General features: G+C 44.5%; 1 protein-coding gene across 1 annotated transcript; it reads right to left on the bottom strand.

Moving 5' to 3' along the window:
• Positions 1 to 38,900: 38,900 nt before the first annotated feature.
• On the bottom strand, positions 38,901 to 114,671 carry PTGES3L (prostaglandin E synthase 3 like). The gene is made up of 8 exons (XM_086924065.1): positions 114,479 to 114,671; positions 91,930 to 92,043; positions 74,748 to 74,814; positions 73,606 to 73,704; positions 62,093 to 62,182; positions 47,739 to 47,801; positions 41,674 to 41,700; positions 38,901 to 39,448 (listed from the first exon to the last, which is right to left on the bottom strand). Exons 1-7 carry the CDS (start codon positions 114,481 to 114,483, stop codon positions 41,689 to 41,691), a joined length of 450 nt encoding a protein of 149 aa, XP_086780191.1. The 5' UTR covers positions 114,484 to 114,671; the 3' UTR covers positions 38,901 to 39,448; positions 41,674 to 41,688.
• Between the last annotated feature and the right edge of the window lie 29,508 nt (positions 114,672 to 144,179).

Here is a 144,179-nt window from a genome sequence, read left to right as displayed (position 1 = left end):
TCAGAATTTTGTGCTGACTTGTATGCTCGATAATGCTTGCAACATTATTATCTTCTATCATTTTTGTACGTATATGACCGCTGTTTTTTCTTTAGTTCCATTATGATTTCTCTTTTACTTTCATGTTTTGTACAAAAGCAAAAATGTACCATCGTAATGAGTCAATCAGATAGTATGCAATCCCACTGTAATGTACTAAATTCTTGGTTCTTTCACCAATCAATGCTCGTTTATGTTTGCAATAACACATATGTATGTACTGCTTGGATTGCTTTTCTGTGCAATAAACAGATTTACAAAAAAATAAAATATTTCACAGATCAAACAGGGGTCAGTGGACTTGCATTTATGCTGCACCACTGGCTGGTACCCAATTTCACACATTATCCTTAGTGCGCTGCATAGCTTTGTCAGTAAAACTACATGCCTCTGCAAGTTTAGTGGTCAGGACAATGTAAAATGTCCTATCTCTGAATGACTGTGTACTACCATGCACCACCAGTTAGATACTACAGTGATTCCCAGTAAAGGTTTGTGAGTAGCCTCCTCTACCCCCCTAAACCCACCTCTTTGACCCTCTCCCTGGTTCATAGCTCAATTAGGTGAATACCTGCACTTTTATCCCCCCATTTAAAGCACTGAATAACATCATTAAAATCAAGTGGTAACAGTTGTTATTCTTCGTGTTCCAAATAAAGAAAGGTAAAACCCACCCTAACATTCTGAGAGATATTCCCTTTTTCTCTCCGTACCGAACTAAGGGTGTTCCAGCTGACCCTGTCTGTCGTCATACAATGTGCCAATTGGTTTACCGAACTAGGGCCCAGATTCTCAAAAACATCAAGGAATGCAGCGAAGCAGGCAAAAATGCTGCACTGCGTTGCGTGACAGGGTCGAAGCATGTGTGTGCCATATCTACAGAAATATGTCTCTCTCCTCTCCTCTACTTAGCGCTGGCACAGATTTCAGCTGCTGTGCGCCAGGCACACACCGTAGCACCATAGTGCTAGGGTGCGTGCCTGAGTCTACCATTGGTTTTGTACAGCAAGGCTACCCTTCCTGTACAAACTACTATGTCTTGGCAAGTTTAAAACCTTTTTCTTCTTCGTATATGTGCTGTACAGTGCTGCACACACACAAAGTCGGAAAGACACGGACAAATGACATTATTGCTCCTTTTAATGCCTGCTTTCCTATGGTATTACGTTTTGGTGCTACACCCTGTCTACTTGTGCTAGTAGATAGGGTTTGGCATCAAAAAGCATGGGTGGTTGCATGGGAACGGCCATGTACCACCAGTGAAATGTCCCCTTCATGCAAAGTAATGCAAAGCAGTATTTCGCACTGGTTTGAGTTACTTTCCCATACAAACCAACATTAACACAAATTAGAGTTGGTGTGTTAATCCCCAAAAAGGTTTATCATTGGGTTTGTGTTAAAAAAGTAACACTGACCCGACACTAAATTATTGAGAATCTGGTCCTAACTATGTGAATGTTTGCAATGTCAATGTAGTACTGCCATGAGAGAATTTTCAAATGTATTCTGTAGTAAAATGTTTCTTATTGCTTGTTTCCGATTGATGCATTTTCTGAAAATCCTGTACCCATGTAGAATGTATGAACATCTTTGTCTAAAGTCCTATAAAGGGATGTGCAGATTGTAAGGAAAGGAGATCCTTTTCCCCCACTCTTAAAAGGCGAATCTGTGCCTGATTTCACATAGAACTTTACTTAGTTCCTTGTACTTATAATTTTCATGCTTTGCTTCTAAATTCACTTATGGTACATGCTCTTTGATCCACTTATAATTCTTTATATAAAACTTTGAAACTACAACCCTTGTCTGTCATTCTTACAAGAATGTTGATCACCTGCTACTAACTAGATTGATTTAACCCCAGTGACGACTCTGGTCGAGGAGCACCAAAGTCCATATCGGGAATACATCGCTACCGGTACTAGGTGTGGGCGTGCCCCTAAGAGGGATTTAATATAGTATTTCCTACACTCACACTTGTCAAGCTCTTTCCTCATAAATTTTGCCTAAGCTAATAGGCCTCGCCTGCAAGACCTATTGTCTTTACTATACCTTGAGTTAGCAACCAGCCAGTATTATACCAGCATCACTCATCCTTGTTAATTTTACAGGTTATGTCATGCATGCTCTGGTTATTAATGCTCATGTTAGTCATGGGGTAAATAATTTTATCATAAACTCACGCTGTTTCATCAACTTAGACCCTTTGTAAGAAGAAACATGTTTAGTAGCCTATTAATACAGATTTGCACCGGTTACAGTTGGCACATTTTCCAACGAGTCATCAAAGTCAAAATAAAACAGTTTAATCGAGTTCTGTTGATAAAAAAGATTTAAGAATATACATTATAACTATACACACTCTCATGCTGTGGTACATGGGAGACCCTGTGCTCAGATGCAGGAGATCTGACTAATAATTCAATGGTGGAGTTATTCAGAACGTGAGAAATATCCCCCCTCATCAAATAAACACCCAACATTCATCCTAACATTGTGACAGAAATGGGAACTGGCAAACTTATAAACAAAACTGTGCAGCATTGCTGTACCTTGTTACCCTAAATCAGATCAAGGAAATGTCACATGAAAATAGTTAGCTCTCTAGACACCACTCTATCATCATTACCCTTCCTTGAAAAAGAATGGGATTTTTATTCTGCATCATCTGGTGGCCTAAAGGAGCTATCGTCCTCTGACTATTACCCTAACTCTATGAGCATAATCTCAACGTATGTCAGTGATCAATATGGTGATGCCCTTATTGTGTCTTGTCCTGGTCTCAGGGAGGCATGCCAGTCAGTCAAGCAGTCAACAGAGTCAAATTTGATTTGGCAAAATATGTCCAATAATGGCCTGAATACCTCCGGTTGATCTTTCTCTACCTTTTGGGTCATTTGGTACTGGTTAAGTCCAGGCTTTTACCCACAACGTCAGTATGATCAACTTGTTCTAATCCATCTAACCTACTATCTTCCCAAATCATCTCTGGTCTTTTCTTAGCCTCTTTCGGGTGGTTGTATTTTTCTTCCAGCCTTCCTCCAATGTACATCGATCCTTAGAGGCGATTAAGATCTCTGATTTGGATGGAGCTGATTCGCTCTCTGAGGTGGAGCTCCTTGTCCCGCACCGTCCTCTGTCTCTCTCGACTTTGGCTGCGGCAGGTTAGTGTCAGCTCTCCATGAATTTTCACTGTCCAGGTGAATGCGTTTTCTCAATCCAGTGGTCTGTATCACAGTGGTCTCTGCAATAGCAGCACTCTCATCCATGTCTTGCCCTAGATGATGCTTGTCTAATGGAGACTGTGGACCCTCTGGCACCTCCGATACTTCATACCTGGGCCAACTCAAGGAGTCAGTAGATGTGGGCTCCGCTTTGTACTCTTTGTGTCTTGATCTCTTGGTATTGGAGGTCTGTATCATTATACGATTTGGCAGACCAGCACATTTGACTGCAGTGTTGGTGACCAGGATCACCTGGAAGGGGCTTCTCTTGTGCTGCTCCAAGCAAGATTTGCTGACGTTCCTCTTGATGTGAACCTACTTGCCAGAGTTCAAATCACTTCTTGGAGACCTTTGAACAGCTGAAGTAGCAGCATCGACCTGATGGGAGATAGAATGCATCACATCAGATAATCCCTCACAGTACTCGTGAACCAGGTCATCTGTAATATTCACAAAACAGTGGCTGGGAGAGAAGTAATTCACATAGCTCTCCTCATCAGCACCTCGTAAGAGGACAATGCTTTTCTCTTACAGGGGGTAGTGGAAAACTCATTAGCCCCAAAGGAAGAGTGTCAGGACATTATAGTGACGTGGAGGACAGGTGTTAGACAGTTTAGGTTTGATCCTTCTATTTAGTCTTTCTCCAATTACTGGCGCCTCAGGTCTGTAGCTACAGCGGAATTTCTGGTCAATCTCTCAGGCTGCACACAGCAACTGTATTACCTCAATCATTAAGTGAGTTCCTTGATCTGATTCAAGATGAACTAGCATGCTGAATTGCGGGCATCTCCACGAAGTCGGTCTGGAGACGATTTCAAGTTCTCTGCTATAATTTGGAAATTATGGTTATGCCAGTAGAGCTTAAACATGGACACCAACTCGTCTCTACCCACATGTGTTAGACCATACATTTGCCGCACCATTGCGGCCAAGAGGGAATCAGGGAGAACTGGTTTCCCATCACTGGACACCCAGATGTCACTGGCATCCTTCACACATACAATTTTTTCCCACTTCGCTTTTACTAGCTCTGGGACAGTATGCTGCAGTTACCTCAGCTCATTAAAATTATGTACAGTATTCAGAAGCATGTTAGGAACAGTTTCTCCTTCTGCATTACATGGTTCATCCAAATGGAAGGTGCTGGACTCAAGAGCACAACATCGAGCAATTTCATCCTCATAACGGTTGCCGCTTGTAATTAAATCCCTGCCAATCTTGTGTGCAGCACAGTTCACCAGAGCGATTTCCTTTGGCAATTACCAAGCATCCAACAGGTTTCAAACATGGACCCCATTTTGAATGGGAGAACCAGCCAAGTTCATGAAACCTTGTTGTGACCACAACTGGCCGAAGTTGTGCATTACTCTGAAACCATACTGGCTGTCAGTGTAGTTGTTAATCGCAAGCCTTTTGAAGTGCAGCAGGCTCTGGTAAGGGCAATCAGTTTGGCTATTTGTGTAGACATTACATGGCACAAGTAAGGCGCATCCACAACTCCACTCAGTGTACACAAAGTATAAGCAGCTCTTAAAATACCATGTATGTCTCTCAAGCAGGACCTATCGATAAAAAGAGTATGATCAGATTCAGGAAGGGGTACATCCAGTATCTCAGCTCTCGTTTTTGTTCACAACTCGGTAACACTAACACAGTTATAATGAAATTCACCCTCATCGTGTCCCACTGGGGTTGGCAACAGGGAAGTTTTTGGTGTGACATTGCTGGACGGAAACATTTTCTTCTACTGCCAAAATGATTCTCTCATAGCATGTTAAGCAGCTATTTGTTAAATGTTGGGTTCGGGTATACGTGTCATAAGATTTTCAATGCAGTGATGGGTCATTACGATTAGGGGCTAACCCATCACTATCCCCTCAGTTTGCTGAATGCTAAGGCTCACCGCTGCAACCGGTTTTTGACAACCAGGCAACACTACTGTAACCAGTTCAAGAGTAGCTGGGAAGTATCCAATGGGGTGCATAGTCTCCCAGGGGGGTTGTGTTAGTACACACAGTGCACACCCATCCTTTTCATGACAAAAGAGCACACATTCTTTCATACAATCTGGCACTCCAAGAGCGGGTATGCTACAAAGCAGATTTTCAAGCTCCTGGAAGGCATTCATGCTTTCAACATCTTATGGTATCAGGTTATGACATCAGTGTGCATCAGCCTCAGCAAAGGCTTTGCCACAAAGGAAAAGTTTGGGATCCACTGTTGGCAGTAGCACACCATACCCAAGAACATTTGCACGTCTCTCCGCAGGGCCGGCCCTAGGCATGTGCAAACTGTGCACCTGCACAGGGCCGCCAAACCCCAGGGGCCGCCACGACGAGGATCCGTTCTTGGCACTGGCGGCCCCCTGGCAGGATTTGGCGGCCTCCCGGCTCCGACCCCGGCTAGCAATGGCAGCAGCCGGCCAGCGCCGTTGTTGTTTACCAATACCTGCTAGTAGTTTCACTTTCCCAGAGTCAGGCAGCCAGCAGTTTGGGTCCCAGGGCCGTCAATCTTAGCACTACCAATGACGTGACGGCCCTGGGACAGCCCCCGCGGCGTGCGCTTACGTTACGCGGCGTCACGCCCGGTCACGAGTGGTGGTCTGGACTGTCTGGTCATGAGACAAGAGAGTGCGTGCGTCGTCATCGAGAATAAAGAAAGATAACGCGCCACCGACGATCTCACAGAGAACACCTCTGTCCGACTCCGGTTCGTTCCCCGACCCTATTTGGACGGTGTGAGAGACTCCCTGTCTCAGCGGACGACAGTCAGCGGACTCGCACTGCACAGGTATATAGACTACTGACACAATTAATTTCAATGAATCGGCACTTACTATAATGTGCAATTTGATGTGGGAGTGGGACGGTGCTACTGCAGGCCTCGAACAGTGAGTCACTCTTCTCTTGAAACTTGAAAGCACGGAGCCAGCTGACAGGTTCACTGCGGGTGACAGCCGGGGTCCGCCGCGGCAAACGCCCGCTTCCACCGCAAAGCAGGAGCAAAGGTTGCCCATCGCGGGGAGGGGGCAATTTTATTTAATACTGGCATCTTTCCTCAAATCCGTGGAAACGCACTTCATATATTTGAAGCAGACCGCGCACTGCTAATCCACGAAGGGCAAGATACATATCTTTTAAGCCATAAATAAAAATCACATTCACTTTAAATAATGTTTCGGGGATCGGTACTGTAAACTCAGCAAATAAACACTCCTAATTTGGACTGAGACAAGCCAGCAAATGGTAATGGGTTCTCTGTTCGATTAGCAGCTCACGCGCAGAATATATTGGCCCACGTCGAGCGCTATCTGTCTCCATAGAGATAGATACACTTGTCTTTTGTCTATTTACCTGTAAGCCTTTTACACATACTGCAAGCAGGTAGGCTAGAGCTACCTGAATGTATTGCTTTCCTCTCAACTGCTAGGCCTAAAATGGCCGCCGACCAGCAGGGGGAAACATGCCCAGTAATGGCTGAAATGGGGCTGAGGGACCTGCGAGCCACTGGGCAAAATAAGAATGTTCTCAGGCACTGGATGCTAGCACAGTTGATTCAGAGCAGGCGGATAGGGGTTTATTTCTGTAAGTCCACACAGTCCAGCAGCCTGGCTCTGCATCCTGAGAACGCCATCTTTTCGTTCATAGGCCATGGGGCACAGATTGTAGTGCAGTCATTCAGTCGAGATAGACCCAGGGCAGGGGTACATTTGGATGCTGGTATATTCCATGCAGTGACACCACCAACAAAAGAGAGGATGATTCTGGGTACTAGGGGAATAGTGTTTTTAACAAGAGCTGGTACCTGGTGTGCAGAGCAGGCATTTGTGTTAAACCAGATGCTGACCTTTTTTGTCTGGGCAAGGGTATATCATAGAACCTCTGTGACTGGGCATTGGACAGGCACTCCACCCTCTGGGCCCTTTCACCCACCACATCTATACGGCCCCACCGGTACCTCATAATCATGGCCAACGGAATTATGCGCCACGGGAAGACAAAAGTCTGCTGCAGTAAACGTCTTGATTCTGCTCAATGTGTGTGGTATGGTATTTATGTTTTTTAAGACTCTTAGGGTTAATTTCAGAAAGGCTCACGTAGTGACAAAGATGGCGATGAATTCAGGCTCCGCTTTTTATTTCGATAGCCACGTTCAGAGAGGTTTTATGGAGTAATGATTATTCTCACTAATACCAAATGTGTAGGATGTAGTGATAATTGAAAGCCTGCCCAGTAATGGCTGAAATGGGGCTGAGGGACCTGCGAGCCAGGGCCAAATAAGAAACGTCTTGATTCTGCTCAATGTGTGTGGTATGGTATTTATGTTTTTTAAGACTCCTTGGGTTAATTTCAGAAAGGCTCACGTGGCGTAGTGACAAAGATGGCGATGAATTCAGGCTCCGCTTTTTATTTCCATAGCCACGTTCAGAGAGGTTTTATGGGAGTAATGATTATTCTCACTAATACCAAATGTGTAGGATGTAGTGATAATTCCCCTGTTACCAATGTTCGTCATTAAAGAGAAGTAAACGGCATTACAGGACAGTAAGCTAGGCATTGCATCCATGGTAGGTGGACAGTGGTCATGCATGGGTTAAATGACAACGAAACAACAGTAATCTTGTCTGATTGTATTGTATATGATCTATAGTACACACGTAGATACATGCATGTGGAAAGCTTGGCGCGCCTAGTCTTTTCAATGCCCTTTATTTGGATGTTGTCTTGGTTTTCTTTAAGGTTCTTGTCATTTTGTATTTACAAGCCCCATGCGCGACCAGTGCGTCACTTTAATATGGGAAAAAGGTGGTGCATCGGCGGCGCAAGGGGCTTGTAAATAAAATAAGCCCCAGGGTTTTTACTGGTATCCTTGGTGCATGCGGTAAGTCGTGAGGGGGTCGGTGACACCATGAGTTACCCGCACCGGGTGACACCAACCCTAGTGACGCCACTGTATATAGGCATAGAAATCATAACCATATGTAGACTTGGCCCATACAGTCCAAATACGGCATGGCTACTTCCACTAGTTCCAAAAATCCGTAACAATTTCTTGGAAAAACTAGTCTTCAGCAGCCAGGGACTTCCCCTTGCTTGAATATTGATTTATCCAAGAACTCATGGAGTTTTCAAAGAACTGCGAGTCTTTAATGACATTATTATGTCCAACGTTACGTCAAACTCTGCACCTTCAAGGTATAAATATGCCCACACTTGCCCTAGCAAACACACAGTGCTTTGGAGCAGTTCGACTATCGACTTGCTCGACGCAGCTCCGAGCTCGCTACAGTAAGTGCAGAAGGAAGCCGACCCTGCTGGCTGGCACACACAATTAAGTCTAGTATATTCGATAGACACCTAGTCAACTTAAGTCCTACGTTAATTCTATAGTATATGCTATTCCAATGCGCAGAGCCTATTGGGAATATAGGAACTACACAACAACGTGACCTATCAGAGTCCTAATTTCTTTAGGAAATATCCTTTGATTTGGTAATTTGTGGTTTAAATGAAAATGACACATCAAAATCTTTCACCAGCCGCCACTGCTGATTGCCTTCTTTTTTTCCCTACCCACTGTAGCCCGGCCCGTTGTATTGCAAGCAAAATGAAGAGAATTCGAGTACACGAATCTGGTTCGTCGAAACGAAAGAGAAAGGTGGCTCAGCAGGCTTTCGTAGCGTCACAGGAAGGAGCAATCCTGAACTTTCTCACCCAAGGGAAACCTAAAGATGGAGAATCCTCTGGCCAGAGTACTGCTGATGCACTAGGTAAAACAGGCGCTGACGACCATAAAGAAGAACAAAAAAATGATGATAATATCCATGAGCAGAAGGATACTCACGAGCAGACCAATGAAAATGAACAAGGTGACTCTGACATTGATACAAACATGCAGCAATTACCAACTCAGGATGAGGATCCTGACAATAGACAGAGAAACTGAAACATCATTCATCGGTCCATCAACATCTGGCATTCTGGAGGAGGTTCAGAGTTTACAGGCGGATGATGCTGGTAGTGAAAAGGAAGCCAAAGAGCAAGACCATGTTACAGACCTGTGTTCTGAATATGATTTATGTGATTGGAGTGATCCTGCTTCGTGGCCGAACTCTCTTACTGACGCTCAACGTGTTCTTCTTGTTGAAAGGGGTCCCTCCAGAGACCCAGATTCTAAAACAAAGTATCCAAGTGATGAGCACTCAAAAAGTAAACGTCGTTTTTCTGTTACCATGTTCTCACGGAAATTAAGGAATGGTGAAATTATAGATAGGCGCAGGCTTGTTTATTAAAAAAAATAATAATGCAGTATTCTGTTTTTGCTGTAAATTGTTTTCTGACGCAGGGATCAAATTTACTAATAATGGAAATGACGACTGGGCACACATGCACAGTTGTCTGTCTGATCATGAATCCTCTTCAAAACATATACGCGCCGTCAGTGCCTGGGTTGAATTAGAAAGAAGGTTAAAACAAGGACAGACAATAGATAAAGAACAGCAGAAGTTACTGCAAGTGGAAAGTGATCGTTGGGGCAAGGTCTTGGAAAGGATCATATCCATTGTTCATTTTCTAGCAGAATGAAGTTTGGCTTTTCGTGGTACAACTGATACTTTGTTCAAACAGAACAATGGCAATTTTCTAGGTCTTGTTGAGCTGCTAGCCAAGTCTGACCCATATATGCAAGAGCATGTGCGTAGAATTAAATGCGCTGAAATCCATGCCCATTACTTGGGCAAGAATATTCAAAATGAAATCATTCATCTTATGGGAGCTTCAGTTTTGGACAACATTATTGCAAAAATACACAAGAGTAAATATGTTTCTGTCATTTTGGATTGCACACCTGATGCAAGTCATCAGGAGCAAATGACAATGGTCCTTCGAATTGTGAACGTGGAAACAATGCCAGTTGAAATAAGTGAATTTTTCGTTGGATACTTGCCTGTTGAAAGCAGCACAGGTGCTGGTCTCACAGAAGCATGTTTGCAAAAACTGCAGGAATTGCAATTGCCGTTTCAAAATTGCAGAGGTCAAGTGTATGATAATGGGGCAAATATGAGAGGCTGCAAGAGTGGTGTTCAGAAACGTTTACTTGACATGAATCCAAGAGCGTTCTATGTTCCATGCGGTTGCCATAGCTTGAATTTAGTACTTAGTGATATGGCGAAATCATCCACTCACGCTGTGACTCTTTTTGGAATCTTGCATCAAATTTATATACTGTTTTCTGCCTCAACACAGAGATGGCAAATACTAATTAAGCACGTTAAAGATCTGACAGTGAAGCCCATATCCGAAACTCGATGGGAATGCCATATTGATAGCGTCAAGGCTGTCCGTTTCCAAGTGGCCGGCGTTTATGATGCCGTGGTTGAAGTATCAGAGGAAGCGAATGACCCAAAGGCCAGAACTGAGGCAGCCGGGTTGGCTAAGCAATTAAGGAGTTATGCATTTCTAGTATCGCTGGTGATTTGGTATGACCTTTTGCAGCAAATAAATCTTGTTAGCAAAATCATGCAAAGTAAGGATATGCAACTTGACATTGCATTGAAATGCCTTGAAAAGACTGTCCAGTTTCTGGAAACTTATAAGGAGAGTGGTTTGACATCTGCACAAGTTTCAGCTAAGGAGTTGGCGGAAGAACTGGAGATGAGCTCAGATGAGATACGTTTTCCTGCATCTACAAGTTTGCGAAGAAGAACGATTAGGAGACAATTTCAATACGAGAGTCGTGATGAGGGAATCTTAGAACCAAAAGAGAAATATCGCATTGAGTTCTTCAACGTCTTGATGGATCAAGCAATTATGTCCATGACTGAAAGGTTCACTCAGATGAAACATCACTATGATTTCTTTGGATTCCTTCACGACTGGGGGAAAATTGCTAGCATGAACGATAATGAATTGATGAAAAGATGTGCAGATTTAGGCATCGTGTTAACCGACAGTTCTGACTCAGATGTTGATCCCGGAGATTTACATACCGAGCTTCGAATGTTCTCCTCCTTGGTGGCAAATAATGCAACAGCTTTGGAAACATTACAATTCATTTATGAAAACAAATTGCACACTGCAGTTCCAAATCTTGCAGTGGCTTTACGCATTGCGTTGACAATCCCAGTTACAGTGGCTTCAGGGGAGAGAACTTTTTCAAAACTGAAATTGATAAAAAATTGTTTGAGGACATCAATGACTCAAGAGAGACTGAATCATTTGGCCCTGTTATCAATTGAACATGACATTACTAGATCTCTGGATTACGGACAGCATATCAGGGAATTTGCAGAACAGAAGGCTCGTAAAGTTGACTTCCTTTCATAAAGAAGTACGCAAGATGTTTTCCATGGTTTTTATCAGACTCGCTATGTTGCTATTCAGCAAGTATGCAGAAATGAAAAAACAGGTCGTAAGATAACGAAAGAAGGAAAATGGAAAAGTGGAAACAATATAGAAGAGATAGCAAACAGTAAAACACAAAAAGTAAAAGAAAAAGTAAAAAAACATAACATAAAAAAAAAGCTGGGTATTGTTGCTACCTCCACGTGGTGCCTGGTGGAAACAGCGAAAGCTGGCAAAATGCAGCAGCAAATTTCGACAAAAGTTAAATGCTTGTTGTGTCACGAGGTGGCTATGCAGTGTCTGCAACGGACGTGGCCATCCGCCAAGCGTAAGACACCATATTTGATATGGCATTGATATTACTGTTTCTTCGCAAAGAGCCATCGATTATTTCTCTGTGGGGGGTTGTGGGGGTCCGGTGCCCCTGTCATGGCCCTGGCACTGCAGCTGTCTGTGCGCCCAGTCCCTCATGTCGTGTGTCACAATGCCCTCCTCCTAAATTGTATCATTCTGAGACGAATTTGGAAGGGTAGGAGCAGCCGCAGGTACTGGTCAATCATCTAACAACTTTTCTGGACGTATTATGAAAACACCTTCCTGAGCTCCGCCCCGTCCGGACCCCCTTTTCCGGGGCCCCCACCTAAGCTCCCTGCACAGGGCCACCATGAGCCTAGAGCCGGCCCTGCTCTCCGTGTGGTTGGGAACTTCATCTTAAGGACTGTCTATATGCGCTCATGAGACACGCGCCTCATTCGCTTTTCTATCTCATGTCCCAGGTGCAGGACTTCCCTTTGACAGTATTGTAATTTCTTGGCAGATACATTAGGCCTGTTCTCAGCTAAATTGTGGAGATGAGCAATCATGTTTTGCTGACAAGCTTCCTTGCTCATCAAGACCATCAGAAGATTATTGCTGTACTGTATGAAGGTGGTACTGCATGGCAGCTGCCGAGACTTTGGATTCTTTTTAAGCATGTGATTCGATTAGGATGGGCGTTCAGTAGACCATTGTGGAGCATGATACCACACAAGGGATGTCTCCTGGAAGCGGAACACACAGTGAAACTGTCTCTCTTCGTTTAAGGGCACTGAGGAGACGGCCTGGCAGAAGTCAATGACAGTAAACCACTCAGCCTCAGGGGCAACTTGGAACAGGATTACAGCAGGGTTCGGTACCACAGCAAAGCATGGACCAACAATTTTGTTATTCTTTTTGAGATCTTGGATGGGTCTCCACTTTTTGTTTCCCTTTTGTAACGGCCACGATGCAATGACTCTAAATAACTTCCTTCAAAATGCCCTGTTCTATCATGCTGTCAATAAAAGGGGTGATCCCTGCGATGACTTATGGAATCATTTGATAAGGGTGGGTCTGTGGAGAAAACAGAATTGGGTTGAAGGGTTATCTTCAGGGGTCGGGCACCTTTGATTAGCCTAATTTTTCCCCCTGTGAAATCCTGGACATCCTCCCTAACAGTTTCTCTCAAGTCAACTAGCAAATTCTTCTTTGTAATGGCAGGTTATAACCTGACAACAGGTTCAGATAACTGTAATTTAAATTCAGCATGGGCTGCTTGGGTTTCAGTTCTGACCCCATCCTACGTGCAATAGATGACACAGTTGAGTTTACAGAGGAGGTCCCATCCTAACAGACTTACAGGAGTAGGATCTCAAATCACAAACTGATGTTGTTCTCTGATGTCTCCTATTTTTACTGGAATGGGGCAGTATTTTGGATGGTACACTGTTGATTAGTAATGCCTACAAATTGGACTTCCTTTCCTGAGAGGGGTAGGTTAGGAACCTCAACTGTTCTAACCATTCAACAAATGGCTCCTGTGTCTATTAGGAAAGATACTAGATGCCTCCTGAACTCTTCATCCATATACGGGCCATTCTGGTCCACTTTTAGGACTACGCCAAGTGCGCACACCTCTCCCCCTAGTACCATCATTGGTCCTGATTGTAGTTTGTGAAAGTCTCGGACATCATGAGGAATGGATCATTTGAGACATCATTCAATCAATCAATCAATCAGCGTACTTGTAAAGCATGCTACTTACCCGTAAGGGTCCCAAGGCGCTAAGGGGAGGGGCGGGAGATGCTGCTACTGCTCGAAGAGCCAGGTCTTGAGGAGCCTTCTGAAGGCGAGAAGGTCTTGGGTCTGCCGTCTGTGGGAAGGGAGGGTGTTCCAGGTCTTGGCGGTGAGGTAGGAGAAGGATCTGCTGCCGGAGGTCATCCATTGCATGCGGGAAAACAGCTGCAAGGGCGAGGCTGGAGGACCGGAGCAGGCGGGTGGGGGTCTGGAAGATGTCGTGGATGTCAGCGATCTTGCAGTGAAAGAAGATGGCTAGTGAGTCGCACAGTTCTTGTGAGGGAGGGATGTCGTTGGCGTTGGCGCTCGGGTTGGAGAGTTCCTTTACAATGCTGAAGAGCTCTTTGCTGTCGTGTGCATTGTTATCCAAGTGGTCTCTGAAGGAGGATCTGTTGGCTAATCTGATGAGGTGGTGGTGTCTGCGGGTGGCGTCCTTGTAGGCTGTGTGGTTGTCCGGTATGCGTTTGTGGAGCCATGTCTTCTCCAGTTTTCGGCATGCATGTATGGAGGCCTGGAGCTCATTGGTGAACCAGGTGGCTCTCTTGTTGGCATGGCTGTTGGAGGGTTTCTTGAGCGGGGCAAGGGTGTTGGCGCAGTCGTCGATCCACTGTCTGAGATTGCGGGCTGCGGCGTCTGGGTTGGTGGGGTCGGTGGGTGGGTTCTTGGCCAGGGAGGTGGTCAGCTGGTCTTCGGTGACTTTGCTCCAGCAGCGGTATATGTCAAATGTCAACAAAGAATGCTATTTTTCCAACAAGGTAGAGTAGTGTGATGAATCTTACATTATTTATTTTCAAACAATCTAAACTATTAGAGCCATATTATGTCATGTCCTAATCCAGTCCTTTTGATCTTTTTAAATTGTTGACAATTGACCACTGAGGATCGACGCATTTCTTTGTTGACATTTGACATATACCTCAGAGGTATTTTTCTTGTTTGAGTGTGAATGTTTTTTGAATGCATGCAGTGAGAAAGGTTGGTATGGATGTGTTGTTTAGTCATGAAGTTTTTGTAAATCTTGTATAAATCTGTATATTTTGTATATTTGTATATGCACAAGAAATGTTCTTTGAAAAAATTAAAAATTTCTCTAACTAGAAAAAAATGACTAAAATAAACTAGTGACGAAATTGAAAATAAACTGTTATGTTTTATTCATAACAGCTTCTTGACTAAAAAAGAAATAAGTCCGCTCAGTATTGGCAGTTGTGTTGTTGTTATCTCCCTAGCTGGGGCACCATCAAGGAAAACCTTTCATCCTGTTCACATCTTCTTTGACAAGGGATTTCCCATTTTGACAAAATCTCAGTCCCTCTCTATTCCAATCTGTTACTAGCTAACAGGTTTGCGATCCGTCTGCTAATACCAGCGTGTCTATGGCAAAGGTCACCCTATCACAGTGCGGCTACAGCATCTGCCAGCCAATCCCTGTGTGGCACCTCGATGATGCAACACTCTAGTACTACCAGATGACGCAACACTCTAGTACTACCAGACCACTCCTGAACCACTTTTTACAAACGTTTCAACATTTGCTTGCTTCAACTAACAGGAAATCTCTACAACTGGTAAGAATACTACCTACTTTCTTCCAAAGGTGGGCCCTCGACCTGCAAAAGTCACTATACGTGGTGCATTCACTCCCATGCACCAAGGAACAAGCTGCCAAAATATGATGTCCTTATCTTAGTGTAACATATAGCACCTCAGAGTACATCTCACCATAGCAGGCAAATTTACTAATTAAGCACTCAAACATGAGGTAACTCTCTTTAGCTCTATTTCATATGTGTAACAACCCAGCCATTCATCACTTTCAAAAGTCAAATAATATTATCAAGAATACAATAACTATTGTTCCTGCAAATACACAGATCAAAGCCACATAATTATTGCTATCGAAATCCATCCTCTGCATTCCGCCACAATGTGCCTACTATAACTCCCAACATGCACTGCTGCACAACCAATTCATTTTTCGCATGCCTGCAGTCCCTATTGATAATCACATTGTTCTCCTTCAGCCACCTCTTCTTTCAGGAACCAGGATCAGGATGGTACTGGATCATTTTAATTCTCGGGGAAAACCCTCTGGACCATGAAGGTGCAGTACTAATTTCTATAGCCAATTTGTTTGTCATTTACGGGTCGGCTCCAATCAGAGCCATCACCTCTGCTACCAGACCTGTCGATGCACAAACGTATCCTAAAAGATCCTGGCCAATGTGCGTGCCAACGGTTAGGCCCGGGAGCGGTGTAGGCCCTATACGGGCTTTGGTGTTCTTCGATTGGATACGTCACTATTTCTAGTAGATCAGGTTCAATAATCAATGCTGAAACATTCTTGTAAGAATGACAGACCAGCATTGTCATTTAGAGATTTTATATAAAGCAATAACAGGCAATTAGATGAAATATTACATTAGCAAGTTTAGTAGCAAAGCTTACAGATCATAGGTACAAAGAACTCAGTAACTACAGATTTAAATAATCCAACATAAATTCACTTTCTAAAGGTGGGAATAAAGGGTTCTGGGGTACAGAAAACTGCACATCCTTTTATCTCAGGGCGAGCACCAATAGAAAATGAGCAAGAAGAAACATTTTACTACAGAATACATACGGAGATTCTTTCATGGTAGATATACAATAAATGTCAGTCATTCTCACAGTTTATTTGAGCAGCAGTTGATGCATTGTATGGCATTAGCCTGAGACAATAGAGATGTCCATGGTTATTTACAATGCGGGAAAAGTCTGTGGGAACATCCTCTGTTTATTAGTGTAAAGCTCACAATTCTTTATTTAGAACAAGAAACAACAGCAATAGTCATTACGTGATATATTGTGGCATCATTGCAAGATGGGCGACAGGGTAACACAATCTAGGTTAGCATAAGCTCAGCTCATTTGAACTTAATGTGAAAAATGAAAATGCCTAGAGGGGGAGGTGTGGCACTCTGTAGGTAAATTGAAGTTTGATGCGCTTCCAATGGCTTAGGTGCTGACCGGTTTGCTCCCTCTGACCTTAGGGGAGTTCTCAGTAATAACGAATAGAAGCTGTCAGGCTTGACAGGTTGGCCAGTCGCACTCTTTTGGGGAAATCACTCCCTTCTGTGTCAATCCAGTTCAACTGAAATAGGTAATCATGACGATATGCCAAGATAGACTGTTAGTTGCACAGGTTTATTTTTATAGTTCAATTATTAAGTCCTTCTTTCAAGGTAAAGCTGTTACATCACAGCTATGTATCATTTCATCATTTTTCCAATACACAGTTATTTGTCCACAAAATCAACCTTGGACCCAATGCATTTCGTGCTGGTCAGCACTTCATCAGGGGAAATACATTTCTGTGGGGTAAAGCCAAAAAATGAGGTGTAATCAATGACAGGGAAGCAGGCCACAGTCTTATTCAAAACGTACAGACTACATAATCAATGAGTGTCAGGAATATATCTACAAGCATGCTATCTCGTTGGGAAATGGTAAAAACATGGTGAAAAGTAAGTATATGCCCCAAGTGTTGTTAGGAAAAAGAGGAAGACAAGGGAGTGAACGCATTTAGTAGTTGATCCAACCTCGTGAGGACATTAATAGAGTGCTATGGTGCTAGCAGCGTGTGAACCATTAACAGATCGGTGCGGTAAAATGCCACGAAGGCGTGTGTCTCAACGCTCGTGGACATCGAGTGAAGGGTGCGGGTATAAAAGAAGCTCAGAATCATTTGAAAACAGAGGGAAGTCTGTGTGCATGCAATAGGGGTCATAGCTTGCTGTGTCTTACCGGTCTAGTGAACGGGTAACGCGCATCGCTGCTCTCCATTCGGAAAAGTGTTTACTCGCGCATGCGTGCCGCGCGTGTTATGAGAAAGTGCACACGTGACCCGGAAGGGAACGGGAAAGATAAGTCAAAATACGTAAAATACAGGTGTATCAATTAAATGTATATAAAGGGAGAGGTAGACGATCTGTTCTGGATGATATAAATATGCATATTTAAACAAGGCTATTGGTACGCATACATAAGTGGTCCGAGTCGCGGCCATCTTGAAACGGTCAGTGACATATATACAAGTGCATGAAGACACTCTGAATGGGAAAAGGCACTCGTGATGGGAGAAACCATAATCAAAATCAAAATATGCTGCAAACATCATACATAAACTCTGCTGATTACAGAAAATTATTTGTGTGTCTAAGGCATGATTAATGGTAAAAGAAACAAGGTAATGTTAATGTCTTTCATCATAAGGTGAGTTGAATAGTCTAGGGCAACTGAGCAAGTTACAAGAAACTACTAAATTCAAGACGTTCATTTAACCCCATGGGGTTGCAGGAATTCAGTTTTTTAATCCAAAACATCTCTCTTTGGAGCAGTCTTTTTTTGTTGTCACAGCCTTGCCTCACAGGAACACACTCCAAAACCAGAAAACGGATCTGACTGATGTTGTGACAATTGGAAATGTAATGGGCGGCTACTGGAGCCTTGGTAGATCTGTTTCTGATTGTACTTTTGTGCTCTGTCAAGCGGGTTTTGATTTTTCTCTCTGTCTTCCCCACATAAGGGAGTCCACACGGGCACTTAAGTAAGTATACAACGTTTTTGGTATCACATGTGGCATTGGTGAAAAGGTTGATGAGTTTTCCTGTCGTTGGATGGTTAATGCTGGTGCCACGTATAATATTGTTGCAGTGGCCACAGTTTGCACATGGGATTGTTCCTGTGTATTTTTCAAATTTGTTGCGTGCCTCCTTTTCTATTAAATCCTTTAAGTTTTTGGATCTTTGGTAAGCGAACAGCGGTTTGCTGAACAATCCTTTGAAGTCTGGTTCTTTCTCAACCATTTCCCAATTTTTTAGGATGATTTTCTTCATTTGAAGGCTCAAGGTGGAGTATTTAGATACAAAAACTGGTCTACACTGAGTCATATCCTTTGTGTGTATTTTTAGTAACTCTTCCCTAGGGATGGCTTGTGTTCTTGTCTTAGCTTCTTCTAGAATGTTATCAGGATATTTCCGTTCTCGAAATTTTGTGATCATGAGGTTTGCGTTCTTTTCATAGGTTTGATCACTGGATGATATTCTTTTCATCCTTAATAACTGTGAGTACGGTAAATGCCGCTTTAATGACATAGGATGGCAACTGTCAAAGATCAGCATGTTGTTCCTGTCAGTCTCTTTGGAGTATACGTCTGTTTGAAAACGATTATTTTGCAAGGAAACTAACACATCCAGGTAAGGGATAGACCCGGTGTTGATGGAGTGACTAAATTGAATGTGGTCATCAATGTCGTTGATATCTTTAATAAATTCTTCAATGTCAGTTCATGAGCCTTTCCATATGAGGAAAATGTCGTCTATGTATCGCCAAAATTTAAGGATCTTGTCTTGCCATCTGGGATTTTCAAGAATGTTCTCTAGTTCCAACCTGTGCATAAAGAGGTTCGCGTAGCTGGGGGCTGCACAATTCCCCATGGAAGTTCCTGCCAGCTGTTGAAAATGTTGATCATTCCAAGAGAAATAACTGTGGTACAGCGTAAAGTGTAGCAATTCCAACAGGAAAATTGTGAGATCTTGTTTAATGTCATGGTTAATCAGAAATGACTCTATGGCTTCAAGGCCTCTGTTATGGGGGATAGACGTGTACAACGAGCATACATCGATGGTGCATAATGTTATTTCCATTGTCTCGTCTAATTCAGTTTCTTTGAGTTTGGTGAGAAAGTCAGTGGTATTGCGGAGATAAGTTGACATTTTCTGAACAAGTGGTTGTAGGTGACGGTCTAAATATTTTCCTATAGGTTCGTGGATTGAGCCTCTTGTAGATACTATCGGTCTAAAAGGTGGTTTCATCAGATCCTTATGTATCTTAGGTAACATATGAATGCTTGGGCATTTTGGATGGTCTTGAATCAAAAAGCGTTTATCTTTATCAGTGATGGTTCCCATCTCAACAGCTTGGTTAATGATAGTGTCAAAACTCCTTTGAATGTGTTAGTGGGGTCATTCGGCAATATCATATATAGTTTGTCGTCGAACACATGATTGTTTACGCTCTCAATGTAGTACTCCATGTCCATTATGACGATGGCGTCACCTTTGTCTGCTTTGCAACATTTGATTTTTCGATTTTCCGTGATTTGGTTGATCGCACGGATCTCATGAACTGACAGGTTAGAGCGTTTCGAGCTTGGTTTCTTAAACAGTTCCTTTATTTCATTGGTTGTAATTGTTTCGTGGGAATCCAAGATTTTGTGGCTTACTGGGGCCAGGAAAGTGCTCTTGCTTTTTAATCCCAAAAATGTATCTTCCGTTTGTGTTGAAGATGAGGGTTCAGTCACCACATTGGTGAAAAAATGACTCAACCGAAGAGTCCTCATGAACTTGAAAAAGCTCACTTCCATTTCCAATTCATTGGGTTTGTAGGTTGGTACGAATGTAAGGCCACGCTGTAAGACAGAAAGTTGACTCTTGGATAATTTCTCTTTAGATATGTTGATGACTAAGTTGTTTTGCTGCGTGTCGATTGTGCTATTGAAGAACTTGGCTCTCTTTGTGTTCTTGCTCCTCCTGGTTCGACGTGCTGGCTTTGGCCTCTCCCTAAAAAAGGCCTATCTGATGTTGTAGGAACAGAGGTATTGGTGGTATCAGCCCTGTTGTCTGTTTGTCTTCCTCATCTATCCGTTCTTTGGGAATCTTTCTGCGTGGAGTCAAAAGATGATGAACTGCCTTCATCTGAAAATGGATTTTGAAATGGCCTTTGTTGTCTTCGATGGGCGTAAACCTCAGCCCAATTGTACACCTCCCCTAATTTATAATCGATAGTATCGCGCTTATATTTGCGAATTTTCCTATCGTTTATCTCTCTTGTGTATCTGTCATGCTGAGCGTTAATATCTGTTAATGCTCGATCTAAATCGTCTTTTGAGAGGTTGCTTTCCAAGTTAGTTTGGATTCTTTTGATGTCTTTATCAAGATCTTCAATGACTCTGGATAACTCATCCACAATAAGTAGAATAAGATCTAATGAACATTTGTTCAGTATCTCGTACCACCGTTCTGTGAATTTTGGGTTATTCCTGCAAAGTGTCGGCTTAAGGGCAATTCGAGGCCCTCTTGGTATTCTTTGATCCTTGTGATAACTAATCAAGGTTCCTGCGTGAAGTTTTTGGTTGATAATCCGCTTAGAAGTGTATAGTAATTGTTTCAACAAGCTCTGTGATGAAAAGGTGCCCGCTGCTGTGGGATCTGCTTCCTGTATCAAAGAGTAAATCCTATTAGTTTCCTCAGTGGAAAAAGCAAAAGTATTGGCTCTATTGTCTGTTAGGTTCGAAATATCTTCGTACTCCATGGTTGTAAATAGGTGCCCACACTAGTTGGGTCAGAAGCGTAGAATGTCTAGAGGGGGAGGTGTGGCACTCTGTAGGTAAATTGAAGTTTGATGCGCTTCCAATGGCTTAGGTGCTGACCGGTTTGCTCCCTCTGACCTTAGGGGAGTTCTCAGTAATAACGAATAGAAGCTGTCAGGCTTGACAGGTTGGCCAGTCTCACTCTTTTGGGGAAATCACTCCCTTCTGTGTCAATCCAGTTCAACTGAAATAGGTTATCATGACGATATGCCAAGATAGACTGTTAGTTGCACAGGTTTATTTTTATAGTTCAATTATTAAGTCCTTCTTTCAAGGTAAAGCTGTTACATCACAGCTATGTATCATTTCATCATTTTTCCAATACACAGTTATTTGTCCACAAAATCAACCTTGGACCCAATGCATTTCGTGCTGGTCAGCACTTCATCAGGGGAAATACATTTCTGTGGGATAAAGCCAAAAAATGAGGTGTAATCAATGACAGGGAAGCAGGCCACAGTCTTATTCAAAACGTACAGACTACATAATCAATGAGTGTCAGGAATATATCTACAAGCATGCTATCTCGTTGGGAAATGGTAAAAACATGGTGAAAAGTAAGTATATGCCCCAAGTGTTGTTAGGAAAAAGAAGAAGACAAGGGAGTGAACGCGTTTAGTAGTTGATCCAATTGCCCTTAAGCCGACACTTTGCAGGAATAACCCAAAATTCACAGAACGGTGGTACGAGATACTGAACAAATGTTCATTAGATCTTATTCTACTTATTGTGGATGAGTTATCCAGAGTCATTGAAGATCTTGATAAAGACATCAAAAGAATCCAAACTAACTTGGAAAGCAACCTCTCAAAAGATGATTTAGATCGAGCATTAACAGATATTAACGCTCAGCTTGACAGATACACAAGAGAGATAAACGATAGGAAAATTTGCAGATATAAGCGTGATACTATCGATTATAAATTAGGGGAGGTGTACAATTGGGCTGAGGTTTGCGCCCAACGAAGACAACAAAGGCCATTTCAAAATCCATCTTCAGATGAAGGCAGTTCATCATCTTTTGACTCCACGCAGAAAGATTCCCAAAGAACGGATAGACGAGGAAGACAAACAGACAACAGGGCTGATACCACCAATACCTCTGTTCCTACAACATCAGAGAGGCCTTTTTTAGGGAGAGGCCAAAGCCAGCACGTCGAACCAGGAGGAGCAAGAACACAAAGAGAGCCAAGTTCTCCAATAGCACAATCGACACGCAGCAAAACAACTTAGTCATCAACATATCTAAAGAGAAATTATCCAAGAGTCAACTTTCTGTCTTACAGCGTGGCCTTACATTCGTACCAACCTACAAACCCAATGAATTGGAAATGGAAGTGAGCTTTTTCAAGTTCATGAGGACTCTTCGGTTGAGACATTTTTTCACCAATGTGGTGACTGAACCCTCATCTTCAACACAAACGGAAGATACATTGTTGGGATTAAAAAGCAAGAGCACTTTCCTGGCCCCAGTAAGCCACAAAATCTTGGATTCCTACGAAACAATTACAACCAATGAAATAAAGGAACTGTTTAAGAAACCAAGCTCGAAACGCTCTAACCTGTCAGTTCATGAGATCCGTGCGATCAACCAAATCACGGAAAATCGAAAAATCAAATGTTGCAAAGCAGACAAAGGTGGCGCCATCGTCATAATGGACATGGAGTACTACATTGAGAGCGTAAACAATCATGTGTTAGACGACAAACTATATATGATATTGCCGAATGACCCCACTAACACATTCAAAGGAGTTTTGACAACTATCATTAACCAAGCTGTTGAGATGGGAACCATCACTGATAAAGATAAACGCTTTTTGATTCAAGACCATCCAAAATGCCCAAGCATTCATATGTTACCTAAGATACATAAGGATCTGATGAAACCACCTTTTAGACCGATAGTATCTACAAGAGGCTCAATCCACGAACCTATAGGAAAATATTTAGACCGTCACCTACAACCACTTGTTCAGAAAATGTCAACTTATCTCCGCGATACCACTGACTTTCACACCAAACTCAAAGAAACTGAATTAGACGAGACAATGGAAATAACATTATGCACCATCGATGTATGCTCGTTGTACACGTCTATCCCCCATAACAGAGGCCTTGAAGCCATAGAGTCATTTCTGATTAACCATGACATTAAACAAGATCTCAAAATTTTCCTGTTGGAATTGCTACACTTTACGCTGTACCACAGTTATTTTTCTTGGAATGATCAACATTTTCAACAGCTGGCAGGAACTTCCATGGGGAACTGTGCAGCCCCCAGCTACGCGAACCTCTTTATGCACAGGTTGGAACTAGAGAACATTCTTGAAAATCCCAGATGGCAAGACAAGATCCTTACATTTTGGCGATACATAGACGACATTTTCCTCATATGGAAAGGCTCATCAACTGACATTGAAGAATTTATTAAAGATATCAACGACATTGATGACCACATTCAATTTACTCACTCCATCAACACCGGGTCTATCCCTTACCTGGATGTGTTACTTTCCTTGCAAAATAATCGTTTTCAAACAGACGTATACTCCAAAGAGACTGACAGGAACAACATGCTGATCTTTGACAGTTGCCACCCTATGTCATTAAAGCGGCATTTACCGTACTCACAGTTATTAAGGATGAGAAGAATAACATCCAGTGATCAAACCTATGAAAAGAACGCAAACCTCATGATCACAAAATTTCGAGAACGGAAATATCCTGATAACATTCTAGAAGAAGCTAAGACAAGAACACAAGCCATCCCTAGGGAAGAGTTACTAAAAATACACACAAAGTATATGACTCAGTGTAGACCAGTTTTTGTATCTAAATACTCCACCTTGAGCCTTCAAATGAAGAAAATCATCCTAAAAAATTGGGAAATGGTTGAGAAAGAACCAGACTTCAAAGGATTGTTCAGCAAACCGCTGTTCGCTTACCAAAGATCCAAAAACTTAAAGGATTTAATAGAAAAGGAGGCACGCAACAAATTTGAAAAATACACAGGAACAATCCCATGTGCAAACTGTGGCCACTGCAACAATATTATACGTGGCACCAGCATTAACCATCCAACGACAGGAAAACTCATCAACCTTTTCACCAATGCCACATGTGATACCAAAAACGTTGTATACTTACTTAAGTGCCCGTGTGGACTCCCTTATGTGGGGAAGACAGAGAGAAAAATCAAAACCCGCTTGACAGAGCACAAAAGTACAATCAGAAACAGATCTACCAAGGCTCCAGTAGCCGCCCATTACATTTCCAATTGTCACAACATCAGTCAGATCCGTTTTCTGGTTTTGGAGTGTGTTCCTGTGAGGCAAGGCTGTGACAACAAAAAAAGACTGCTCCAAAGAGAGATGTTTTGGATTAAAAAACTGAATTCCTGCAACCCCATGGGGTTAAATGAACGTCTTGAATTTAGTAGTTTCTTGTAACTTGCTCAGTTGCCCTAGACTATTCAACTCACCTTATGATGAAAGACATTAACATTACCTTGTTTCTTTTACCATTAATCATGCCTTAGACACACAAATAATTTTCTGTAATCAGCAGAGTTTATGTATGATGTTTGCAGCATATTTTGATTTTGATTATGGTTTCTCCCATCACGAGTGCCTTTTCCCATTCAGAGTGTCTTCATGCACTTGTATATATGTCACTGACCGTTTCAAGATGGCCGCGACTCGGACCACTTATGTATGCGTACCAATAGCCTTGTTTAAATATGCATATTTATATCATCCAGAACAGATCGTCTACCTCTCCCTTTATATACATTTAATTGATACACCTGTATTTTACGTATTTTGACTTATCTTTCCCGTATCCCGTTCCCTTCCGGGTCACGTGTGCACTTTCTCATAACACGCGCGGCACGCATGCGCGAGTAAACACTTTTCCGAATGGAGAGCAGCGATGCGCGTTACCCGTTCACTAGACCGGTAAGACACAGCAAGCTATGACCCGTATTGCATGCACATAGACTTCCCTCTGTTTTCAAATGATTCTGAGCTTCTTTTATACCCGCACCCTTCACTCGATGTCCACGAGCGTTGAGACACACGCCTTCGTGGCGTTTTACCGCACCGATCTGTTAATGGTTCACAACGCTGCTAGCACCATAGCACTCTATTAATGTCCTCACGAGGTTGGATCAACTACTAAATGCGTTCACTCCCTTGTCTTCCTCTTTTTCCTAACAACACTTGGGGCATATACTTACTTTTCACCATGTTTTTACCATTTCCCAACGAGATAGCATGCTTGTAGATATATTCCTGACACTCATTGATTATGTAGTCTGTACGTTTTGAATAAGACTGTGGCCTGCTTCCCTGTCATTGATTACACCTCATTTTTTGGCTTTACCCCACAGAAATGTATTTCCCCTGATGAAGTGCTGACCAGCACGAAATGCATTGGGTCCAAGGTTGATTTTGTGGACAAATAACTATGTATTGGAAAAATTATGAAATGATACATAGCTGTGATGTAACAACTTTACCTTGAAAGAAGGACTTAATAATTGAACTATAAAAATAAACCTGTGCAACTAACAGTCTATCTTGGCATATCGTCATGATTACCTATTTCAGTTGAACTGGATTGACACAGAAGGGAGTGATTTCCCCAAAAGAGTGCGACTGGCCAACCTGTCAAGGCTGACAGCTTCTATTCGTTAAAAATGAAAATGCAACACAGCAGCAGGCAGGAAGAAGTAACACTTACGGAGGACACATGCAACAGGGAGCAATGTTGAACACAATTGGCAGAGGTTCACAGGCGACAGAGAGCAACTTGAGTACGGGTGTGGGGAGAGAAGCACAGAGTGGGAGATAGAAAGCACATGAGGGAGACAGCTGGAAAGCACATGCACTTTCATGAAGTGCTTAAACAAACAGAAAAAAGTAGTTCCCTAAAAGCGAGCAGAGGAAGGGTAAAAGCAAGTCAATCACAGAGATGATTAAAGGCTCCATGGTAGGGACAAACATAACATTGACAAAAAATCCATCAAATATGAAGCAGTCAAATAAGAGTGAAAAATAACTTTATATATATTTGAATTAATACGACAATAGATGACATGTATGTGAAGTTGATTGCATTTATTTTTAACATTGGCTAATGTATGCCTCAATGACAAAATGGTTGGTGCTGTTTGTGATCATTTTATCAGTATGTCATTTTTAGGTCTCGCCTGCGTTGCAGCACATGTGCTGCTCGCTGGCGAGAAATGTTGTTAGAGAGGGATTTCAGTAAAGGGCTTTAAGCCCCACCCCTCATTTCCATTGGCTGGCATCACGGTTGATGCTAAACGGTGGCCTGCCATTGGAAATGAGCTGTTTGGGTTGCCTCCCTTTTGTCTTTTTGGTCCAGCCAAACCGGACTGAATCACCTGATTCACGGCTGTCGTGAAGCAGTTTCTTATCTCAAGGAGGCGTGTTATATAAACAAGACGTGAGATCTAGTCCAAATGGGCCGTCCCAAAAGGAGACAGGGCACTGCGTGTTTAATTTGACATCACGCTTTCACTCTAAGTGAAAGCGCGATGCAAAAATAAACAGCAGCTGCCTTCCCGCAATGACGAGCACTTGTTTTTGGCTGCACACGTGGCAGTTGTAGGAAAACACCTAAAGCCCTAGGCGTGGAGTATCTGGAATGGTTCCTCGCTTCGTTCTCACACCTTGCACACTGGCACAAGGCTGTCTACCCCCTCCCACACCATAGCCTCCATGCACATAGATTTGACACTGTCTCGTGTATTTACTATACAAGCTTAACACCTGGCTGCCTGCTTCTTATGTGACGCAAACTTGTCTCTGACGTAAACTGCCCTTCGCTGCCCTGGTATAAACATCAGCTCTAAGTGCTCACGCCGCGCACACACTGTGTCCTCCCCTCTTTGTCATTATCCCTGCACTCAGTGCACACGTACAGCCAGAAGGCAAACCTGCTGTCTGCTCATTGCGAGCGCCCAAGTAAATTTTAGGTGCTCGCTGCAGGCTAGATGTGTCTCTTCCCACACCTGCCCTCGGCTCTGCGTGCAGGGTGTTTTCCACACATCCTGAGCACTTATGGAAAAGTATGAATGTTCTGTAAACACAGTGCTTGTGTTTGCTTACACAGTAGTGCTGGGACAATTTTAGGAGCTGGGGTGGTGGCCAGCTATTTCATCAAAGATATGGCATATGAGTTAGCACGGCCTGTGTCGCACAGCAAGCGAGCATAGCAAGGTAGCTAAACCTTTCCATTGGGACCCAGATGGGTTTTCTATAGGAATTTTTTGTTTGAACTAGACTCCTGGAATACGGATAAAGCGGAAATATTAATTTTTATAATCATGATCCAGTCGTCTGTAATATGGGCAGGGGCCTTAGTTTACAGACCCCCAGGTTAAAAAGCCAATTTTGTAAATCTTCTACTGGAATTTATTGCACCCTATGTTCTAGGCACAAACAATTTTATTCTCATAGGTGATTTTAACTATCATGCAGACTTATCACAGGACCCAGATACTTATCAACTGGTAACATCACTACAGACATTAGGACTTGAGCAATTAGTAGTAGGTCCTACCCATTAGGCCGGTCATACCTTGGATTTATTTTTCACCAACTCAACCAAACTTACAGTTGAGCAACCCCTACCTCTACTTTGGTCGTAACATTATCTGCTAAAATTCAGTTTTCTTATGGATGCTCCAATAATTAACCAAGATAAGAACAGAGCCTTATTTAGTCCCTGGCGTAAAGTCATCCCTACATCCTTTTCTACCCACTTAAATGCCGAAGCCATACCACATACAGATAATGTAGATCAAGCTACTACAGCTTTTGAAGAGGCTATAACTTTTGCCTTGAACACAGTAGCGCCCACGTCAAGGGTCTAGACTAAAAGTAAAGCATCTCCATGGTTTACATTAGCATTAACAACTGAGAAATTGTCCAGTAGAGTTGCCGAATGGATTTGGAGGAAAACCAAAACTACTATAGATCAAACCAAATATAAAGGAAGCGACCGTACCTATTTAAATAATATTAAACAGGTCAAAAAGTCCTATTTAACAGAGAGGATTAATAATGCTGCTAACTCCAGCAAAGAGTTATATAAAATTTTGAAAGAGTTTACCACTCCTCAGGTTAATCAGCACACCCTTCTCCCCACACAAGATTGGGTCGATAGAATATCTTCCTTTTTTGATGAAAAGGTTAAAGCTATTTATAGATCTTTCCCCCAGGATAATGCCAACAATACTGATGGGCACCCAGCTGTGAAGAGCCAATCATTGGTGCCTCTGCTGGTCGAATTTAAAACTTTGACCTTCAAAGCTATTGCTAAGATCAAATCTGGCTCCCCAGCTGATCCTCTTCCCCCTTGCTTTTTCATGCAACTAGCACCTCGGTTGATAATTAGATTAACAGAGATTTTTAATATGTCTCTGGATCAAGCGACAGTGCAGGTAAGATGGAAAGCACTCAAGTCAGACCTATTCTGAAGAAGCAGACCCTAGATTCCAGAGAACCATGCAATTACCGTCCCATCTCGCTGATGCCATACTTCGGGGAAGGCGCTTGAATCCTTGGTAAGCAAACAACTCACTAGCCATTTGGAAAGTCATGGACTTCTTGATCCATCACATTCAGGATTCTGATCGGTGCATAGCACTGAAACGGCAGTAGTAGAGATGGTCAAGAACATCAGACTGGCTTTGGACAAAAGAGAATCAGCTATGCTGGTTCTCTTGGACCTGTCAGCTGCCTTCGACACAATCTCCCATGATATTTTAGAACAACGGATCTGGGAGATGGGGTCCAAGGGAAAGCTTTGGACTGGTTTAAAATTTATCTAAAGGACCGCTCCACTGTGCATTTAGGTTCCCTGGCCTCTTGCAGCAGACCAGTAAGCATTGGAGTTCCTCAGGGTTCAATCCTAAGCCCTATGCTTTTAATTTTTATGTAACACCGCTGGCCAGGATAATCAGGTCGTATGGGTTTGAGGTAGTATCATATGCTGACGACACCTAGCTGTTGATCACATTTGGTCCGAACCCTACAGATACAATGGTCTGGTTTAAAAACTGTCTGAGCCACATTAACAGCTGGATGGGCTATAACAAATTACAGCTAAATGGCAGTAAAACCGGGATCATTCTGTTCGGCAGGGCCGAAGAGTATTGGTCTAGTAGCTGGTGGCCTCTGCATTGGGTCCATGCCCATCCCCAAAACAAGCAGTCTGCAACCTTGGAATAACGATCAACAATAAGCTTTCCATGGAAAACCATGTCAATCTTGTGCTGGGTACCTGTTATGGGATCTTGAGGAAGCTACGTAAGATCTTTAAAGCCCTTGGTCCAGGGCCTAATTGTAAGCCGCATGGATTACGGAAAGGCTTTATAAGCATCCTTAAATGAAGACCTTTTTTCCAAATTGCAAATCTTGCAGAATACTGCAGCCAGATTGATCCTAAATTTACCTCCACGATCCCCCTCAGTCCCTATTCTGAGGTTTCTCTACTGGCTTCTAGTTAGGAAAAGAGGTAATTTTAAAATCCTGTGCCTAACACATAGAAGTATCTATGGCACTGGGCCTGGCTACTTAGCAAAAAACCTCAAAAGATATCAGCCTGTAAGAACATTAAGGTCCAGTTCAAAATTGCTTTTTATCCCACTACGAGTCCGCACCGTACGAAACAGGGGTCGATACTTTTCTTTTCTCACCCCTCATCTCTGGAACAAGCTGCCGTTTCATCTTTCGTCTATTACAGATAACCAGCGTTTCTGCAAGGAATTGAAAAAGTGGCTGTTTTGACCAGCAATAACGGAACTAGATATGACCCTTAGTATCTGGACTCTCCGCAAGCGCCATGAGACCTACCAGTGATATGTGCGCTATATAAGATTCTCTGACTTGACTTGACTTGAACATTTGAGTCTAGGGTTCAGATCCTATAACATACTTCCAAACATGTTTCAAATATGGCAAGTTATCAAGATAATTCTGAAGAGAAGTGATGTATCGAGTGCATCAACATTTTCCGTCTCCCAAATGTAATAGTATTGGGAATCTCAACAATATATATATGCCCATTAGATACATTTATGCCCTGTATATCAAGGATTTGCAATGCAATAGGTCTCGTATTTACGCGAGTTTAAGCTATTGGCATTGTAAATGAAAATGCCTTTTATTTATGTTTTAAAAACGAAAACAAAACTTAAAAGCACTGTTATTTACAATGTCAATAGCTCAAACTCGCGTAAATACGAGACCTATTGCATTGCAAATGCTTGTTTTACTTGTCTCTGTTTCACTCTTGACACAGACGATTCACACATCAGTAATTTTGTAAAGGTTACCTGAAGTTGTAAGGTCACTTTGCCAGGTACAGAATGTAGTATCTCTCTTTAGGACTCTATTGCATAATGTTCTCCTGACAGTGAATTGTTAATGAGAGCGAATTGATACAAGGCCTCACCTATTGGGACCATGGTGGCTTCTCATGAGAATTTGTCGTTGTACAATGTATGTACTTACTAGGGAGAGTACTGGGGAAGGGAACTGTATTATGTAAATCTGTGGGATGGTGTTGAATAATGTGATTTCAGAAACTGCATCATTCGTTCTAATAACATGATTAGTCCAAATTGTGAGACCCGTATACAACTTAGTTGAATAGGTGCAGTTGAGGAGCAACAAAATCCTTAGGGGATTAACGCCACTCCCGGTCAATCAGGAGCTCTTTAAAATTACATTAGAAGATAAAGCTCTAGAAACTTTTAGTATGTCACTCTCTTTGCAAACCTACCCCGTCCTGGCATTTTTTTTTCTCCCATTTCAATATAATGAGATTTCCAGGGCTGTCAATGATTTGGCCTGCTTATGTGTGCAGTGGCGTAACGAAATTTGAGGCTCACTCTCCTGCAAAGTACACGGAGGGGCCCCCCCCCACACTTCAGACCCTGTCAGGAGCTCTCAGTCCCACCAGTGTGCACAGTGCCGTATGCCCCTCCCCTGGAGCTCAGGCCCCCCGCACAGTGGAGTCTGTGGAGGCTATTGTCACCCCACTGTATGTGTGACATTTTGATGTTTCCTTTACGTTCATGTGCCATTTTCATGTCTTTCATATTATTTGTGCATCACCTCAAGTGACGTTTCTTCGCAAATGTCATCATTGACTGAAACAGCACCGTTTTTACATTGTCCAGATCCAAATGTGAGTAACTCACCCATCCAGTTCAGGATTTTGTTTTGCATGATGGGATTTTCCGTCCTGTTTTCATAATTGGATAAACTGGGCTACATATCTTAGAATTGAAAGAAAAAGCCTGGGCTGAAGGGCTGCTTATGCATGGATCTGGAATCTTGTGTTGTCTGAAACAGACAAATTGACTGCCTATCGGTATTAAGGATTGTGCCCTCTATAATATGGTAAATGCAAATCAAGCATTCGAAAGGATGATAAAGGGGTTTGTTGACTGCTCCAGGGCTCTTTGGTTTTCATTTCAATGCTTGAGGATCTAATCCACTTCAGGTGTTTTCTTTACGCCCTAGTTAGCATCCATTTATAATGTAATGAAACAACCAAAGGTACCATGATGCACATAAAAAACCTGGACAAAATGAGCTACTTATGCATGGACTCTGCAAATTTGAGATTTGTTGCCGTGCATGTGAAACTATCTGAGACGGATCACTGAAATAATATCGACGGACAAAATATCGACTTGCCAAAATATCGTGGACAAAATATCGACAGTCAAAATATCGAGTTTGTATCTACAAACAGGTAAGTACAAAAATATCGAGTACAAAATATCGTTAACAATAATATAGATGTAAAAAATATCGACTTTATTAAAAACAGTGTTAAATTAAATTAATATTAAATTTAAATTACTAAAATATACTTAAAACTACTTAAATTAAATTATAATAATTAAATAATAAATGAAAATAATAAAAATAATTTTTTACAATCTTATTAGTTGACCCTGAACCCTAAAAATACCCCTTTACCCAAAAACCCCAAACTGACCCTGAACCCTAAAAATACCCCTTTACCCAAAAACCCAAAACTGACCCTGAACCCTAAAAATACCCCTTTACCCAAAAACTGAAAACTGACCCTGAACCCTAAAAATGCCCCTTTACCCAAAAACTGAAAACTGACCCTGAACCCTAAAAATACCCCTTTACCCAAGAACTGAAAACTGACCCTGAACCCTAAAAATACCCCTTTACCCATGAACTGAAAACTGACCCTGAACCCTAGAAATACCCCTTTACCCATGAACTGAAAACTGACCCTGAACCCTAAAAATGCCCCTTTACCCAAAAACTGAAAACTGACCCTGAACCCCCAAAAAAAACCTTTACCCTAAAACTGAAAACTGACCCTGAACCCTAAAAATGCTCCTTTACCCAAAATGTATCAATATTATTTAATTACCAATTAATGATTAATTAACAATAACAATAAAGTAAATATATTAGAACATTAGCTGTAATTATTTTAATAATTAATATTATTTTTTCCAAATTAATTACTTAAAAATAACACAAAATTATATATATATTAAAAATGTACTCTAATTAATGTAATTAACTAATTACAAATAATTAATTAACAATTAATTACTAATACAAAATATGTTCAAAATTATATTAATTAATTAACTAATTAATATTAATTAATTATCAATTAATTATTAATTAAAAATATTAACAAACATATATTAATTAATTAATTATTATTAAATTACTTCCCACCCTATTCCCCTATAAACCCACAACCCGCTACAGAATTACATTACGCAATTATTATAAAAACAAAATTCATTTAATAAAATATTTTATAACATTAATACACACTATTCACACATATTATTACATAAAAATACACTATAAAATATTATATATTATTAAAAATTCGATATTTTTGCTATCTATATTTTATACAGTCGATATTACTTCACTTACCTGAAAAACGATATTTTTGTAGTCGATATTATGTCCAGTCGATATTTTGTCCAGTCTATATTTAAATCTCGATATTATGTCCAGTCGATATTTTGGAGTCGATATTTTGTCTGTACACCATCTGAGACGTAATTGACCACAGTGCAGCTTATGTCAACACCAGGACTCACCGCCCTCCAAGCTCCGCAACAGTTTTTTCCCCAGCCTGATACTGAATGATCACGCACCATCCTTTTAGACACTAGCAGTACTTCTATATTCAGTCACTTGCTCCATCTTGATGCAATACTCACACTATTCATGGTCTTTCAATTTCTTATAGTTGGGCCCCCTTCCTTCAGCCTCTTACAGATGTGCTTCCTTCCTCCTGTGGGCTCTCACCCTAACGCCACACTCCTGAAATACTCTCTCCGGGACGCTATAGCACTCTTTCCCTCCGTTCAGGCTCCTTCAGCGGTTCTCCCCCACCCGGCTATTATAGTTCTCACTCCTCCCTCGCACCCGCAGTGGTCCTGAGCTGTTTGCTGTGACATTCTGGCTCCTCCCTGCCTTTCGGGCCTATCCCCTTCCTCAGAATCTTGTAGAACTCCCTCACTGCAGGCTCGCATCCCATTCCCTTCATCCATGGCCTTACACCAACCCTCTCTCAAGACAGCAGAATCTTTACCTTCCCCAAACAAATTTCCTGCGGTTTTGCTTACTCTCTGTACAATTAAAGGGGTTCCCACCCATACCGTACCTCACCAACTGGATTTGCAATGCTGACACAACATGTGTTGCCCATTTAGTGCCATGCAGGATTCCACAAGGTCCAATGTCTCGTTGACTCCTTTCCACTTCAAGCCCTGGGTGAGATACATTAATATTTGGAAGCCTTGGAGAAACTGTTTGCTGGAGGTCTAAACCAACTTAGTTCGGCTCTGACCAGCCTTTGGGTTCCCAGGAATCCTGCATTTTCCCATGGGAAGTCAGTTTCAAGTCAGGACTTTCCTTGAAACTTCAGACCTTCCTACCCTCCACCTGCTAGGCAGGGTCCAGGCTGTACCCTGTTACACACATCTGCCCTGCAAAAGGAGCTCCTCAAAACAATACACACATCCTCCGGAAAACAGACACATCATCCAAATACATCTGCCTCCATGTAGGCACACAACCAAATAGAAACCACAATTGCTGCAACTCACCCCAGACTGAGCCCTTGTATACTGCCCGAGGGGGAAAACATGCTCCTACAAAGGCCTTCAAAGAAGAGACCTGCCCTCCAGGAACACTCGCCCCTGTAGTGAGAAGAACCCTACATCCCCGTCCTGGACCTTTAGATCGAAATAAAGGGTTAAGCCTTACCAGATGGAAAAAGTTGTCACCATACTTTATACACTGCTGTAAGTAGACACCTCCTAGCCCTAAGCATACATCCGCAGGCTATTCACTGGTCCTGGAGCTGCACTGCATTGCTTCCCATAAGTCTAACCACTGGCAATCACGCAGAGTAGCATCCCAACCCACTGTTCTTCAATGCATCTACACCCCTGAATCCCGCCCATTGCCAGCTTGCTCACAGTCATGGGAATATGAGTTCAGGTGGGCAAACAACCTTATGGGATCCATTAGGTCACTCACATGCTTTGTGCTGGAGCTGAGTGGATTAAAGGCCTCTCTTCCCTCGCCTGTCAGGACATCCAAACAGGAATGTATCCTCTGACGTCGGGAACTGGTCCTCCAGTAACAAGAGTGGAATAAATCCCACAATGACTGCAAATTAGTTCCCAGTATATCTTGGTTCCCAACTCAGTCCTAGAGAATTGTATCCACTGCCTTACATGCTGCAGACGCCCAATCTCTTCTTTCTTTCAGTCATCTGCAATATCACAGTTGGAGTCCAAACATCCTCCCTCACAATCTTTCAAGTACCCCTTACACTTTACAGAGAGTGGCCATTCTTTCTCAGTGGGATGGCACTTTAAGAGTTGTACACTTTTCTTTGATGCTGTCGGGTTTCCTGCATGGGCGGACATTAGACCACATTCCTTCAGATGCAATACCTGTGACTCTACAGGACAGATAACTCGATCTAAAAGAGAAAATGTAACTGTGCACAAAACATTGTGCTTCACAGTGGTGGGAAAAGGATGAGGGCTAGGAGTGTGATGCAGGAACTCAGGTGGGAACCAGGAGAAAGCGGGATATGCTACATCACAGTTCTTTGGGTCGGTGGTATGCGTTCGGTTTACTCCTCAGGTTCCAATGTGGACATAGAATGCACATGTAACCATCAGCAGCATCCTAGTGTACACTTCTGAGGAGGGCCCTTGGCTCTCTAACTGCACCATCCTTGAAAATTCTATAGCCACAATCACTAATTCCTAATATGATGCTCAAAGCCTTTCCAGGTTCTTCAGGCTTTCTGCCAGTACCAGTTAATCAATGCACTGAGGCACGCGCTACGACTGCCACTTCTCGGCCTTAATAAAGACCCATTAGTTGGCCTAATTGCTGAAAGTCTCATACACCTTTCTCCTGCACCCCTTCACCACCATTCTGAGATGTGGCACTTCCTAGATGATATTCTTGTGAGCACCTACATGGATTCCATGTATTGCTGTGGTCGCAAGGTTCCAGACTGCATTTAACTTGGCATTCCAGTCTCCTGCTTCAAGTTGAGCATAATTACAGACTCCTATTCTGCCCCTTAGTTAGACAAAATCACAGACCCGGTGTTAGACTACATAGTTCATATTGTAGTATGGTGCAGAATAATACATTATTGGCCATATTATAAGTTTGGCGATCCTACCGTCATAGGACTGCGTCCGCCCCCACCAGCAGCCCACGGCACTGGCACTCTAAAGACCACCGTATTACGAGTGGACCACAGGGCCGGCAGTATGGATCTTGCAGCAGTGGGGAGTATTTCTCACAAATATATTGATGCCTGTGTGCACATTTCGACTGCAGATGTGTCTGATGCACATATATGCATGATATAAGTGGAAAAAACATATACCCATTACTAGGGTTCAGCCCATACGTGGGCAGTCCTGGCAATGTGGTATACGGTTCAAAACGGACTCCCCTGAAGATTGCCTCAAACAAGGTCATAATCCTTGACGTGAAGGTCCTGCTGTGAAGGGGGACCTGGAGAAAGGCATCCGCATTGGAATCTACCTAAAAGAAGGAGAAAGGGGTGAGTATGCACACCAAATCATTCCTCACCACCACCCAGAAGCAGGCAGTTGGATCGCCATGATTCACTCTGTGAACAGGCAACTCATAATACGCTCGGCGATGCAGCTCCCCTGTACTGCCCTATGGTGGCTGCCTTTCCCTGACCGCGAACCCGGCTGTCAGCGGTCTGCTGGCAGTCACGGCGGTCTTCCCTAAGCTGATCCGCCCAACTCGTAATATGGCAGTCGTCCCACTAAGCTCACCACGCTCGGTCCAACAGACTGTCAAACTTGTAATAAGGCCTTAAGACTCATTGATATAAAAAAAGTGCACAAGGGCTCGTTCAGACACCGATTCCTCAGTCTCTTTGAGTGTGGTTGTTTGACGTGGGATTTGGTGTGGTTGGAGATATTTAGCTATGCTCCGGGGTTAGGCTACAGGACCCTCACAATGATGTTAGGGATTCACAATGAATCCTTTGGATCTAGACAGCATGAGGGACAGTCGCTGAGTTCAGGGCTCAAGAAACCAAATGCGTGGGCCATAGATGATCACTGCCACATTGAAAGCCTGATGCACTTCCAGATGAAGGTTCTTCCATATCCCACATTAGCAATGTCTCCCTCCAAGGGAAAGGTTATTCTGGCACCCCAAAAGTAGGGTAGACCTCCAGCATGTGCTCAGGTGTCACTGTGATGGTCAACGGGGAGCAATCGGATGACATGCTCCACACCTGGGTTCATTGTTCTCTTCCTGTGCAGATTCTATAAGTTTTACATTTCCGCTGTTCACTTTCCTAGTCTTACTTTCTGTGATCTCATCATTTGTGAAACAGGTATGCCCCTGCTCTGACAATAACTTGATATTGATGGTGGTCAGTGCAGTACCTCAAAGGAAACGTATGCGGCAATGCTGAATGGCTCTGAAATTGCTGCTAGTGCACCTGAGCTAGGCTGTGGCAAGGTGAGTGTGGGTGATTTCAACTCCTTTGATTCCTCCTCGTTGTTGTGTTCCTGGAGGTCAATGGTCACATGGTCTGGGACCATGAACTGTCAGTCACACATTGGGCACGTCAACCATCCGGCAATGATCAGGTACATGAGCTGACATAATGCACACAGGTATGACACCGTGACTTGATCTGGTTCCCATGTATAAGATGCCTTGTTGGATACGGCACTAATTCAACACATTTTAGACGATCATTTTGAAAATTCCCCTCCTTAGTACGGGTCAACCGTTAGTACAACAGAAAGTTTATTGGTAATCAAAAAAGAAAACATGCCACTGCCTACTTTGCAGTCCTATGATTGCAATAAAATCTTTCAATTTTCAAAAAAATTAACCATCACATTTGTTTTTTATTGACCAGATGATTCCCAGCTGGTAGGTGTACTTAGAACACATGTTGAAGCATCAGTCTTGTGCTTTTCTAGAATAACCACGATGACCTTGGCGAATCTTGGGAAATTCATTCATCTGATTAGAATGGCTTTAAAGGCAGCAAACGATCACAAACAAACCAGGGCCACCAGCGTGGCACAATACGGGGGTCAATGCAGGGTCCCCTCAAATGAGGGAAGAGCCATTATTCTATTCACCCGGTGCTGGCGGTCCGAGTGGGTGCAGCGGAGAGGGGATATAATACTTGAACAAAAACCTTTTTAACCAGCAGTCTTTATAGTTTTAATGTGATCATTTTTTTTACTCACCAGTTTTATTATTTCTTACTGTAATGATTTTAATTAATTGAACAGTTAATAAATTCATTCATTCACATGTTGAAACCAGTTTTACTGCACATCATAGGAAAATATTGTTCTTATTAGTACAAAGAAACAGTACTTTTAGCTTTCAATTACTTTAACTTGAAAACATTGATTAAATACATTAAATACACAAATATAACCAAAAATAAAAAATGATAAACAGATAGTAAAAATAAAGCCATGGCACAGCTCTGGCAGTGAAGTGCACTTCTTTTTAGGTGGGTTTGCACATGTGATGGGGAAAATGTCACTCACAGAGCAGGAGAGCCAATCGCTGAAAGGGGCTGCCCATTGCACCATGCCATTTTCTGTGGTGGGTGGAAGCAAAATGTGAACCACTGTTGAACAGACCACTGGATGAAGAGGTCTGACCAAAGCCCCTCTGTGTATTTATACTTGTATGTATTTGTAGTTTTTTATTTATGTTTTTTTATCACATGAGGTTGGTGAGATAGCTAAAACTGTATCTAGTGCAGATCTAAAAAGGAGACATCAAAAATTCAAGGCTGCTGTTGCAATGTACACATGAGGCCATGTATAGGAGAAATAAAAAAGAAGTTGTATTTATTCTTTGTAATTCGATGTTTTATTTTATTTAAAAGTTTTATAAAAGCACATGTGAATAAGGAAAATCAATAAAAGAACTCATGTAGAATAGACAGAATCACAACTAAATTGTAAAACAGATTGCAGGCAGGAGGCAATCACCAAAAGCACAGACAACAAAGCAATATCTGCACGCCCTTACTAAAGAAGATCAAAGACATCTCAATTGAAGGGTACAAGTAAGATCATTCCTACACTGCTCAGCCCCGCCGGTACATGGTTGGTTGAGTGTTTTCACTTTTTTTAAAATAATGAAGTCTGAATCTTCACTCTAAAGCAAGTGCCACTTCTAGTCAATCCCAGTCCGCCTTTCTATTCACATATTTTCCTTTTTAAATGCACCCTTTAGCTAAAAGAGCCCATTATCGTGAAACCAGCAAATAAAGCCCTTGCACTTTAAAACTTGAACCATTGGAATTATTTTCACTTCTTTTAAAGTTGCCCTCCCCCAGACATCCATCAGTTTTTAGACTGTGTACAAGCGTGAGACTGATAGATGATTTTCTGCAAAATGTGGAATTTACAGAAAAAGGTCTCTTTGTTAGCATGTACCACCTAATTGCATATCACATTAAGGTGGATTTGTGTTAAGTAAGTACTTAAAGGGGCATTGGAGAGTAAGTGTGATAGGAAGGTTATGCACCCAAATATCACCAAAAAACATAAAAGTATTTCTTGTCTTCCATCCTCTGGTTTTCTTTTAGAAAGATTGTTGAGAGGGGTAGGTTCTACTAGACACCAGTGCCTTCTATCTCCAGGGGTTTTTTCCATACTTTAGTGTTTCACATAGATATACGAAGTCCTGCCAACAGAGAAAAAGGTAAAGTAACATCAGAGAAAAAGTCAAAGAAGCATTTGTCCTCCCATCCCTGTGTAATCATCAACCCTGCCCCTGGGACGGATCCACTCCCCTTGACAGCATAATTGGATCCTCCTTTTAAATAAATGGGGTTTTTGGATGAGCCATAGAATAGAAGGATCCAAACTAGCTGCTACAAGCAAGGCTACACACACACAAGCAAGGCCACACACCCACAAGCAGGGCCACACGCCCACGGCAAGGCAACACACCCACAAGCAAGGCCACACACCCACAAGCAGGGCCACACGCCCACAAGCAAGGCCACATGCCCACAAGCAAGGCTATACACACACAAGCAAGGTCACATGCCCACGAGCAAGGCCACACACCCACAAGCAAGGCCACACGCCCATAAGTAAGGTCATATGCCCACAAGCAAGGCCACACACCCACAATCAAGGCAACACGCCCACAAGCAGGGCCATACGCCCACACGCAAGGGATACACTCACGAGCAAGGGCACACAGGCAAGGCCACAGGCCCACAAGCAAGGCAACACACCCACAAGCAAGGCCATACACCCACAAACAAGGTCACAAACCCATAAGCAAGACCACAAACTCACAAGCAAGAGCACATGTCCACAATCAAGGCCACACACTCACAAGCAAGGCCACACACCCACAAGCAAGGTCACACACCCACAATCAAAGCCGGACACTCACAAGCAAGGCCACATGCCCACAAGCAAGGCCACGCTCCCCTACACTCATCCCTGAATTTCCCAATAGTGATGCTCTCTCTATGCAGCAATCCATACTCCTAGTGCACCCTCCTGTGACCAACACCTGGAGTCCCTGGTGATTGCTGATTCGATCATCACGGTCTGAGGCTCAAAAACGCTGGGTAAGGAGAAGGAGGGAATGTCTGCCCCAGAATGAGACATGATTTGCATTGAGATAATCTTGTGAGTGCGGAATAACAAATGTTAGGGTCCTTCAGGCATACATGGGACCAGGAACAGGGCACCCCTGTCTGCACCAACAGCGCCCTTCATCAACAATAGAAGGATAAGAGGGTTTTATAAGGTGAGGTGGACTTACTGTCCAGGAGGTGGAAGAAGGGCAGGCAAGAGATGGGGCCTGCGGGAAACACTGAGACGATGAGAGGGACTTGCTGTGTGGAAAGTTGCGAGATCGCTTTCACGAGTCCTGGACCTGCGTGGAGTGCTCTTCAGCTGCGGAGACTGCTCACATGTCTGTTCCCTTTTGCTTAGCTAGGAACCTCGTCAGATGACAGGCCACCCTCTGATGAGTATTTCTAATATTGTGAGAGTAGAATTTGTGCTGGACATCTGGTTTTGTAGATGTAGGAGCGTAAAGCACCCCATATCCAGAGATTAGGGCTCTTAACAGGGGTTTCTTGCAGGGGCGGCTAAGCGTGACAGTAGCTACTAATCTGCTGCTGCTTGGGATCCCTCTGGTCTGAGTTGCAATCAAAATGATTTTTCCAATGTGACGCCTCATCTTTAAAAAGTAAAGCATTGCTTTAGATTTGAGCATTTTAGTAGTGGGGGGTTTATGTGTGTAGTACGTTACAGTTTACTGACATGCTAAAATGGTATTTTGTTTTTTCTTTTTTTTTAAAATAAATACATAAATAAACGTGCATCATACATAGGTTAAGAAGGATTTTCCTGCTGTCGACCCAAGATCCAGAAACCCATCCTGGCACAGATCCAACACGTTCTAACTTTTCCTCCCTAATGAACTAAAGCTCATTTGTCCGATGTTCATTCTGTTAGAAGTATGCAAATCAGCTGTGCCTTGGACAGTACACAAAGAGGCCCCGTGCCTCCAGTGAGATGCACTTGCTTCCCCTGCCCTTCTCTGTGAATCTTTGACTTACAGCAAAGTTTGCACATCTTAAGAAACCCATACATAAACACGAGTCAAAGGTTGTGTGATGCCTATACTTTTTTTAGACCACTGCTAACCAGTGCTCATACTGTGTGTATCATTTAATATTGTACCTCTAAAAACATAGTATACATACATACATACATGCAAATAGATGGAAATTCCAAATGATAACTGCAAAGGCCTAGAGCTACGGCTTACTGTATACCAAACACAGAGATTTTTTAATGTTCCACATTAATACAATTGAAGGAATGTAGCCTATGTTAAATTAAGGATTTTTTTTAATTCTCTTTAGTACTTACCTGTATATACTGTATTTAAATGTCATCCTGCAAAAAGAACCAGAAAAAGAAAAAAGTCAGACTATACATCAGATGTTGAACACAATGGGTTTCTAATAATTGAAACATTTCTTGCACAGTCCTCTGTTTGGTGTAATGTTTCGAAAAAAAGAGATGCATCCAAAAATCTTCAAAAAAGAATCAGAAGCATGCTATTTGTATTTCTTCAATATCTTAAGATGCGCCATGGTGCGGGGTATTTACAACGTGACGCATCTGGGAGATGCGTCACGTTGTAAAGCCCTGCGCCAGAAGGAGGCGTACCTGCGCTGGGGGAGGCGTTCCGGCGCAGGAACGCCTCCCAAAAGTGGCTGAGTTAAATCTTCAAGATTTCACTCAGTCACTTTTGAGCCCATGCTGCGTCAAAACCCTGCGCCTGCTTGAAGCAGGCGTAAGGATTGACGCAGCATTGTATAGATGGGGCCCCCCAGAGCCTTGTTGGAGCTGCGTTGCGCTTGCGACGCAACTCCAGCGATGGGTCGGCTTTACGGCACAGATGCATCATGCATCTGTGCCGTTTTTGCCCCATGGTGCGGCGCATTGTAAATGCGGCGCATCCATGGTGGCGGAGCCGCGGCGCACAATTACTGCTGCATCCCTGCTGATATGCAGGGTTGCTCCACTTATTGTAAATCTGCCCCATAATTTCTTAATGCAGAGGTCTTCAAACTGTTTTGCTCTGAGCCCATTACCCAAACATTTTTTAAGTCGGTCCCCCTCCAAAACGTTATGGAAAGATTTGGGGGAGGAAGGAGTTTTTGTGGCTTATGAGATAATTTCAGGGGCCCGTTTCCAGTAGCTTATAATGAAGGATCCCAGTTTTCCTTTTTTCAGTTTTTTATAGCTAGATACACACAGAAATCAATGTGTTTTCAGCCTTTATTTATTGTTGGAAGTGGAAAAATACAGGAAATGTTGCTTCTTGTGAGTGACTCTCCATGCTTTCGCTCATGAATTGCAGGCCAACAGCTAAGCAGACTAACAGCATGGGGAGTTAAAAGACAGGATGAGATTTCCTTAAATACAGGCATATGTTAACATATATTTGAATATAATGTTAATATTTACATGTGGTGTAGTGTTTCATTATATTTGGCATCTTAATTTGCTAAAACGAGGCAGACGTCAAAGTTCAAAAACATGTTTTTTCAGTTAAATAAATGTGGGACTATACCATTTGATGGCTTCATTTATTACCAAAACACAACATAAATTTGAATAAATACCAATGAGATGGCCAAAAAAGAAACACAGATAAATACAGACAGAAAAGTTAAAAAATAAACACCATAAAACCAGAAGGCCAACTCATAATTAGGGCTCCCAGTTTTATGGTATCTATTTTTTTGACATTTCTGTCTGTATTTATCCATATTAATTTTTGGGTCATTTTATCTGTATTTATCCATATTTATTTTGTACTTAGTGTAAAGAAATGTAGCCCTAACAGGTATATTTCTACATATCGGGCAGCAGTCGGACAGTAATCCCTACTATGAAGGCGGTGCCTGCGCAGGCAGGGCAATAAGGATTACAATATCCATTTCCCACAGCCTTTTCAATGGTGGTCCCACCGCCATAGAAAGGCTGTCGGAAAGGGATTCTAGGTGCTTCTAGCAGGGCCGCCATCCCTTATGGGCCACCGCTATGTGGCCATGGGGGCACATGCAGCGTCCCCCCAAACATCCAGGCACCATATGGTGCCTGGTACACGGGGCATGGATGTTTGCAAACATGTCTTTCTCTTTTGCAGCTAAGCCACAATGGAAAACTGCATGTTTCCAATCACCTACATGGCGGTTGTATCATAATATGGTGGGTGGAACCGCCGACTACATGTTGGGTGGTCTCCATCCAGCAGCGATGGCGGTTGGACGCATGTCTGAAAACCATTGTAATGAGGCCCTAAATGTGAGACATATACAAGAGCAAACACATAAAAAATTGAGCTACACAAAAAAACACTACTTCCATTAATTGAGGTCCTGTGAGCCCCTCACACTCTTGAGTGACAATGAAACTGCACCTTCTGCACTAATGATAGCTGAGGTCATGAATAGCAGGTCATCCCCTCTCCCTCTTTCACTCCCTCACCATCACTCCTGGCCATCACTCCTGGCCATCACTCCAGACAGACTGTCTGTCCCTTTCAGAAAAAATTAGCTGCCACGTGTTGCCCACCTCTTTGCAGCAAGGATGCCCTCATCCCTAATGCTCTCCCCTTGTCTCTATTGTAAAGTAAGACAGTCATAATTCTAATGCAGTAGGCCCTTAACACGCCTGAACCACAGTGCCACTTCGCCTGCTTCACTAATGAGAGCTATTGCCTTGCAAAGCGGGAAGTCTTCTCTACCCCTTGTTAAAACCCTCCCAACATTCTTCTTCCTGCCATCTTTGTGAAGCCTAAAGCTAAGGTGTCTCCTCTTCTCCAATGTTTTCCTCTCTTCTGCCATTGGTCTGATGTGAAAACTACAATGTCAAAGTAGGGGTGCACTGAGCCCTAATGCAAGAAAGTAAAGAGTAAAGTAGCCTTAATAGGGGTTTAGTTGGACCCTAACACACCTGGGCCCCACTGGCAATACACCGGTGGCACTGTTTCAGCAGCACCAATGATATTTACTCCTCTACCCATTCCACTGGGCCAGTATTTTTAGGCCTGGGGCCCAAAGCAGACTGTCCGTCCCTTTGTGTACAAAAAAAGGTGAAAATACCCACATCCCCCTCCTCCCTCTAACCCCTTTGTGCTAGTAACACATCCCTTATAGGGATGCAGTGAACCCTTACACCATTGCCCCAGTGCCAATGCACCTACTGCACTAATGGTAGTGAAGGCTTTAAAAAAAAACATGAGCCCTCATTTTTCAACACCTTTTTCAGGGCTTTGCTCGGAAGAAGTAAGGAGCTGTTTCATTCATTCGAAAAAATTAGATCCTACATAACACCCCCTTCTTTGGGACATCTCTTTGACACTATCCATGGATTTTGATTATTTTCTTTTTCTTCTGGATCATTACCCAGAGGCCAAAGGAATTCAGATGACTAGGACTCCTAATTTGACCCTTTTGACCTCCTCTCATGCATATTCTCAATTCACCTGAAAGGACATCTGCTTGTAAGGAGAGGCCAAAACGTACAGGGTGTATGAGGACTACAGTGCCCATGTGTTTTTAATTTTATAAAAATAGTTTCCATATTTTTATTAAAAAACTACCATCTCTGAATTGTTAATTGGAGACCTAGGGGAGAGGATGAGATTTTATTAGAGGGTCTAAAGTGCTTTAATTTAAGGAGTCACTTGAAGCACCATGATGTCAAAGGTTTATTATTTATGAAAGGTAATATAAGATGGATTGAGTTGTGGAAAGTGTCCTTTCAATGGATTTATAAAAATTCCTGCACTAGGTACTGCCCAGCTAACTATTACTATCATATACAGGGATTCTGAAGTTATGCAATTCTGGAGCCGCAGCATTTTTAGAATGATTACAGTTTTGAAGCATATACCATATTATCTACCACCTCTTGCATAATCTGTAGATTTTAACAAACATAATTTTGTTTCTAGATCAAACAGGTCAAAAGTTACTAAAAACATGGTGACGTGTTTGCACACAGTAGAAGGCCCTTCGCAAAGGTTAACTGGTCATCCTTCAGTTGCTTATTTCTGCATTTGGTTGTTAAATTGGTACCAATGAGGTGAAATCTTTGCACAGACACTACTACAATGTGAAAGCATTATAAAGCAATGAAGTAGTACTAGCAAAAAATGTAAGTCATTATACATAATTTGCCTTTTCTTGCCACATCATTTAGTAAATCCTGCTGCATAATTTGGTGCTACCCTGTCGCATAATTCCAGTGGCCCTAATGCATATATACAATAAATCATTGTGTTGCAGCCTATCTTGTACTGTGTGTCTAATACAATTTAAAATAATGCGTTACATATCCACAGTACTCTCTGTTACAGGCTGGCACCTCATAGCACTCTCCCTACTGAAGTCACTATTCAGCCCTGCACCAAACAGGATTCAATTCTGTGACTCTGGTGTCACATACAGACATCTGCAGTAATGACATTAACCAATTGATGTTTCATAATGTGAACTAGTGCATTTCCCACCAATTAGTTTAATTTGCATTTAGTTTACACTTACGGTGTGTGCATTATTTCAAATGCTGTTGCTATAAACGTAAAAATGCAACAAAATACTAATAGAATATTTCATTATGTTTAGCCATGTCTTTGACTACGCCGCCACCACAGGGCTCAGGATCACAGTTGCCTTGCTTTATTATGCACTTCAACCTTCATGTGAATGAAGGCGGCCTGGAAACAGGTAAAATAAATGAAGTAGCGCTTACAAACTATCATCATTTACAATTATCTAATGAGGCATTGCGCTCTCCAGGAATGCTGCCACTGAGCCCTGGTAGGGGGAAATGGGGCATACCCAACAGATTGAAGGCCTCTGCTTTTGTAGACTGATGGCTGATGTGTACCTGGAGTTTGCCTCTAAAAACATTTGTTCGACAAACTCATACCACCAAGCCATTTGTATGCGCATTTCCTACTATGCCTATCCCTTATAAAATTGTAGTTAAATGTAATGGGTATCCTTATTATAAACCAAAAACAAACCCTTATATAACCTAAATGGAATTAAATTAAAAACATCATTTGAAACTCACCTTAATACTACGACTAACCCCACGCCTTAAGTAAAGTAATTCCAATCTTAATTAACAATTAACCCCAGCAAGAGATCTGGGTTAAATCGATCATTCTTTTGCTCACCATGCCACCCTGGTTCTACATTCCGTCCATCACTTGTATGTCTTTTGCTTTCTTGCCCCAAGTGTGCCAGGCATGCCCAGATGTGGGTACTGGGCTCACTGTGCCACTGGATACAAGCTATCCTGGCTGATGAGGGGTGAAATCCCGAAACCAGTCCTAGGGTGCTTGTTTCCAGTCCAGGGAAGACCTGGCTTGGCAATTCGGGCTGGACTGTACCCATGAGGCACAGGGTCCAGACTGATTTACATGTGGACAGGTCTAAACTGAGGTGGCATGGTCAACAAAAGAATGTTGAATTTAACCCAGATCTCTTGACTGGGAGGTGATTGTTTTGATTTGTTCTGCATTCAGTCCATCACTTGTATATCTTTTGATCTATGGTCAGTAAGCACTTTCAGCCCGATTCATCAAGCGAAATTGCGCTCGCAAAGGGCCAGATTCTGAGAATCTGGCCCTTTGCGAGTGCAATTTTTGCATTTGGGATTCATCATCCCAAATGCAAAAATCGCTATTAGCGAAATCACATATTTGCGAGGAATTGAATTTAAGGAATCTCTAATAGACATTCCTTAAATGCAATTCATCAACCAATTTGAAATTGCGAATTCGCAATATTTGGTCGCAATTTCCCACAAAGTCTGACTTCGTGGTAAATTGCGAAAAAAGAGAATAAAGCACTATAGTGCATTTTTTTCTTTTGCATGTTACACACACACATGTGGACATGTGTGTGCGAAACACCTGTTTAAATTTGCATTTAAAGGGGTGCCACAGGGTGTCCTTTGGACACCCCCGGCACCCTTGAAATCGCTATCTTATTTGCGATTAGCAAATTGCTAATTGCAAATAAGGAATACTCCCCATTCATTCCTATGGGCCTTTTGGCCCATAGGAATGAATGGGGAGTATTCCTTATTTGCGATTAGCAATTTGCTAATCGCAAATAAGGATTGTGTAGGAATCGCATCTTATTTTGCGATTCCTACATGAATCCCGTTTTGCGAGTCTGTAATAGCGATTCCTTATGAATCGCTATTAAAGACTCGCAAAACGGGTCTTTGATGAATCTGGCTGTTTATTTCCAAACTGGAAAACACATACTCCAATAACTTAAAAAGATAATTCATTAAAGCAATTTTGTACAAAAGTATTCTTTTTCTATATCTCTCAGTTGTCATAAAAAGCCATGTGTGAATCCAGGACTCCAGTATAAATTTTTTACACCTACATCCAGGTCGTCCAAGTCGTCCATCGTAGGAGGGGGGCCCTTTTCACCGGCTTTGTTGATAAGCTGTAAGCAAGGTGGAAACAATAGAGAATTCAGAAATGAAACAACCAACATAAAATTAAAAGTCTTAAGTAAGCAAGTTTCTTATTATGTGTATTGGCCAATGCAAAATAAGGGCAGGCAACCATGGCAACCATGTGTACGCAGAGGAAGTAAAACTTAGTGTATACAAAGTGAAATCACGTCATCCAATGCTGCATAACTGCGTGCTAGAGAGCCCAAAGATTTAGTTTGGCAGTCGATTTCTAAAGACTCTTTGAAAATGTGCAGAGGGAAATAATATGCTCTAGGTTATTCAGCACCAGGATAGGCCTATTGACATTGTCCTCTTTTTAGGTCTAGGTTTTGACAACGAACCTCTCAAATATACAGCGTAAAACATACATAGAGTGGGCTTTGGGTCAGCCACTTCCCTCCATTGGCTTTCTCCAATCACCTGTTTTTAGCCATTGGCTTGAGGCTTTGTCACTCACTACATTTGCTCAGCCATATGGAGCTTTCATCTCTCACCCAATGCTATTGACTGTTTAAATGTCTTCTGCCTCCAATCATGTGCCTGAATTGAACAGTACAAGTGACTACAAGAAACTTCTTTACAACTGTAGCCCTCTCTATAACTATGAACTATTTTTTTCTCTGGTTGGTCAATGTTTGTTAAAATCGGAGCCCATTTGTGAGCAGTGCTTCCAACATCAAATTCTATATTTTTCTAGTGCCTTGTATTTCATTGTTCTTTGGAATTAAAGGGTAGCATTCTGGCATGTGTCTAGAAAGTTGTTTAAATGCGTGCTGGACTGTGTGCCTGATGATGCTGAAACTCAAATGTGCCATCCAGGAGTTGGTGGCCGTTAACCAACTAGTGTGTTTTTTTAAAGATGATCCAGCGTGAACACTGGGGGGCATATTTACAATTACTGGCGCATCCCTGCAAATAAGCAGGGATGCGCCAGTAATTGTGCGCCATGCCTCCGCCCCCCATGATGCGCCGCATTTACAATGCGGCGCACCATGGGGCAAAAACGGCACAGATGCGTCACGCATCTGTGCCGTAAAGGTATCGCATTGCTGGAGTTCCGTTGCATGCGCGTCAAGCCTACTAATGCTGCGTCAAGCCTTACGCCTGCTTCAAGCAGGCGCAGGGTTTTGAGGTAGCATTGGCCTAAAAGTGACTGAGTGAAATATTGTAGATGTCAATCAGCCACTTTTAGGAGGCATTCCTGCGGCGGAACACCCCCCCTCCCCCGCACCAGAACGCCTCCTTAAGGCGCAGGGCTTTACAACGTGACGCATCTCCCAGATGTGTCACGTTGTAAATAGCCCGCACCATGGCGCATCTTTTGCACCGCCGCTGTGTCACAAAAGTGACGCAACAGTAGCGCAAAAGAGGTGCAAGGGGCTTGTAAATCTGCCCCTGGGTCTTTAGGCACCATAACAAATGCAGTCCTTTTATAGAAATCTCATGTTAGGGCATTTTTGCATAGCACAGATTATCTTAAGTATCTTAGTATTTTTGTCTATGATTATGTCATGGCACTTTACCCCATTTGAGGGTCCTCCAGAAATTGTATTAAACCTTTTTACCAAATTAATGTGTCTGTCTCTGCCCACTTCCCAGCTACTGTTCTTTGTCGTGATCTGTATGTTTACCGGATAGAATTGCTGTGTTCCTGATTGTTATGGATGTTGTCTTGGTGATGTGTACTTGCATTTCTTTTTTGGCTTATTGTCACTGCTCAAGGCTGTAAATCCGAACTGTACAATGACATATGAATCTGGCGGAAATTATAAGAATCATCACCTGGTCTCTCTTTAGTCACAGACTTACATGGTCTCCATCTTTACCGTTCCTGCTCAGAGTCAGAAATGACCAGGGGCCTGATCTAGACTTTGGCAGATGGGAGACTCTGTCGCAAACATGGCAACTGCCATAGGATATAATGTACTTGTAATACGGCGGACAGGATATCCGTCCCTCTTTGCTCAAAAAGCTTATATGGGCGCAAGATTTATAGTTCCTGCTCGCTACACTTGCTCTCTGCCATCTGTCCCATGCCATTTTTAATTAATTTATGATTCTTGTGTCCACCGAGTGTGTGCGCAGCGAATAAAATATGCTAGCTTAAATACAATATTTCCTAATATATTCCTGATCCTGCTTCTTCCAATATCAGATCAGAGAACAGAGAGTCATGCTCGGAGATTTCCTCTCCCCTGCCAAGTCATTGCAATGTGGGGTGCCACAGGGGTCGGCCCTGAGCCCGACCCTGTTCAACATCTACGTGGCCCCCCTTGCTAGACTAGTAAGATCGCAGGGGATGGAGGTGGTGTCTTACGCCGACGACACCCAGATCATGGTGTCGCTGGCCCACTCTGTCAGTACATCCGCATTCAGCTTTAGGTCATGCATGCAGCGTGTGACGGAGTGGATGATCCTTAACTCCCTAAAGCTGAATGGCGACAAGACAGAGGTCTTGGTCTTCGGTAAAGACCAACACATGTGGTCGAGCGAGTGGTGGCCTCCATCTCTCGGCACCTGCCCCACTCCCTCCCAATCGGCCAGAAACCTCGGCGTCATCTTTGACACTTCACTCTCTATGACGCTCCAAGTGAATAGGACCGTGGCCACTTGCTGGGGTGTCATCAAGATCTTAAAAAGAATTCACCACTATCTCTCCTTCCAGGCGCGCAAACAGATTGCGATTGCTCTTGTTGGCTCCAGGCTTGATTATTGTAACTCTCTTTATGTGGAGTCCAACAAGGGCCTTATCCATCGACTGCAAACTGTACAGAACGCCGCAGCGCGCTTCGTCCTGGCCCTTCCCATAGCATCATCTGCCACCATTGCTAGGAGAAATCTTCACTGGCATCCCCGTCCAGTTTAGAATCTCCTTTAAGCTCCTATGTCTTACATATAGAGCACTTGCGGCTGGCCCTGCGGGCGCACTTGGTACCCTGCTCACCCGCTATGTACCCACGAGATGCCTACGATCGGCCGGGCTACACCAATTGGTAGTGCCCCGCGCTAGGTTGAGCAGATGGGGAGCCAGAGCTTTTTCTGTTGCCGCTCCTCAGCTTTGGAACTCCCTTCCGGTGGAGATCAAAACCTTACCCTCCATCGACCTGTTTAAAAAGGCCCTTAAAACCTGGTACTTCATCAGAGCCTACCAATGAGAAACTGCTGTCTGACCTGGCTAGTTCCTTTATTTGATGTAGGCGCCTTGACGCCCATTGGGCTAAGTTAGCGCGGTATAAGACACAATTCATTCATTCATCTCTGAATCTGGTATGTTATGTTATGTTATGTTATTTATTCTTTTGTATAGCGCAACGGTTACTCAAAAAGAGTGTCCCGGCGCTTTAGGTAAGGCGGACAGATTTCAGAATAACACAACACAGATAAAAGAGGTTAAGAAATAAACAGAAAAAAGGCGGAGCGGTAGGGCTCACCTGCGGCAATGCTTACCTATTGTGCCGTGTTTATTCAGTGTGGCAGTTTTAATTTCTTGTGTCTAACACAAAAACTAATTTTCAGTAGCCGATGTTGCCAGGCACTGGCCTTAGGCTGTGTATTGTTGAGATCATGTTTGATGACGAATAATTTTCAGTGGAGTAGTTCTTTGAGTTTTCACATGGTTGTCAAATGCCTTGTGCTATGTCTGAAAGTACTTTTAGGGCCTTGTAGTTCTGTTTTTACATTTGTAAGTTTGGTAAGTAAATTCACATCACGCAAAGTATAATTGGATGAAAAGCCAGCATTTACTAAGTATGACACTCGTGCCAGGGACACCCTCCTCCCTCCCCCTCGGTTTTTAAATTCATTAGATTATTGAGTTACTTTCATCCTGGGGCGATCTAATATATGGAAAATAGTATGCAAAATCTAATTCCGGGTGTTTACCCAAAACTCCAAGGCAGAATGGAACCATTCAACGAATATAATGCCTTTTCCCAAATAAACAATTACTGTGTGCATTCCCGTTATATACCATCGGGTGTCGCTAGCGAACTTCGCAGCAAAAGACTCACAGTCAGAGACCTAACGAATGATTAGTCCCTTTATCTAAAGGTCATTTTGAATCTAGTTAAGTAAAAGGATTAGAGTTACCATGCCTGCTTTAGATAAAGAATGGTTTTAGCGCTTTGGCCATTCATTCACAAGAAACGCATGACTCGACACGCTTCAGAAATCGCTTTTTGCAAAAGACAGTGAGCTAAGGACATTCTGGCAATCGTTCACATGCAGGAATGGGCTTCATTTCGATTCTTGATTTCAGGGGGAGTATTTAAGGGTGTTACACCCCCCTAACAAATGTATTCTCAGATAAATAGGGTACAGGTGCTTTCGGTGGGGTTTCTTTATTTATTTATCTTGAAAGTTTTATATAGAGCGAACATGACCACCGAGGGTATCAGAGCACTTTGCATCGTAAGGGAATAATACAGACTATTCATCACAGGGGTATAAGCAGGGGTATAAGCATACAAAACAGAATTGTTTTTGAATGTCTCAATTGTTAGATGTCAGTCAGATTTCAGCAGGAATTTTTACATACACGCAGACAAAAACGCCCACACACTCTCAGTCTGTTTTAAAAGTCCTCAAAATATTGGTTATTTAACAAAATATTGTGTTTTCTTTCTTGTACTCCTACCAATCTGCATTCCTCTTCCTTCCCACTGTCCATTAAGCACCTCTCGTGCGCCCTGCTTGTCATATTATGTATTTAAACATTATATGGTAGACTGATTGTCTGAAGCCCACCCACCCCGGTCAATTTTACTGACCAAACTACGCCCCTGGTTCCATTGTCAGAAGAATGCGGTGCTCCATTTCTGGGTGTTTTTTCAAGAACAAGGCGCATTCTGTTGCAATAAGAAGGGGCTGAGGATATCAAAAGAGAAAGTGAAGGCCGTAACAATGGAAGGAGGACCTTCATTGCCTGGATTGGACTTTCAGATGTATGTGCTGCTGCTCTGTCTTTTACTTTTAAGCAGTCAGTTATGTGATGTTCTTGGCAAGAAACACATGAGTGTTGGCGTCCTAAATACCAAGACAGGATTGCAGACCAAACAATTAACAGGCGATGGATGTCAGTAGCCGACTCGGTCCCACATTATGAGTGCTTATGTGCATTCTGGAGTACCACAAAGGGGTCTGTCAGGATTAGGGTGGGGTGGTGGGCCCATTGTGCATTTTGGGATGTAGGCCCCATGGAAGGGAGTATTAACTCTATGGTAACTTTACTTAATAGATAAAACAATTGAAATTCTAACCCTGCTTTGTGCTCTGCCTTCCAACTGAGGCCCCAGTCATGCAAATATCTTGCTATATATGCAAATCATCCGCTGTTTAAAACAGGGGCATACAGCAATACTGGGCAGAGCCACCAAATACAAATAATAGTATTGACTAGTGGTCCTTTAAAGATGGCGACTGTGTATACACTGGACACATCATTTTCACAATTCAAAATGGCACCCATGAGGCTCTTGTTTCAGAGCGTTTCTAACCATTATGATAGATTATGTGTCTGAATAAAAGTATTTTGCCCAATCCAAGACGCACTTGAGAAGAAATCCTATTTAGGAGAGCTAGTTCTCATATCACTCCCTGTATAGCTGTAAGAAGCATTACAGACGCAGTAGATTGCCACCACAATGCCTCTTAGGCCATATTTACGCGTTGGCCGAATTTAAGGTGAGTAAAGTACTGGGTCCAAAAACACAGCTCTGACACGTGCCATGCATCATGGGCTAGTCTAACGCATTTTAATATCTTTCCCTACATCACCGCGCTTCTATGTAATGTTAAGCATACATAATAGCGCCTCTCTGAGTGCTCAAGGCGCTCTCCTATCAACACAGCAGCAGAGCCAGCCCAAGCCTGTGGCTGTGGCAGCTTCCGGGTGTAGTCAGAGAGCCGGTCTCTGGTCGGGGAGATATGAGCGCGAGATTGTCTTGGTTACAGCAGTAATCGCAGCCTGGGCAAGCTTGTTTTTAAAACTTCCTCAATTCACACAACACAACAGGAAATATCCCGAAAAGCCAAGTGACGGGCTTCTCTCCCACACCCTTCCTCTGCCTACTACAGATCAAAATGCCTCATCTGACACCGCCAGTGTCGAATTCCCCTTACCACTGATTCTCCCATAGCTTGGCATACTTCCTGCTTTCAACAAAGGTTGGTACTTGAAGGGTACAGGCACATTCTGCCTACATTCTAGCGGCACGCAGGAGATTACACCTTGAAGTACTTTTTGCAGACTTACCATTATCCCCTTACAAATCTCATGTGGGAACAGTGTGCAGATCTTTTTCTATTGAGTGGCATACAAAAGCGCGCTGCATTTTAATTTCAACTTTATTTTTTACAATGAAACTATGAATGCATGAATCGTTTACTGTTCAGTTAATTAAAACCTTAACAAAAACACGGCCAGTCTATGCCATGCATACAAGATAAAATAGTTAAAACATGAAATTTGCGGAAACATGGCCAACAGTCTACACAGGGGCAGCTCACCCGCTAAGGCGGAGGAGAGTCCCCCCATTGCTCCAAGAGCAGAGCAAAGTAAAAATAAAATGATAATAACAAATTGTTATAATTTTTCTATTATTATCTTATTTTTAGTCTGCCTTTAAGGTCCATGTTAGTTCGGGGCAGGGCTGAGCCATGTGACACCAGCAGAGGAAGGTCCGGTGGCTTCACCATAAGTGTGCCTAGCGGTTTTGCCGGCCGTCTTTGGCCGTCCAAACTGTCATGCGCACTGTGCATGTTCTCCACATGCTGTATTATGCAGCCTGGGTGGAAAACGTGCCCAGCCTCCCAGTTCCTCTCTGAGCGCCAAACCACAGCACTCAGACCAATCACAACGCTGCCATAATGCAGTGTCGTGATTGGTTGGGAGACTGGGTGGTTCCGTTCCAGAGAAGAGGACAGAGGAGAGGCAGTGGTGGCATTGGCGTTCGCAGGTAACTTGTTTTTATTCCTACCCTCCTACCCGCCACCGTACCCTACCAGCCACCCCTGAATTTACAAAGATAATAGAAAAAGTTAAAAACATCAAGCTCTGCTAAATAAGGATGTTTTAAAATACTTGAGGAAAAGTGCAAAAAGCAGCGGGACACAATGCCTTAATTTGGCAGGAACAAGTGTAGTTACCTCTTACCAAATTAAATGCAGAGGTTATCATCATAATATCTTCCTGTACTTTAAAATCATCCATCATTACAGTGAAACTATTGATCAATAGACATGGTAAGGGAGGTGTGTGTTGTCAAAACAGGACTGGCTGCTGTCACACATAACATGAAGTCACTTTGGCACTGTGCTTTCACACAAGGCCTAACAATAAAGATTTATTTTGCACTATTTGTAATACTTCCAGGCCACTTTGTAATACTTTTTTTTCAGTGAGAGCATCATAATGCGTTCTGGGAATGTGAAACTGGATGTAAGGAGAATCGCCCTTAGTTTATAATGTAATGTAATGACCCTTCCCTTTTAATGTGCATGGGACCAGGAGCGGATCAACGACCAAGCTGTCAAGTGTTTGTCAGATGTGTTGTCAGTCTAGTGTCCTCACCACCTGGCTGGGTCTGATGCTTCTGGGCTTGCAGTAGCCTAGAGAGATATTGCACTGATTACAGGGAGCCTGGAGTGAAACAGCAGGACTTCAAAAATCTTCAAAATCTTCAAAACTTCAAAATCTAGCACAGCATGGTGGATATCGATCATGGGCGGCTTCTTCATTGCTGAACGAAACGGATGCCATGACTTCCTAGACTGTGGCAACCACACTTCTCAAGAAAGTGGGAAGTCCATTAGAGGACTTCTGTCTGAGGTTCCCAATCCAATATATAGTAGAGTCTTTTCTTTTGATATCTGTTCCTGTTTTAAGTACATATAAAGGAAGCATTATAAATGATAGCTGTATCTCAGTGCCTCTCGGTTTCGGGTTTCTTGGCTCAGTCTTCATCGCTTTATACTATTTTTGTCCCTGATTTTGGCTTCTATCAGTTTAGATTGTATTAATCTTGATTCTACTCCTGGTCTTTCTTAATTATTTTCTCTTTCCTGATGTCAGGAGAAGTTTGGTGTCTTGCTGATTACTCCAGTGTTGCCTTTATCTTCAATCCAAGAACTACAAGATTGCCAAGATTTCTTTTTACCCTTTCTGCTTTTTTCCTCCAATGCAGGACCCTCATAAGCAAGCACGTGACAACTTTCATGTATATTATTCTGCAAAAAGTGACACCGTGGCTTTCTGGAGAACTCACACATTCCTCAGACAATCAAAGGGATGCTCAAAAGACTTTCTCTGCATCCAGTCCTCGATATAAAGGGTTATTTAAAGTGGCCCAGATATTGCACTGAAATATCACACATAAGAACACGGACAACATAGAAATGTTATACATACATAATCTGAAAACCTGGTGCCTCTGATATGGCCAATTCAATTGGTTTCTCCCGCCTAACTCTAGCTCCCTAAGTCCCCAGAATGAGGAATAACCTGTGAGACCCCGAATCAACAAGTCTTTCCCACAGGGTCTGACCAATTCCAGAACTCTTCTGCCCAGGGTTACCGCCTGCTCTGAACATGCCGAAAATGTGATTAGAGGACTCCTGCAGGTTACTGAGATGGTGGTGTGAGGTCGGAAGGACTACAATAAAATAACAACAAAATATACTATGTAGAGCCTTGAAAGAAAGTCACACATTTCAAAGGGGGTGCTCTTGACAGAAAATGCCAAAAGGTATGTTTAGTGTTGCATTTTTCCTGCAATAAATTCAGTATGTAAAACTCAAAGTAGTATGAGAGAACCAGCCTGCCAATAATAGGCCGTATTACGATGGCGGACGGACCTGCGCCCGTCCGCCACCCCAGAGGAGGAGGGACCGTCCGCAGGGGCAGCGGCGGTCCCTCCGTACAAATTAGGATGTGGCCGCCACCCTGGCGGTCACATCCTGTATGTTTAACATTGCGGCGGGTGCTGCATGAAGCAGCAACCGGCGCAATGTTAAAAATGCAATCAGTGCATTTGCATGCACAAAGCGGCAGGCACCGCGCGGTGCCTGTCGCTTTGTGCATGCAAATGCAGGGGGGTACCATAGGTACCCCCCATGTGTTTTATCCTCGCCATTGCTGCGACCCCCCCCTGGCCCTTACTGCACTATAATACAAAGTAAAGCACCGCTACTTAGCGGGTCCGGGCTCCCGGGTTCCTCGAGTCACGTGATTCCTTCGTGACGTCGCCATCTTGAGAAGGCTGGTTCCTTCCTGCTGGGGGTTAGCGCGCTAGCGCTTGTTCCGCCACTCGCCTATTTAAGGTGAGCTGTTACTCGGGGTCAGCCTGGAGAAGGTGACCACCGCGTCCCTATTGCGCTTAGTGCATTTATTTGAACAGCGTTGCGCTGTGGCTTATGCTCGCTTTTAAAAACCCTCTTTTGTATTTTCTTTAACCTGTGTTATTTTACCTTGGTTTTATCCTCGCCATTGCTGCGACCCCCCCCTGGCCCTTACTGCACTATAATACAAAGTAAAGCACCGCTACTTAGCGGGTCCGGGCTCCCGGGTTCCTCGAGTCACGTGATTCCTTCGTGACGTCGCCATCTTGAGAAGGCTGGTTCCTTCCTGCTGGGGGTTAGCGCGCTAGCGCTTGTTCCGCCACTCGCCTATTTAAGGTGAGCTGTTACTCGGGGTCAGCCTGGAGAAGGTGACCACCGCGTCCCTATTGCGCTTAGTGCATTTATTTGAACAGCGTTGCGCTGTGGCTTATGCTCGCTTTTAAAAACCCTCTTTTGTATTTTCTTTAACCTGTGTTATTTTACCTTGGTTTTATCCTCGCCATTGCTGCGACCCCCCCCTGGCCCTTACTGCACTATAATACAAAGTAAAGCACCGCTACTTAGCGGGTCCGGGCTCCCGGGTTCCTCGAGTCACGTGATTCCTTCGTGACGTCGCCATCTTGAGAAGGCTGGTTCCTTCCTGCTGGGGGTTAGCGCGCTAGCGCTTGTTCCGCCACTCGCCTATTTAATGCTCGCTTCTGACGTAGCGGTCTAGCGCAGCGGTCGCGCCTTCGCTACGCCTGAGTCTCGCCAGAGTCCTGCCCGTCTGCGCCCGTCAGCGCTAAGGCAGGGCTAGGGCAGGGGACTCTGGATCTTGTAGCATGATATCTGCAAAGAATCTGCGTCTTTTACGGCATCAGGTATGTGACTCCTGCGCTGGCTCCTTGGATCCTCTTAGTGGTCCTTATCAATGCCCTACTTGCTCATTTAAACTTCCTCTGCCACTGTGTATTAACAGTTTTCAGTCGAAGCCCCCGCCTACTATTTTACCGACAGACACTACAGGCATAGTCAATCAATCCACCCTTAAAGTATTTCATCTGAATGTTAGATCTATGTCTTGTCACTCCCAAGAAGTCTTTTCTTTGATTTCAGATGATAATCCGGACATTTTCTTTTTTACGGAAACCTGGTTACATGACCAATCCATGGCGGTCATTAATCTAGCACTCCCTGCGGGTTACATTATGCACTCCCTCCCACGCAAAACCAGAGGAGGAGGCATTGCAGTTGCGATAAAAACCTGTTATCCCTGCATTTGGAAACCTGTCACCATAGCTGGTTGCGAGAGTGCTCTCTTCAACATATCAGTGAATCCCCATTTCACATTCACGGGACTTCTAATCTATAGACCACCTGGGCCCGATGCCGCGTTTCGTCAAAGCCTCCCTGAGGTGATTTCCTCTTTGGCCCTGAAAACCGCCAACTTCACGGTTATCGGCGACCTCAACCTGCATATGGATGCTCCTTTCTCAAACTCGATCCATAGTTTGCTGGCTGACATGGAGGCATTCCAACTGACTCAATTGGTACAATTTCCAACCCATACAGGCGGTCATCTATTAGATCCCATTCTGACCAACCTCTCTTCGAACATCACAGTACTTCATCCCAGGCCTATGGCATGGACTGACCATCACCTTATTGAATTTCATATCACAACTCCCTCTTCTTCATCAAAGAACAAGTCCTCTGCCAGTCTTAGACGCCCTTGGAGAAACTTAAATCTAGAGCATTTCCATCAGCTCCTGTTGAAATTTCATCCTTCACCCCCTACTGAAGTTTCTAGCGGCTATGACTGTTTTTGTGACTGGTTAAATCACTCACTTGACTTACTTATTCCGGCTAAGTGGAGCAAGACTAGATCTAGTCCCTCCAACCCCTGGTACAATGACTCGCTTAAAACACTTAAAATCTCCTGTAAAAAGGCAGAACGCGCATGGCGTAAAACGTATGATACTGACCTCAAGGCAGCCTATAGGGCCTGCACTAGAGTGTATCATCGGGCCATATGCACGGCCAGGGCTGCGTTCTACTCCTTGGAGATAAAAAATAGTACCAACCCCACCAAGGTCATTTTCAGGGTGTGTAAGGACCTTACTGGCAAAAGGATTGATACTGCCGCTTTCCAACCTTCCATGTCACATTGTGAGAACTTAGCCATATTTTTTGTAGAAAAGGTGGAGGCTATCTACAAGTCGTTTGCCCAGCTCCCCATTGCAGCGACTAGCTCTATATCTCTGGTCCATAAACCACTGCTGATCATTCCGAGCCCGACCTTGGATGAATTTATTGCCCTGACGACTAAAGTCAAATCCGGCTCCCCGGACGACCCCATGAGACCCAATCAATTTCGGGAATTCGCTGAAGGCTGCTATCCTGCTTTGCATGGCCTTATTAACTTATCCTTCAGCTCGGGTAGTGTCCCCAAAGCTTGGAAACAGGCGACGGTGATTCCGATTCTTAAAAAACCCGCCCTTGATCCGACCAAGCCCGAACACTACCGACCCATATCCCTTCTTCCTTGGCCAGCTAAACTGGCAGAAGCTCACGCTAATGCTATACTATCCTCTCATCTGCAGGAAGCTAATATATTGGATAATTCCCAAAATGGATTTCGTGCAGGCCACAGCACAGAGACTGCCCTCCTGGCTGTGGTGGAACACATCAGGCACTTGCTGGATCTGGGTCAGACGGCGGCACTGATCCTATTGGATCTCAGTGCCGCATTCGACACCGTGTCTCACCAGATTCTGCTACACCGCCTGATGGAAGCTGGAGTCGGAGAGGTGGCACTTGAGTGGTTCCGCTCCTTCCTTCAAGATCGAGCTTTTAAGGTTTCCACTCCTCCTTTTGTTTCTGCCCCTCGCCCTATACTCCAGGGTGTCCCCCAAGGGTCGGCCCTAAGCCCTACCTTGTTTAATTTATATGTCCAGCCATTAGCGGAGGTAGCCCACAGCTTTGGTCTCTCCTTAGTGTCATACGCCGATGACACTCAGCTGGCGGTGGCACTCAATGGCGATTCCAACATGGATGCTCCCACCTTTCAGTCAGCCCTTAAAGCTCTGGCTGGTTGGTTGGCTAACAATCGGCTTCAACTTAATGCCTCTAAGACCGAGGTCATTATTTTTGGTAGGGAAAGTGAATTATGGGGAGATCAGTGGTGGCCGTCCGATCTTGGCCCTGTCCCCACCCCTGTGGCAGAGGTTAGAAACCTTGGGGTGTGGTTTGACAATAAGCTTTCTTTCACGTCCCATACAAAACGAGTGGCCGGTACTTGTTTTGGTACTCTGCAGTGTCTCCGACCTATCTTCAAGTTTTTCGATGCGGAGACTAGACAGATTATTGTTCAAGCCCTGGTTCTAACTAGACTGGATTATGCCAGTTCCTTGTTTTTGGGCCTAAACCAGGCTGAGCTATCTCGCCTACAGAGGGTCCAGAATGCGGCGGCTAGGATGCTTGTTGGCCTTCCTAAGTTTGTCTCGGCTCGTCGGACCATTCAGGATCTTCATTGGCTGCCGGTGGGGCAGAGAATTAGGTTTAAAGCTCTCTGCTTAACCTTCAAAATTCTCAAAACTGCCTCCCCTTCTATCCTTGCACAGACCATCCAGCACTATGTTCCCACCAGAGCTCTTCGCTCTGCCGGATCCAATCTGGCTATAGTGCCACGGTTTAAAAAATCAAGGCTGGGCGGCCGCTCCTTTTCAGTGATGGCAGCAGCCCTCTGGAACTCTCTGCCGGCTCCATTGCGCTCCATTCCTGAGCTGCTTCCTTTCAGGAAGGCACTTAAAACCTTCCTTTTTGCTACAACTTAGGCCCACCTTTTTAATTTCCATTACTTTTTCTGTCGTGTTGTGTTGTTATTCTCCAAGCGCCGGGACGCCACTTTGCTGCGGCATCCGTGCGCTATACAAAAACCAAATAACATAACATAACATAACATAACTCCCACCCCCCCCCTTCACCCGGGGGGCCCGCAACGGCCTCCCAAAGAAAAATCCGTATGCCTTTTCATGGCGGCATTGCCGCCGCGGAAAGGCATTCCAAAATTCAAATCCTAATATGGCTGGCGGTGTCTGATAGACACCGCCAGCCATGTTAGAGCTTTTCCGCCGCGGTTGGAAGCCGACCGCGGCGGAAAAGCGGCGGACGTAAAAATGCCCCCCCAGCCATCCTAATCTGGCTGGGGGTCATTTGTGTGTCCGCCGCGGTGAATCCGCATAGTCCGGGCCAGCGGTGGCTTCCGCTGGCCCGGAGTATGCGGATTCACCGCAATCGTAATGACCCCCATATTTTGGGCATTTGGAGCTGGGCTTGATGTGAAAGATTATCATCCAAGAAATACCAATGTTCATTTGCACCTTTTTAATTTTTTGCTATAGCATGTATAACATTTCGAACATTGCAATGATGTTGAGGTTTCACTATGTAAGTAGAGGTTGGTCATATAAGCTAGCAGCGTTGTAAGTACTGCTTCAAAATGACTCCAAACAGCAAGAAATATTCAGAAAGTCTGGTAACTCCAGAAAGAATGCAGTACTGGAGTGAAGGAGCCTTTCTAATTCTGGCATAAACATTCGGTTAGAGTAATTAAGTGACAAAGGTTCAAAATCAGTATAATACTCTCTGTAATTCATTGTTATCTACACTAAAAAATCGTTTCACACAGTTGGTAGATCATGTCCTCAACCCCCTTCTGATAAGCCTAAAAATTTACAGATGCCACAGTCAGATTATTTGCACCCCTTTTCGGCACCCAGATTAATTTTCTACGAGCTATTTAAGCCCACAAACCTTAGCCCCATCCTGTTATCCAACGGTTTGTTTTATTTGTGTCTAATGCCCCCCTCCTTTTTTCAGCCCTTATTGTGGTAAAAATCATTGGTGTAACAAAAGGACAGAAACAAAATGAATAAAAAAATTAAATGTACAAGGTACCCACATTTAAATATTCTTCCGCTTGGGCCATCTCTCCTTCCTCTTCACCAGCCCAGTCTCGCCAGTTATCGAAATCCACTGACAGCCAAGCCGGCTGCAAACAAAAACAGAGAAATCAATCAACATGGCATCCAGTACACAAATAAGGCAAAAAAAGAATATATGGTGCTTTAAAAAAGAATCTTAATACATGAGATCATCAAAGAAATATCGTGCGGTTCTATTGTGGGCCATGATATGTGTCTGCGGCAAATGGACAACAAACAGAAGCCTTTTTTGGATCTTGTTAGCATGATTGCATTATTGTGTCTTCTGGACTGGGCGCTTATCTGGACCCTAGAAGCGGGAGCACCCATAACTTAAGATGCAGTTAGCCAAGATGATCCCATGAGGAAGGATCACCAGATATCTTTCTTGAACTATCACATTTTGGTGTTAAAGTTTACAAAGCCTACAACACTCGTTAAATATTAATGAACACCCAACATATGGTATCCATGTGATAGGGAGTCACCTAGTCACCTTATACTTACACTTAACTGTTCATCATATTTCCTTTCTTTCAGTTCAATAGATGCATAAAAGGTACAATATAAAAACATTTGGAATAGAAATTTAATAAAACGTACAAATTCATTTGAAATTGTCTCTCAAGTATTACGAAATTGTTTGGGAAATTACAGACCAACCATACAAGACTTGCCATGTTTTAAAATCCATAATAAAAAATAAAAACGAGTAACATATATTAAAAAAGGCATCACAAGGCCAAAAGGATTCACAAATATATCAATTCAGTTCCTGCAAAAATAAATTAGGTAAGACAAGGATTCGAAACCTATCACAAATACATTTAAGAAAGGATATTAAGTGTGCCAAGATATGCTTACTCTTTATAAAGAGCATTCAACTTAATGTGCCATATTGCTTACAAATATCACGTAACTCATTCTGACCATCAAACCCTAGTTTTCTGTGTACACACATCTGACCAAGTGAGTATGTATGTTCGCTAAAAACTAACAACAAGCATTTGCAATGCAATAGGTCTCGCATTTGTTAAAGTTAGAGCTGTTGGCATTGAAAATACCTTTGCTTTTTACTTTTGCTTTTTTATTTGCAACAATAAATAGACTCCTCGCACGCAAAGGCACCCATATTAATCGAGCTATATGCAATAATATAGAGCAGATAACGGTCAACAACAAGGAATCTGTTGTTTGACTAGACTTGCGCGCATAGTCCAGACCTCTGTGAACACAAGGGCCTTGCCCTCCTCTTGCACCAAATACAAGGGTCACCTGTCCTTTAATATGTACAGTGCCTTAGCGGCATACCTGTGAGTACTCAACACAAACTCCATTAAACTGCATCAGCCATCTTAATCTGTGTTACAAGGATGGAAAGAGATTTTTTTTTTTAAGTCAAAAGTGAACAACTGTCATTTCAAAAAAACCGTGGGAGTACAGTAAAAGAGAAAATAGTGGCCCTTGAAATGGGAAAAGTTACTTTTGGAACCCACAAATGTTGTAGGAGGGGAAGGAGTAGAAAGATGGAGGTGTCAAGCAAGGCAGGGTCTTGAAAGGGCTGTATTATGCAGAGCGGAGTAAAAGACAGACAGTCAATGGCCTGCCAGTACATATGCACAAACTTTGCTCTTAAATAAAACCACAAAAAACTGAAAAATTGATATCAAAGCTTTTCGGCCCAACTTGATTTGCGACAGACTACAATTTATGATAGCTGCACAGATTAGCCTATCTGGCAAGTCTAAGACCCTAACAGTGGTAAAATAGCTCAGGCGGATTATGCACTTGCTGTAGAAAGCTGTTTGCAATTACAAATCTCAGTTTTGACTCTTAAAATAACTTAAGGTGACCAGTGAAGTGACAAGCGGTGATTTAGTTCCCCTGGTGGGCTGCTGGTTCGGAGAGGGAGAGGTTCCTGGCATCCTCTGCTTGACCAAAGCTCCAACACCTGTGTCGAACAAGGAACAACAAAGACAACAAAAAAACATTTTTTGTGAAGTCAAGGACTCTGAACAGTTTCGTTTTAGGTCCAGTGCAAAGGAAATAAGTTTGAGTTAAGTCTTACGTTTCTCACGGTTCCTAATTTGTGGTGCTTGAGTGAAGAAGACCTGCTTCAAGGATTTGGCTTTCGGAAATTCGAATAGAAGGGGGAACTTTTCTTCGATTCCATTAATCCTTCTGTGGTAGATAATGCATTCTTCGGGTAACTGAGCTTGCCATGCACATCTGTACACGTTGTATGTGTGATGTGGAAGTCAATTCTGGCATCAGTGTAGATCTGTTGTAAGGAGATTGAGGCGATCACAATTCCTAGCCCCTTTGACAAGGCATGCTACTACATAGGAAATAGTCTAAAATGAATTCTTGACCACGCCCGCCGTCAGTATATGAGAGAACCGGGGTCTGTATAAACTTTCACTTTAATGGGACTGTAGATGTTTGGTTTCACCTCATCTCTACAAACATGCAACTGCTCAATTTAGACCGCAACTCCAGCGACCAACACCTTTATCAGTCGATATACGTATACACTCTGTACCTAGGTGTTCAGTCTGTAAGTACATCCTTACAGATTGAAACATGGCACATTAAAAAAATGGCTGCCTCCTCAGAAATATGGTGGCCATGATACTGCAGAAGGGCAAGGGAGCTGGAGTAGCACCATAGTCTCATCAACCCCTACTGACCTGTGTCAATGTGTTACTGACAGGGAGAACGGATACAATATTCTAGAAGTGTGAAGGCTCTTGGGAAATTAGGGAGAATGGTGATAGTGTGCTATACCCCACCACCTCAATGTCTGAAGTAAATTCGAAATCTAAAAACCCATGGGAGTGGCTAAATGGGCACCCAAGAGGGTTGTCTCCAAGGGGCCCTGGCACGGTTCTACCTTTCTGGGCAGGGTGCAGCAGTCCAGGACTATGAGAAGAAGCCCAACTGTGACTCTGCAAGTGCAAGGAGCAATTGTGCCCTTTGGGACTTGAGGAAAGCGCTTTTTTTCTCATGCGAGCCAGAAAGATCAGGAGCAGTACAGTCACCCCAGAACCTGCGATGGCCAAGATAGCACAAGACACTTCGCCCGGGCCACAGGAGTGAGAGGCGTGGCAAGAGGGAGGATCTGAAGGGCTATGACGAGGGATACGAGCGGCTGTATTGGCAAAATAGAGGACTAGGGAGCCTGCCAGATATCCCGCTGGCTGCCTATTCTGCCACCAGGGCTGTGATGCAGAAAACGGTCTTGGGGAACGGTACGATCTGTGGCACAGGCATGGCACATAGACAGATCCTGTTAAAGATTCCATGCGGAACATTGCAGAAGAGCTGCATATTGGGAGCCTGCATACGTCAATGTTGGTCTCCTATAGGGCCATTGTCCAGCTCTGGAAGTGAGTTTGCAGCACAATGACTCACAAAGAGGAAAAACAAAAAAAGAGACAAGTGCCCTTTTATCCCAAGGCTACTTTTGTGGTCACAGGAAATGGCTGGGAGGGGTACTGGAGATAAGGAGGGTGGCAGGCCATTTCAGGGTAAAACCAATATCCTTGTGTTCCGCCAGCACTTTCAGCACGCTTTTTCTAGCATTGAGAAGGAGGTCTCCTCTGTGGAAACAGCAGTTGATGCAATTGACGGAGACACGCTGCAACTGAAGAGAACTTGAAAGACATCTAGGCAAAGGGCACAGTAAAAGAGTGGTATGTAGCAGACATTTAATTCTGAGCAACTCCTTCTAGAATTTAAAAACTGCTCTACATCCTCTCCGATCACTTGAAGCCCCAAACATGTTACACAGAAGATCCACAGCGGGCTGCCCACATGCTCCTGTTGTGGGTTTCAGTCCAGCATGCAGAGGAGGTACCTCTTTGTGCTGGGATCCAAGATCTTCTACAAATAGCCCCATACCCCACGCCACGGTGGTGATCACATGGGACGTAGAAACACGGCTCACGTAGCCTCAAACCGAAGACACCGCTCTTGTACACGGTGTAGCGTGCTACCGATGTAGGCAAACGCTCAGCATACCACAAAGGGGTAGTAAGTGCTATAGAAATGTTGTTGTGAAGTAGGCATAGCTGTCATTTAAAGAGAATGGTGGCTTTTAAATCAACATCAAAATGCTATTGGGGTTTGTAGTTCCACTACTCATGGTATACGCATGAGCAGCGATTTTCAGGAGTTACACAAAACATGGCACAAACTGGCATCTGTGCTCGAGTTCTCTTTTCTTCTGGGCCGCTATGCTGGAACACTGAGACAACAAGCGGGTGTGGGGGGAGTGGGGATATAAGACATCCGTGGGCAACACGGCATGGTGCAGGACATAGAGGCCTGAAGGCCCCCTCGACTAAAAGGGGTAACGCAAGTCCCTGCGGCACTGTGCAGACCCGCGCTGACCCACCATAGCTTCAGGGGGGCTCCACTCAGCTCACAGCCAATAAATATCTGTGAGATATGTGGACTAAAGGGCCCCTTCATGTTCTGCAGGGGGCCTCTTCCATTTACATTACGCCACTGCCATCGACATCTTGCGTATAGTGGAAACACATGTGTTTTCATTAAACTCGCCTCTATCGTTGCCTTCTTTGCCAACACACCCATGTTTAAATACAACCGCAAACCCTATACAGAGACTGCTCCACATGTCCGGATCCAAAAAGTGCTTCTTAAACATAATTGCATCTTTTGCTTGCCGGAATAGTTTGCATTTCAGGGGTGGTTACATATTATCTCTGCTTGCTTGACTCCGTCAGATACTTACTTCCTTACATATCCTTCCGCCTTTAGAAATGCTCTTCCAAACACACCTCGCCAATAAATCAAGCAGACAAGCCACGTAATAACAAGCTGTGCCTAAAGTGCACGTACAGTCTTCAGGCAGCTGCTAGGCAGAATTAGGAAAACATCAAAATGCTAACCGGTGGTTAAAAAAGAGTAAAGAAAATATCAGGCTCTTCATATATCTCACGGTGACAAAAAATAGAGTGGTGCGCGCGAGCAGCCCATCTCTCTTTCCTTCTTTCATTTAGTTGCTTCCCTGTGAAATGGATCCAAAACAAACAAGCCTACGAGTGGTGCACGCGCGCGCGCATCAGCGATTCATGTGGTTTCAATTATCATGCCCGTGTCTGGGCCCGATAATTGAAACCACATGACGACCGGTGCGCGTAGTAGACACCATTAGGATGTAGGCGGAGTAATGCGCCCGCCTTTGGCCAATTGCGTGCTGTCTTTAATAAAAAGACGCACGCACGCAAAGGCCATTCGCGTGGGCCAAAAGGAAAAGCACACGCACGAGCGTGTGCGATTCCTAGGTCCGTTTTCAAACCCCCCTCAAGAGGTCTCTCGCTGTGCGGGCAATTCTGCGCACTGCAACGCAGGAGCGAGACCTACAAATAGTGACTTATAAGTCAGGCACATCTAACGTAAGCTCAATTTAGTATGCTACGTGTACCTTGGGCACAACCAATCTGGTCCTGGGCTTTTATTTCCAGTCTGGTCCAATCTGATTGATAAATATAATCATACAAAAAGAGAGAAAGGGTAGAATGGAACCACTATCGGTCCCCTTAAAGAATCAATAATAACGTCAAGAGAAGGAGTAATTCCAATTAGAATAGAAGCGAATGAAAGCAAATAAAGTAAAAATACATTTTTTTCCAAAAAGGCCACACTCACCAACCTAGTTGGCGTTATGCTACACCATAGGGTTCCCACCCGAGCGTCCGAATGCCTCTCGGGTGTGCTACGACGCCTGATTACAGCGGAGCAGGTTTGGTTTGTGCAAGGTGAATGAATGGTGAAGAAGTGAATCAAGATTGCCTTTATTATTCGCTGAAACTTTATGCTGGAATAATAAGGCAAGATTGAAACAAAAGAAGATGTCCTATTGGGTTCAATTGGCCTTTGACATCCATTGGTGTATTTAAGTGACAAAGTCAGGTCTACATGTTTCAGCCTCAGGGTGCAGAATTGCAAGGCTTTCTTCAGGACCAGTACTGACACGAGAGGTATGCACTCACTAAGGTGCACCCATCACTGTGTCATAGATAAACCGCAAACTTACGGTTCAACCTCCCAGCATTTTCTGAAAGGTATTAAATTTGAAAGAGAAAACAACATATCCCAGTATACAGTTTATTCTATTACTGAAGGACGTATCTCAGCAAAGTAGGTATACCTGTGCTTTCATTTGTGCTGTTCAGAACGTCCGATAAGCTATCCTGACTATGGTGACTATCTTCTCAAGTGTTGTGCACACGTGTTGCACACCCACACCTTTGGATTGATTCCGTGGTAATTATCTTTAGAGAGGGAAATTATGAACAATGCAACCCCTTTTTTTTGTCATCCACACTACACAATGCATTGTGGAGGAATCACTGAGTTAAGGCAAAAGACCGAAACTTTCGGATTCGCCTTATTTAAAATGACCCAAAGATCGTGAATTTAAGGAAAGACAAGTGGAGCATCACACACATGTGGTGCTTCCTATCATACAAACATGGACGAGAACAAAGTTTGAGGCTTACATGGGACGTTAATTAGTCTTACCCCCTGGATCCCTTCAGGGGACATTGGCTATAGTCACACTCTGAAATTGGATAAAGAGCAAAATAGCATTGTAAGGCATCAGTCTCATTTAAGAGAATCAGATAGCCAATGTTAGCTATAAGCCTGCTAATATTACTTACTTCGTCGAGCTCAAACGCCCGCCTCTCGCACCTAATGTTTGCCCGGCTGGGGATCCCAACGATAAGTGAGTTTTGGGACCGGGCATATTTGAATGTTGTTGCTAGCGCTGTAGCGTGTATGGATCATCACCCAGGGCATGTCCGCATCACCACGCAGGTAATAGAATAAACTGTATACTGTGATATATTGTTTTCTCTTACAGATTTAATACCTTTCAGAAAATGCTGAGCGCTGAACCGTAAGTTTGCGGTTTATCTATGACACAGTGACGGTTGCACCTTAGTGAGTTCATACCTCTCGTCTCAGTACTGGTCCTGAAGAAAGCCTTTTAATTCTGCACCCTGAGACTTAAGCATGTAGACCTTACTTTGTCATTTAAATACACCAAAGGATGTCAAAAGCCAATTGAGCCTAATAGATTTGTTTTAATCTTGCCTTATTATTCCAGCATAAAGTTTCAGTGAATAATAAAGGCAATCTTAATTTACTTCCTCACCATTCACTCACCTTGCACAAACCAAACTTGCTCTGCTGTAATCATGCGTCGTAGCACACCCGAGAGGCATTCGGCCACTCGGGTGGGAACCCTATGATGAAGCATATCATCAACTAGGTTGGGGAGTGAGGTTTTAAAAAAAAAAAGTATTTTTTACCTTTGTTTTTGCTTTCATTCGCTTTTTATTCCAATCTGATTGATACCATGTTGGTTTCACAAAAACAAGTCCTTACAAGTGGCTCCTGCGGGTCTATCTTTCTGGGAGGAGAGTCTCTGCATATGCCAGATTTGTCAGCGAAACCCTCTTCCACAGCTTACATGGTCCCCACCTGGGCACAGGCAATACAACGTTTACTATCTAAATTATCCCAACATTCTGGGAAGACAGGCAGGTTCACCAAAGTAAGTCTTCATTCTGCTCTGACATGGGGAAGGGCCAAGAAACCTGGAGAGAGGAAGCCTGAGTAATGAGGTGAGCATAGAACTCCCTGTACAAGGCCATCTGGCTTCCATGGGGTCTGACTACCGCCACTGCCAGTCACACTGGAGAGCCCCCAATCCAGTAGTTTTTGCTCTGTTTCTGAGCATCAAGACAGACGGGAATTTTCACTGCTGAGTTATTACCCCAGAGCCTTACATCGTGCTCCACATCCATAAGTGTGAATACCCTGTGTGAGCTCCCTGCGCATGTGATTCAACTGTTGCATTGTGCTGCTTTAACTGAGCACCTCAGAGTTCACTGCTTTACCCCACCCAGTGTCTGCCACTCATATGTGCTTACCTGCTGGGCTTTCCTGCACCATGTGAAGATCATCATACTCTAAAAATGTCCAATTTAGTTGTCCTGATAGGGCCCAGATAGAACCCCTTAGCCACTTTGCCAACATGAGCAGATCATTGATCCTGGGAGGACCCGCAACCCCTAGAGAATTCCATATCATTGTGTGCATCTCAAATACTATTTCAATTGCCAACATGGGCCTCCATCTTTGATATGTGTGCTGCACTTCCTTTCACCCTTGGATTTACACCTACAGCAGGAAACCACCTAAAGCCTTTTCTCATGTTGATGTGATTTCCAGCTTGCAGAATGTTTCAATCGCTGTCCCCACATCCTCCTGGTTGCCACACATCAGCGTGCTGGGACCTAGGTTGCCTCACGGTCAACACAAGCTACTTTAGTATCTTTGTATCCCTTCCTCTCAAAATCTTTTTGACTACAGAACTCTACAGCACAACAACATCACTCAGTTCCATGAGCACAGTCATTTGCACAATCGATTCCAAGAGCACATCTTTGCACTCAGGGCTTCAACTGTGTTTTTGGCCCTGGCATAAGAATATTCTCTGAGTAGAACTAAAAATATCAGCAATCTCCAGTCTAAGACTACTTAAAAACAAATTTCATTATTGCAAAATTCATTGGCACTTGTCTTATTAACCTAATAGGAATGAAAGGCTGGACCAGTCCTGATGGCATTTTAACTACTGACCTCCAAATCTACAAGTTTTCACTCAGACACTGAACTGTCTATCCTGCTTTCCATAATACTTTTGCAAACACTTTCAATATTGTAGTCCATAAAACCACATATGCGATAAAGTACATTCAGCCACACTACCTTTTTTACTCACTCTAGCATTGAAATTATGTTTGTTTTTATGTATTAGGACTTAGCTGGAGAAAAACGAAGCTCTGAATACTTGGTATCAGTCACGCTGATGATGATTTTACATGGTGTTTGACAACTGCATCACACTATGAAACAAAATGGTTCAGTGGTCGTGGAACATAATTGCGAGATCTCCCTCCTTTGACTAAGTTTGAAGACCTGTTTTAAGTAACGCGCCATTCAATTTGATGTTTTGGAACTTTATATGGAATATATGGGGGAAAACTGTGTATTCCTCATTGAAAATGTACATTTGTGCATGTTGCTTTGTTGTGTGGTAAAGCCTCAAAAAGGGGCTCAGTGATCCTCTTAACGTTTAGCTGTTCTTTCTCTGGCAAACTGGTCCCTACCACGCATTGTGCTGGTACATGACATAAAATGTTTGAAATATAGTACTGAGTTGGAATTAGACTGATGAGATTCAGAGTTCGTTGCCGGAACTGCACAATGTGGTCCAGATGATGACACAGCACCGCTTCAATGTTTCGTATCAGGCTGCCAGACTTCACTTTCAGGTCCAGGAGATGCTTTGTGAACTATGCATAGTATTTCAGAAGTATCTTCCTTGCTTGGGTGCAATACTTTAGGTGAGGTTTTCAGGTTAGTCACATTACTCCAGATGCGGCCTCCTGAACTGGACCCAAATACTCAAGATGAGGCTGTCAGAAAGGGAAACATTAGCCTGTGTAAGGTCTTTAGAACTCCAAACGAAGTTCTGGTGGCAGCTATCACAGATGTGGTTTTCAGACCTGGACCCAATACTCCACATAAGGCCTCCAAAGCTGATAACAATGATCTAGATGTGGGATGCTGAACTGCAGACTTCGAAATGGACTGGATTTTGCAGATAAAAACACCCTCAAACTGGTCTCAATATTCCAGAAAAGGTCTACAGAATGGACACGGTATTCCAGATGTGGCTTATAGGGCTGGCAACAATATTCCAAATGTGGCCTCTTGTACTTGCCATAACTCCAGATATGCAGCCAGAGCTTTTCACCACACTCCAAAGGTGACCTCTAGTCATGCTCCAGAAAAGCATGCAGTTTTGCAAATGAGGCTTCATGCACAGTGCAAACATGTGGTCCTTTTTCCAACTGACTGCACCACTCGTCTACTCCCAACTTTCTGCAAGTTGTTCACGATTCCTTAGTATACTTTTTAGTTATGGTTTGACGATAGGTTAGGGTAGCCTAAGTTCTTTGTCTTCTCGGAGGCGTGAACCAAGATGCGGCATGGGGCGCCTGAGTCAAAATGAATGCATCAACACATTTTCTCCAATAACTATCTAGTGAGGCAGTTATCTAGAGTGGGTTTATTTGCAAAAACAAATGGAAAAATATTGAGAATTTCAATTATTTAAATCAAAATACAGGAACTGTTTGGTATAGATTCGGAAATTGTACCTGGGAGTAAACAATTGGAATTCATAAGAATACATTTAGTTTGATGTTAGTTATAATTTCAATTGAAATTAGGGAAATTGAAAGTGATGTAAATAGTTCGAGTGGAAAAAAGTACTTCCGATTTAACATGAACCCTGCCGGGCACACTTCACTGGCAGCCTAACCTAATGCTAACGAGTCCAGTGTTCAACAAGGCCTCTCTAGAAGCGAGGTTACAGGCACATTGGCAAAGCAGCGTGTCAGAGGATATCCTACACTGCATATGTGTGTGTTTGTGTGCAATTGCAGGCATGCATACAAGATTGTTTGCGTCCACAGTGAAAAACAAGCATTGGCATAGCCAATATGTTTTTCCTTTGGGACCCATTGGCTTGGCCTATGCCTTTTGGTGCTGCTCTATAGCTGTCTAGCATCATCATAACATAAATAAATGAATGGTGACTTTGGTGCGTGAATGTACATATGAATGCATGTGTGTTTGTGAGTGAGTTTTGTGAATGGATGTGTGTGCGAAAAGTGTGATTGCATGGGTGTGAGTCAGTGTATATGTATGCGTGTATGGCCCTAGACCCCATACCGGCTAAAATTACCGGCCGCTACTGCCAAATATTTGACCAGAGAAATGTAAACAGTTTCTTTTTTTAAGAGATAGTCATTAAGCATACAAACATGATTTAGACTTGATCTAATGTATGTATGTATGTATGTATGTATTTATAATCTTTTATAGCGCGTATCTGTCACCCCACGGGTATCCTGGCGCTTTGACTGATGAAAATCCTGCCATACATCCTACTGGAATTTGGGATTAAGAAGATGCAGTCCTAGGAAAAAGATGTGTTTTTACGAGTTTCTTGAAAGAGAGAAATGTCCCTCTCACTACCCCATGTTGTGCTTTTCAGAGTTGACAAACCCTACAAAATAATTGTATTAGAACAATACAAGGAAATAAAATCATTAAAAGATAAATTGTGACAGACCACTATCGATAAATAACTAGATTCAAATGTATCATGTGTTGTTCTATGAGGCCAGATCAATGCCAGATTGTCTAGCTATCCACATGGCATAAATGTAAATACAGTGCAAATACATTGGAATAAGTCACATATTCAGTGGCTATGCAGAAAATCTGATAGTGCTCTAGTCCTTACAGGCCAACAGTAAACACCCCTGACTGCTTGTCACGTCCTCATCAAAGCGGAGTGGCAGAGGTGGCATACCTTAGTCGTATCTTTTGTAAGTCGTGGCCATGGCACTTTCTCTTTTCGTTTCCTCAAAAAACAAGTGATGGATCTATCAGAGCGCCGTTCCCGGGAATCCTATTAAAAAACACAAGACAGTGATCATTTCAAACAGGAGAGTTGGACTACTGAATTTATGTCAGATTTCCATGTGAATGGTAAAGTGTGTCTGGTGTTCGGACAATACCTTGGGTGTTTATATCACGTAGCTAGGATATTAGGTATTCTAATTTCCACTGTTACTTCTACCAACCGCTATGGCATTCACATTATTGACCCTCCCAATCTCACATACTGAATCAGACTGCCCAGCATTCAAATCTGTGACCTTTACTTCACACACTGAAGCAGAATCAATGACTCCAAGCACAATTTTTTCATCTGATGGTGAATTGAACTCTGGAAAGACTCTGGGCCTTATGTAGAGTTTGGTGGACAGGATACTCCGTCAAAACGTGGCGCATATTCCGTCTGCGTATTACACGTGCCATAGGCTAAAGCACACCTGTAATACGTCGGACGGGATATCCACCATGTTTTGAAAGAGTACCTCATCTGCCAAACTCCAGATAAGGCCCTCAATCAGAGACTAGTGCAATCACCCACTATGCTTTTCCCGTGGCGGGCAGGTAGAGATCAGGATGATTATTGGTGCAAATAGGAATGCGACTAGATTATGATGCAGCAATTCCTAGACTACCTCCGATATATGTCTATCATAGTTAAGGTGTGAAAAGGATCCAGACCTTGCTATGAACTAATCCAGGGTCTACTCCATTAGTTTTAGCATTCTGATTGCACCTGCGCACATTCTCATATTGCCTGACGTGCATTTTCTCGCCATTCACACTCAATAAGATTTTGCCTTTCTTACCCAAAACACCGAGCGCCTCTCAAACTAGGGGTCCCCCATTAACCAGCAAATGTGCGGTATCCATTTCACCCAGCAACATTTGTATAAAGAAAAACACTATTCCTTCATTCTATTAATGTATTTGATTAGTAATAGATATAAAGCGTGAACTTAGGCAAATAGAAGACCTATTCCATTTATGCATATACATAAGCAACAAGCTGTATCTCCGTTATACACAATCAACCACACAGCAGATTGACCTTACCTTTGGTTGCACCAAGTCATAGAGCATGATTTCGTTATACATCTCAATGCCATCTTCATTTTTGCAACTGTGGAAGGAAATGAAAAACATTAATACCTGAGTTCATACCTATCAAGTAACATCACATGCTGCCCACAGGATGCTTAGGACAACTTATTTTCTTATTTGACAAGAATTTGCACATAATCTCCTATCAGTAGTTTCTAGGATCATGTTTATGTTTGCTGAATAGGATCCCCATACTCTTTTTTCCTGCCTTTACAATCTCACTATCTTCTTCCTGCTCTCCCCTCCCTCAGCTGTAGAACTGATAATTTACTATCCTAGCGGTCTCCGCTTGCAGGACTGTTTATAACGATTTCTTTCTCATGAATTCAGCCGCGGTCCATGCAGGTAACAGTGGTAGGGCAGTGGGGCCGCGTGGGGAGAGGGGGATTTCGAGGGACGATGCAGAGGGAATATTAATAATTTATTTAATTTTCCCTCTGCATCGTCCCTCGAAACACCCCCCCACGCGTCCCCACTACCCCACTGCTGTTACCTGTACGGACTGCGGCTGCATGTATTCCTTCTATTGTTCCTTTCTTCCTGTCCGCATGTTGACTACTTACTGTTGCCCTTCCCTGCCCCTGTCTTCGGGACCCTATTTATATGGTGTCCCCTTAACACCCTCCTCATCCGGTCCCTGACTCTATGTTCCTGTTACCTCGCTGTTCAACCTCTTTTAACTCCCAGCTCCAAGATCCCTGCATCACTGCTCTCTCCCACCCACTTCCTCATCTGTTGCACTACTCTATGTGCTTAGGTAACCAGTGATATCTCCCACTTCCAACTATGCATCGGACTCTGTATCTTATGTATCTACGGTCCAATCACCATCTCTGTTCTTTACGTATCTATAGTTGACTTTTCTACTTCACCTAAACAAATCCCACCACCTGATACTTCATTTTTTCAGTTTTTAACATCATTATTTACTTATGATATTATGTTTTTTTTTAATTCTTCTAAACTTTCTTTTCGTTGTTACATTCTTTATCCACATCATAAACCCTTTCACTGGTCAAAGAACAGGCAAAGAAATGGGTTGACTAGATGGCATTGGGTTATGTTATCCTAAAATGCAGGAAGAGCACCTGGACATCCAAAATCCTGTACTATAATGGATCAACAGGTGGCAACAGCCAAAGTCTTGGCAAGGATCGTGTTCTGAATGCCTGCTGATTTGACCAAGTAGTGTTTGAATAAAAAAGTGATCTGCAAGCAACTATTTTTGAGATGGTGGTGTCACAGATTACCCACAATGCACCAGCAAGATCCTCAGCATGACACCAACAGGTTACAATACCCATAATTTGGAAAATTACAAAAGGTAACAATTAAATGACCTTGTGTAATTAGTGATTGTATATAATCAAACCTCATTTCATGTTTCTTCTCCTTGCAAAAGCTGAGTGTTATGTGCCTCTGCAGGATATATATGAGCTTGGAACTAGAGGCAGCTGTAGGTTTTGAAAACCGAGCTCCTACCAGTGTGTACACCATCTAGCTTACAATACCTTCGATCCACCTTATTGCTGTATAGCAATTTAGGGCCCTATTGTAATTTTCCTGATTCATGCCCTTATATAGGTATAAATCACCATATCCTTATAGAGGCATAAGAATCATAACCATATTAACGACATAGCTCATGCAGTCCAAATACGGCAGGGCTACTTCCACTAGTTCTGAAAATCTACAACGATTTCTTGGAAAACTCGGCTTCAGCAGCTAGGGACTTCCCCTTGCTCGAACACTGACTTGTCCAAGAACTCATGGAGTTTTCAAAGAACTGAGACTTTTGATGACGTTATTATGTCCACCTTTACGTCAAACTCTGTACCATCATTGTATAAATATGCCCACACTTGCCATAGCAAATACATGGTGTTTTGGAGCAGTTAGACTATCTACTTGCCCGACGCGCCCTGCTATGGCAAGTGCCGAAGGAAACTGACCCTCCAGCAGATGCACTGAGAGAGACGCTGTCTTTTCTCCTGCCGAAAAATCCAGCTCCAGTGTTTCCAAGCTACCCTTGCGGGTTGTTGGGAAATTGAGTCCTGAGCCTGACCTTCTTCATTCCAAATCAAGGTACGGAGCTGATTAGACCCTAAGAGAAATCTTGGACAGATTCTTGGCAAAAGAATACTACATTCCTGCTACACCTCACTTACTTCTTCCCTCGTACTGAGCTTAGGTTAGGTACATCGGGGTAGGCGTATTTTAGAAGCACCAGTTGAGTACTTTTAGCCTCTGTTATTTATGTATGTATTTATCTATGGTTTAGGAACCACACAATGCTCTTACAGTATTATTTTATTCTACCCTATTTACTGTATGCATTATATTTGGCAACCTGTCTTACGATTGTAGCAGTTAATTTCTTATGCTTGAGAAAGATGACTGTTCAATAAATCCTTTTTATTGAAAACGCCCGTCTATCTATTTCTCTGCACCTCTGGTGAAACGAAGCATGCACGATTGACTGAGTGAAATATCTATCTATTGTTTCCACGACTCTGAAGATCAGTTTATTCTTGGGGAAATAAAGTTGTCATGTTTATGCGGTTGTCAGAAACGAATCCCTTCTTGTTTATTCGAGAAAGTTTCTAGTGACCTCTGAGCTAGCTGGCATTCACAATTAAGTCTAGTATATTTGATAGAGACCTAGTAGACCTCAGTCCTACGTCTAATCCATAGGATATATTATTCCAATCCGCAGAGCCTCTTGGGAATATAGGAACTACACTACATTATTGTGACCTATACGAATTGCAAGAGATCTGCGTCATCAGAACAACTTCAGCCACATGTTTACACTTGCAACAATTATGGACAACATTTTCATGTGGCCACCTTAAAAATACAGGCCATTTGTTGTTGCTTTAAGAGTTTGCAATGGACCAGACATGATACCAAATGAGACTTTAAACAAAATCAAATGTATTAATTTATAACATGACTTTTCTGTTTACTTTCAATATCAGTCAGGGATCGACATCTCTCGAACTTATTTAAAAGTGTTTTGTCTTTATATTTGCTGTTTGAAGTATGTACACATATGGGCTAAAAATACCAGTTATAAGTGATTTTGCTAATAGTTATACTGGACGGTACATTAAAATACTGGTGGTGCAGGTAGAAAACTGGCCAGGTGGCAGCCTTATGTGCAGATGTACCACATATGATATGTAAGCACAGTTGTGTGAAGCTGCAACCAACCCAGGTAAATCGCTGAGGCCAGGAACTTTAAGGCAGACATTTGGTAGTCTTGGGGAGATAGTATATGTTACTAGGGGGACGTTTGCCACAATGACCGTAATTAGGAATGACCATAGTTTTTCGGAAATATCTGTAACCGAAATTTGTGCAGCCATTAAGGGCATCGTTCCTAATAAAATGCCAGGATTGGATAAAATTCCCAGGGACTTGTTTCAGGGTGAGGTTTAAATTTGGGGAGCCTACTTTTCATCATAGTTTACAGCATTTTTGCAAGGGGCACCACTACCCCCGGCATGGGCCGGGGCTTAAATTGTCCCCATTTATGAAAAGTCCCCTGTGAGCTCCCTATTAACTATAGACCTATTAGTTTGGCTGATAGTTCTCAAAAGCTATTTACCAAGATTTTACTTGGCAGACTACTGGATTGGATGACAGATAACAACATCCTGTCCCCACTGCACGCTGGATTGAGGAAAGCCTTGAGTAGAATCAACCAGGTGTTTCGACTCCTGATGCTTATCTGGAAAACTGTCACTCCAGGGGTAGGTCACCTGTACATCGTATTTGTGGACTTCCACTCTGCCCTTGAGTTAGTTCCTAGGCCAACTCTATAGCGAGTGCTGCAGGAGGTGGGGGTGCCCAACTACCGACAAGATATTATGGTGAGGCACAACAATAACTATGCACAGGTTAGGTGTGGGAAGGCGGGTGAGCTTACAGAGCCATTCCCTGTCAGTATAGGGATAGGGGTGAGGCAGGGTTGTGTACTTGCCCCCACACTATTCTCACTCTACATCAATGGCCTTATAAAGCACTTAGATCAGGGTGACAATGATGCTCTTGAACTAGCAGACATGAGGATCCCTGCCCTCATGTTCGCCGATGACATCCTTCTCTTCAGGTCACCCATGGGCCTTCAAATATTACTCAATCAATCAATCAATCAAAGCATTTCTAAATCACGCTACATACCCGTGAGGGTCTCAAGGCGCTGGAGGGGGCGCTACTGATCGAAGAGCCAGGTCTTGAGAAGTCTTCTGAAGGCCAGCAGATCCTGGGTCTGTCGTAGGCTGGTAGGGAGAGCGTTCCAGGTCTTGGCGGCGAGGTAGGAGAAGGACCTGCCGCCGGCGGTGGTTTTCCGGATACGAGGGACTGTGGCGAGGTTGGCAGAGCGGAGGCTGCGGGTGGGTGTGTGGAAGCTGAGTCGGTTGTTGAGGTATGTTGGTCCGGAGTTGTGTAGTGCTTTGTGTGCGTCGATGAGGAGTTTGAAGGTGATCCTCTTGTTGACGGGGAGCCAGTGCAGGCCTCTCAGGTGGGGTGTGATGTGGCTGCGTCGAGGGACATCGAGGATCAGTCGTGCCGAGGCGTTCTGGATTCGTTGTAGTCGTCTCAGGAGCTTGGTAGTTGTTCCTGCGTAGAGGGTGTTCCCATAGTCGAGTCTGCTGGTGATGAGGGCCTGGGTGACGGTTTTGCTCGTGTCAGGGGGAATCCACTTGAAGATCCTGCGGAGCATTCGGAGGGTGTTGAAGCAGGAGGCGGAGACGGCGTTGACTTGCTTGGTCATGGAGAGGGTGGAGTCAAGGATGAACCCCAGGTTCCGTGCGTGGTCGGTGGGTTCCAGGGTTGTGCCGAACGACGTGGGCCACCAGGATTCGTCCCAGGCTGATGGGGTGGGTCCGAGGATGAGGACCTCCGTCTTGTCTGAATTTCGCTTCAGTCTGCTGTCCTTCATCCAGTCGGTGACGGCCTTCATTCCTCTGTGGATGTTGGCTTTGGTGGTGTCGGGGCCTTCAGTGAGGGATATGATCAGCTGGGTGTCGTCGGCGTAGGAGATGATGTTGAGGTTATGTTGTCATGCGACGTGGGCGAGAGGTGCCATGTAGATATTGAACAGCGTCGGGCTGAGGGAGGATCCCTGTCGGAGGCCGCAGATGATCTCGGTGGTTTTCGAGCGGAAGGGTGGGAGGCGGACGCTCTGGGTTATGCCGGAGAGGAAGGATGTGGTCCAGGCCAGGGCCTTCTCTTGGATTCCAGGCGTGCTGATAGGGTGCGGTGGCAGACCGTGTCGAAGGCTGCTGATAGGTCCAGGAGGATGAGGGCGGCCGTTTCTCCTTTGTCCATCAGGATCCTGGTGTAATCAGTGGCGGCGATGAGGGCGGTCTCGGTGCTGTGGGTGCTGCGTAAGCCGGATTTAAAGGGGTCCATGATGTTGTTGTCTTCGAGGTAGCGGGTTAGCTGTTTGTTGACAATCTTCTCTGTCACTTTTGCCAGGAACAGCAGCAGGGAGATGGGCCGGAAGTTCTTGAGGTCCTTGGGGTCCGCCTTGGATTTTTTCAGTAAGGCTTTGATCTCGGCGTGCTTCCAGCTTTCCAGGAAGGTTGCTGTCTCGAAGGAGATGTTGATTGTTTTCCATAGGTGGGGTGGGGTGCGATGGTAGTGCTGGCTATGTTGAAAACGTGGTGGGGGCAGGGGTCGGAAGGGGATCCAGAGTGGATGGAGTTCATGGTCTTGATGGTGTCTTCGTCGCTGACGTTGGACCAGGGGGTCAGGCAATTGGTGCGGGTGGAGGTCGCATGGGTGGTGGTCTCGGTGGTGGGTGCGGGGGTGTCGGAGTTGAAGCTGTCGTGGATGTCGGTGATCTTGCGATGAAAGAAGGTGGCCAGGGAGTCGCACAGGTACTGTGATGGTGGAATGTCGTTGGTGTTGGAGCAGTGGTTGGAGAGTTCTTTCACAATGCTGAAGAGCTCTTTGGTGTTGTGTGCGTTGTAGTCTAGGTGGTCCTTGAAGGTGGTCCTTGAAGGCGGTCCTGATGAGTTGGTGGTGTCTGCGTTTGGCGTTCTTGTGGGCTGTGTGGCTGTCTGGTGTTTGGTCATGGAGCCATTTCTTCTCCAGTTTCCGGCAGGTGCTTTTGGAGGTCCGGAGGTCTTCGGTGAACCAGGCGGCTTTCTTGTTGGTGTGGTTGGTAGTGGGGATCTTGAGAGGGGCGAGGGTGTTGGCGCAGTCATTGATCCACTGTTGAGGTTGGTGGCGGCGGTGTTGGGGTCGATGGGGTCGGCGGGTGGTCTCAGGGCAAGGGTGTTAGTCAGTTGGTCGTTGGTGACCTTTCCGCAGCAGCGGTGTAGCAGCTGTTGGGTGTGGTGGTGTGTGGCAGCTGTTGGTTGTAGTGGTGTGTGGTAGGTTTTCTGAAGGTGAAGTGGACGCATCTGTGGTCTGTCCATTGGGGATAGGTGGTGTCGTTGAAGGAGACGTGAGGGCTTGCGGAGAAGATGGGGTCCAGCGTGTGTCCAGCGTGTGTCGAGCGACTGGACCACTTAGAAACATTTTGCATAGAGGGGTGGCCTTGAAATAAATGTTGCCAAAACAAAGTTTATGGTAATAAACCTGGGTTGTGCATACAGGGCAAATCAGACATTGGTAGGGAAACCCCTAGAGAGAGTGCAGACATTCACTTATCTGGGTATCACATTAACAGAGCAGGCGGGGTAGCAGGCACATATTATGAGGCACAGATTAAAACTACAGCAAGTAGCAGGAAGTATGACAAAACAGGCCCATACCTCTGTGTTCCGACTGGCACATCCGCCACTACAGGGTTACTACCACCAAGCCTTGGGTACGGCCAAGTATGGTGCGGAACTGTGGGACCATCTAGATGTTTCTTCGGTAGAATTGTTCGAAAACTGATTAATGCGAACATTAGTGGGTGTCCCTATAAGTACGTCCCTTGCTGCCTCTTAGGCTTGATCTTGGGTTGAGACCCCTTTCAGACAAGCTGGCCTTCATCCCATTCTCTTTTGGAGGAGGATCTGGGCCTATCCAGAGATGGAATACTCAGGCTGGTTGGCCCAAGTAACATACCTTGGATTAAGTACATTAAAGCCACCTTGGGAGAGATTGGGTTACCATCATTGTGGAGTGCCCAGAGAAAGAATAGGTCAATTTCCAAGAGTAACATTAAATTAGCAAACTGGCAGCACCAATAGTCCTTAATTAACTGCAGTACCAGGCATGGCTCTCTGACCAATGCTGTTCTCTTGATTAAAGGCTCATTCATTAGAGAAGATTGAATGGTTGAGATTGAATCCTCCTCATGCGAGGCGCTTGTTCCAGTTATTCCGCTATTGAACTTTGCCCCGCCGTTCGTTCACTGCCAAATGGGCCAAATCTCCCACGGCGGTTGAACAGCTGTGTCTAACATGCGCAGCCTTTATGGAGACTTCGGAACATGTATTGTTTTTCTGCCTAGACTACTCAGCAAGTAGGCGGTGTTGGATTTTACCACTTTGTCGGAATTTGGGGATAGGGAGCATAAGTCTGGCTTATGGATTTTAAAAACCGACTTTAGCAAACTATTGGTTTTTGCACTCTCCCGTTACCTGTTGGCTATGAGAAAAAACAAGGGCCAAATTTAGTGTCTCAAATGGCTAAATAGATAGAGTTATAGTCTTAATGTGCGTAAATGCAACATAACTTGTATTCTTAGCGATATATTCTTTTATTCTGAGCCCTATTTCTTTGCACATCAACAGTTTTAATATCGTTTTTAGCTGCATTCACTTTTATAATATGTATTTATTGAATCATGATTATTAATGCTTTATTACTGCCTATTTGTGTGCGTTGATGGCCCAAAGCCTAAATAAAGGTTTTGAACGAACGATATGTTACTGCAGTTAGTACCCAGTTTTATTCATTTGGCAAGTAAAATAAGCATGTATTTACTTTTGTGCTGTCTAGCCTTGTCTAGAGTAAGTAAAAACTGCCTATTTAATTAAAAATATGAAAAAGGAGAATAGGTCTAGCAGGAAGGATAAATTGAATTAAACAAATGATTCACTTTTTCTTTGTGGTCTCTGGCAGAATAATTTGCCTGCTGTTATTATTTCATGTGCAGAAAAAACTGCATATGAAATAAATCAACGAGAAATGTAAATGTTTCGCTGTGCAAAATCAAGGAAAATGGCAAGATGGCATTATTCTTTCAAACTTTTTAATTGATAAAGCCATATTTCGAATGGTCAAATAGTGAGTCATAATACATACATTCATGTTACAAACACTCAATTCAAAGTAACAACCAATGGTAACAAAGAATAAAGACAAAAATAAAGCGAAAAGTAGGTGAAATAGGTACCCGCAAATGACGGATAATGAGCCCTTCTTTAGGCCAACCTTAATAGACCGTCTATAGGAACTAACGAGCAATTCACAATAGACCAATTTGTGCATTTCACAAATTAACTGAATACAATATTAGTTCTACGGGCTAAACCAAATGAATTTTTTTTCTTTATGATGAACGATTTTTCACATCTTTTATTAACTAGGCATCTTACATTCATTCCTTGAACACAAAGATGGGAACCTTTATTCAGCATATGAGCAGAGATGCCAGATAGGTCAGGTGTCATTCCAGACCTGTGTTTTGTTGTGTTATCGGAGAATATTTAAGTACCTGAGCTAAAGAATTGCTTGATTGGAGCTTTGTGATGTACTATGCTGTTTGGTGTATACCTTTTTAGGTCTCGCCTGTCGATGCGCATGCGCATCGAGCAAGCGAGACTATTGCGAGTTATCCACTCTTTATCCACACTGCAAGGAATCGTGGCGATTCCTTGCAGTGCCCGTGACTTTTAAGGTCAATGCGCATGCGCATTGAGCTTATGCGCATGCGCATTGACCTTAAAAGCGCGTGCGCGTGCACGTCCGTCTCCTAACAACACACACACACCCTCTCCCCCGTTCCGCCCCCTCCCCGCCATGTCTGCCCCCTTCCCGCCGTCTCGCATTTCTCCTCCCCCCTCCCCTCTCTTCCCTCCTTAAAAACAACGTAATGAAAACCATCGACTTGTTCTTCTTTACTTTCTATGCTTTCGTTTCCATCACAACGGTGCTTCTCTTCTCCTCCCCTCGTCTATGTTTACCCGCTCCGCCCCCTCCCGCCGTGTCGCATTTCTCCTCCCCTCTCTTCCTTCCGTCCTGCCCGCCCCCTCCCCTGCCCGCCGTGTTACGGTGAAAGGCTTGTTCCCATTTAGGAGTCATCTCCGCGCGCAAGTCTATTATCGGAACTCTACTTCTAGTCAGTTCCAGCTTTGGTAAGGAAAACCTCCCGCCCGCCCACTTTAACTTTTTTATCGTACGTTAGTAACATTACCTTACAGATTTAAATCTGTACTCCATAGGACCCCCATCAGCGTCCACACGTGCATGGCCCCCATCCTTTGTGGCAACCTACGGGTAAGCTCAAATTCTGATTTTAAGTGCCCGTATCACTCACTTCACTTCTACGGACACCTCTGACCCCGGTCGTCACTACCAGTTCTCATTGCGTGCAGCATGGTTTTATTAAGTTCACAAGACCCGCTCACCTTGCGTCTTCCGGCACCGCTAATTACAAGTCTATTATCGGAACTCTACTTCTAGTCAGTTCCAGCTTTGGTAAGGAAAACCTCCCGCCCGCCCACTTTAACTTTTTTATCGTACGTTAGTAACATTACCTTACAGATTTAAATCTGTACTCCATAGGACCCCCATCAGCGTCCACACGTGCATGGCCCCCATCCTTTGTGGCAACCTACGGGTAAGCTCAAATTCTGATTTTAAGTGCCCGTATCACTCACTTCACTTCTACGGACACCTCTGACCCCGGTCGTCACTACCAGTTCTCATTGCTTGCAGCATGGTTTTATTAAGTTCACAAGACCCGCTCACCTTGCGTCTTCCGGCACCGCTAATTACAAGTGTCACTTCTAGTTCTTACCGATCGCAGCATGTAATTTTTGCGTTCACCAGTCTGGCTCACCCTTCCGCCAGTATCACCCAGCTTAAGCATCCCACGATCGGAAAGAGCGCCCTTAGAAACGTATTAGACCCTAATTGAGTTTGAGTCCATTAAACGCTGCACTTTTATTGATGCTCAGCATTTTATTGATTAATTTACCACCGTATCAACCATGGCACACGTGGTATCTTTTTGCACTTAGACAGCCACAATCACAAATTTTTCACCATCATCTCTATTTCACAAAGGAGTAATCTTTTGACTTTCCCATGTTTGATCGATCTCACCCTCACTCACCCTCACCCACACTCACCCTCACCCTCACTCACCCTCAACCCCTCACTCACCCTCACTCACCCTCACCCTCACTCACCCTCAACCCCTCACCTACCCTCACCCTCACTCACCCTCAACCCCTCACCCTCACCCTCACTCACCCTCAACACCTCACCCTCACTCACCCTCAACACCTCACCCTCACTCACCCTCAACCCCTCACCCTCACTCACCCTCAACCCCTCACCCTCAACCCCTCACTCACCCTCACTCATCCTCACTCTCACTCATCCTCACTCACCCTCAACCCCTCACCCTCACTCACCCTCACTCACCCTCAACCCCTCACCCTCACTCACCCTCAACCCCTCACCTTCACTCACCCTCAACCCCTCACCCTCACTCACCCTCAACGCCTCACCCTCAATCACCCTCAACCCCTCACCCACCTTCACTCACCCTCACCCTCACTCACCCTCACTCACCCTCACTCACACTCACTCACACTCATCCTCACTCACCCTCAACCCCTCACTCACCCTCAACCCCTCACCCTCACTCACCCTCAACCCCTCACCCTCAACCCCTCACCCTCACTCACCCTCAACCCCTCACCCTCAGCCCCTCACCCTCAACCCCTCACCCTCAACCCCTCACCCTCACTCGCCCTCACTCACCCTCAACCCCTCACCCTCACTCACCCTCACCCACACTCACCCTCACCCACACTCACCCTCACCCTCACCCTCACCCTCACTCACCCTCAACCCCTCACCCTCACTCACCCTCAACCCCTCACCCTCAACCCCTCACCCTCACTCACCCTCAACCCCTCACCCTCAACCCCTCACCCTCACTCACCCTCAACCCCTCACCCTCAACCCCTCACCCTCACTCACCCTCACTCACCCTCACCCTCACTCACCCTCAACCCCTCACCCTCACTCACCCTCAACCCCTCACCCTCAACCCCTCACCCTCACTCACCCTCAACCCCTCACCCTCAACCCCTCACCCTCACTCACCCTCAACTCCTCACCCTCAACCCCTCACCCACCCTCAACCCCTCACCCTCAACCCCTCACCCTCAACCCCTCACCCTCAACCCCTCACCCTCACTCACCCACACTCACCCACACTCACCCTCACCCACCCTCACTCACCCTCACCCTCACTCACCCTCACCTTCACTCACCCTCACCCTCACTCACCCTCAACCCCTCACCCTCACTCACCCCCACTCACCCTCAACCCCTCACCCTCAACCCCTCACCCTCCCTCACCCTCATTCACCCTCAACCCCTCACCCTCACTCACCCTCAACCCCTCACCCTCACTCACCCTCAACCCCTCACCCTCAATCCCTCACCCTCACCCACACTCACCCCCACTCACCCTCACTCACACTCACCCACCCTCACTCACCCTCACCCTCACTCACCCTCACTCACCCTCACCCTCACTCACCCTCACTCACCCTCAACCCCTCACCCTCACTCACCCTCAACCCCTCACCCTCAACCCCTCACCCTCACTCACCCTCAACCCCTCACCCTCAACCCCTCACCCTCACTCACCCTCAACTCCTCACCCTCAACCCCTCACCCACCCTCAACCCCTCACCCTCAACCCCTCACCCTCAACCCCTCACTCACCCACACTCACCCACTCTCACCCTCACCCACCCTCACTCACCCTCACCCTCACTCACCCTCACCTTCACTCACCCTCACCCTCACTCACCCTCAACCCCTCACCCTCACTCACCCCCACTCACCCTCAACCCCTCACCCTCAACCCCTCACCCTCCCTCACCCTCATTCACCCTCAACCCCTCACCCTCACTCACCCTCAACCCCTCACCCTCACTCACCCTCAACCCCTCACCCTCAATCCCTCACCCTCACCCACACTCACCCCCACTCACCCTCACTCACACTCACCCACCCTCACTCACCCTCACCCTCACTCACCCTCACTCACCCTCACCCTCACTCACCCTCACTCACCCTCAACCCCTCACCCTCACTCACCCTCAACCCCTCACCCACCCTCAACCCCTCACCCTCACTCACCCTCAACCCCTCACCCTCAACCCCTCACTCACCCTCAATCCCTCACCCTCACTCTCACTCACCCTCAACCCCTCACCCTTACTCACCCTCAACCCCTCACCCTCAACCCCTCACTCACCCTCAACACCTCAGCCTCACCCTCACTCACCCTCAACCCCTCACCCTCACTCACCCTCACTCACCCTCAACCTCATGCTAAAGATTTACAAAAAACCCATAAACAATTCTAAAAGCACTAACTCTAATGCTGCGAGACCTATTGCATTTCTAATGCTTGTTGTGGTTGTGACTGTGAGTAGGGTTAAGAAGGACATTTTTATTTTTCCCTTATAGTTTGGTTGTGTTTCCTAGATGTGCAAACTAACCTTTCCATTGGGTATATTTGATGGATACTAAAATCTAGGGTTTTGAGAGGCTTGGTGTTTGAGCACTGCTGGGGCATAGGTCCTATGATCTCATTCACTTGTGTTTATCGCTCCCCTTTACCAAATTCCTTGTTTGCCATTCCCATTCCACTTTTGCGTAAGTGGAAAGCATGCTGCTTAAATATACCATACACTTCCTCCACAAGCATTTCAGCACAAAATGCACCATTCTCATCAAAAGTGGTTATAAAAGCAGAAGGTGTTGTTTCTAACAATTAAAAGTACTTTAATAAAAAAGTACTAAAACATTGGTCAATTATATTTTATTTTTGTTTTATTGTGATCATGGGGATCTTATAGCCCATTATCGTGCTAATGTTACAGACAGTCTTATCATCTTTCTTGACATTTCCACGTGGGATAATGAGTGTTGGGTAAAGCCACAGTCAAGTCTGTACCACTTGCTCATCTCCAAGTAAAAAAAACAATACTATTATATCAGCACAGCTCTCCTTTGTCTTTAAGATGGGCAACTAGGAGAGTAATAAGGCTGAGGTTGCAATGCTAACTTACGTCCCCAAGTATTTTTCAGAACTCACTGGTCTAGACATCTTAGATTACTTTATAGGTCTCCCCTACGCAGCCCGCATGAGCTGAATAGGAGACCTTTAGCAGCCGCTCTGCTGTTTTTGGAAGCACATACTCGTGCTTGTGGCGGCATACACCTTGCGGGAGCAAGCAGGAGCGCGCCACAAGCACAAGTATGTGCTTTGAAAAACAGCAGACTGCATGCGCATTCACACATGCAAACAGCGCTTCTTAGCACATTCGCTTTCACTTTTGCGGCCGCGTTGCTTTCAGGGCCACACGGCCAATGCTTGTTTCGTTAGTGACTCGCCATTATTGTCCTAACCCCTCAATTAGTCCATCTCTCCACCCTTCACCCTACATGTTTCATTAAATCTCTATTTGTACATTAAGCACTTTGCTGTGGCGTGCACAAAATTGCACAGGCGTTCACACACATAGGAGACATACATGTATAAATGCACACCCAAACCACCAAGAAAGACTGCTTCAGCTTGCATGGACAAGAAATATGCATGTTTTGGGGCTGATCATTTCAAAACCTGTGATTTTTATTTTTTTACCCATGGAATTTCACCGTATTTGCTGCTTGATAACGGCTCCCCCTTTTGTTCACCCGAGAAAGAGAATACGTAACCTGTGTTTCCACAAGATGCAATTGCCCTAATAACCACCCCAACTAATTCCCCTGTTGTCTTTCTCTTCGTAAACCAGTGTTTGGACACCAACCCCGGTATAAACCATTTTCATTACAGTATGGTTGAAACAGGGCACGAAGCAGGGTAACTGCCAAATGGCAGTAGGAACTCGCTCCAGGCTATTCGCTTGTCCACTGTTAGAGCATCTCATGTCTTAATGACCGCTATTTTTTCTACCACGATAGTTCATTTCTAAGATGCATCTCTATGGTACATCCACAACTGTGTGTCTCAAAGTTTATCCACTTTCACAAGTTAAACCTACATTTCTTTTTATTTTAATACCGAATTTCTGGTTAGTACCGAAGGACGCCAGCACAAAATCCCATCATTCACAGGAGTGACATCACAAAGGCACTATAGGTCGCGGATATGGCATGCGGACTTCAGCATCTCTTGTAGACATTTGCAAATAAAATATCAGCAAAACCAACATTTTTCTCTTAAATTAGCATATTTGTTTGTGCGAAGAACTAAATACACCCTGGCAGTTTCCTAGATCCCCGTTTTGTACGTAAGTGATAATGTGTGATGCTAATGGTAACCTCGTTTTAGCTTACTCTTACAAACTGCTGTAGGGACCATTTAATTTCTCATATTTTTCACCAGCTGGTTTACCAGTTGAGAAGTGGTGTATTGTGGGTGAACGGGATGGGATGGCAGGCACTTCATGTGATGTGATAACTACAAAATAGTAATTTCCTTTGTCTTGACCCGCTTCATTTTCTTTATAGCATGTGTTGGAAAAAAAATTATGACCAACCCTCGCCAGTTAGAATACCATGTTTACCTATACAAATGTATGCAGTTTAACCTGCGTGGTGGTTCTTAGGTTGTGAGATAAATGTGATATCTTTTAATTTTTCATGTCTAAAAGTAATATTTGTTTCCCTTTCCACCGTGCTTTGGGTAAAGGGCCTAGGGCCAGATGTAGGTGGGAGATTTTGGCCATTTACCGGCCGGTAACGGCCGAATTCGGCCGTTACCGACTGGTAAATGGCCATGGAGATGTAGGGGGATAAAAAACATGCATTTTCGGTAATTTTACCGAATCGGTAATTTTACCGATTCGGTAAAATTACAGAATCGGTAAAATTACCGATTCTGTATATTTTACCGAATCGGTAAACATACCGGTCGGTAAAATTACCGAAAATGCATGTTTGGATGTAGGTGCCAATTTTAACATTGACACAGGGCTTTTAAAATCGGTATTTTACCATGCAATACAATTGCATGGTAAAATACCGATTCAGGTGTACATGCACATCTGTGCATGTACACCTGTGCCATGTGGCACACAAGCCTAAAACAGGGGTGCCAGAGGGTGTCAAAGTGACACCCCCTGCACCCTTGCAAAATTCGGTATTTACCGATTCGGTAAATACCGAATCGGTATTTGATATTGAATCCTATGGGCTTCAAGGCCCATAGGATTCAATAGCAAATACTGATTCGGTATTTACCGAATCGGTAAATACCGTTTTTTACCGATTCGGTAAAATTTACCGAATTGGTACCTAAATTAGAAATACCTACTCTTAATTACCGAATCGGTAAAATTTGGTAATTAAGAGTCGGTATTTCTGATTTTGCTACATCTGGCCCCTAGTTGTGAAAATTGTTGCTTGTAGTTGGTAATTGTGTGTATGACCTAACATTTCTATTGGGGCCACCCCAGGAATAATCCTAACACAGTTATATATGGGGAGTAATATTTTGGAACACAATCTTTCCTATGTAGTTTGAGTATTAGACGTAACCTTTTATTTTACTGCTCTTGAAGACATTATATATAAATAATCCTAAATTTGATATGGCCTTGATTTTTAGTGGTATCAGTCGGGAAGCCATAAGATATAATGCACATAACTGGATTATGGGGCATATTTAACTGCAGTCTGGCCCCTGGATTTCAGTTCCAAGAAATAGGTTGTTGACATCAAATGTATGGGTTGAGTATTTAAAGTTGGATACCTTTATTGGTGGCAGCACCCAAAATTATTGTCCCGCAAAAAGATGCTGTCAATTAAAGGGCAGGAGCATGAGTGAGGGAAACTATTTGCCTCAACAATGTTGGAACATTAGTGCCTCGATGTTTAATTTCACCACTAATAAAATATTAACAAAATAAAGATTACTTTATGGTGGGAGCCTTTCTCCAGTTTAGTTCACTAAAGATGCTTTCGCCCATAAGTGTTTTTATAATATTGCTGCACAGCTTTCCCTCTAATATTTGGGTCTATATATTAATGAGGGCTACCACTTACACAGCATTTGCAATGCAATAGGCCTCGCATTTATGCAAGTATAAGCTATAGCCATTGTAAATGACAATGTCTTTTATTTATGTTTTAAAAACCAATACCAAAATAAAAGGCATAGCCATTTACAATGCCAATACCTCAAACTCACTATTGCATTGCAAATGCTTGTTGCCTTTGGCTTAGTGGCATAGCAGCTTTACACAAAAAAGCACAGAGAGGTATTTGACGAAAGCATAAGGAAAATTTACAAATAAGCATTTCAGTAGTTTATAATGAATCTGCAACCAGCGGACATGCACCATACTACTGGGAGCCAGCAGATACAAACACCAAACCTGGACTGGCCAAAGGGAAAGCTCTCAGTGGACTGGGGCCATGGACTGCTTTCCGAGCTGGGTGGGCTGCAGCGCAGCAGACCACTGTCTTTTTGGCACACTCAAGATTGGCTGCAGTGGAGAAATATTGCTCCTGGTTACTGTATCAGAACCTGAAGTGTTCAAATATTCATTCATTTCTCTTTATCGCTAGATTAACCAAACCAGGGCCAAGTCTGATTTGCAAATGGCTGGTCCGGAGTAGCACAGTGGGCAAAAACACAATGGACTGCTATACGGTCCACAGCAATTACCAGTGGGTGATATTAATTCAACCCACTAGTAAGTAGGTGATCACTTAATTTATTTTTCTCTTCAGAACTGCATGTAAATTCCATGACTTTTTATATAACAGATTTACTAAATTGTACTATAAACCGTTTAGCATCACTTAAAACCTATTGGAGCGGTATTTTCTTATAACCCACATGGAGAAATTTGGTCTCTCTTATTATGCATAATAAGGAACCAATATTAAAACGTGATGAACTCACCTGAAAACCATACGATCGTCTTCAATGTCAACCTTCACATCTTTGCTTTCTTCAACACAGAACTCAAGATGCACGTACTTCGTGCGATCAAACCACAGTGTCTTGGCGTGTTGCCTAGGATGGAGAAAGACAAATTCAATCCAAAACAGAAGGCAAGTAAAGCAGGGATTTAGCAGGGTGTTGCATTTCAATACTCAATGTGTTCATTTATTTTTGTTTCTTTTGAACTGGTTAGCCTCATATCTTTCAATTTAACTATTTACATTTTCCTCTTCATTTGGTGTATTTTATATGTATTTTATTGTTTTGCTATCTTAATTTGGTTTTCTTTTTAGGGTTGAGCTTAATGGCAGCGAGTGCCATTGATCTCTAGCTAATGTTCCTTTGGGGACTGCCGACTGAGACGTGGATGGTGGCAGGAAGCCGGCATCAGGACTCTCGTTGATTTGTTTGCAGAGGGCACGTTAATGTCCCGTCAGGAGCCCAAGGACCTCAATGGATTGTATGAGGGAGCTTACCTGATCTACGAAGCCCTTCAGGCGATGCTGCAGTGACACTGGGGGGTCCAGGAAGTGGCCAGCTACCTTTACTCCACTCACAACACTCCATAGGACAGGGTTGGCGATTAGTAACATGGATATATTATATATTGAGCCTTTGTGCATGACCCTCAGGAGGCACTGGCGCATCTGAGGTCGGGGTGGGAGGATTCCCATTCCACGATTCAGAATGGCTCAACACCCTAGAATACCCCAGAAACAATCCCTGCAACCCCGATTCAAACGCAAACAACTCTGGATCTTACATAGGGTCTATTTGCCTCCACGCCTGCACCATATCTATCCCTTGGTCCTGCATAAATGAAATGTAGGCCAGGTTTGGCTAGAATGATCCAAATGTTTTGGTTCTGTGTCCCCCTATGACCCTATTTGGATGCAATCCTGTCTGATATTATGTGGGCCATGGGAAGGGAATGGCTCGACACAGCCCAGCAATGTCTTCTGGGCTTGTCCCCTACCCTAAAACCAATAAAGCTATGACCATTTTCACTGACCTGTACTACTTCTGGCCAAGCAGGCAGTAACAATGAAGTGGAAGTCTGCTACCCTCTTCGATCTCGCAATGGTCATTAAATGTGCACAGGCGGAAAGCACAGAACTCAGCCGAGAGAAAAAGCAAGCCAACTTCCCACTAGTAACATGCTGGGGCACGTTCCTACACAACTTTTCATCCCAGACCGGAAATTACACTTGGCCTCCCTAGACACCCTGGCATGAGCCAACACTTGATTCTAATCTCCCTTATATCCCACCACCTCCACCCCCACCATACACCTCGACCCCAAATTCTTTAGTGCCTCCTTCCCCCTGCTTGCCCTTCCTCTGTGACATACCCTTGTGAACTTTCTCTCCTCCCCTGACATTGCGGACTTGAACTTGGATAATATTGCCCTAGGTTGCCTTGATTGAAAATGCAGCTTTGGTGAGTCACTGGGGGGGGTTGTAGGTGAGGGGAGCACTCTAGGTTTCCTCAATTTAACATGTACTAGCTCATTCGCTTCTCATTCATTCCTTTAAAGAAGAAATATGAAAAAATGTATGCTCGCTAATTTCCTGGCTGCTGGCACTAAGTCTCCATGAATCTGAACCCGCCTTCACTCCTGCCTTTAATTTCGCCTTATCATTATAAGCCACCTGTAACCCTATTCAGCCGACAAACTTGTTGTATTGTGCCTTGAATTGTATCAGTCAATAAAACTCAACAACAAATGACCGATCTCCCTGCTCCCATTCCCGGCCAAAGTATTAGAAAAAGTCATCAACCAACAACTCTCCTCACATCTTGAATGGAACCTCGTATTCGACTCCTCCTAATCCGAAATCCACAGCAACCACAGCACAGAGACAGCCCTCATTGTGGCTACCAGCGACATCCGAGCCATACTCCACTGAGGAGAGACAGCAGCTCTGATGCTCCTAGATCTCTTCGATACGGTCTCCCACCAAACACTAATCACAAGGATGCACAACATAGGCATCTGAAGAGCCGCTCTCAGAAGGATATCCTCTTTCCCCACCAGAACAACGCAAAAGATCTGCCTTACCCCGTCACCTCCAAACCCAAGGAAATCCTCTGTGGAGTACCCCAAGGATCCTCGGCCAGCCCCCCATCTTCAACACTTAAAAGACACCTCCAGCCAGCATCGTCAGAACCCATGGACTCAACATCATATCCTACGCCGACAACACACAACTCATTCTCTCCAAACACACCACCAACACCAACTTCCACAAATGTATGACAAACATTGGCAATAGGATGAAGGACAAGAAAGAGACACTGATTTTCAGACACAAAAGTTCCCCATGGTACGCATCCTAAAACTCAGACCAACTCCCACCACTACTAACCATGCTAGGAACCTAGGTATCATTCTGGACATCAAGCTAACATGACATATCAGTTCAACTCCATCTCCTCCTTCTGCTTTTTCATCCTCTGCATGCTTTGTAAGATATTCAAATGGCTGCTCCAAATCTCAAGACGCACCTTCGCCCAGGCCCTCATCTCCAGCCGACTGAAGTACTGCAACGCTCTCTACAAAGGGATCGTAGCTCACCTCCTCCTCTAACTACTGACCATACAGAAAGCCATAGCCAGACTCGTCCTGGATCTCCCTAGACAAACCCACATCCCCCTTACCTCAAGGAACTCCAGTGGCTTCCTGTACAGAAAAGATGCCAGCTCAAACTCCTGACCCATGCTTACAAGGCCCTACACAACTGTGGACCCGCCTAGTTGTACCACCCCCTAAACTTTCATCAGCCCACCAGACAACTCCACTCTGTGTCCCTTTCTCTAATCCTCACCCCCGCGCGCAACCGACATAGCAGATGCAGATGTTACACCTTCTCCTACCTAGCAGCAAAGACATGGAATGCGCTAGCTATCCACAGAGCTTCCCATCCCTGTCAAAGTTCCAAAAACCCCTGAAGCCCTGGCTATTCAACCAATAAACTGGACCCTCTGAGCACTTGGAAACCCTCATGGGCAACAAGAAGCACTCTACGAATCTACTGACTGATTGATTGATTGATTGATAAGTGAGAAACCTTCACTCACTCTATACTTTGTTTAGCCAGAACCACACAGTGAATGTCTGGCGCTGAAGTACATTTGGAAATTAGTAAATACGGGCTCAAAAGTCTCAGGAGGCAAAGAGCAGATGGCTTAAAAGCCAACTTAGGCAGAACTTGTCACACATTTCATGGGGCTATGTGGTAGCTGGGCCATGACAGACTGTGTTTCTCACAAATGTGCTAATTCGTCAGATATTACTTCCAGAAAATATAAATGATCATTGAAGCTGTGTGTCCACTGGCGGCTCTCCCAATGCAGCACTGGCAGAATGCACCTGCCTCCTTTTGTTCTGTGGGAACTGTAGTGCTTAAGGACAAATGGGCAGTGCTTGAATCCAGCATCACTTCTTAATGTGTCAAGTTTCTGGCTGTAGAAGGCAGTTGGACTGGAGGCTGCCCTCTTCAACCACCTAGACCCAGCCCCACTCAAGGAACACAGTTCTAAATTTGAAGATAATTGGTAACTCCTCTTGATGCTTTGGCCTTGGTGAACACAGATGGACAAGGCACATCACACATAAAAGCTGAGGAAGATGCTTGCAATACGTCCAACCACTGTCAATTGCTCAGGGTATAATTCCAATCCATCATTCTTTTGACAACCATGCCAACTCAGATTAGACCCAGCTATATGCCAAGCAGTCTTGACCCTGCTCCAATAGGAACAATCCAGCCCAAAATGCCAATCCAGGCCCTCTCTGAACCATAACACATGCAACCCAAGACCGGTTTCGCCCTGATTGGGGCTCACTGTAACCACTGGAACTAAACTGCACGCAACCAAAGAGCCCCAATCAGGGCGAAACAGGTCTTGTGTTGGGGGAGAAATGGTGGGGGCACTCAGCTACAGAGGGAGAGTTTACTGCATCGAGCACCCAAACCCAAGGTCTCTGCCGGAAATGACGAGATTGTCCCACTGAAACTAAGCTGACCTGAATCGCCACAGACAAGACCTGGCACTTACAGACCACAGACAGTAAATTGGTATCTGAACCTTTATAAAAAGGATCAGGTGAATGAGGAATTTCTAAAGGCTCACATTAGCCCAAGAATACCTCCGGCTTGGGCAGAGGAATTGGAGAACCAAAAAAAGGTACAGAAAGTGATCCGTTTGAAGTTAGCAACGGCCCAGACCCTAAATGCTTTCCTGCTATGTTGTACGAAATGGTCTACAAGGCCTTATCTAAATTGCTAGCCTATCTATAGTATAATTTCAGTGAATCAGGACATATAGCTGAATCTTTGGCTGATGCAGTAATTATTGTGATTCCTGAACCAGGCAATAATCTCTCCTAATGAGGTGCATATAGTCAGATCTTCCTCCTGAAACTTGATGCCAAAAGATTCACAGAGAACATAGCTGAGAGGTTGGAGCCACTAATGCAGGACCTAATTGACTCCGACTAGTCGGGATTCGTTCAAGGATTACATTGAGACAAAATTAGCAAAACAATGTTACAAATCACAGTGAATGCACAGACGAAAAGCAAACATTTCTTAGTGCTCTCCCTCAATGCTGAAAAAGTGTTAAATTGAGTGAATTGAACATATCAGCGGGTGGGGACCTTGGGCCTCGGGTTCATTAAACAGATAATTAAATAAATTTAGATAGCTGTCAAAAACTAAATGCATTTATCAGAGTGAATGGGACAGGGCCACCAAAATTATCAATTGGCAGAGGCACATTCCAGGGCTGCCTGCTTTCCCAACTCCTATTTGCTCTCTCTTTGGCACCATTGGATAACTACATTCTAGCCAAGGAACATATCAACAAAGTACAAACAGGGATGGATACCTTCAAATTAACTACATTCACTAACATAATGGTGACGCTTACTGAACCACTCACCTCCACAATTACTTTGTCGGAATTGCTAGGACAGAATCAGATATCGTATTATAAAATAAACCTTGCCAAATCCAAAGTGATGGTTAAATCATCGACTAAAAAAAAAAGACCATCCTACAAGCATTCATCCAAGCAACATTTATCTCCGATGTCACTACATATCTGGGCATGAGAATATAACATCCTATTGCCCAGACGGTAACTCTCAGCTACCCCTCAGAACCCCGTCCCCACTCCCCAACTAAGATTAAGAACTACATGCAGAACTGGTCCTTTCTCAACATCTCCAGGTTGGCATGAGTAGGAGTGGGTAAAGATGTCTATACTGCCTAAACATCTCTCCATGCTCAAAGCGATTCTTATGTTGCCCCCACCCACCGACATATTTAAACAATTTTAAATCAATCCTAATACATTTATCCGGGGAAGTAAAAAAAACTGTGTGGCTAACCAGCTCCTATATCAACCAGTGAACAGAGGCAATCTAGCAATGCCAAATATAACATGTTGCTTCCTAACAACGCAGTCACACTTTTTAATCAAGGGAGAGGATATTGAAAAGTAAAAGCAGTAGTGCTTTGTTGACCACTTAATTGCAAGGTCCTCTCTATGGACCACACAATGGTTGGGTAAAGCTCAAAGAAGCTGGGGACTCAACTTTTTCTCCCATAACTAGGACGGTGCTGGTTATATGGGATAAAATGAATACCAACACTGGGTCTCACATTGCATCCCTCTCTTTTTACTCCTATTAATGAGAACTCTGAAACTAACCTAGGGCTCAAAGACAAGCTTTAGGGAGTGGCATGAGGTACGATTTCTGATGCTAGACTCCCTGTTTAGAGGGTAGGGAATTAATATATTATGAGGAAATAAAAATAGAATTCAACCTCTCAGCAGTGGAAAGACATCGATGTCTTCAGGTGCACTGCTGTGGCCCTCAAGCCGAGGCCCAGGCCTGGGGTATACTGGGACCTTACTAGTTTCAATGTTAGATAGAGAACATCAATCCCAAAACCCATGTCATATCAACACGCTACAAAATGATACTGACAGCTTCACCCCTAGGAAAAACCCCAGGCCAGATAAGCTGAGAATGAGAAATGGGTAACACATCACGAAATAAAAATGGCAAGTAATTTGAAAAAAGGCTAATATTCCTGTCCAATATGTTAAGGGCAAGGAACTCTAACACAAACTTCTAATGTACTGGTAACACACTCCTGAAAAACTACATTCCTGGAATGAAGCCATATCAGAGAGATGAGGGCTAGGGGCTCACTATTTCATCTTAAGTGTCATTGTTCTAAATTTAACAGATAATGGGCCGAGGTGATCCCAGTGGTTAATGCAATGTTTAAGCTCCAAATCTCAGATGGCCGGGAGGGATTCCAAGCACCTCCTATCCTGATCCCCCAGTGTATTCAAACAATTTCAAATCAATATTTACACAATACATTTATCTGGGGAGGTAAAAACCCAGCATGCCAACGAGTAACTATATTAACCAGTGCACAGAGGCAGCCTAGCATTGTCAAATATAACGTGCTACTTCTGATGGCGCAAACTTAGAATTAATTAAAGTTAAAAATTGAGTAAATGTATTGTACTTTTCATATTGAAGTTTTAAAGATCACATAACAAGGACTCAACTATGTTTTTAATGTGCTCTACAATGCACATTTTAAATGTGCTCTTTCTCATTTCTGTTTGTGCAGCTAGTATTAAAAAAAGTCCTGCGTTTTGTAAAATCACTCATAATTCTGCAGTTTTACAGTCTTGTCTTGTGACAACGTTTATTTTAGCTGTAACAATGTATGAGCTTTATTGCCTGCTGCCAAGGGAACATTGATACAATGTTTAAACATGCTAGGTTGTTTTCTTGCTGCTTTATTTATATTTTCAAGCATGGTTTGTTTAGTATTGTGACGTCATTTCCAATTGTATGTAGAGCAAAGGGCCTAATTAGACTTAATTTTGGAAGGTTCTAGAGTGAGCTTGTTCTACGTTGTATGATTTCTAAATGATCATTGCCTTGAATTGTTGCAATTCTAGCTGTCCAGTTTACAGTGCTACGTCACGCCATGCCTAGGGCCTGGACTTGTGATACTAAAATATTATAAAAGTTGTCAGATTTGAGAAGTGAGCCTGGTGTTTCCCATGCTCCTCTTGAAGGCAGACTTCATGTCAGTGTTCTTATTTGATTTAATACATAGATATTTAAATGCTATTTCCCTTTCTCTTAGAGTCAGAATCCATAGAATATTTTAATGGAATCAATATCTATGGTTTTTTCCTGTCTTTAAACCGAGCACTCCTTGTGACTATTTGCTCTTTGATTTATTATTTGCCTTGTGCTAGATCGAATTTGGTTCTGGCTATTGACTAAATTAGGCCTTAGCTTCCACTGACTAATCTGATTTACATTTATTTGTGTTTTGAGTATATTGAATTGAATTTATTAGCCATGACCTTTTTGTCTTCTGTAATGATTTCAAAATGTTAAATAAACCTTCATGTGTTGTACTTAAACCAAGTCCTGTGTGGATTTTTCAGGGTGGACTTTCTTATGTGGGTTCTCTTCATTTCCTTGTGATTTAGGTCAAGGGCTCTCGTACTTTGGTACTCACACAGCACGATCAATCTCATCAACCCTAGAAAAAGTGCTGACACTTCCATGCAACACAGTCACACTTTTTAATCAGGTGGGGGGGAGGGGTTGAAAAGTCAAAGAAGTCAAAGCACTAGTACTTTATTGACCCCTTAACTGCCAGGTCCTCTATATGGATTGCACTTGAGTTGGGTAAAGCTCAAAGAAGATGGGAACTCCAATAACCAGGAGAGGGCTGGTTATATCGATTAAACTGAATACCCATACTGGTCTCACATCGTATTCCTCTCCTTTTACTCCAATTAATTAAACTCTGAATTAACTCGGGGTTCAATAGACACGGTTTTAGGGAGGCGTATGCAGGCTCCCTGTTTACAGAAGAGAAAATAATATATTTTGAAGAGAGGTTGATAGTTATTTAAAAACATATTAAAGTTACATAAAATCCCACAGGGCTGGAGCGCTGACCTCCATTCATTTTAGTTGCAAAGGAAGTCAGAAATGTGCCATGGACCTCAAGGCAAGCAAGCAGCATGGTCACCCTGTCCCCCGCTCCTGCCTAGGTAGAAAAAGAAAGCCATACGTCGGTTGCAGAGATCCCTTGAAATAGATGGGCCCCGGAACCAGTTAGCTACACATGGTAAATGGAGACATCATGCTACTATGGGCAGCAGGTGTAATGATATCAAAGAAAAACAGTCAGGAGGAGGTGTGTTACACCGACTGGAGGCAAACCATGAGCTTTTGAAGAAAATATGCACACTGGATGCATCAGGTCTAGCTCTACCTCTATCATCCTTGTGAGTCTTCTCTTCTCGCCCTTTGCCCCCAACTTCCCCAGAAATCTGTAACTGCAACCAAACAACAGCAGATCAATATATTAGACGTAAGTGGCACAGAAATAGCTGTATGCGGTATCACACTCATTTTTTAAGCAGATGCAGCAAATCAATAAGCTTGTATCATAGCTTTTTTACTGTACTGTGCCTTACCATTGACTTGCCGCATTGAAGTTCATTTCTGAGGCACTATGTGTACACAAACATTGACTGACAGTGTCCGCTGGCACAATGAGGGGCATATTTGCTATTTGTGGTATTTTTGGGTGAATTAAGGAAATGTGTAGATGGTGAGACACTTTATAAACTTTTCTGGTACAAATCTTACAATGTACGCAGTGGGTGATACCATTTTAATAGAAAATTGTGGACGTAACTGCCTCATGGCATTTGTATTGATGCTTAAAACACGATTAAGATCCTCGAATTTAGAACCGCTAATGTGCATGTGTAAGGGAGCATTGCTGTTAAATAGGTTCCATGTTGCTTTGCTGTTTGCAGTTATACTCTATTTAAAATTAATGGAAGTTTGATTTTCAAATGTTAGAACACTTCCCTCACATATGTAACATGTGCCACGCCTCCTTAGTGAGACCTATTAGGCCACACTCCTGGTTGCATAGGCCCCATACCCTTAATTATTCTTCTTAGGCCACACTCCAAATAAATACCATTTTGCAAACTTTTAACACCAACGTTCTATGCCACCAGAACCGAATAGTGTAGGCCTTATTTTCTTGATTCTGGTGGGAGCTGCCATCTCAACATATCCATTTAAATACTGCCACTGGTGTTTTGGCAGACCACAGGGCTTCAGCAATGTTTTATGCAAACAAAGCTAGTTACTTCAGCTTTATGTCTGGGACACCTTAATTTAGGTACAACAGTGCAATGCCAAGGCACACAGGTTCACTGTTTGCTGTATCAGACACAGTTCTTTGCTTACATCAAGGGAAAAAATGATGAGAGAAAACTCTTCTGGATGTACCAGGGCCTGGGTATGAGGTCAGAAAGTCCAGCGTTCATCTTAAAAAAAAGTCTGAATTTAAAGAATACAAGGTTAGAAGAGTGACACATATGGCTTACGGCGAGTGAGTTTTACTAGGAACCTTGCTCTCCTGGTGGCCTGGAGAGCTAGGAGGCACCCTCAGAGAAACAATGCGTGTTAGCCAGAAGGCTATGAATAACGTCATGCACTTGCAAGAACTCAAGGACCAGAAAACTCTTACAAATAAAGACTACATTCAACAAGAGAAAACGTGAAGTAAAAAGGGATGCACTGAAAAGGGACGTCAGAACTAACGAAATATGAATACAAGTCCATAAAACCAACTATCCAAGCGGGCTGAGTGGGAGTTAGCATTAACTAACCCTTCAACTTTGTTGAAATTGTATTTTTCTCAAACTGGGTCCAACTGGGTATCTAAGAATCTGACCAGAACAAAGCATCAACTGAGTTTGAAACCGGGTAGTGCGATCGAGAACACCACTAGTAACTAATTGGAAGAACCCATTGTCTCAGTGATGTCAAGGCTTCCTGTAAATTCCTGCTCCCCAGTCGAGAGGGTTTGACTGGATCACCACAGGATTGGTGCTTGATGGCGATCAACTCCTTCTGCTTCCACTGTGCCACCTCAATAATCAAGGGGTCATGTATGCAATAACTCTCGAAGGTGCAACACTGTAGTGTTGCCAACTTGCCTTACCCTGTGCAACATTACAGCAGCTCCTGAGGTCTAGGGATGCTCTCTAATCCTCCCTTGAATCCAAACTCAACACTGGGCAGACCTCTGAGCAGTATCAAGGCCTTAGATGTTAACCGCAGAGTGTTAGCTTGTGAGCCACTCAGCATCTCTGGAAAGGAAGTGCACATGAGAACAAAAAGTATTCCAGCAGTGCTTCTTCCAGAGCTTCAGGAATTATTGGTGCGGTACTCCACAGAACCAAGTCGGTCTTCTTAACTGCCTCCAGGTTCTCTACTTATAAAAGATCAGGCGGTGCTCTTTTACGCCAGTGGTGCTAGAACAATTTTCAGAGAGGAGGTGCTGCCATTAATGGTACGTCTCTAAAGTCACAGGTGTCATGAGCCACCCGTCCACTATCATCTTTGTGATGATGTCACACCCAAACCCTGGACCGGGCGCAGCTGAGGGGATAAATGGATTATGGACCACCCATGACTGCTCGAGTAATGGCAGTATGGGTGTTTGTTTTTTGTGGTGCCATCATCTCTAGGCCCGCGGTTCTATAACAGGCTTTGTGAAAAATCAAAGTGCTACATAAAAGACAAGCATACCAATCGTATACCAAACGAGCCACATCCATTCAGCAAGAGAATAGTATTGCTGGAGTATATGTCCAGTGGTGCCTTGTGACAGGCAGTCTCATAAATAATATGAGTAAAGAATAGAGTGGTAGGAAACTCTTGAAATAGCAATTAAATGTGCATAAGACATGTAGTTTTTCTGCTGAACCTATATTTTGTACAAATAATCTCTTGGGGAAATTTGGTTTCTGTGCATATGTATCCCACAAAGAAAGTGTTTTGGTTTGTTTTTATTCTATTAAATCTTTTTTCCATTACACTTCAGGATCAGAAAAAACAAAGGGGCTTTTTTACAACAAAAAAAAATCAACAGGCCCCTTTATTGATCGTCCTCCTTATGAACACTTACAAGGTTTATCTAGGGGTGTTGCAGCATCTACCACACCCCTAGTTACAGAGCTCCTGCAGTAAAGATGCCAGTGGGGGTAACACTGGCTTGTTTTTGTTACAAGAGTTTCCAGGCCACGTCCTTTCCACTATTATTACATTACATGATGCTGTTCCTCTAATAAACTGTGTGCTTTGGGCTTCGGATTAGGAATCACATGTATGGCATGCATGGAAGGCGGAAATCTCTCTAAGGTACAATGGCTGGGATGCAAAATACAGTTGATTGTTAAAACAACTTAAACATGTGAGTACAAAAGAGAACACTGTGATCACGCATGCTCCACTGCGATGGAAAACAAATTGCAATCATGTCTCATGAAGTCATGTGTGCGCCCAATGGAGCTGAGGTCCTTTATCATGCCCCACCTCCCAACTGACTTTATGAGTGCCACCCTTGAAAAGGCAGCCATCTTACCTACTGCATGGAAAAAGATGAAAGGCAGAGTTGGTTGTAAATGGAAATATCTGTGTTACATGCCTCTTTAGCAGACGTGTGGTCCAGAAGACATCTAAGCACTGGGGTCCAGATTTACTTTGACACGAGGCAATTCTACACCAAAGTTGCTGCGATGGCTTGCGTCAAGAATGTTTTTTTTTCTAGATCTACTAAGACATGGTGCATTTGTTCTCACTACCAGCACTGGGGTGCTTATGACAGCCATGGACCAACGCACACACCTTTGCGCTATAGTGCAACAGTGTGTACATTCTCTAAAGCATGGGTTTTATACTAAAAAGGGTCCCTTCCAAAAACCTATGCTTCAAGGCCTTGCCGACTTTGTATGTGCGCTGTACAATCCTGCACAAATGCAAGAGGGGGAAAACGAGGAGAACATTTCTCCTTGTAGTACCTGCCTGGAGGAGGTATAGGATTGTGGAGCAAATCCCTGTCTGTAATTTGTTGTAGAAATGAATTTGTGCCAAACCCCATGGGAGGTTGCATGGGAAACATGTACCAACCATGGAATGACCTCTTGATGAAAATTAACACAAAGCAATGATAGCACAACTTTGCGTTACTTTGGAAAACTATTCAAGGCAAATCCTGATTTGCGCTGTATAGTAAATCCCACCCTAACATTTTGCACCAGGTTTGCGTCACGTGACAAGAAGTGAGAAAAAACTAATGTAAACACACAAAAATAATGTTTTCTAAAATGCACAATATTTCCATAATCCAAATTAAGGAAGAGAGCGTTGATAAAAAAAATATTTGGTAACTTAGAGGTTTACATACATGTGGCTGTCACTGAAATGCTGGTAAGTATTGGACACACTCTTGCATGTGACTCAGGACAAACACTTCTCCAAACCTACTGGCCTTTCCTAGGCAATAGACTGTTGTTTAACCAAAAAGAGACACGTCTGATTGTCCCTCCCCCTAGCTCCCTTCCCTGGTTGCTCATCCTCTCTCGCAGGAAACCTAAGTTATCTGCAGCAAGCAGTACCCCAGTGCTGCCACTCTTTTTAGTTACAAAAAGTATGGTAACTGCTTTAAGTACTATTGGCCTTTCAAATCTACCGGTCTATCAGTGATAATAGACTGTTGGAGAGGTACATCTAGCATGCACCAGCATCTCTGCGGTCCTACTAGCTAGCCAGAGTACTTGGTGTTGAGGTTGGAGGGTAGGGTCTTCATTCAACCATCGAGGACCACTCAGTTAGGTGTTAAGCTCTTTAATCCATTGTTAGACCCTTAGTTTACAGCAACAGCAAGTAGCTCCCTCCAATATCCCTATTTCCTTGCTTACACTCCACACCACACATCAACATTCTATTACATCATTCAGTATAAGTATTCCCTGGCGAGCCCCTTGTGACCCCTCGCACTGCCTTTGTGGGCCTCAGATGTTGTAAAATCAGTGGCACAAACACAGGGGCAGCTTGTCCTTATGGACTTCGGTAGAGGCTCCACTTCCTTGTTTTTTGTCAATTTTTTTGTTACACTAATAGTGAACAGTACTACATTATTAATTATTAGTCTAATAAGTAATGGAGTACAATTAACTGGAATATGACCCTCCCTGGCAGCTGGGGTAAGAACAATTTAAAGGGCCAGGGATGCCACCTAAGTACTAATTTTGGGGGTGTTAAAGAGGAAGACAGGTAGTAGCCAATGGGCTACCTCCCATTAGGGTGTCTACACCATCTAAGTCAGGGGTCTCCAAACCGGTCCTGGAGGGCCGGATCCATGCCAGATTTTTGGGATATCCCCATTGAGATACATGTAGTAATTTTAAAAATCTGGCATGGATCCGGCCCTCCAGGACCGGTTTGGAGACCCCTGATCTAAGTCGTCACTTCCTGGGGGAATAGGCCCCTTCCCACAGGACGTGTCCACTTAGATGGTGTTGCACTTCAAGGGTGGCACCTCCCAGAACAGGCTTTGTTTTAGGTATCTGAGAGCGGGGGCTCAGAAACATGTCTGGTGGTGGCAGGCTGACTAGCAAGAATGGCACATACAGAGAGGTGCTGTGGTCTGGTTAGGGCAGCATTGTACATACTTGCAGGGGGTAAGGGGCTACAGCTGTGATTCTCTGACGTCAGACTACACATCATCCTCCTGCTTTCATCGCACTCCAAAAGCACATACTCTCTTCCGTTCATCACTTAAGAGCAAAGAGGTAAGAGGAGACTAAGGGCCTAAGTACAAGTGTCCAGTGTGTAATTAACACATGTAAAATCCGAACAGCTTGTTTTATTATGTGCGATCTTTACCGCTTATTCCAAGTTTTCCCCGCAAAATGCGGCAACCCATATGTGAATTCTGGTGCATATTGCACCAAAATTCATGTAACTCTATTTTCTAGGAAAATTCCCCTTTGTAACTTTGCTGAAATGTACACAGCAATGTGGATTTTATCACACCAGGTGTGTTAAAATGTCCACAACCCCCAATTCCAATATCTGCAATAAGAGAAATTGTTGCACACATCGGAATTATAAGTGCCACTCGCGAAGTGGCTCTAGGTAGGTCTACTGTATTGTATTGTATTGCAAAGGTTGGTCTATGAGGTTGAGAGGCCTCAAATGACTACATCATCTTTAGTTGTTCTCAATATGTAATGTGATCACAGTAGAGTAGATGAACAAAGATAGAGCTGGATATTTAGATGCAGATTTTACTAATATTTCACGCAACACAATGCTGCAACCACAGTTGTTGTGCTGCAACAAAGGGAGAGAGCAGAATAACACCATATTTACTATGATATGGCGGTGTTGCTCTCTTCCCCAGGACTGGCACATCTCTTCACTGTCTTGCCCCATGCACACACATGCAAACATTTTAGAGCAAGCAAGTGGGAGATTTTCTTTTAATTGTCGAGACAATGTATTTTCCTCACAGACTTATACTAAGGTGAAGGCAATCTACCTGAATCGGGTCTGTGTGTATGTATGGTCAAAGACAATCAGCATTTCATTTTTGGCAGTTTAATAACATAGTGCAAACAAAAACAGAGTTGTAAACTCTTTTTTTGTTTGCACTATGTAAAATTGCAAAAACTGAAATGTTGAAGCCTGTCACATGCTCTAATCTCCCTCTCCAAGACTTAAGGACAAAGCATTAACGTTTGATGTCAGAGGTAGTTCTTGGAGGGGCATATTGGAGCGTGTGTGACAAACATCAATATATTATTTTTGGCGTTTTATAAAACTCTGAATTGGGTTTCTGGATGCAGGAATCGGGAGGCGGGAGACTAGTCTTGAAATCGGTAGTCACCTGTCTGAATCAGGAGGGTTGGAATGTACGGACACACCCTTGCCCTATCAGGTGTGTGTAATGTCTAGCATAGGTTTTGTACTTGAAGTGCACCCAAGTAGGTCACAATACTAAGCTTGGACATAGTTTGTGTTTCCAAGTTTGTATGTGTGCTGTAGCACAAATGCAAAGTTGGAAATGTTTGTAAAAAAGGACACAAGTGCAGTCTAACAAGGTTCGTAGATATAGATTTGCATCATAACCCATGGATGGTTGCATGGGAAAGTCCATGTGACACCCATGGAACTCCTCCTTGATGCAAAACTTCAGGCAGGGTCAGATTGAGACTGAAACTGTGCCTGGACTCCACAATAAATGTGGCCTCCTTTATTGAATAATATAGCAAAAAAAGTGACCCAACATTTGCAAATCAGGGCAGTTTTGAACTTGTAAAGACAAGCTGTATAGGTGTTATGTAAGTTATGGAAGCCTGCATGGATTTGAGCTTGCTGCAGCAAGTGTTTGTTTTACTATCAAGGAAATCAACAGTAAAAAATACAAATCCAGAAGACCATAAAAGAGGACCACAAACAGCCATGAAAACCGGCCCACAAACTGGCCGGTCAAACCAGCCATCCAGGGGGAATTGCCAGAATGCCCTATTGGTCAATCTGTTCCTGCCTTTTGGGCTACTTTCAGAGTTGTTTGTATCACTTTCGTGATCACGAGGCAAACTCGGCAGCCCTGCCAAGTACCACACATCATGGGTTAAACCAACGCATTTTAGTGTAGATGTCCACATCTCTGCACTAGATTGCTTTAATCATGCAATTTAGTGCTCCTGGCCACCTGATTAGGAGCTCAGATAAACAATCCAGGGACGGTACCTTGCCTTTTATTGTTTTTCCAGCAATCAGAGTCTGTCTGGGCAGAAGCAGACTCAGGTGGCAGGCTGCAGTTTTGTTTTTTCTTGTTTGCCACACACACTCCTTCCAGATGTGTTTCAGCAGCATTCCACATAGCCAGGAAGATGATTTGCTGCTGCCCTAGCATGGCAGTCCCTTCACGGGCCCATTTGGAGGTGGCTGCAACCACATTGGGACACCTCATCTTTCCAAAATGCTGAACTGGGAACCTAAAGCAGCCCTGGCAATTTTCTCAGAACAGCCCATGAGCAAGCACTGCATGTCCCCGGGAGGCTGGAAACACTTCCTTGCTGCTTTTGTTACTGGGGACCGATTTTGCTGCACTACTGCCACCGGCCCCCAGTAACAAAACAAGCCCCCAACGATGCAGAACCGGCCACCACCCTTCCAGCCTGCTGGGGAAACGCCTGATGCCCGGTATGGCCAGTCTGGCCCTGGAGGCGAGTACGGCAACCCCTCACTGTGTGTGTCGGCCCAGGTTTCCCTTTACAACCTGCCCTTTGTATATATCTGATCTCTGTGCCAAGGCTGCAGCCTGAGAGAGCTCGGGGGGATGACAGTGTAGTAGCCCAGGGATGGTTTAGGGCTTTCTTTAGCCTAGTCCCAGGACTGTGAAAGGGTCCCTACATTGCAGGAGTGCTGCTACAGGGTCGGGGAGCCTACTCCCTGCAGTAATCTGAGTGCGGTCAGGGATCCCGCCATACCTAACAAGAAACATTCCTACCTCTGCTGCGTCATGTTTATATTTTTCCCCTACTCTATTCACTTTATGTATGACCACGCTAGGAAGATTTTGATAACTCGCTCACTATGTGAGTAGTTATGTTGTTATCATTGGTTGCTTTGATGACTAGGTATGTCTGGGTGCTTTGGTCAGGTGGTTTGCAGAGAGTAGGCAGGATGGAGGCCTCAGTGGTATGATTCATTTCAAGTCAGCAATGGGCTTATGCACTGACAATGTGCCCCTGTTGTTTTATTCTGCATCTGCTTGTTGGCACCTGGATTATCTACTCATCCTCGGTCTGCAGTGCTGAGCTGGACAAAGGGGGTTAGGAGTTTATTGGGAGTTGGGCAGGAGGCACACGTGCAAGCATTAGTGATTGTTTAGTGCTCTTCATTGTTGTGCCAATATGCACTTACACCAGCTAAATACAGGCGATTTGGCAAGTAGCCTATTATTTTCTAATATTGTATCTTGTACAGACGCACAATTCCTTGAGTAGTCTGTCATAAATCTCTGAATTTTCAATAATTTTGAACCGTACATAGCTTTACATTGCCCACCCGGGGACAAGGGTGCTTTTTTGTTCACATCAGAGCTTTTTACCTGTAAGCACCCGCGTTTGTGTCTGTGCTGTTCATAATTGGACCCATAAGCAGATGCACCTGCTAATATAGGAAGTTCAGTAAGCAGCTTTTTTTCTAATATATTCTGTAGAGTGACATGATTCATATTGTAGTGAGAGTCTGAATTGTCAGCAAATCTTTTACTGTACATAGTTTTACATTAGCTCCTCAGTTATTAGGGCGCTTTTATGCTCATTGTGAAGTTTTTAGCCTTTCATTATCACTGTTGGCTGTGCTTAAATAGGTTTTCTCCCTGTTGACAATTTATGAACCAATTATTTTCTGAAAGTATAACTGATGGGTTACATTTTCAGCTCTCATACTCTACCTAAAATAAAGATAACATCTTTCTAATGGTGCCCCTTGCAATTTAGATATCCAAAGTTATTTCCAGGTGTTAACAATAGTGATTTGTTCACTTACACTGGACAGTTCTGCACACACAATGATTAATGTGCTAACAAATAATGTTTTGGTATTACTTTTGCTTTCTTTTGACGAGCAGATATCCAAGCAAGTAGAACAGTTGCTAGGTATTGCATTGGGCTCATTCATAATAAACTTCCAATTCACTTGTGAGGGGCAAAAAGTGTGATATTTCTGAATTGCATCCGACAAATACCATAACAAACTTTTATTAGTGAATACTCTCCTTGCGTGACAGCCTATGCATCCAGCAGTCACAGCTGGATCAAATAGCTCACTTCATTCACAGTGGGGCTAGTTCGGTTTGGATCTGCCTATCTCTCTGGTTCCCAAAGTGTGCGCTGCGGCACCCTGGTTCGCCGTGAAGGGAAGCCAGGGGCGCTGCGCCGCTGCGCAGGATGTGGGTCTGAGAAAAAAATATAATTATCCTCAAAATGCAGTGAAACTGCGAGCTGACAATTTTGGAGCTGGGGAACCGGGTTCGACCCTCGACGTCAGTTCAGAATCCTGTGTCATTCTGGGCAAATCACTTAATCTCCCAGTGCCTACCAAAATAGAATAAATGAATGTATCCTTGTGTAACGTGCCTGGTGCTCTTCGTGTCTCCTAGTAACATGGAAATAAAAAAAGTAATGTCAGCTTTTCTGCAAATGACTTGAGATTTTCAGCTCAGAACTCCTGCTGAGTACAACTTCACTATAATAGTTAATCAATTTCTGTAAACTCCTTCAAACCTAATTTTGTTGGTACGCATATGTCATTCCTTAAATAGAACAGGCACTGATGTTTTCTCTAGCAGTGCGTATTTGCTACATTGTCTGGGACCGTTGCAAGTATTGTAAATAATGGTTTAAGTGTTCATGGAACGAAACCCAATATTACCTGTTTTTATTGCTCGGCAAAATAGCCGTAAGTGTTTTCATTACAGCACTGCACTTTTTATTTTTTTGCCATATCAGAACATGAGACAAAATTAAACCTGACGCCTTATGCTAAAAGAATGCCGTAGGAGGAGCATGGGGCCATGTGTTAAGCAGTAAAATAGAATGTATTACCTTCGTATTGTTGCTGCAATAGCGTCAGTCTCCACTCCATGGTAATTCATGGTTATGCTCATCAATTCAATTATGTGTATGTGGGACCTGGGTGCTTCGTCCTACAGTGCAGAATCATACTTCAGATTCTGAGTTGAGAATTATTATTTCTTTGGATGAACTAACTGTTATCTGATTAACTCTGTGTGGCAACTTGTTTGAAACTGGACTCTAACTAGTAAGAGACTAGTAAGTTAAGTAAGGTTATTATTGGACATATTCACATTTTTTTTCCGGCTATGTGCATTCAACTTAATCGCTTTGGATATTTATTTTGGAGGCTTGCTGTTGTATTTGATGTATTGGGTGGGTGCATGGTCAGGGGCCCGGTGGAGAGCGTTGGGTGGGTGGGTGCAGGGTCAGGTCCTGGTGGAGAGCATTGGGTGGGTGGGTGCAGGGTGAGGGGCCTGGTGGAGAGCGTTAGGTGGGTAGAGGGTCAGAGGCCTGGTGGAGAGCGTTGGGTGGGCGCCTTATGCCCTGATGCAGCCGCACTCTGCCAGCTTCTGTCTTTGCCTCACTCCTTGTTGAGGGATCGTCACACGTGACTGCTGCATGTTGGAGAGTGTGGTGTGTTGTCTTTCAGTTTTGTGTTCCTGCTCTGCTCCCTCAAGGAAATCCTCCTGTGAATCCCTTGTGTGGCCTCGTCGTCCTACATATATGGTCCTGGGCGAGGGCCTCAATCTGTTCTCATAAATCCCTCCCAATCTCCACTGTTTCATGGAGGCACACTGCGCACCTCGGACCACACACAGCTTCATATATAGCGCTGTATAAAGCGCCTACTGGTTATACATCTTCAGAGGCTGTTTATGAATTTATGGTGATGTGAAAAGCTTCTTGCACCGTGCTCTTTGTAATTTTACTACGTCATCTGATTCAATGCTCCTCAAAAGCAGCACAAGGCCCCCTACCAATTATTTTTTTGCAGTTTTATATGGCACAAACTCCACCTGAAGGCATCAGAGCGCTTTACATTAGCACCAGTTGCGTTGCAGACGGACACATTCATTTGTAGGCACGGGGAGTCCATCATGCTTTTGAAATTATGCCATTGTTCCAGGTGGCAGCCCCCTCCATTGGGTGGGAAGGGTGCAAGGGGGTGGCCGAGAAGGGTGCAAGGTAGAGGGGAGAAGGGTGTAAGGCAGATGGGAGAATGGTGCAAGGTAGAAAAGGGTGCAAGGCGGAGGTGGAGTAGGGTACAAGGCAGAGGGGAAAAGGGTGCAAGGAGGATGGTGATGAAGTTAAAAATGTGCCCCCCCCGAAAACATTTCTGCGGATGCCCATAATCAGAGCCCACCTCACGTAAACTTCTTGTAACGCCACAGAGCTCCTTTGCCTTTCTCTAGCCTGGTTACTTTTAGTGAGAGTGCTTCATGCATTGAGATGTACTTTATAAGATCTTTGTGATTGCAAATAAAGTTTTATGACAGTGATGGCTACTCTCTGAATCCTTCATCACGTCTAAACTTGATTCTTCATGTAGACCAGTGGTTCCCAAAGGGTGCGCGGCGGCACCCCGGTGCGCGGGTAAAAAAATGGTGGGGAGCCACGGCCAACTGCCAATTAGGTCAAGGGAGCCACGGGTCAAAAATGTTTGGGAACCACTGGCCTATCTCAAGCCCCTGCTTGCTCCCAGCATAACCATTGGGCCCAGCTATTCCATGGGGGTGGAGCGATAAGCCCATTACAGAGCTGCCAAATAGAGTCTCTTTGGCTAATTGTAGCCAGAGGTCTTCAAACTTTTTTTTGCCGAGACCCCCTTGTAAAACCTTTTTAGGCGTAAGGACCCCCTTCCGACAAAAGTTTCTAGAAACTGGTACTCCTCTTCATCAACTTTTGACAACCATAAATTCATCCACCCACACTTTCACACATCCATCCATCCACCCTTTCATCCTTCCATCCATACATCCATCCTTCATCCATCCACCCTTTCATCCTTCCATCCATCCATACATCCATCCTTTACCCATCCACCCTTCCTTCCATCCACCCATCATACAACCACCCACCTTTTCACACATCCATCCATCATTCATCCATGCAACCTTTTATCCATTCATACATCCATCCACCCTTTCATCTTCCCATCCATACATCCGTCCTTCACCCATCCACTTTTTCATCCTCCCATCCATCATCCATCCACCTTTTCATCCATACATACATCCACCCACCCTTTCATCCATCCATCTACCCATCATTCATCCCCCACCTTTTCACACATCCATCCATACATCCTTCATCCGTCCACCCTTTCATCCTTCCATCCATACATCTATCCTTCACCAATCTATCCTTCATCCATCCACCCTTTCATCCTTCCATCCATACATCCATCATTCATCCATCCACCCTTTCATCCATCCATTCACCCATCATTCATCCACCCATCTTTTTACACATCCATCCATCATTCATCCATCCACCCTTTCATCCATCCATCCTTCATCCGTCCACCCTTTCATCCTCCCATCCATACATTTATCCTTCATCCATCCACCCTTTCATCCTCCCATCCATACATCCATCCTTCATCCATCCACCCTTTCATCTATACATCCATCCACCCTTTCATCCATCCACCCATCATTCATCCCCCCACCTTCTCACACATCCATCCATGCATCATTCATCCATGCAACCTTTTATCCATCCATACATCCATCATTCATCCATCCACCCTTTCATCCACCATTCACCCATCATTCATCCACCCACCTTTTTAGACATCCATCCATCATCCATCCACCCTTTCATCCATCCATCCTTCATCCCTCCACCCTTTCATTCTTCCATCCATACATCTATCCTTCACCAATCTATCCTTCATCCATCCACCCTTTCATCCTTCCATCCATACATCCATCATTCATCCATCCACCCTTTCATTCATCCATCCACTCATCATTCATCCACCCACCTTTTCACACATCCATCCATCCTTCAGCCTGTCATCCATCCATCCACCCATCATTCATCCACCCACCTTTTCTGTGCCTCTCTCATGGGGGGAGGGGGGGATCAGTATCTCTCTGCGTCGTCGTCCTTCTTCTTTCCTGCTCATGGGAGGGCATCTCTGTGCCTCCCTGCTGGGGGCGGGGGACGTGTCATGGGACCCACAGCTCCAGGTGCGCAACATATTTTGAACTCAAAGGGCTAAACTACAGCCACTCGACCAGCCCACCCCCCCCCCACCCCCCAGCTTCCCCCAGCTCGTGTATGTGAGCCCGGCTGAAACAGCTTCAGGGACACACACACAGTCACACCCAAGTACTTGACAGGTCTTTAAAAGACCTTTCACTTGCTAATGAGGCATTGATGTTTTTCACACCTCGGTGTGCATTAGGCCTCCGCCGTGAGCACCCTCGATCAGCCCAATGCCAGGAACTGCACTCTGCAGAATCTGCGACCCCCTTCCCAGGACTCCACGACCCCCCTGGGGGTCGCGCCCCACAGATTGAAGACCATTACGTTTCATAAATACGGCTTCTGTTTAATCTTTATCTAATTACATGGGCATAACTGCTCTGTTCTGCACGCAAAGTGCCACACATGGGATTGAAATGTCACACCTATAAGCACACAGAAAACATGAAACTGTCACACATGGTCAAACTCAAAACCTGACAGCTATGAGCCCGGCACAAAAGTGTTGTAAATCCGGGACTTCGTATATTCCTTAGCTTAGCAGAGGGGAGGAAATGAGCATACTTTTTAGTTCTCCCAGCCCCTCTCACTTTGCTCTCATTGTACTGACTACCTAAAAAAAATCTATAGCCAGGAGACACAGCCATAGTTCTCCGAGGCCTAAAGGCGTCACTCGCATCAATCTGGGCACCCAAAAGATCTATCTGTGCGTGCCACAGCACATTGCCTCATGTCCGCTGCACATTACCTCATGTCCGCTGACGTTAGCTCCCCGCTCGGCAGCAGACTCTCCCAGAGGCGCTCCGGGTCCGGTTTCGACCTCTCCCTCGGTCCGCAGGCAGGCTCGGGGCAGGCCTCTTGCTCGCTGGAGCCTCCGCTTCAGTCGGTTCTCCTCAGTTGCCGCAGGCGTCCGCGCCACGAGGACCCAACAGCCCGGCTGCTATATTAAGACTATTTGTGTCCCCAGCTGTTGCTATCTTTAAACTCCCCGGGCTCTTCTGGAGTTTTCGCGAAGCAGCTCGCTCCGGGGTGATTGGCCTATCAGCGCCCAGTCTGTGTAATCGGATAGCGCTTATCGCCCCTATCCCACAAAAGGTGTCCCCACTCACGTTGTGCTAAGGGCCCTTGCCTGTGCTCGACGGAGGTGGAATCAAAATGGAGGGTTTGCGGAAATTCCTTACATTCCTTATAGATAGTTCCACTGGCAAATGCACCAGGTGCTGGGTAGGACGAAAACAGTGGCCTTATCCATGGAGAGGTTGCCTCCCGGAGTAGTTGACTGGAGAATGATGAGGTCATTAGAATAAGGAACCATATGAAAATGTGCCACTAGGATTTTTAGGTCTCGCCTGTCGATGCGCATGCGCATCGAGCAAGCGAGACTATGGGGGCTTATCCACTCTTTATCCAACTTGCAAGGAATCGTGGCGATTCCTTGCAGTGCCCGTGACTTTTAAGCTCAATGCGCATGCGCATTGAGCTTAAAAGCGCGTGCACATCAGTTCCCTCAGCCGCACTAGGCCCCCGCTCCGCCCCCTCCCCTGCCCGCCGTGTCGCATTTCTCCTCCCCCCTCCCCTTATCTGCCTTCCCTCCGTCTGTTCCCTCTCCCCGCTCCGCCCCCTCCCCTGCCCGCCGTGTTGCATTTCTCCTCCCCCCTCCCCTTATCAGCCTTCGCTCCATCTGTTCCCTCTCCCCGCTCCGCCCCCTCCCCTGCCCTAAGCTACCATGTTTGCCACCTGCCTAACATCAACATTTACGATCTTGTTGCAGTCAGTCACTCTTTCCGAATCACAGACCTGAATCAGTGCCTCTTTCCTCCCTGCCACATTAAGTATACATGTGCCCTGTATTGCTCTCTCTGCCGTGACTTCTCTACAATGCCTCCCCAACCTCTGCTGCAACTCTGCCTCCTGTTCCAAATTGGCACACTTTTCTATCCGACGTATGTCTTTGGTATTTCTAAATCCCTAGCTCTCCTGTACGTCACTTACCCTCCGTTTACTCAATCGGTTAGCGATAACATCCTACGCATTAACTTTCCGGATCCAGGCGGAATGTTCCTGCATGTAAGCCTTACCTGAAAACTTCAAAATGAAGATCACAAACATCCGGGCGTCTCTACTTTAAATCCGTTTCTATTAAACTTCAATTTCCAAAACAAGAGAAGATTATCGGAAAACTGGTGTTAAACAGATTGACAGGATGATAGGCGGAGCTTGGAGAGTCTTTGTGGCTGTATTTTCCAGTTTACCCTGCCATTGGTTAGAAAACACATAACCCGCCCCAAAAAAGGTGGGCCAGCCAACCTTTCTGCAGCGGAAGAGGTCTCTCTCTAGCTGCCCCGGAACTGACCCTTGATTATCAGGAAAGAACGACCCAGCCGCACAGGGCCGGCGCACGCTGAGGTCTGCGCTGCCACGCACCACTTCCTGACGAATGGCCCTGTGGACTCTGGCATGCGGGAGGGCATTGGGCGTTCTTGTATAGAGGTCGATTAACTCACCGCAGCGAGGCCTCCTGTAGTGCACTGGGAGCTGCTGGCTTCCCAGTGCTTCCCTCGTTCCCTCGCTGACATGGTAGCTGGGGCAATAATCCCGTAAGCTCCCAAAGCGTCAGTGATAGAGTGTCTGACTTGGGACTAAGAGCAGTGTTTAATTTATTTTAAAAACAAAGTGTCTATGCCCGAAGCTCTGCTCAGAAGCCCACGGTTGTACGAGTAAATCTCGTCTCGCCTGATATCGAGGCGGATGGTCTTAAATACAGGTCATGACTCATTAATCCACTGCCAGACACCTTACATTCCAACCCTCCCGGTTCAGATCGAAGACTACTGATTTCAAAGCTACCCCCCAAAAACCGATTTGAACCCTCACTCACCCTCACTCACCCTCAACCCCTCACCCTCACTCACCCTCACTCACCCTCACCCTCACTCACCCTCAACCCCTCACTCACCCTCAACCCCTCACCCTCACTCACCCTCAACCCCTCACCCTCAACCCCTCACTCACCCTCACTCTCACTCCTCACTCACCCTCACCCCCTCACCCTCACTCACCCTCAACCCCTCACCCTCACTCACCCTCAACCCCTCACCCTCACTCACCCTCACTCACCCTCAACCTCTCACCCTCAACCCCTCACCCTCACTCACCCTCACCCTCTCACCCTCACTCACCCTCAACCCCTCACCCTCACTCACCCTCACTCACCCTCACCCACCCTCACTCACCCTCAACCCCTCACCCTCACCATCACTCACCCTCACTCACCCTCACTCACCCTCACCCTCACTCACCCTCAACCCCTCACCCTCAACCCCTCACTCACCCTCACTCTCACTCATCCTCACTCACCCTCAACCCCTCACCCTCACCCTCACTCACCCTCAACCCCTCACCCTAACTCACCCTCAACCCCTCACCCTAACTCACCCTCACCCTCACTCACCCTCAACCCCTCACTCACCCTCACTCACCCTCAACCCCTCACCCTCAACATCAACCCCTCACCCTCACTCACCCTCACCCTCACTCACCCTCACTCTCACTCACCCTCAACCCCTCACCCTCACTCACCCTCAACCCCTCACTCACCCTCACTCACCCTCACCCACCCTCACCCTCACTCACCCTCAACCCCTCACCCTCACACAGTGCAATAGGTCTCGGAGCATTTGAGTTAGAGCTTTTAGAAATGTTTATGGCTTTTTTTATTTGTAATTCTTTAGCATTGGCTACAGGAAACAAAAATGCTAAAGATTTACAAAAAAAACCCATAAACAATTCTAAAAGCACTAACTCTAATGCTGCGAGACCTATTGCATTTCCAATGCTTGTTAGATTAAGTTTCGAAGGCACGTGCATCATTTGAGATGGAAATAAGTGTCATGAGTAAGTAGTTGAAAAGTTAGTAACAAGCATTTGCAATGCAATAGGTCTCGCATTAGGAAAGTTTGAGCTATTGGTATTGTAAATGACACATTTTTTATTTATGTTTTGTTTTTGAAAATAGCGAAATTAATAGCTTTGTCATTTACAATGCCAATAGTTATAACTTTCGCAAATGTGACACCTATAGCATTTTTAATGCAATATGTGTTGTATTTACGTGACTTAAATGTATTGATATTACAAATAACAATGGCTTTACATTTTTTTAAATAATTAATACTTAAATAAAAGTTATTGTAATTTATAATGGCAGTAAACATTTGTAAATAACTTTTGTGAAGATTATGTTCAGTGTATTTTATTGTGACGAAAATCCAAGAACAGAAGTGAAATATTAACATCTTTTTGTTACATTTGTAATAAAGCTTAAAACATTGCAAGAACATATTTGAACCAGTTGTTGTTGAATGGTTGCACAGATTGATGCTGTGGTGGCGCTGAGTGATGTTGTGGTGACGAACGAGTGATGCTGTGGCATTCAGTGTTGCTGTGGTAGCGCAAAGTGATATTGTGATAGCGCATAGTGATGTTGTGGTGTCCCTGGGTGATGTTGTGGTGGTGCTGAATGATGCTGTATGCTATGCTAGGTTTTGTTTCGGTATCTATGTTTTGTTTTGCTATGCTATGTTTTGCTATCCTATGCTTTAATTTGTTATGCTATGCTATGCTATGTTTTGTTATGCTATGCTATTTATTTATGCTATGCTATGTTTTGCTATGCTATGCTTTGTTATGCTATGCTATGTTTTGTTATGCTATGCTATGTTTTGTTGTGTTTTATTATGCTATGCTTTGTTTTGCTATGCTATGTTTTGTTATGCTATGCTATGTTTTGTTGTGATTGGTATGCTATGCTATGTTTTGCTTTGCTATTATATGTTTTGTTTTGCTATGTTTTGTTGTGTTTTGCTATGTTTTGTTATGCTATGTGTTGTTGTGTTTTGTTATGCTATGTTTTGTTATGTTATGCTATGTTTTGTTATGCTATGCTATGTTTTGTTTTGCTATCCTATGCTTTGTTTTGTTATGCTATGCTATGTTTTGTTGTGTTTTGTTATGCTATGTTTTGTTTTGCTATCCTATGCTTTGTTTTGTTATGCTATGCTATGCTATGTTTTGTTGTGTTTTGTTATGTTGTGTTTAGTTGTGTTTTGCTATGATATGCTTTGTTATGCTATGTTTAGTTTTGTTATGCTATGCTATGTTTTGTTGTGTTTTATTATGCTATGCTTTGTTTTGCTATGCTATGTTTTGTTATGCAATGTTTTGTTATGCTATGCTATGCTTTGTTATGCTATGTTTTGTTATGCTATGCTATGCTAAGCTTTGTTTTGTTATGTTATGCTATGCTTTGTTATGCTATGCTGGTGAGGGTGTGTGAGGGTGTGTGAGGGTGAGGGGGTGTGAGGGTGAGGGGGTGTGTGAGGGTGAGGGTGAGGGGGTGTGAGGGTGAGGAGGTGTGAGGGTGAGGGGGAGTGAGGGTGAGGGGGAGTGAGGGTGAGGGTGAGGGGAAGTGAGGGTGTGAGGGGGGTGTGAGGGTGAGGGTGTGTGTGGGTGAGGGTGTGTGTGAGAGTGAGGAGGTGTGTGAGGATAAGGGGGTGTGAGGGGGTGGGGGTGAGGGGGTGTGAGGGTAAAGGTGTGTGAGGGTGAGAGTGTGGTGCAGGGTGTGAGGGTGAGTGAGGGTGTGTGAGGGTGAGGGGGTGTGAGAGTGAGGGGGTGTGAGGGTGAGGGTAAGTGTCAAGCTCCACGCTGCAGGATTCGGTCGTTGTACATATAACTCCACCTCCCGACCTCACCAACACACTGGTACTAAAAACACAGTGTGTTCGAGGGATAGGGCGAGGGAAAACAAAGGAACAAAACCAGGAGGGGAAGGAAAGGGTCAGCAGGGAAGGGATGGCTGAAAGACAAGAACACAAGTTTACGGGTTACCACTGATCACAAGGAAACCCCTACTCTCATTTCACTCTCACTAAATAGTCTTAAGGGTTCACCTTCTCAGAAAGCAGTGTACTCCTCCTCCTTCCCGATGTGTGAATATGAATAATCGAACAGATAATCCCTATGGAACAATAACAACAGTTATACTCTCCTTGTATATGAACACCTGCATCAAAGTCACTATGCTGTGATAGTACATACCCTGCCTGGTATGTGTTCCGTGCCCAAAGTATAAACGTGTAATGTTGAGTGAACTCCACCCTTGAAACAAAACAAAACTCAAGTGTTTGGTAGTGAAAAAACGTTCCACCTTAAAAGCACCAATGTACTCCAAATCTAGAAACGGCAAGACGTAGCTTCCTACCACCGTCTTCCGCTCTAAGCCAGCTCCTGTACCCACAACTCCAAACACGGTAAGGTGTAGAAGACCCACTACCTTCCGCTTTGGCACTTGCTAAGCTAGACACTAGTGCCTGTCTTCGTAGCGGTAATGCTCAGAACACTATAGCCCTAATACACTCCGCTCTCTCATTGCCAGCGATTATGTTCTTTGGTACAGGTCGCCGCCGCGCCTGTATAATCCTCACTGTTCCTTTAACAGGCAGGCAAAAAATGAATACACGGCTTCTCTTCATACGCTACGCGTTAATTGTCACGCGGAGCATATGTTACTCACAGTTCTTGTAGGGAGTCTCCCTTCCCGGTTCGTTCTCCTTCCTTTCCTCTTCGAAAGGACTTTGGCTCAGAAAATCTTCGGAGGCTCTTGAAAGGCAAAGCGCTTCACAACGCGCTGCTCGGGAAATCCGAGCGAACACCAAGGCGCAGTTCCGCTTTTCCCCCTTCGCCGCCTTCACCCTAGAAATGTCAAAATCCGTCCTAACTCGGCTCGGAATCAAGAGCAGACGAGCAGCCGCTCTCCGCCAGGGAAACCACTAAACAAACGCTGCAACCACAAAATCACGAACAATGTTACAAGGTCGCTTCCTTCCTTTATAGGACCACACCCCCTTTTAGACTTCTGGGACTTGTAGTTCCTATATCTAGGCAGGCGCCTTGCTGAATCCTGACAGTATGTCCCCGTCCCTAGCGCCTCCTAGGGCCAGGCTTAGCTGGAAACCTCCTGTGGAAAGAACGCACAGCAGCAGGAGCATGCACATCCGAACTGGGCTCCCAAGAATCGTCCTCAGCAGTATACCCCTTCCATGACACCAGGTATTTAAGAACCCCCCTGCACCACTTGGAGTCCTTAATGCTCCTCACCTCATATTCCATACCCCCATCACATACCACAGGAGGAGGGACGGCTCTGCGAGATGTAAGCGCAGGCTTCAGCAGTTGTACGTGAAACACAGGGTGTATACGCAAGGATCCTGGCAGTCTCAGTTTGTATGTTACAGGATTCACCTGTTTCACTATGGGATAAGGACCTATGTATCTGGGGTGGAACACACTGCGCAACTTAAACTTGATGTTCTTCGTGGACAGCCATACCTTATCTCCCACCACATACTGGCGGCTCTCTATCCTACGGCGATCCTCCCACTTCTTGTACACCTCCTTTGCTTTTTTCAAATGCACCTGCACCCCTTTGTGTACCTTTCGCAACATCAGGACCTTTTCTTTAACAGAAGGTTGGTCTTGGAGATCATCGGGTATGTCAACCGGCAAGGTCCGTGCATCGAATCCGAAGTTAGCCTTGAAGGGTGACATTCCCGTAGAACTGTGCCAGGCATTATTGTAAGCCAGTTCCGCCATCCACAAAAGATCCACCCAGGACTCATGAGCTTCTTTCGAGTAACACCTCAGGTATTTCTTTAAGGTCTGGTTTAGTCTTTCTGTCTGCCCATCTGTCTGAGGGTGAAAGCTGGTCGACAAATTGGATTCAATATTCAGGGCCCTACACCACATGCGCCAGAACCGGGCAATGAACTGAGGCCCCCGGTCCGACACTATCACCCTAGGTATTCCATGCAACCGAACCACGTTGCTGGCTAGCAATTGTGCTGTCTGCCTAGCTGTTGGAAGATTTTTACAAGGGATGAAATGTCCCATTTTGGTAAGGTTATCTACCACTACCAAAACTGCCGAAAAACCCTTATCCAATGGAAGACCAGACACAAAATCCAGACTGATATGCTGCCAAGGTAATCTGGGTGTAGGCATGGGGATAAGTTTACCCGCTTTCTTAGATGTTACTCCCTTGGCTCTAGCACAGGTATCACAACGATTCACCCACATAGTGACATCCTTAATCAGGGTAGCCCACCAGAAATGCCTTTGGATGGTCTCAATGGTTTTACGTATACCAGGATGCCCCACCAACTCACTCTCATGACACCAGCTAAACGCCTTTTTCTGCAAAGGTATAGAGGGCAAGAACAACTTATCCTGAAAGAAAGGCAATTTGTCTCTCACCTTTCTATCCACTATGCCATGAGCCCATGACAACCAACCCCCCGGATATTGATAACTCCTCACTTCATCCAAAAAGGTTTCTGCTCTCACCACACACAAGACTTTCCCTGTAGGAATGATGGCCTTTTTCTCTTCCACACTTTCTGCTGGCATGGTTTGCCTTGATAATGCATCAGCTTTTCGGTTTTCGGACCCAGGGCGGAAAGTGACCACAAAGTTGTACTCCGCAAAAAAGAGCATCCATCTCATCTGCCTTTGGGTTAGGTGTCTAGCTGATGACATAAATTGCAGATTTCTATGGTCAGTGTATACGGTAATGGTATGAAGGGCCCCCCTTAGATATTGCCTCCACTCTTGAAAAGCCCTTTTTATGGACAACAACTCTTTTTCTGCTATCGTATAGTTGAGTTCAGCCGAACTCAACTTCTTTGACAGAAAGGCCACCGGGTGCAACTGCCCTGTTTCTGCATTCCTTTGAGACAACACTGCCCCCACCGCCTCGTCCGAAGCATCAGCCTCGACCACAAAGGGATGTTCTAGATTGGGATGGGACAATACCGGGGCGGTAGTGAACGAAGACTTAAGGGTTTGGAAAGCCTCCCCTGCTTCAGTGGTCCACTCAAATGGCTTACCTTTCCTCAAAAGTCTGGTAATAGGCACTGCCAGCAGCGAGAAATGCAATATAAAGCGACGGTAGTAATTCGCGAAGCCCAGAAAACTCTGGACCTCTCTCACATTTCTCGGAACTGGCCAGTCCCGAACTGCCTTCACCTTACGCTCTGACATTCGCAACCCTGAAGGACTGATCATCACCCCTAGGAATTCCACACTGTATACTCCGAACTCACATTTACTGAGTTTCACATATAGACTATGTTCTCTCAACTTAGCCAGTACCATGCAAACCTGTTCCACATGACAACTTTCATCCATTGAGTACACCAGGATATCATCGATGTATACCACGACGAACAAATCTATATATTCCTTCAGGACGTCATTGATCAGGAATTGAAAAGCCGCGGGGGCATTACATAGCCCAAACGGCATGACCAGATATTCATACAACCCATACCGCGTCTTAAATGCCGTCTTCCACTCATCCCCCTCACGAACCCTGACCAAGTGATAGGCTCCTCGCAAGTCCAAGCGAGTATAGATGACTGCCTCCCTCACTTGATCGATCAAAACAGTTATAAGGGGGAGAGGGTATCTATTGCGAATGGTGTTCTTATTTAAGACGCGGTAGTCAACACAGGCCCTTAAATCCCCATTGGCTTTTGCAATGAAAAAGAGGGGAGAGGCTGCAGGCGAACGAGATGGCCTAATAAACCCTATACTCTCATAATGATCGATGTATTCTCTCAGGTGGGCTGTTTCAGGAACAGACAAGGCATAAACACGACATGTAGGAATCACCGCCCCATCCACCAGGTCTATTCTACAGTCGTATGGCCTATGAGGTGGTAACTTCTCAGCTCTGCTTTCACTAAACACATCCTGAAAGGATTCGTATTGTTCTGGTAGGACTACCTCCTTCTCTGCGGCTGTAGCCACCATGAACTGTAAAGCTAGTACTGCCACTGGGGAAGATACATATGGAACCAAATGTTCCTTGCAAAAACCTGATGTGAAATGCACCGTGCGTGATTTCCAGTCAATGGAAGGGTTATGGTATGTGAACCAGGGCATCCCCAGAATAATCTCGTATTGTGGAGCATCGATGATATTCAACTCCACCTTTTCTACGTGTCTCCCTTCGGACACCTCTATAGACAATTCTACCTCTGCGGTCTTTTCAGTTATGAGACCGGATTTAATAGGCTGTCCATCTACTGCCAAAACCTCCTCGGGGTTACCTCTGGGTACTCTAGGGATTAATAATCTAGACACCAATCCATTGTCGATAAAGTTACCTGTGGCCCCCGAGTCCAACATTACCATTACTTGATGAGTTTTACCCTCACATTCTAAAGTCATAGCCAACACCAGATGGGACTCCGTTTCCCCTATCCCAGAGGAAGATAATGATGTAAGTTTCCAATCTGGTGTCTCTACCTTTCTGTGCACTGATTCCATCCCTTCGCTAGTCTCTCTAGCCGTATTGGACATGGCCACCTTTTGGTTCTTATTCCAAGTATTGGGAGTTTTCGGCTTTGACGGGCACTCACGGACATAATGTCCTTTCTTTCCGCAATACATGCAAAGACCTTGGACTCTTCTACTTTCCCTTTCAGATTTAGACAAAGGGGGTCTAATAGCTCCTATTTCCATTGGTTCAGCTCCAGCGTCCGCTGTACCGATAGCTCTTGTAGGGAAGTTCATGTTACGGACGTATCCCCTGTCCCATTTCCTCCTATCACCGCTACGTTCAGTCAACCTACCATCCAGCCTGAGTACCAAATTTACCATGTCTACATACGTGGTGGGCTGGGGATCTATGTGTGCCACCGCATCCTTCAATTCGTCTCTCAAACCCTGATAAAACAAGGACATTCTTTTTCCCTCGGGCCATTCCGTTTCCGCTATCAACCGGTTGAAAGTTGTTAAATAAGTAATTAAATCACTCCTTCCTTGTCTCAAAGAAAGCAATTCTTTATCAGCACTGAAGTTGGTGGCCCTTCTGTCAAAGACTTTTTCGAACTCTTCCCTAAACGCAGTCCAGTTAGACAACATAGCATCGTCTCTCTTCACCAGCGGAACCGCCCAATTGGCTGCATCCCCCACCAGATATGAAATAGCAAATGCCACCCGGGAGTGATTCGTAGGGAATGAGGCTGGTTTGCACGAGAAATGAAGCAATATTTGGGTCATAAATGCTTGCGTCTTACGTGGATCCCCCCCATAACGTTCAGGGGTGGCCAAAGGAATAGGGGGAGGAACCGTAACCTGGATCTGAGAAGGGCCAGATGAAAAAGGGTTCTTAGATAGTTGTTCAACCCTATCTTTAAGAGCCACTGCCTCAGCTTTGGAAGATGCGAATTCCTGTTGGACCAAAACCAACGCCCTCAACACATCATCCAAGGTGGCCATATGTACCCCGACCGAACCAGGCAGAATGCAATTCGTGGGTTCGTGATTCTGTCAAGCTCCACGCTGCAGGATTCGGTCGTTGTACATATAACTCCACCTCCCGACCTCACCAACACACTGGTACTAAAAACACAGTGTGTTCGAGGGATAGGGCGAGGGAAAACAAAGGAACAAAACCAGGAGGGGAAGGAAAGGGTCAGCAGGGAAGGGATGGCTGAAAGACAAGAACACAAGTTTACGGGTTACCACTGATCACAAGGAAACCCCTAATCTCATTTCACTCTCACTAAATAGTCTTAAGGGTTCACCTTCTCAGAAAGCAGTGTACTCCTCCTCCTTCCCGATGTGTGAATATGAATAATCGAACAGATAATCCCTATGGAACAATAACAACAGTTATACTCTCCTTGTATATGAACACCTGCATCAAAGTCACTATGCTGTGATAGTACGTACCCTGCCTGATATGTGTTCCGTGCCCAAAGTATAAACGTGTAATGTTGAGTGAACTCCACCCTTGAAACAAAACAAAAGTCAAGTGTTTGTTAGTGAAAAAACGTTCCACCTTAAAAGCACCAATGTACTCCAAATCTAGAAACGGCAAGACGTAGCTTCCTACCACCGTCTTCCGCTCTAAGCCAGCTCCTGTACCCACAACTCCAAACACGGTAAGGTGTAGAAGACCCACTACCTTCCGCTTTGGCACTTGCTAAGCTAGACACTAGTGCCTGTCTTCGTAGCGGTAATGCTCAGAACACTATAGCCCTAATACACTCCGCTCTCTCATTGCCAGCGATTATGTTCTTTGGTACAGGTCGCCGCCGCGCCTGTATAATCCTCACTGTTCCTTTAACAGGCAGGCAAAAAATGAATACACAGCTTCTCTTCATACGCTACGCGTTAATTGTCACGCGGAGCATATGTTACTCACAGTTCTTGTAGGGAGTCTCCCTTCCCGGTTCGTTCTCCTTCCTTTCCTCTTCGAAAGGACTTTGGCTCAGAAAACCTTCGGAGGCTCTTGAAAGGCAAAGCGCTTCACAACGCGCTGCTCGGGAAACCCGAGCGAACACCAAGGCGCAGTTCCGCTTTTCCCCCTTCGCCGCCTTCACCCGAGAAATGTCAAAATCCGTCCTAACTCGGCTCGGAATCAAGAGCAGACGAGCAGCCGCTCTCCGCCAGGGAAACCACTAAACAAACGCTGCAACCACAAAATCACGAACAATGTTACAAGGTCGCTTCCTTCCTTTATAGGACCACGCCCCCTTTTAGACTTCTGGGACTTGTAGTTCCTATATCTAGGCAGGCGCCTTGCTGAATCCTGACAGTAAGGGTGTGTGAGGGTGAGAGGACCGTATAAGTGTGTAGCGTTGCAGCTTTCCAATGATGGTGCTACATACAAGATGTGACTTACGTTCGACAGGAGTTTCATCAACAGCAGAGAGGGAGCAGTGGCAAGATAAAACAGTCTTTTTTGGGGAGATACTGTTGCGTTTTGGTATCACTCATTGGTATTGTATGGGCTAGCTAGCACTAGGAAACTTGCTTTAAGATGGCCATAGGCGCTTTAGACGTCTTTAATAAAATAAAATGAAATCTTAATAAGCAGAGGAATATTAATAAAATGGATGGATAAGAAGGATGGGCCCGTTTTAAAACGGAGGGGGTTTGGAAGGGTAAGAAATTACATTGAGCCTTTCTCGGGTCATTTTACAGCTGTAATTGCTTTTCATTTAATTCCAGTAGCAAGCGATAGCTCGTAAAACACTTCAGATGAAATGAAAGAGACATCTTCGTGTGTTAGGAGAGGCACTTATATCTGCTTTGTTTTCTGCTCGTATGTGATTTATTTTAAGGCGCCACTTCTTGAAGGAAGAAAGCATGCTAGGCAGATTTTAGCAAGAATAAGTAAAAAGAAGAGAAAACAAGCATTTACAATGCAATGGTTTCGCCCTTGGAAAAGTTAGAGCTATTGGCATTGCTCATGACATTTCTTCTTTTTTTTTACTTATAAATAAATGGCATTGTTATTTACATTGCCAACAGGTCTCTCAGCCCACACATCCCACACAGCCCACACATCCCACACAGCCCACACATCCCACACATCCCACACAGCTCTCACAGCCCACACAGCTCACACAGCTCTCACAGCCCACACAGCTCTCACAGCCCACACAGCCCACACAGCTCTCACAGCCCACACAGCTCACAGCCCACACAGCTCTCACAGCCCACACAGCCCACACAGCCCTCACAGCCCACACAGCTCTCATAGCCCACACAGCTCTCACAGCCCACACAGCTCTCACAGCCCTCACAGCTCTCACAGCCCACACAGCTCTCACAGCCCACACAGCTCTCACAGCCCACACAGCTCTCACAGCCCACACAGCCCACACAGCCCACACAGCTCTCACAGCTCTCACAGCCCACACAGCCCTCACAGCTCGCACAGCTCTCACAGCTCACACAGCCATCACAGCCCTCACAGCCCTCACAGCTCTCACAGCCCACACAGCTCTCACAGCCCACACAGCTCTCACAGCCCACACAGCCCACACAGCTCTCACAGCCCACACTATGCTGCTGTCTCTAAGAGAAGCACTTCCCAAATTCAAAACAGATCTCAGTTTCAGAGATTCATTCACCAAATGCAACTACAGACATGTGCTTTCCCAAGGAAATATAGTGCAAAAATAAAACAAGCATTTACAAGTGGGGCCGGAGACACGGACAGCGGGAGGGGGGGCAGGAACGGGCTCACGGACAGCGGGAGGGGGGGCAGTTTACGGAGAGCGGGACATCGCGCAACCTAACCCTGAAGACGACACTTCAAAAATGGCAAAAACAAAGCTTGGAAAAAAAAATAGCACACACCCACCGCCGCGATGACGATGCGAAAAGGGTGGAGAGGGAAGAAATCGCGGGAACGCCCAAGAATCTGGTCCGGCCATGACGGACAGATCTCTGTTCCAATGGCTAGCCTCCATTTATGGAGCTAGCCAATGGAACAGAGGGCGTATTCCAAAGCCACATATTATTCTCATTAGGTTTTCACCTTCGTAAAAAGTCTGCTGCGCAGGCTTTCACTTAGGCGAAACCTAAAATGCTATGATAACAAGCATAAAACTGAGCGTGTGAAAATAAGTGTGGGCAATGTGTAAAAGTAAAGAAACTGTGTTCCTAAAGGAGACAGCCAGTTTTATGACCGCCAAAGAAGTGGTGGAGGTCCTGAATAGTGCTGTGGGATTCAATTATGGAAGGGCGTGGTGCGGAATCTTAACCGTATGGCTGTGGGGTTTGATGGTTTTGACGTGGGAGACCGTAGGTGCTCTGGTAGTATGGAGGAGCGCGCTGATGGGATGTTCGGGGAATGTGGCGTTTCAGTTAATGTTGCTGTCTTTCTCGAGGAAGGGTGTGTTTGGGGATGGGGGAGGGTGGTGAAGCAGCATGGCGGGTATTCCTGTATGTAAGTACCGGAAGTCTGTCCCAGGAAGTTCAGTCTAATAGGAGTGGACAGGAGGCAGTAAAAGAATGGTTGCACTGGAGTGTGAAAGCTCCCTCAGACATTGTGGATGTTCTGGAACCTTCCAAAACATTGCTGAAAGATGTTCATACATCACATGCTACAACAGTGTAGAGGGCCACTTTTATGATTGAATAAAAGGATATTTGCGATTCTCAAAAAGGAAACAAGAGCCATGAATTTCGATGTTTTTTGTAATCCATGTATTTGTTTTCTTCCCTCTTTTCTCTTTGTTATTAGCACATGGTTTTGTTTTCTTGGTATTAAAGAGGGAGGGTGTGCAGTGGGGGAATGTTGGGTTCGGCTTCCAGAATCTGCTCGGTTGGGGTGGGGGCTGGAGGATGGAACTGAAAGCAGGCGGTGACTTGTGAACTCTCCACGTCTGCACCAGAATAAACCGAAGAAAATTCTTATTTATCACTACCACAGAATCCCTCCCTGGCACTCGGCTCAGCCTCGTTGTCATTCAATGCACAAGGCATTAATTCCTTGCTGGACAGGAGGAAAGGTTGGCCGGATGGAAGGTTTACCACATTTTACTCGTTAAGAAAATTCTCCTTCCCCTTTAAACGCCACCACATGGAGATGCTACGACATGTATGAAGTCCCCAACCCCACAGTGAAGCGTGCACCAGGGTCTCCAGCCTAACCTTGCGCATCTAAAAAATATGCAGGCCGGAAGAGGGAACCCTTCAGCAGCAACAACAGCCCAAGCGCCGTGGATACAGAGGGCCTTCTATGTGCGAAATCTAGCGGGAGCCTGTTAAAATGTGGAGCCACTCCCAGGATATGCCGGCCGACAATGGAGGGCCTGTGCAGCCGAGGAGCCCGCTGGGGCTCAGGCCCGGCCCGTGCATACATTTATGGTTTTCCATTTTTCGGATATCAGAGAAAGTTGGCGTTTAGTGCTGAAAAGGTGTTGGGTTTCAATGGAATTTAATGTCAATAAACTTAGAATATTCGCCCGGCCTTGTACAAATAATGTGTAGTTACTGCAAATGTGCCCTTTGCCCAGACTGTTGCCAATAGTGAAACAGATCATATATAAAGATTAATACTTAAATTACCAGCTGTATGTTTTTAAAGCCCGAATGCAACATGGAGCCTGCTTCCAAGCGCTGAGTCGCTTAACACTGCTGTACTTCAGTGAAATTGATGTTCGTTCTTTTTAGGTTATATTTTCACTAAGGCATCAAAAGCATTTGTGTAGTGCACAAGATAAAGTGAATTGTCACTAGCTGCGCAGAGGAAAGCTCCTTGGAACAACATAGTTTTCTCACTGTGACAGCCTCACTAAGGACACTGGCTCGTCTCAACTCTTTTCATTTCAAATGGTCCTGCATTTTGCTTTAGTGTATTGTAGCTGTTCTGTATCATCTTATGCTCCGTATCGACCCGTTTTTTTAATATATATTTTTAGCAACACAGGCGCAACAGCCGGCCATTCCTGTGATGTCGTCTGATGCCACATGTGACTTTAAACATCAGAAACTCAGCATTTCACTTAACCCGCTGTAAGGAACTGAAAAGTGGGCTGCTGTGCGATCTTACCCTACCCACCGCCCTAATTCCTGGCTGACCCCTTTGTTTCCCCCCTGGTCGACTTACATCTTCCAAACCTATAGAGGTGCCTCACCCTCCCACAGAGCTCTCTGCCAGAGCACAAGGCTGGGTTCACCCAAAGTATACCGTCGCAGAGCGACTCCCCTCAACCAGCTACAGTGAAACTGGAGGGTTGGCTGGGGTGGTGGTATTTAGAGTCACAGGCCTTTTACCTCTACCCATAAACTGGATGTCTACGGATGGAGGGGGGGCGGGCACACGGACACCGGGAGGGGGGCCTACGAGGACACGGACACCGGGAGGGGGGCCTACGAGGACACGTACAGTGGGAGGGGGGGCGGGAAAGGAACGGACAGCGGGAGCGGGGGGCGGGAAAGGAACGGACAGCGGGAGGGGGCAAGGAAGGCACTCACCTGGACTTCCCCGGGCGGCGGGCGGCCACAGAATGACGAACACAAACATGGACGCACAACAAAAATAAACCCCGCCCACGGCCGCGATGACGACATCGCAGAGGCGGAGAGGGAAAAAATCTCGGGAACGCCCACGAATCTGGTCCGGCCATGACGGACAGATCTCTGTTCCAATGGCTAGCCTCCATTTATGGAGCTAGCAAATGGAACAGAGGGCGTAATCCCAAGCCCACTCTGTTGTAACATAAGATTTCGCCTGCGCCGAAAAGCTGAGCAGAGCGCAGCCTTCGGCCAGGCGAAACCTAAAAAAACATGCTGGGGGACGCAGTCCATTCCAGAGCATGGTGAATTTTTTCACGATACATGATTCATCTACACTCTTAATGGAATTAGAGGTGGGCAAAAATGTAGTTAAACAAGCCTCAAGTTGTGTGCGTGCACGCACGCTAAAAAAAAGTGAGCCTCACGCTCAAAGTTTAATAAAAAGAAGCAAAGTAACAGTGAAAGCGAAAGTCAAAAAAGAGGAATTGGGTCTGGGGTGACGCAACGGGGTGGCATAAGGGCACCTGGCACAGTGTTTAAAGTCCCACGGGGAGTATGGGTGTCACCTGACGGGGTCGCATGGCAGGGGAGGAGGCGCAAGGGGGATGGGTACAGGGGGAGGCCTTTGAAGTGGATTTTTTCCCGGACTGCGGGAGGCTCAATGGAGGTGAAGGAATGCTGGGGGTGGGCGTCAGGGGATGGGAGCACGAAGTTGTGGAAGCAAGGAAGGAGGGTCCGGGTTTCAGGGCAAAGTAAAAGCATGAGTATAGGTAACAGGACAGAGTGCAGTGGAAAGTTACAGGCACGTAGATGCAATACCATGTGGCATATAATAAAACACGAGAAAGAGGCACGGGGAGTTAAAAACATGATAAGTAGCAAGATAAAGTGCGGGGCAGAGTGAAACGCCGAGCAAAGCTAGAACATGAGTATAGGTGGGAGGATAAAGTGCGTAGTGGAATGTAAGCATGGCGAGTTATAGAGCATGTGAATAAGTGTTAATGGAGAGTGAGGGGCAGAGGTAATGGCATGGAGAGTGTGGCGGAAGCGAAGGTAAAGCATGCACATATGTGTAAGTGGCAGGAGAGAGTGCGTGGAAGAGTAAGAGGCAGAGCAGGGAATAACAATAGGATAGGTGGCAGGATGAGTACAGGGTATAGGAAGAGGCAGGGGGAGGCTAAAACATAAGGATAGGTGGCAGAACAGAGAGCATGACAAAGGGAACAAAATACGGACTGTTGTGCGTTATGGCAAGAAAAGCAAAACAAGCTCTCTGCATTGCTGTGGCGGGGCAGGGGAGCGCATTCCTTTGAAGTAGAGTAGCTTCCTTTGAAGTCTGATGCCGTGGCTCAGACAAATGGTGTGGGATGTGGCTGGCAATGGTGTGGGTGCGCGATGTGCGATGTGCACGCGCCTGTCTCACATGAACTGTATTCGATCCGCAGCTAAGTAGACTTTTTGGACCGCTTACTATAATCTCGCCTATCTAATCCCTGCGGGATAGAATAGGCGAGACCTAGAACGGGTTTAACTTGTTTGTTTCTCTTGGCTATAAATTTGTTGTGCATATTCCAATTTTATACCCATATAAATAGAATATATTTGTTAATGTTACGAATATGTTTAGGCCGTGCTAGGCAAATATATGATCACACTTGTGTGCACCTTTTGTTCCTTTAACCTTCTGAGAATGCTATACCAGTAGTACAACTAAGTTATTGGCATCAGTAACATCTAATGTCAGTGCCAAACTTGTGTGATTAAGGGTTCTGCTCTTAAAATAAGAGCAAATACGTATACACTTGGCAGTTTCTCTATTTTGTAGGTTCTCCAATAGCCAACCTTTCCTGAAACTATGAACTTTGGAAATGGACTATAATGATAAGTACTGTGCTACATCAACCTGGCCACCTCAAGTTGTAACATTTCGCCTCCTCAACTTCCCCATCCTACGAATATAGAATACTTGTCCCTACCTCTTTCAGATGACACAGCTCTCCACAAAGTAGTTCACTTATCAAATAACACACTTATTTAGCTCTTTTATCTGAGGTTTTGGAGCCCAAAATTTATGTAACGGACAGGAATGATACACACATTTGGAGGAAAAGGGTCAAACAAGAAGCTAGAACGATGGGCTACTGCCTTCCATCTGCAAAATTTAAACAATCACAATTCCTCGTAATCTTTCACCTTGACAGACCATCTGAATTTATAGAAAGCCAAGATCAATGACAGGCTAGGCTAGGGTATCACCAGCTGCGAATGTGACAGATTGTCCCTAAAAGCAGCAGGTTATACCACAATGCAACACAGACACAAAAGGCGATGGGAGAAAGCTGGCAAGAAGTCTAACCACCAGTCGCTTGGTGTAGATTCTGTTGCTCACATTGCCACCTCAGTTAACACCAAGCCATATACAAATCAGTCTTGACCCTGCTCCAACAGGAACAGTCTAGGCCGAACAATGCATCCAGGATTTGAGTGGAGTCACTTCGCAGCAAAAGGCAGCAAAAATCCTTTCGCCTCCCACCTTGACCCTGGACAGCTCTCTGCTGCCTTTTGGCCAGGATTTTCCTATAGAAATACCACATACATAAATACATACCTATCCCCAAGGATAATGAGAAGAAGCACAGTCCACAGTCCCAGTAGATAAGCAACCTCGCTGTTTTCCATCCATCATCATTGACACCATGAAGCCCTACATCAGAAAAGAGCTTTTGCCAAGCCCTTGATGGAACAAGTCGCCCTATTTTCCCCACTCGCTCCCTTACTTGAACTTCCAACCCACCCTCCACTGCCAACCCACCCTCTCCTTTTCTGTCAGCACTGCAGAAATTGTGTGGGTAGTGTTGCTTTTAGGGGTCATTAGTCCCCACCATGTTTTGGTAGTGGTTGACTTTGTTAAAAAAAAAATATGACTGCCACTGTTCCATAATCCGCTGCCCCCCGTGAGACAGTGCCCCCCCTGTTTTGCGCATGCGTACGCATGCGCACATTACGGCCGATGACGTGGTACCATGCCCACCATCATTCCGTGTCATCATCATTGCGCATGCTCTATTCGAACATGGCTCGCGTCTCGGGCAGACAGCGCCCGCGGGGTCCTTGTGCCGACCTCTGTACACAGCCCATCTCCGTACAAGCAGGACCCCCCACCTGCAGGCCGGTATTGCCCCGCATTAAAGCTGCTACATATTTATTTAAAATGTAAACCGTGTACCTGGGAAGCGTGTTAAACAAATTATTATACGAATGATCACAGTGCATGTTGCGATGCTAAGCTGCCTGCATTACAACAACATCAGCGTGCCTCTTCCCAGACCCCTCTCCCTTTCCTGCTGTAATCAAATCTCCATCATAGATGGTGATTAACATGACATTCATTAACATGAATTTAGAACTGTTCCAGCCTCGTACACCGCCTCGGGCTGCTGGCGGCTCGAGGCTGTGAAGAATGTTGGCACAAGGACCCCGCGGGCGCTCTCTGCCCTTCTCCACCCCGTGACGTAGGGGGTGCAGCTACATAAAGAAGTATAAACAGTTGTATGACGAGAATGACAACAAAATATCTAAATGTTACAGTTTTGCCTATAATAACATCGCAGTTATAATATGTGAATACATTGTTCCTAAAATGTTGATTGTAATAGAACATTTCAAGTGCATTTCGAGGTTTAATGCTTCTTCCACTGAAATACATTACAAGAAGGGTGGTTGAGGGAATCAGAGTGAGTATGCAGCATATTTTTTTTTAAATTTTTTTTTTTAAAACCTTTATTGTGCAAGTTGAAGCGTACAAATACAGGCCTACAACCCATCTGGCCGGCCACAACACAGTACGGGCGCACAGAACAGGAAAGAATTCTCCAGCAGTTCTCCGGCATTACATAAGCAAACGGTCTAAGCATAAAGTCCCAAGGAAACCGCTATGAGCAGGATGAAAGAAGGTTAATTTTATATTATGATCGGAAGTATAGCAGGAATATTGCAGCTATTAATTTCCGAAATCCCATGGCGGGCAGTTGGCTAAGCAGCAATACAAGAAACAGTGAGAATCAGAAATAGTAGCAACAATTAACAGAGGCAAAGCTTAAGTCCCACACCGTCAATCAATTCCCACCACTGCCAACCGCCCACCCGCTACTACTAGAATACGTACTATTACATTTCAAGGAAGTCAGAGTTGCAACACAAAAATAGCCATCCGCTATATCAACCCAGAAAGGGGAAAAGGAAGGACAACGAAAGAAGGAATACGAAAAACAGGGAATAAAGAACGCGGCGCCGCGGCTTACGCCCCATGGCGGATCGGGCACTCAAGAATAGCCCCGCATACGGGATCGGAGTAAGAAGGATGCGTAAGTGTGCAGTTAATATCATTAGCACTAAGAACATAAGTCCTATATCGTCAAAAGACACCCCATGAGGCCTGCATGCAGACGCAGCGTCCCGGAAAAGGGATACATAAGAGCCATAGAACCAAATGAAGAAAAGAAAAAACGAAGATACAGACCCCATCCCACCCACACCACCCTGCACCCCTGCAGAAGGCTACGGCCTACCCCCCCAGCAGCGTGCCTGTCGCTCTAATCGGAACCCGAAATATAGAAGAGTCAAAAAGTAAAAAAGGAACATTACAGATAAAAAGAAGGGAAGGAGAAGGAAAAGAAACAAGCATTGGAAATGCAATAGGTCTCGCATCATTAGAGTTAGTGCTTTTAGAATTGTTTATGGGTTTTTTTTGTAAATCTTTAGCATTTTTGTTTCCTATAGCCAATGCTAAAGAATTACAAATAAAAAAAGCCATAAACATTTCTAAAAGCGCTAACTCATACTGCAAAGGTGGGAAATAAGAGTTGGCACTTAAATATCACTTAAAAAAAACATTCCTTGCATGCAAACTTGTGAAACGCGCCGATGGAAACAACGATTTTACTCATCAGAAGCAGCTAATAAATATTCACTGCTACTCAGTCTCCAGGGCACAAAAGCAAACCTCAGTCACCAAGAAAACTCATTTCTGCCCAAAGATGAACGATATGGCTGCTCCTCAATGTTCACAATCTCCCACTACAATACACAAAGAAAGCTGCAGTTTTTGCTCTGTGCGTTTTGATCACAATTAAAATGTAATTCTAACAAAATCTACTACATTTTTTTTAAATAACGTAACAGACTTAAAATAAGTTTACAGTGTGCCTCGATGTGCAGTGTGCCTCGAGGAGTGTAGAGCGGCCTCAAGGAGTGTAGAGTGCCTCAATGTTTCCCGTAGTGCTCACTTCGATTGGCCGAAGTCCCTCTCTGAAGCTACTACTATTATTACTGCTCAGGCAGCATGCACCCCTTCAAGAGAAAGGAGAGTTGTCCTAGAAAATGCGACCACCAAGTAGCAACGGTTTCTTTTACTCGTTTTTAAAGGCGGAACAGATCATCGGTTCCTGTAGATCGGTTGCACGGGTGTTCCTTGGGGGGATAGAAATACTCGACACACCCAGACAGCAACTGCGTATGAGTCACAAACATGCTTCAGCGAACTCAGGACGAGCCGAACAGCCTTGTGGATTTTCAAAGCTGCATCTCGGTTTACACAGAGCGGCTTACAAGTTTCCATTCACTCTGCGAGTCTATGGAGTGTTTAATGATACAGAGAAAACAAAAACATTCTCTACTTAACAATCACGTGAAATTCAAATACTCTACATTAGTTTGTAATTTGTCCGTGAAGTTGTTCAAATCACAGGTCAGGGAGTATGCAAAGAGGCTAAATGCTTCTTAGTCGGGCTCGCCAAAAAGACACAGAAAAGCGTGCGAGAGTTCACGGATGTGAGCGTTTGTGTGTACACAGATAGCAGTGACTTACAGATAGCAGTGACTTCCACACACAGCTGCTAACTATCAAGGTGCTGCCAACCCTTCCGAAACTCACCCAACTGATAACGTGCCACTTGCCAACTCAAGTAGCCTCTAAGGGTGTTCAGGGTCAAACATTCTCTACCTCCACTGTGGGGCGTGTCTTTTCGGATACATTACGACAGGCCAAAGTAACAAGGACTCAAGTTAGTAACAAGGAGGAGGCAGCGAGTCAAAATGGAGGGCATTGCTGTGGGGAGGGGGGAGGAGAAATGCGACGCGACATGGCAGGCAGGGGAGGGGGCGGAGCGGGGGTGTGGGAGGAGTGCGGGAACAGACGGCGAGGGGAGGAGAGTAGGAGGAGGAGAGTAGGGGAGCTGTGGGGAGGGGGGAGGAGAAATGCGACGCGACATGGCAGGCAGGGGAGGGGGCGGAGCGGGGGTGTGGGAGGAGTGCGGGAACAGACGGCGAGGGGAGGAGAGTAGGAGGAGGAGAGTAGGGGAGGCACGGCCTAGCGGCCGTGCAATCAAGAAGTGAGGGGGCGGGAGAGTAGGCAAGGCAGGCGGCTGGGGGCATGTGCACGCGCTTTTAAGCTCAATGCGCATGCGCATTGAGCTTAAAAGTCACGGGCACTGCAAGGAATCGCCACGATTCCTTGCAAGTTGGATAAAGAGTGGATGAGCCCCCATAGTCTCGCTTGCTCGATGCGCATGCGCATCGACAGGCGAGACCTAAAAACCAGTGGGAGAGGAGACATACAATCAAAACCATCTGCTCCCACCCCCCATCTGAGCACAGTTAGAACCCACGAGAAGACGAAATCACTCCAAACTCAGACATCAGGAACATGAAGAGGAATCGATCATACTTGTACAGTCGCAAGTAGGCCATCTGTCCATGTAATGAAGTAGCAGTCCGCCGAGGCAAGTTCACCTCAACCCTGTCCTCTCCTGTCTAATGCCATAGGCACAGAGTGTGCATAGGATCGGAATAGGGCAGGCCAGGAGTAAAAAGCAGGGAATCCAAGTCTCGAGCTACAATACAGATAATGGCGGTCTCGGACCAGACTAGCAGAGAAAGACGTCAGGAGCAGCAGGCAGCACAAGTACAGTTCCGCCGACCAAAGGGGGGAAGTTACCCCCGTGGAACAATCACTGGATCCCCGCCAAGCAGTTCGAGTCAGACAGTCACCGGGTGTCCCAGCGAGACAGATCTGGACGGACCCCGGCTGGAGGCCCTCCACCACGTCCACCTCAGGGAAGATCTCCTGAAGACATAGGGCAACAGGCGTTCGGACTTCCAAACGAGCGGTGGCCGTATTCTCTTCAACATCCGGGAAAGACCATGCAGCACGTTTCATCGGTTGGGCCGCACACATGGGGGGCGGCTCAACGAGCCCAGCGAGAAAGCCACTATCCTGCCCAGCTACAGCAAAAGCCATGGACGTACGCCAGGAACACAAGGCGGCGAAGACGTCGCCAATCGTGGGCTCACTCCCACACTCCTCAGCCAACGTGCAGTGCGACAGGCCAGTTTCGCCGTCCCCAACAAGTCTGAGACATGGGGCGCCGACCGCCATTTTGTCGACGCAGTGAGGCCGCTGCATTCTCAGACCCCAGTTTGGGCCGCCAGCGGGGCTCAACGGGATCTCGCCGGTGACAGCCAATGGCAATCTTGGTGCAGAAAGATGGGCCACCAAAATATTGGGGGCAGCCGGTGCCACTATCCCGTGGGTGCCGCCCGCCGATTCCGGGCGAAGGGCTTCAAGATGGCCGGACAGGAGAACAAAGGGGAGACGAGTCTCCCGCGCGGTCAACCCCCGTCCGTGGGAGGCAGCGCCCCGCAGCTGGGTCCCCGGACCACCAGACCCGGCCCGGTCAGTCGCCACCGGTCCAACCGCACAATGGTCTCTCCGGCCGACTCCTCTCCTCCACCAGGGGTCGGCATCGATACCCCGCTCTGGCCGGCAGCCGCAGGCGAGTCCCCGGCCTGCACGCCCCTGAGGCTCCGAAGCTAACAAGGGCATAGCTCAAGATCCGCGGCACCCAGGAACATCCGGATCAGACGGTGAGTGCCAGCAGACTTTCATAATTCCATATTCCGTCGAGTGTGTCTTCTCGGGGCAGGATAGGGCACAGGATTAATGGTTCAGGCAGGAAGGTTGACGGAGCCGAGCTACAACGCGGCCATCGCGGTCGCGAGCTTCAGTATGCAGCATATTTATTAGCAGTTTGCATTATATAAACCAGACCCACTGTGCCTGTCAGCGCTTTACAAGGGCAATTAGAACATGAAAATCAGTTAATTGGGGTGACTAAATTAAAAGGTATTGTTATTGTGTCATATTATATCAAAAGGAGCAACAAAGTGACTATCCAAATTACCACACCATAGTGCCCTTCCGTGAAATATCCTTTCATCTTTTTTGTCCACTTGAATGCTAGAATTTCCAGAAGAGTGTCAAAGTTCTAGAGGCCACAGTTGCCTTCTGAGATAATTCCTGAGCAAGATAGCTCAGGGTTTCAGAGTGGAATGTTATGTGTGATTCATGCTAATCTAATGATGCTCTGTTCCTTTAATTGGAAACTGCTTAACAGAAATCAGAATTAGCAAGATGGGGGTAGGTAAAACGTTTCTCATGCTAGTGGTCAGCCCCACAGCTAATACAAGGTTGCTTTGAGAGGGGTTGATCGAAGTATGTATGTATATATATATATATATATATATATATATATATATATATATATATTTATTTTTTCGACAAAATGCCCGAAAGCTTCAGGCAGCACTCCACAGCTAATTTCGCCTTCTGGCTAGTTTACAAGGAAAAACCAGCCTCTGCATGCAAGGTAATTCTTCTTTATTGCGCCTACGCGTTTCGAGGCAACAGCCTCTAAATCATGGTAACGGAACAGAGCATCATTAGATTAGCCCAATTATCGAAGGCGGAAAAAAAAGGCACGGACCTCCCAACTCCTGAGGAAGAAATCACGGACTCCCAAACAGCATTAGTGGGGGAAGCAGTGCAATTTATTCAGCAAAAGATAAAATCGGAACAGTGTCCTCTATATATATATATATATATATATATATATATATATATATATATATATATATATATATATATATATATATTAATGGCTCACACTCCATTTCCTTCGCTATGAAAACAAAGTTCAGCACTCCCGGGGTACAGGAAGATGTTTCTTTATTTCGCCATTAGTCGCAGACAGACACGTTTCGGACGTGAGTCCTTCATCAGTGTTTACTTTGTGCGCCGTCAAGCGGCTACCTATATACATCATTCCGACACGCCCAGCAGTGTTATTCAAATGGGTATCGAGATCGCATGTATGCCTCTGCGAAAGGTGCGGCCATCTTGGAACGCATATAATATGCGCTATAGTGTGTCTTTTAGCCATTGTTGCCCATCTAGCCGTGTATCGGAAATGGAGTGTGAGCCATTAATTTTGAACGCGTGTACCATCGCGTTTGGAGCACCCGCTCGGGAGTGACCTGTGATTCATGGTACAACACGAGCGCCGATATATATATTACTTCGAATCTTCTGGTTCCCACCTTTGTTCACAGAAGTCACGGCACCACAGTAGCAGTAAGTTTAAATTATTTATTGTTTACAACACCATGTGCATTAGCAACAGGACGGCCTACGCGTTTCGACTATACTTAGTCTTCAACTGGACCATAGAGTCCTATGTGTCTAGACAATTTATACTGTGCTCTGTGTGAGTACCCTCGTCAGTTTCCATACATTTAAAAATACAACTAGACTACCAGTCCTGAGCATATGTACAAGGCACATTGTCAACACTATTGTGCACTTGATTTTCAATTCCAACATCCTTGTTATTTAGTAAAGGACTTTGATATGGTGTGTACGGAAGAGAAAAGAAGTGCAAAGTGAAAAAATGTGAAAAGATGTATAAAAAGTGTGAAAAAAGTCATCCCTTGATTTTCCATTGCTCATATTTAAGTACTCAGTGTTCATTTGCAGTCATCGGCAATCCCAATGCTTTCTGGTATTGGTAGTTTTGAGCATCTTGTTATCCCAGTGGACTCTGCAACATTCCTGAAATATAGTCAATAAATCCCCAGTGGGTAGGTGAAATTCACTGGCTGCTGATGTTGCCAATACAACCACTTAAGATTGAGCCCTCCGTCTTTTTAGTAGCACCCAGCCTTCTGAACGCCGAAAGATCCGCTTTCACAGCGGCGGTTCATCCCTGCGGCCGGGCAAGGGCCGCTAACATCAAATCACGTCTTAAGTGGTTGTATTGGCAACATCACCAGCCCGTGAATTTCACCTACCCACTGGGGTTTTATTGACTATATTTCAGGAATGTTGCAGAGTCCACTGGGATAAAAAGATGCTCAAAACTACCAATACCAGAAAGCATTGGGATTGCCGATGACTGCAAGTACACGCCCACTGAGGCGGACTTATTAAAGCTGTTGAAATGAGTTTGAGCATGTCTGTGAAGTTTCTTGAGTCATGCTTGTGATCAAGGATTAGCCATCCGAAACGCGTTGAGCTGTTTGAGATTTGGAGAAAGTACGTAAGCTGGTCGTGCTGCAAACACTTACCTGCAGAGGTTCACTCTCCGTGTGGGCGTCCCCACAAGAGGCTTCTTTTTAATTTGATAAATATGTATATATATATATATATATATATATATATATATATATATATATATATATATATATATATATATATATCAAATATATTATATATATTTTTTTTCCACAAAAAGAACAATCAATGGACAGAGTGCAGAGCAATGTCATACATTCACCCCAGTACAGATGGATTTAGGCCCAGTACAGAGTTCTGGGCCTAAATCCATCGTTTGTTTGCTCACCATGCCATTCCAGTTTGTACCCAGCCATATGCAAATCAGCCTTGGCCCTGTGCCCAATGGGCCCAGCCCTAACTGCCAGGCCAGGTCCTCCATGGACTAGAAACAAGCATACTAGGACCGGTTTCGGGGTTTCGGGGTTTCAACCCTCATCAGCCAGGATAGCTTGACTCCAGTGGCATGTATATATATATATATATAATATATATAGCACAAATGTAAATAAAACAAGTGCACTGAAACATCCATCTAATGTTATCAGTTTATGCCACAAAATATACACCCAGATGAAAAAATTGGCCTGATTGAATCAGCATTATTGGTGCCCAATGTTTTTAGCTCCAGAAACGCAAACAGCGCTGTTACTGAAAAGTCAGGGGAAATTAAGAAATCATGCACGTCTCCTAGAAATGTTGACAAGGACAAGGTGGGAACAGATCCTTTGTGTAGTATGACACAGTGTAGAGACTGTGCTTACAATTTGAACTGAACAAGTAGGGGACATGAGAGTGGTGCCATGGATGGGGAACAAGAATCTCATGCCTATAACCTGCCAACCATAAATAATTGAACCTATTGAAGAGGAACCTACTCTGCCTCGAATTGCTTTCCCACTATTCTCATTCATGCCACCAAATTCCATTAAGTAATATGTATAGAGCATTTGAGGAAAGAACACTTGGGAACCTTGTGCTGGTCGTCCTCTTCCTCATTCTCCTTTGACGTTTTCCAAGCATCACAGTCTTTTCAAGACAGTTGAGTATTCACATATGTGTCCAAAGTACATGAGCATTATCTGTGCTTCGAGTGAAAGGTCTGGCTTCCTGTCAGTCAGTATATATCTGATTGTAGTCCTAGCTACCCACAGTATACTTAGACCTCTCCTCCAACAACACAGTACAACTGTATATTTGTTCTTACTGTCCTGTTTCTTCATTCTCCAGGTTCTGCATCCATACAGTGTCACAGTGTCAATGTTTGTATAATTCTTATTCTTGTTCCAGAATACAAAATATGTCCACCTCTGCTATGTCTTCAACCATCAATTTGAAAGTTGAATACAGCACATCTTATCATCACGTTGTTCTTTTTAGGGTTGTTAGCAGCCCGACAAGACGCTGATGTCACTACTACATGCAACATACAACACATACCATACTAACATACTTTATAATGAAATGAGTTTGGGGTGTTCCTCTTCAGCCATTGGCAATAATGGGGCAAGTAAGTGCTTTATTTATGTGTTTTCCATTTGAAGTATGATGTATTTTAGATGTTCATTCTTTTCATATGTGCTGCTTAGCTCAGACATCATGCTTTGGTATTTGAAAACAAAAGTATTATTGTTATGGTTTGAAATGCAGCTATCAAGTACTCACACCGCAAGGCATGTGTAAGTGAACATTTGGGAATGCTTGTTTTTCCATGATTAAGCACTTTCAAGCCAGATCTCTTAGCATTGCAAACATTTGCTCACATTTAGTCGTCGTCCCATTCTTTGACTGTGCTCCCTGAATTTTATTATGAGGTTTCTCAAAAGTTCTTGACTTTTTGCTATAAAAGTTGAGTCATCGGCTGTCTGATACTTTTGCCAATTTTGAAACCATGCTCTTCCTCCACACCATCTTCGCTCTTAATGTGTTCTTAATACAAGTTGGATAGGTAGGGTGGAAGACTACAGCCTTCTCTAACTCAGTTGCAAATCATGATCCAGTCTTTTTCATCATGTTCTCTCTTGACTATGGCTTCTTGTCCAATGCACAAGATCCATGAGAAGTTCTAGGATACCCATTTTCTTGTTGTATGTTAGAATATTAAATAGAAATTATTGTTGGACCAAAATATCGAGGCCCAAATATTGAGGACCAAAATATTTTCTACTATATATGCTATTGAAATAATTATTTTCTAAAGGACATTGAACAGATTGGAATGGTTGACACAATCAAAGATCTTTGCATAGTCAATAAAAAGATGTTTGATTTCCCTTTGGTATTCCTTGGCTTTTTAAATAATCCAAATACAAAAAAGTGATGGATGGAATCCTTAAACTGTTAGCCACTGATAATTACTCGGGCTGCATCCTAGTCCATCATTATTTTGCAGACCATGCCACCTCAGTTTGTACCCATCCACGTGCAAATCCATCTTGACGCTGCTCAAATTAGAACAGTCCAGCCTGAACTGACAGGCCATATCCTCCCTGAACTGAAACACAAGCAACCCAAGACCAGCTTTGCCCTTATTATGGCTCATCAGTCAGGCATAGCTTTGTTTTAGTGACACTGTATGCTTGGGATCAACGTCTGGGCATATCTGTCCCACTTAGAATGTTGTATTGAAATATACAAAAAGTAATGGATGAAATGCTTGAACTAATCTAAGCCATTGTTAAAATTTCTTCTGTGAAGATAATGTCTTTGAACTTATCTCAAATTGTGACATCACAACCATCCTGTAGAGGTATTAAATGTTTTCTTTACATCTCTGTTTGATATTTGTAGCATCATCTAGCCACCTATCCATTGTCATACTTTAGCATATCAATTCGTGGTTGGAACTTTTTTTTTAACTTACCAGGCACAACATACCACCAACTAATCTACCAATTATTTCCTCCTTACCGCAGTTAGACTAAATGATATGTAACCGTTAATTTTATTAAAGCACTATGCCCAAGCCGGCTGCTTTTACAACAAATCAGGTTATGAGTAATATTTGTACTCAACCTCCTTCCTGTTTTTCTAGCTTCAAGAAGAGGTGAGTACATTATCTACCTTGAAGCCACTGCATCACCACAAGTGGTAAGATATATGGAACGGTCTTTAA

This window comes from Lissotriton vulgaris, chromosome 5 (genome assembly GCF_964263255.1).
Source record: "Lissotriton vulgaris chromosome 5, aLisVul1.2, whole genome shotgun sequence".
In the NCBI taxonomy this organism is placed as follows: Eukaryota; Metazoa; Chordata; class Amphibia; order Caudata; family Salamandridae; genus Lissotriton; species Lissotriton vulgaris.
The sequence above is the reverse complement of the archived record's forward strand: the minus strand, read 5'-3'. Positions and strand labels throughout refer to the sequence as shown.

Excerpts from the sequence above, each read along its gene's own strand:
- PTGES3L (XM_086924065.1), bottom strand. Across the intron at positions 73,705-74,747 it reads ATGACTTGGTGCAACCAAAG|GATTCCCGGGAACGGCGCTC; the intron begins GTAAGGTCAATC and ends GTTTTTTAATAG. Across the intron at positions 47,802-62,092 it reads AAGCGGAAGAATATTTAAAT|CTTATCAACAAAGCCGGTGA; the intron begins GTGGGTACCTTG and ends CCTTGCTTACAG.